The sequence below is a fragment of the Panicum virgatum genome, chromosome 9N (genome assembly GCF_016808335.1).
Source record: "Panicum virgatum strain AP13 chromosome 9N, P.virgatum_v5, whole genome shotgun sequence".
Lineage (NCBI taxonomy): Eukaryota > Viridiplantae > Streptophyta > Magnoliopsida > Poales > Poaceae > Panicum > Panicum virgatum.
In genome coordinates, this window is record NC_053153.1 from 32,084,524 (window position 1) to 32,227,967 (window position 143,444).

Consider the following 143,444-nt stretch of genomic DNA (forward strand, 5'->3'; position numbering starts at 1 on the left):
TCAGTCATCTGACCACCATTGAGTATTAGCTAGGTGACCCTTTTATAATAATATGATAGCACGATCCGCGACGCGTTGTGTTAGTCGAGTCGTGTGTTAAACTCGGCTAAGTCGTGAAATTGTCTGCTTGTTATTATGCTGCATGCTTGATTTGGATTTTTGAATGATTGTATAGCTTAGTAGTTTAAATTTGTTTAAAGAAAATCACTCTTATGTTAAGTTAACTCATTGATAAAATAAGTTAGATCGTTGGGGGTAAAACCGTCCACTCTATCCTCTCTACCTTATCATGCATTGGGTTCTTCTGTCTTGCTTGAAGAAAAATAGTGCTAAGAAGATGTGATATCCAGGGATTCACCGACAAGGACGTCACCGACGAGGACGTCGGTCTCTGTAAGGGGGTAGGGATGTGACACCTACTGGAGAATTTGAGAATCTCTCAGATAAGGCAGAAGAGTTATTCTATAGTTCTCTTTTGCGGGTTTATGTGACATCTATCTAGAGTTAGCAGCAGTGATGCCTGCGCAATGTTGTCCAAATGAGATAGAACCTTAAATAGTGGAGTTTTTCTCTCTTCCTTGACCTTACCAATCTGTGTTTCCTCTTTACCCAGCTCAGATGTCGGCAGAACAAAAAGACCTTGGAGATAGTGCAATGGGTGATGGTGAGAAAACTTGCCAGTGTTGCCAATTCTATGGTGTTCCTTGTCGTCAAGTTCGTGCAACTGAAGATGAAGCCACAACTAGGAGGAACCAGAGGTTGTTCTCCAGTACAAAGAGAAAGAGGTCTCGTCAAGAGCAGCTAGCAGAGGATTCCCTTTTCCTTGATGGCCCATCGGTCGACGAGCTACAGACCATCCAGAAGAGAAAGGACCCTGAGTACTCTACAGATACACAGGTCAAGAACCAAGCGCTCTATGATTATGTTGATGGGTTGAGTATCACTATGAATGTGATTCAGCCACACGGTCACAAGGAGTCCAAAGAGCAAGCAGCAGAAATAATGCGAGATGTGATGATAAGTTCACAAGGAGGACAACCAAGTAGCCCCATTCACCATCACCGCATGTGCTACAAATGCGGGCAAAAAGGTCATTATGCCAAAGGTTGTCCAGCACCTCAGGCCCCACGGCAGGCAGGACAGCAGGGGCGCCCAGCCCAACCCAGGGCGCCACGACAGGGGAAGGTGAACCACGTGACGGCCGAATCAGCGGCCGAGGCTCCTAACGTGGTTATTGGTACGTTCATGGTCAACTCTCATCCAGCTACAGTGCTTTTCGATACCGGTGCTACTCATTCTCTCATCTCCAAGTCATTTGCCGAGAAACATGGTATACCAGTTTCTTGTATGAGGACAGCTATGGTAGTTACCTCACCTGGGGGCCAGATACACACATGCTCTATATGCTCCAGAGTTAGTATTGTCATAAGGGGGGCAGAATTCCGCACTGGTTTGGTTGTCATCGATTCCTCGAGGATAGATGTGATTTTGAGCATGGAGACCCTTACCAGATGGGGAGTCCGTATTGATTGTGCTCAGTGGACAGTTCACTTGTCAGTATCTGATGGCCAAGAGGTGTCAGTCAGTGCTACAGAGCCTTCTGGTTTTCTTCATCAGATAGAGGCTAGACCCAGTAATGGTATTCGCGTGGTGTCTGAATTCTCGGATGTCTTTCCGGAGGACTTGCCAGAAGAAGGAAGAGGAGTTGATGAAGACATATCCGGACCTCTTTGCTAGCCAGCCCAGAATCTCGGGACGAGATTCCTGTAAGGGGGTAGGATTTGTAACACCCTAAGTTAAATTTCAATACTTAATAATAAAATTAATTGGCTTTATTTAATTTTCTAGGATTTAATTTGCTTAGTCTTGCATTTAATCCAATTTTGTTGCATAAGTAATTAAAAATTATTTTAGGGTCCACATGTTTGTGCATCATGCTGGAGCATTGTTTTAATTGTTTGAGTGCTAGAGTGAATTCAAATTTATTTGAATTCTTTTGGCTTGAGTTGAGTTAGAAATAGAATAGAAGAAGTATGAAAAGAAACCCAGCACCCAAACCATCCCAAACCCAAACCCAGTTGGCTCACCAACTCCCCCCTAGAACCCAGCCCAAACCCACCAGGCAGCCCAGCAACCCAACCCGCCGGCCCACTCCTTTTTTCTCCCGCGCTCAGCCCGTGAAGCGCGAGGTCCAGCTCCCTTCTTTCCTCTCCCGCGCGCAGCCCGTTTTCCTCCTCCCAGGCCTGCTCCAGCGCCGCGGACCAAACTTCCCGCGAGGCCTAGCGCGCCCCAATCCCAACCGGGCCCAGCGAGCCGCTCTCCCCGCTGCTTCAGCCCGCGAGAGCGTCGCCCGCGCTCGCTGACCGCCTGGTCCTGCACTCGCCCGCGTCCCCGCCGCTGCTTCCGCTAACCAGCCGGGCCCACTCGCCAGTTTCTTCTCCCCCGCAGAGCAACCACCGCGCCCGTCAAGCCGAGATTCCCGGCGGGCCTTCCATCCGGGGCACGCCTCCCCAGGATCGCCTGAGCCGCCCTATATAGCACCCCACGCCTCTGGGACCCCAACCCCCACCTCGCAACGCCGCCCCAAACCCTAGCCCGAGTTCCGCCTAGCTCCGCCGTGCCGAGCTCTTTGCGTCGCCGCGTTCCCAGCACTCCAGGGCACCCCGACCACCGCGAGCTGCAGGAGGAGCTCCGCCCGGAGGCCACGAGTTTTGCTGAGCCCTTACTCTCCGACCTAGGCCCCGCTGCGCACGGGATTTCCCGTGGAGGAGCTCCGTCGAGCCGCGCCCGCGCCGCCGGAATTCTGCCGCTGTGCCGCACCACGGTCTACCCCGAGCCCCTGGTGAGCTTCGCCATGTTCCCCTCTGTCTTTTGCGCTAGAGCCCGAGCCCCAGAACCGCCAGACGCCCGCGCCGGCGAATGCGCCGCCGCGCCGTCCACCCCTCGCCATGGCAAGCCCTGTCCAAGCTTGGGAGCCCTGTTCTAGGTGCACAGGTGGATTACGCGTGGTGCGTAGATCCTCCCTAGCCAAGATCCACTCGTTTTCGAGCCCGAGAACGCCAGTTAGGCGAGCTCCGGTGAGCTCCCAGCCGCGCGCCGCGCGGAGAGCTCTGTCTCCGGCGTCAGCGCCGCCACCCGCGCGCATCGTCCATCCTGGGCCGCCCGATCTTGTTTCAACGCGCTAGATTAGATTAACTTACCCCTTAGATCTAAACCGTTAGATCCAGATCCAGCAGCCCACGTGCGTGGATACCGGTTCGGCCGGTATGTTTTGCATAAGAGCCCCTCCGTTTCTTTGAATTCAACCCGCCATCCTAGCCAGTGTAAAAGTAATTACGTTAAGGTCCGGTTTTTAGCACTTAAGCCCCTGAGCTTTCCCAAATTAGTACCCGCCATCCAGCGCTTGTTCTTTTACGAGTTAGACCCTAAAGTTAACGGTTAATTACATTTAGGCCCTCGGTTTTTGCAGAAAACCCCCTGGAACCTTAGTTTTCTTACAGTTTGGTCCCTGAACCTTGTTTTTAGCCTAGAATATGCGTTTTAGCTCCGTTTTAGGTGTTCTTTATATCCACGCGATTGTTGTACCGCGTAGAATAGGTTTAGACTAGTTTAGTGCACTGTTTTCATGTATTGATGTACTGTTTATTAGTTTTTGTTAGTGTTTGCTTGTATACTTATTATTGTGCGTTGTTTTGGCCATGTGTTCGTGAGTAGACGTTGATCCATCTAAGGAGCCCCAGTACCAGTACCCGGAGCAGCATTCACTTTTAGATCAGTTTGAGCAGTAGCAGGAACAGTTTGAGGAAGGCAAGTATAACATGAACACCATCTATCACTTTAAATACAATTTCATACTGCATTTAACATTGTATGCCTATAAGGACTGTCCTAGCCACTTTATATCCTTTATATATACCTTTGGGTTGCATTATGGTTAGTTGTGCTAGGTGCCGCACTATAACACACTCTGGTCCTTTTTAATTAATTTGATTAATGGTTTACTTGAACTTAATTCTGAGAGTGGCCCTTTGTGTGGATGAGTGGCTCACGTCTCGTTAAAATATGGTTTTTGTAGAAACATGGTTTAGGGGGCCAGCACGGTGCTTAGTGCTTGGTTGGCCACTCTCCATAAGGACCGGTTCATAGAGCGACAACCTGGGACAAGAACGCTACCACAATGCTAGAATGGGATAGACTTGGCTTACTAATTAGGTCTTTTTGGTTTGGAGTAACTTACCTGCGGGGCAAGAGTAGTAAGCTTCAATGGTCCCTGCTCCTCCGGCTTGGTCTGTGCTTGGTTTGCGCACCTGTGCTTGTACCCCTGGAGGTGGGCCCCATCGTCGCTGATCTAACTCTTCGCGGTTACGCCTTACCAACGAGATTCTTTGTAACGGCCTCGTAGTGAGTCGCTAGTCATCTCACCTAAGGAAGTGTGATGAACCTCTAGCGTAGTTGACGACTTGTGGGTAAAGATGTGCAACCTCTGCAGAGTGTAAAACTGGTATACTAGCCGTGCTCACGGTTATGAGCGGCCCAGATCCTCCTTTTGATTAGTGGGGTTAGCTCCTTCCGACGAGGGAGTGCCTCTCGGGGTTTTGGTATGGTTGTGGTTTGGTTCTCAGTAGTAACATGATTAATTCTGATTAAATACTATGTAACTGGTTTAATGTAATTCATCAACTCGTAGTAAATAGCTTTAATAAAATTTTGCCAACACTTAAAAGCTAAGGCAGTCAGTCAGCCAACCTTAGAGCCTCATAGTTTGTGTTATACTTGTTGAGTACAAGTTGTGTACTCACCCTTGCCTCTTCTCTACTTTTTCCTCTTGGATACGCTACTGCTGCTCAGTTCCTGCCGACGCGAGGGAGTTCGCTCAGCGCTACCAGGACTACGAGGACTTCTAGGCGTTCGTCTCCCAGTCGACGTCCCTGTGGCGCCCTGCTCAGCTTCTGAGAGTTTTTACCGTATTTGTACTTCGCTTCCGCTGTATCAGACATTTTTGTCATTTATGTAATAAATAACATTCGTATTCGTTTTGTTATATCTTTTTACGTGATATGTGCTATGATATACTGTTCATTCTGTTGTATATACGTGTGACTTGATCCTGGCACATATATGATTGCTCGGTTTATGTTCTTTTATAAACCGGGTGCTACACCGCCCAGCTGGCACGCTAGGCGGTAGTCGTTGAGCCAGACTGCAGGATCGGTTTCGCCCGAGTACTTGACGAGGGTGGTGGGCTGTCGAAAGTGCGGGGGAAAAGAAGCAGTTCGAATCTCCCGGCTGAACACCGGGGTGCCCGGAGGCTCCGGTGACTCACCCCGGTCGTGCTCGGGGTCGAAGCGTCCACCCCGTCGAGGGGTGTACTTCCTGCCATTGATGATGTAGCGGGCGTCGCCGTCGCCGGCGTGCCCGCGCGTGTCGTGGAGTCACTCCCTTGCGGGAGCCTTTCCGATGAAGTCGTGCACCGAGGGTGTCTTCGCGTCATGTGCTACGGCTGCCTTTCCTTTCCCTCCTAGCGGAGTGTGCACCGAAGCCTCGTGGTCCTGTCGTGCAGTACCACCGGGCTGCTTCGGGGCTATCGAGCGCATGCGAGATGCAGAGCCCTCGGCCTGCTGCACAGCAGCTTGCTCGATGAGCGCCTGTACCTCGCGGCGCAGGTTGCGACCCAAAGTAGTCGATGGCTCGGGCATCGCTTGGAGTAGGTAGGCCGCAGCGACGAGTTTTTCGCCGGCTGTTTTCAATTCCGGAGGTTTGTCGATGTTGTCATCTGCAAGGATCCGCTCCCGGGCAACACGTGCCACCGCCTAGGCGTGCGCACCACGCGCGGTGCGCTGTTGCTCGAGTGCAGTGCGCAGCTCCTGAGTTTACCAATGCTGCTCGTCGAGCTTGGCTTGAAGCTCCTTGAGCTGCGCCAGCTGTGCCTACCGCACCGCCGAGCTTGACGAAGAAGAGGGAGCCGCAGGCGGCACCACCAGTTGGTTCGCCTGCGCGTCTGCCCCGCCGTTCCCGTCATCACCCGGAGCGTTGTCCTCTTGCCCATCCGCGAGCTGGACTATGAAGCACTCCCGGGCGGGATCGTAATCCCCCTCACTGGAGTCCTCGGAGCAGGTGAGGCAGTAAGCCGTCGCCAGCTGGAACGAGCAGAAAGCGCCGGGGTCGCGAACCCTGGAGTAGTCCTCGGCCTCCTCGGCCGTGAAGTTGTCCATGAAGAAGTTGACGTCATCGGCGATCGAGCTCGCTGTCTCGGGGTAGGAGTCGTTAGGAGATGATGCGATGAGGCTGCGGATCGACAGGAGGTGATGACTCGGCAGATCCTCGTACTCGGCAAAGTTGGTGCAGGATGAAGAAGCGTAGGACGCAGCGTTGCGCATCCCGATGGGGAAGGGCGACGCCGCAGTCGCCCCCCTGGGAGGCACTAGGGCTGCAATCGATGATGGTGCTGGCGCTGCCGACGCCGAAGCACGTGATGACGAAGCGGTGGCCCCATCGGCCGCGATGTTGAGCCGTGACATCGCAGCCTCAACCCATGTGGGGGAGCTGAGGCGTGCCGCCCGGCGCCGCTCTGCGCGCGCTTGTCGCGAATGCTGGCCCGGGAGCCTGTTGCACCAGGCTGGTGAAGTCGGAGAGTCCGGGTTGCGTCTGGGCGAGAGGAGCTCCATGAGGTAACCATTGCCGGTTGCTCAGAACTCGAGACTCCCGAACCAGATCATGTATCCTCCTGGGAGCGGATTCGAGACGCCCATGGGGAATGGGTTGGATCTGCTCGCCATCCCTGTAGATCAAATGGGAACAAAAGAGAAAATGTCACGCAGCGAGCCCCTTCCTGGCGCGCCAACTGTCGGTGTCCTGACCCGGCGGTCCGGATCCCAACTAATAATGTTGTGTGTTTCCACGTCCCAGATGTTGATGCAAGAGGCAACACAGTAACGCACGGCTTTATCCTGGTTCCGGCCGCGGGGCCGTACGTCCGGCAAGGGGGTGTGCGAGGGCACTGTATTATCTTGCACCAAAGGTGCCTGTAGTAGGGGGTTTTTGTAGAAACATGGTTTAGGGGGCCAGCACGGTGCTTATTGCTGGGTTGGCCACTCTCCATAAGGACCGGTTCATAGAGCGACAACCTGGGACAACAGCGCTACCACAAGACTGGAATGGGACGGTCTTGGCTTACTAATTAGGCCATTTTGGTTCGGGAGTAACTTACCTGCGGGGCAAGAGGGGAGTCGAGCTTCAATGGTCCCTACGCTACGAGGCTGGTCTGTGTTGTCTTGTACCCCCTCGAGGTGGGCCCCATCGTTGCATTGACTGAATCCTTAGCGGTTACACCTTACCAACGTGTCCTTTGTAACGGCCTCGTAGTGAGTTTGCTAGTCATCTCACCTAAGGAAGTGTGATGAACAACTGGCGTAGCTCACGACTTGTGGGTAAAGATGTGCAACCTCTGCAGAGTGTAAAACTGGTATACTAGCCGTGCTCACGGTCATGAGCGGCCCAGATCCTCCTTTTGATTAGTGGGGTTATCTTCCTTTGGCGAGGCAGATTTCCCCGGGTGGCTTGGTTTGGTTTCGGTTTGGTTCTCAGTAGTATCATGATTAAATTTGACTAATTACTTTGTAACTGGGTTAATGGTAATACATCAACTCGTAGTAAATAGCTTTAATAAAATTTTGCCAAGACTTAAAAGCTAATGCAGTTGAGTCAGCCAACCTTAGAGCCTCATAGTTTGTGTTATACTTGTTGAGTACAAGTTGTGTACTCACTCTTGCCCCTTCTCTACTTTTTCCTCTTGGATACGCTACTGCTGCTCAGTTCCTGCCGACACGAGGGAGTTCGCTCAGCGCTACCAGGACTACGAGGACTTCTAGGCATTCGTCTCCCAGTCGACGTCCCTGTGGCGCCCTGCTCAACTTCGGAGAGTTCTTTTATCGTACTTGTACTTCGCTTCTGCTGTATCAGACATTTATGTCATTAATGTAATAAATAACATTCGTATTCGCTTTATTATGTCTTTTTACGTGATATGTGCTATGATATACTATTCATTCTGTTGTATATACGTGTGACTTGATCCTGGCACGTATATGATCGCTCGGTTTATGTTCTTTTATAAACCGGGTGTTATAGAGTGGTATCAGAGCCGTATCGACTGTAGGACGAAGCCTAGATAGAACTGGTCGAATTGTAGGACTTCTTCTCTCCAATCCTTGTCTGCTGAAACTATTTTACTATTATACCCCTTGAATTCTTTGCAATTTACCCGTCTTGCCTTGATTTCTCTCTCTAAAGAATAGTTTTCGTAGACTTGGCCTGAATCAGTCATCTGACCACCACGAGTATAGTTAGGTGACCCTTTTATAATAATACGATAGCACGTTCTGCGACGCGTTCTGTTAGTCGAGTCGTATGTTAAACTCGGCTAAATCGTGAAATTGTCTGCTTGTTATTATGCTTCATGTTTGATTTGGATTTTTGAATGATTGCATAGCTTAGCAGTTTAAATTTGTTTAAAGAAAAGAAAATCACTCTTATGTTAAGTTAACTAATTAATAAAATGGATTAGATCGTTGGGGGTAAAACAGTCCACTCTATCCTGTCTACTTTATCATGGCTGAGTCTTTTTCCGCAAAGAGTTATCATATCCATCTGAATTTATTCCTGCAATATCCTTATTCGTGAAATCTTTTGTCCAAAATCAGATGGTGAACACCAGGCGTGGTTCTGACCAGCAGGGGCAGAACAACCAGGGTCAGAACACCCAGGGGACCGGGATCCCGATGCCTCCACCTCTGACTCTGGAGCAGTACTTCCAGCTCCAGATGCAGATGATGGCTACCCTGAACAACACTGTTCAGGCTCTTCAGCAGGCTCACACTCAGCCTCCGCCTCCTCCACCGCTGCAGCCTCGCGACAGGCGTGCTGAGTTCCTGAGGGGTCACCCGCCGACGTTTTCTCACACGTCCGACCCTCTTCAGGCTGACGACTGGCTCCGTGCAGTTGAGCGCCAGCTGGACATCGCCCAGTGCGATGATCGTGAGCGCGTCTTGTACGCAGCAGGACAGCTGCGAGGGGCAGCTTTGGACTGGTGGGAGTCCCACCCAGTTCAGGACCGCGAGGCTCTCACTTGGCTCCAGTTCCGGGAGCGGTTCCGCAGCCACAACGTCCCCGCGGGCGTTATGAAGATGAAGCAGAAGGAGTTCCTTGCACTGAAGCAGGTAATCTTAAATATAATCATTCAGCGGTTTCTTTTGAGCCAATGCCCCTTGTTCTATCCTTATGAATCTGGAGTTAATCTTTCGATATCTATCTGTCTTTGTCAATTCAGGGGACTATGTCGGTCACGGAGTATCGTGATCGCTTTCTGCAGCTTGCTCGCTACGCCCCTGCCGATGTTGCGGATGACCGCAAGAAGCAGGAGCACTTCATGGATGGCCTTGAGGACTACCTCCAGTACGCGCTGCTCAACCTCCGCTTTGACGACTTCAACCATCTGGTTGACAGCGCGCTCAACACGGAGCGCAAGTACCTGGAGATGGAGGACAAGAAGAGGAAGATTGTCCCTGTTGCTTCCGGCAGCAACACTCGTCCTCGCCTCCAGCCGCCCCAGCAGTACCAGCAGCAGCAGTACTGGCCTCCCCAGCAGCACCAGCAGAGGCCGCAGCAGTGCCCGCCTCGACAGCAGCAGGCAAGTCAGGGCCCGAGGTTACCGGCACCTCCGGCTCGTACTGCTCTACCAGCTCCGCCAGCACCTCAGGCTCCACGGCAGGCAGCTCCCCCTGCCGGACAGCAGGCTCCGGCACCTCCTCGTGTGTGCTATCACTGCGGCAAGCCGGGGCACTACGCCAACACTTGCCCCCGGAAGGCGCAGGCGGGACAGCAGGGGCGCCCAGCTCAGCCCAGGGCGCCAGCACAGGGCAGAGTGAACCACGTGACGGCCGAGTCAGCGGCCGAGGCTCCTAACGTGGTTATTGGTACGTTCATGTTCAACTCCCATCCAGCTACAGTGCTTTTCGATACTGGTGCTACTCATTCTTTCATCACCAAGTCATATGTTGAGGATCATAGTTTCTTTACCACTGCATTAAGGAAGTGTCTGCTAGTCTCTTCACCGGGAGGGGAGTTGAGATCCCATACTGTTTGCCCCCGAGTCAGTGTAGCCATAAGGGGGGCAACATTCAGTGCTGATCTGAGGGTGCTAGACACCAAGGGTATCGATGTGATTCTAGGAATGGATACTCTTGCCAAGTGGGGAGTCAGAATTGATTGTGCTCATCGGGCAGTTCACTTGACAGCATCTGATGGCCAAGAAGTGACAGTCAGTGCTTCAGAGCCTTCTGGATTTCTTCATCAGATGGAGGCTAGACCCACGGATGGTATCCGCGTGGTGTCTGAATTCCCGGATGTCTTTCCGAATGATCCGCCAGGTATGCCGTCTGAACGCGCCATTGAGTTTTGTATTGATCTCTTGCCTGGCACAGCTCCGATTGCAAAGCGGCCCTACCCTATGGCACCTATAGAGCATGAAGAAGTCAAGAAAACTATTGATGAGTTGCTAGCCAAGGGCTATATCCGTCGCAGCTTCTCTCCTTGGGCTTTTCCATTATTGCTGGTAGATAAGAAGGATGGCTCGAAGAGGATGTGTGTGGATTATCGGGAGCTGAATGAAGTCACTATCAAGAACAAGCATCCACTGCCCCGTATTGAGGATCTCTTCGATCTGCTTCGAGGTGCTCGTATATTCTCGAAGATTGATCTTCGTTCGGGTTATTTTCAGCTAAGGATCCATCCTGGGGATATTCCGAAGACGGCATTCACCTGCAAGTACGGGCTATATGAGTATACAGTCATGTCCTTCGGCTTGACTAATGCCCCGGCTTTCTTCATGCATCTGATGAGCATGGTCTTCATGGATTATCTGGATGTCTTTGTGGTGATTTTCATTGATGATATTCTGATCTTCTCCAAGACAGAAGAAGAGCATGAGGAGCATCTGAGACTCGTATTGCAGAGATTGAGAGAGCATCATCTGTATGCCAAGTTCAGCAAGTGCGAGTTCTGGATTGACGAGGTCCCATTCCTCGGTCATGTTATCTCTCAGGGAGGCATTGCTGTTGATCCGAGCAAGGTGAAGGATGCCCTAGAGTGGGAGACACCGCAGACAGTAAAGGAAGTCAGGTCATTCTTGGGCTTAGCTGGATATTATCGGAGGTTCATTGAGAATTTCTCCAAGATTGCGAAGCCTTTGACTTCTTTGCTGGAGAAAAATGTGGCTTTCGTGTGGACTGATGAGCGTCAGAGGGCCTTTGATGAGCTGAAGAAAAGGTTGACTACGGCGCCAGTCCTGACTCTGCCAGACGAGACGAAGAGGTTCACGGTGTATTGTGATGCTTCGAAGGATGGTCTTGGGTGTGTTCTGATGCAGGAAGGCAGAGTGATAGCTTATGCTTCACGGCAGCTACGCCGGCATGAGCTGAACTATCCTACTCATGATCTTGAGTTAGCCGCAGTCGTGCATGCTCTGAAGATTTGGAGGCATTACTTGTATGGACAGCGGTGTGATATCTACACTGATCACAAGAGCCTCAAGTACATTTTCACGCAGAATGAGCTGAACATGCGGCAGAGAAGATGGCTTGAGTTAGTCAAGGACTATGACCTGGAGATTCACTATCATCCGGGCAAGGCCAATGTTGTAGCAGATGCTCTGAGCAGAAGAAGTTATGTCAACATGGCCATAGCTTTCCAGATGCCTCCAGAGTTATGTGAGGAGTTCGAGCAGTTGAGTCTGGGCTTCTTGCATCATACCTCCAGTGCAGCATTTGAGGCAGTACCGACTCTAGAGTCAGAGATCAGGCAGCATCAGAAAGATGATGAGAAGCTGCAGGAGATCCGTGAGTTGCTCAAGAAGGGCAAGGCTCCTCATTTCAGAGAGGAAGATCAGGGTACTTTGTGGTACAAGAACCGGATCTGCGTGCCAGATGTGAAGGATCTCCGGAAGTTGATTCTTAGTGAGGCCCATGATACAGCTTATTCTATACATCCGGGCAGCACGAAGATGTATTATGACCTGAAGGAACGTTTCTAGTGGTATGGGATGAAGCGTTCAGTGGCAGAGTACGTGGCCATCTGTGACACCTGTCAGCGTGTCAAGGCTGAGCATCAGAGGCCAGCAGGTCTGTTACAGCCTTTGAAGATTCCAGAGTGGAAATGGGAGGAGATCACCATGGACTTCATTGTTGGGTTGCCTCGTACTCAGAAAGGGTACAACTCTATATGGGTAGTAGTGGATCGATTGACGAAGGTTGCTCACTTCATTCCAGTGAACACTACTTACTCTGGAGCTAGACTGGCAGAGTTGTACATCTCTCGGATAGTCTGCTTGCATGGTGTGCCCAAGAAAATCATATCTGACAGAGGGTCTCAGTTTAATTCTTGGTTCTGGGAGCAGCTTCATGATTCGCTGGATACGAAGCTGCGTTTCAGTACGGCTTATCACCCTCAGATAGATGGGCAGACAGAGAGAACCAACCAAGTGTTGGAGGATATGCTGAGAGCTTGTGCCATTCAGTATGGTACTAGTTGGGATAAGTGCCTGTCTTATGTTGAGTTCTCATATAACAATAGCTATCAGGCCAGTCTGAAGAAGTCCCCCTTCGAGGCATTGTATGGCAGAAAGTGCAGGACTCCTCTCTATTGGGATCAGATTGGTGAGAAGCAGCTCTTTGGCCCTGAGATCATAGATGATGCAGAGCAGATGGTTCAGGCTGTGCGAGAAAATCTGAGGATTGCACAGAGTAGACAGAAGAGCTATGCTGATGGCAAACGGAGAGATCTTACTTTCAATGTCGGTGATTATGTGTATCTGAAGGTGTCTCCGATGAGAGGAATCCGCAGATTCAATGTCAAAGGGAAGTTAGCACCTCGGTATGTGGGGCCATTCAAGGTGCTAGAGCGGAAAGGCGAAGTTGCTTACCGCCTGGAGTTACCTCTCAGCCTCTCAGGAGTTCATGATGTCTTCCATATATCTCAGCTGAAGAGGTGTTTGCGAGTTGTAACACCCGGTTTATAAAAGAACATAAACCGAGCAATCATATACGTGCCAGGATCAAGTCACACGTATATACAACAGAATGAACAGTATATCACAGCACATATCACGAATAAGACATAATAAAACGAAATACGAATGGTATTTATTACATTAATGACAAAATGTCTGATACAGCGAAAGCGAAGTACATATATGGTAAAAACTCTCCAAAGCTGAGCAGGGCGCCACAGGCACGTCGACTGGGAGACGAACGCCTAGAAGTCCTCGTAGTCCTGGTAGCGCTGAGCGAACTCCCTCGTGTCGGCAGGAACTGAGCAGCAGTAGCGTAGCCAAGAGGAAAAAAGTAGAGAAGAGGCAAGAGTGAGTACACAACTTGTACTCAACAAGTATAACACAAACTATGAGGCTCTAAGGTTGGCTGACTCAACTGCATTAGCTTTTAATCTTGGCAAAATTTTATTAAAACTATTTACTACAAGTTGATGAATTACCATTAACCCGGTTACATAGTAATTAGTCAAATTTAATCATGATACTACTGAGAACCAAACCAAACCAAACCAAGGTAACCCCGAGAGGCACCTCCCTCGTCGGAAGGAGACAACCCCACTAATCAAAAGGAGGATCTGGGCCGCTCATAACCGTGAGCACGGCTAGTATACCAGTTTTACACTCTGCAGAGGTTGCACATCTTTACCCACAAGTCGTGAGCTACGCTAGAGGTTCATCACACTTCCTTAGGTGAGATGACTAGCGACTCACTACGAGGCCGTTACAAAGAATCTCGTTGGTAAGGCGTAACCGCGAGAGTTAGGTCAGCGACGATGGGGCCCACCTCCGGGGGTACAAGCACAGGAGCGCAATCCAAGCACAGACCAAGCCGGAGGAGCAGGGACCATTGAAGCTTACTACTCTTGCCCCGCAGGTAAGTTACTCCAAACCAAAAAGACCTAATTAGTAAGCCAAGTCTATCCCATTCTAGCCTTGTGGTAGCGCTGTTGTCCCAGGTTGTCGCTCTATGAACCGGTCCTTATGGAGAGTGGCCAACCAAGCACTAAGCACCGTGCTGGCCCCCTAAACCATGTTTCTACAAAAACCATATTTTAACGAGACGTGAGCCACCCAAGCACGAAGCACAGAGGGCCACTCTCAGAATTAAATTCAAGTAAACCATTAATCAATTTAATTAAAAAGGACCAGAGTGTGTTATAGCGCGGCACCTAGCACAGCTAACCAAAATGCAACCCAAAGGATATATGTAAAGGATATAAAGTGGCTAGGAAAGTCCTTATAGGCGTACAGTATTAAAATGTAGTATGAAATTGTAATTAAAAGTGATAGGTTATTCATGTTATACATGCCTTCCTCGTACTGCTCCTGCTGCTGCTCAAAGTACTCGGAAGACGGCTGCTCCGGGTACTGGTACTGGGGCTCCTCAGATGGATCAACGTCTACTCACGAACACATGGCCAAAACAATGCACGATAATAAGCATACAAGCAAATACTAACAAAAACTAAGAAACAGTACATCAATACATAAAAACAGCAAGAAAAACTAAGCTAAAACTATTCTACGCGTTACAACGATCGCGTGGACATAAAGAACGCTTAAATCGGAGCTAAAACGCGTATTCTAGGCTAAAAACAAGATTCAGGGGCTTATTTGTAATAAAAACAGGGTTCCAGGGACTTTTCTGCTAAAACCGAGGGCCTAAACGCAATTAAACGTTAACTCCAGGGTCTAACTCGCAAAAACGCAGGGTCTGGACTGCGGGTTCGAAATCTAAAAAGATCAGGGGTCTAAGTGCTAAAAACTGGGCTTGGTTGGGATTATTTTTAAACAGGCTAGGACGGCAGGTTTATTTCAAGGAAGTTGGGGGACTCTTTAGCAAAAGAGTCGGGCTGAAGCGGTATCTTCAGATAAGGGCCATTGGATCACGATCTGATGGATCAGATTGGATCGGGCCACGATCTAATCGTGACCGATGGAATCGGATCGAAGGGCCCTGGGAGTTTGGGCGCGTGGGGCGGCGGCGGGACTCACCGGAGTCCATCTCCCGCGGCGGAGGATCGCCGGGGTTGGCCAATCCATCGCCCCAGGGGTCAATTCGACCCGGATTTGGGTCTGGGGCGGACTTCGCAATATGCGTAATCCACCCAGGGCTTCTGCTAGGCTCGGGATGGCCGGTGCAGCGTGCACAGCGAAGGGGGCGGGTCAGCGCGGCGGCGCCCGCCGGCGTGCGAGAGTTCCGGCCACTAGAACTGCCTAAGTGACCAGATTCTAGCGCAAAACGTAAAGGGAAACCGGGGTTGTGCTCACCTAGCACCGAATCGGGCAGGCGGGTGGCGTAGAAGGGTTGACGGCGTCGGTCCGGCGGCGGCGCACGGGTGAAGCTCGGTGACGAGGTCGGCGCAGGGCTCCTCCTGGCCTTCTGATCCGTCGAGGTGATGCGGACTCGAGCTGCGAGCGAGAACCGCGGATCAGCGGGGCACAAGGATCAAAAGAAGCGAGCGAATGCTCGGAATTGGTCTCACCGGCGGCGGCGACGTCGTACGCGATTGCGGTGCTGGCAAGGGTCCTGGGTCGGGCAGCAAGCTTGGAGAGCCTCCTGGACTAGGGGCGAAGCTTTTGCGCGGGTTGAGGTCGTCCGGGAAGCGGCGGGGCGACGTGGCCGGGGCGGCGCAGATCCTCTGCGCGGCGGAGCTATGCGGGCGAGCGGCTAGGGTTTGGAGACGGCGGCTGCGGGGTGGAGATGGGTCTTCCCGTGGTTTAAAGAAGGCGCCGGTGATCTTGGGGGGGCGCGCCCGTCTTGATCCCGGCGGAAATTGCGGCCGCGAATCTCGGGGAGATAAGCGCTGGCTGTTGCCCGGCGCGGGTGCGGGGGAGAAGACGGGGCCGACAAGCGGGCCCCGCTGGTGAGCGGCGAAGCGCGCGGCTCGGGCTGAGCAGGGAGAGCGCACGGGGCTGAGGGACTGGCTTGCGGGCCCGGCAGGCAGGCAGACGGGGCGGGCGAGCTGGGCTCGAGCGCGGGGCGAGCGTGTCGCGCGGAGGAGTGGGCTGAAGCGTGAGCTGGGCCGGGCGCAACGCGGGGGCGCACGCTGGGCCGCTGCGCGCTGGGCTGGAGCAGGCCCAGAGGAGAGGGAAAAAAAGTGGGCCGTAAGAGAGAGGGAGCGGGCTGGGCTGTGAAGTTAGGTTTGGGCTGGGTTTGCTTTCTCTCTTTTTTTCTTGCTAGATTCTAATCACTCTCAACACAAAACTATTTGAATTCAAATTCGAATTTCGAATTCAAAACCCTAGCACACAACCAAATAAAGAAGTGCACCAGCATGAATGCAACAACACAGTTAAACCTAAGAAAATTTTAATTACTTGTGAAACAAAAACTAGATTAAATGCAAGACTAACACAATAAACCTTAGAAATTTAAATAAAGCCATTTAAATTTATTAATAAATGCTGAAATTTAAATTAGGGTGTTACAGACCCTACCCCCTTAAAGAAATCTCGTCCCCGAGATTTAGCTGGGCTGGCTAGCAAAGAGATATGGATATGTCTTCTTCAGCTCATCTTCTCGCTCCCAAGTAGCCTCAGCTTCACTGTGGTGACTCCACTGAACTCTGCACATCTTGATGCGCTTGTTCCGAGTAACCCTCTCTGATGTCTCCAGAATCTTCACCGGATGCTCAGTATAAGTCAAATCTTCCTGTACATCTACTCCATCCAGTGGTGCCTGCTCCTCGGGTACTCGCAAACACCTCTTCAGCTGAGATATATGGAAGACATCATGAACTCCCGAGAGGCTGAGAGGTAACTCCAGGCGATAAGCAACTTCGCCTTTCCGCTCTAGCACCTTGAATGGCCCCACATACCGAGGTGCTAACTTCCCTTTGACATTGAATCTGCGGATTCCTCTCATCGGAGACACCTTCAGGTACACATAGTCACCAACACTGAAGGTCAGATCTCTCCGTTTGCCATCTGCATAGCTCTTCTGTCTGCTTTGTGCAATCCTCAGATTTTCTCGCACAGCCTAAACCATCTGCTCTGCATCATCTATGATCTCAGGGCCAAAGAGCTGCTTCTCACCAATCTGATCCCAATAGAGAGGAGTCCTGCACTTTCTGCCATACAATGCCTCGAAGGAAGACTTCTTCAGACTAGCCTGATAGCTGTTGTTATATGAGAACTCAGCATAAGACAGGCACTTATCCCAACTGGTACCGTACTGAATGGCACAAGCTCTCAGCATATCCTCCAACACTTGGTTGGTTCTCTCTGTCTGCCCATCTGTCTGAGGGTGATAAGCCGTACTGAAGCGCAGCTTCGTATCCAGCGAATCATGGAGTCGCTCCCAGAATCGAGAAGTGAACTGAGACCCTCTGTCAGATATGATCTTCTTGGGCACACCATGCAAGCAGACAATCCGAGAGATGTACAACTCTGCCAGTCTAGCTCCGGAGTAAGTAGTGTTCACTGGAATGAAGTGAGCAACCTTCGTCAGACGATCCACTACTACCCATATGGAGTTGTACCCTTTCTGAGTACGAGGCAACCCAACAATGAAGTCCATAGTGATTTCCTCCCATTTCCACTCTGGAATCTTCAGAGGCTGTAACAGACCTGCTGGCCTCTGATGCTCAGCCTTGACACGCTGACAGGTGTCACAAATAGCCACGTACTCTGCCACTGAACGCTTCATCCCATACCACCAGAAATGTTCCTTCAGATCATAGTACATCTTCGTGCTGCCCGGATGAATAGAGTAAGCTGTATCATGGGCCTCACTCAGAATCAACTTCCGGAGATCATGCACATCAGGCACGCAAATCCAGTTCTTGTACCACAAGGTACCCTGATCATCCTCTCTGAAATGAGGAGCCTTGCCCTTCTTGAGCAACTCACGAATCTCCTGCAGCTTCTCATCATCTTTCTGATGCTGCCTGATCTCTGCCTCTAGAGTCGGTACTGCCTCAAATGCTGCACTGGAAGTATGATGCAAGAAGCCCAGACTCAACTGCTCGAACTCCTCACATAACTCTGTAGGCATCTGGAAAGCCACGGCCATGTTGACATAGCTTCTTCTGCTCAGAGCATCTGCTACAACATTGGCCTTGCCCGGATGATAGTGAATCTCCAGGTCATAATCCTTGACCAACTCTAGCCATCTCCTCTGCCGCATGTTCAGCTCATTCTGCGTGAAAATATACTTGAGGCTCTTGTGATCAGTGTAGATATCACACCGCTGCCCATACAAGTAATGCCTCCATATCTTCAGAGCATGCACAACTGTGGCTAACTCAAGATCATGAGTGGGATAATTCAGCTCATGCCGGCGTAGCTGCCGTGAAGCATAAGCAATCACTCTGCCCTCCTGCATCAGAACACACCCAAGACCATCCTTCGAAGCATCACAATATACCGTGAACCTCTTCGTCTGGTCTGGCAGAGTCAGGACTGGCGCCGTAGTCAACCTTTTCTTCAGCTCATCAAAGGCCATCTGACGCTCTTCAGTCCACACGAAAGCCACATTTTTCTCCAGCAAAGAAGTCAAAGGCTTCGCGATCTTGGAGAAATTCTCAATGAACCTCCGATAATATCCAGCTAAGCCCAAGAAAGACCTGACTTCCTTTACTGTCTGCGGTGTCTCCCACTCTAGCACATCCTTCACCTTGCTCGGATCAACAGCAATGCCTCCCTGAGAGATAACATGACCGAGGAATGGAACCTCGTCAATCCAGAACTCGCACTTGCTGAACTTAGCATACAGCTGATGCTCTCTCAATCTCTGCAATACGAGTCTCAGATGCTCCTCATGCTCTTCTTCTATCTTGGAGAAGATCAGAATATCATCAATGAAGTCACCACAAAGACATCCAGATAATCCATAAAGACCATGTTCATCAGATGCATGAAGAAAGCCGGGGCATTAGTCAAGCCGAAGGACATGACTGTATACTCATATAGCCCGTACTTGCAGGTGAATGCCGTCTTCGGAATATCCCCAGGACGAATTCTCAGCTGGAAATAACCCGAACGAAGATCAATCTTCGAGAATATACGAGCACCTCGAAGTAGATCGAAGAGATCCTCAATACGGGGCAGTGGATGCTTGTTCTTGATAGTGACTGCATTCAGCTCCCGATAATCAACACACATTCTCTTCGAGCCATCCTTCTTATCTACCAGCAATAATGGAAAAGCCCAAGGAGAGAAGCTGCGACGGATATAGCCCTTGGCTAGCAACTCATCAATAGTCTTCTTAACTTCTTCATGCTCTATAGGTGCCATACGGTAGGGCCGCTTTGCAATAGGAGCTGTGCCAGGCAAGAGATCAATACAAAACTCAATGGCGCGTTCAGGCGGCATACCTGGCAGATCATCCGAAAAGACATCCGGGAATTCAGACACCACGCGAATACCGTCCGTGGGTCTAGCCTCCATCTGATGAAGAAATCCAGAAGGCTCTACTGCACTGATAACAACCTCTTGGCCACTGGAAGCTGATAGCAAGACTGTCCTCTGAGCACAATCTATCCGGACTCCCCATTTGGCCAGAGTCTCCATTCCCAGAATGACATCAATGCCCTTGGTGTCTAGCACCATCAGATCCATACAGAATTCTACTCCCCTCAAAGAAACACTAACTCTCGGGCAGTAAGTGTGAGACCTCAACTGTCCTCCCGGTGAAGATACTAACAGGCACCTCTTTAATGTGCTAGTATGAATACCATGATGCTCGACAAAAGACTGAGTAATGAAGGAATGCGTAGCACCAGTATCGAAAAGCACTGTAGCTGGATATGAATTAACGATGAACGTACCAATAACCACGTTGGGAGCCTCGGCCGCTGACTCGGCCGTCACGTGGTTCACTCTGCCTTGAAGTGGCGCCCTGGGCTGAGCTGGGCGCCCCTGCTGTCCCGCCTGCGCCTTCCGGGGGCAAGCGTTGGCGTAGTGCCCCGGCTGGCCGCAGTGAAAGCAGGTGCGAGGGGGTCCCTGAGCCTGCTGTCCGGTAGGAGCTGCCGGACGTGGAGCCTGCTGTCCGGTAGGAGCTGCCGGACGTGCGAGAAGAAGCGGAGCACCAAGAAGAAGGCCACGGAGGGCTTCACTGGCCTTTGCCTCCATGCTGGGAAGGCGGCCGGTTTATGCACCATGGCCATCGACTCTGACGCCGACGGGACTCCTTCCACCACGGCAGAGTCCGTACTTCAGCCAGAGCCAAGCTCTGAGGTACGTCCTGAGCACCCCACTCCTGAGGAGTTGTAGGATCTTTACACTGCTCTAGATAATCAGGACTTGATCATTAAGGATGCTAAGAGGCAGTTTAGATCTTTGAGACAGGAGTTGAAGGAAGTTAAGCTAGCTCTAGAGATTGCTCAGTCTGCTCCTATCGTGGAGGATTGTGAGGAGGAAGATGAGTGCAGTTAGTGCATCGGTTTGATGTCTGACCTTTCCGAGCTCAGAAGCAAGTATGATGAGAACTTGCTCAAGCTCGAGGAGGGCAAGAAGGCCTTGGATGAGCTCAAGTCCCGGCCTACCCTCTTGGGTGCTTGTAAGGAGTGCCCAGTGCTTAGAGAAGAGCTTAAGGAGAAGAATGCTGCTTTGAGGAAGTTGGAGAAATCCGCAGTCGCTAGCTCTTGTTCTGCTGATTGTACTGTGTGCCCAAGCCTGATCTCTAACTTGAGGAGGCACGGAAGGACAAGACCCGGATGGAGGAGGAGAACTCCCACCTTTGGGAGATTCTTAGTTGGGTGTCCGCCCGCGAGCCTCAGTTGGGCATGATGGTTCAGCAGTTTAAGCGTCCTGACGGTGTTGGGGTTGGTTTTGCTTTCACTCCTGCTGACTTTGTCCAACTCTATGGCAAGATTGGTGAGATGCTTGAGCCGAGTGTGAGTGCACCTTCTTCTTCCACAGCTCCACCAGTTCCTAAGTCAGCACCAGTTAAGGATAGAATTCTCTCTGAGCCACCCAGAGCTCCACCTAAGAATCCAGTGTGGGTTCCCAAGCCTAACCACCTCAAGAACCGACTGGATACACTCCCTCCTAGTGGTAAGCCTATTCCTAAGCCCAAGGTGAGGACTCAGCCCCCCAAAGTGCCTCAGAGAGCCCCAGCTCCTACACCACAGCCTACACACAAGAGAGAGCCTTACCAGTGTGAGTGGTGTGGAAGGGATGGTCACTTAGCAGAGTTCTGCATTCGGAGGTTGAGGTTTGAGTGCAGGCAGCCTGAGAGGCGCGCTTCGGAGGTGTTCCACCAGCCTACAGGAGGACACGCTTCAGCTCGACGTGGGCAGAGGCGGGATGCCAGGCCACGTCGCGTAGATGGAGGAGGCGGAGGCGGTGGTAGATACCGTGCTCCTGGTGGTGGTTTCACTGGCCCCATTCCACACCGTGTTTTCGGTGGTGGTCAGTGTGGCCGAGGCTTTGGTGGCAGAGGCGCACCACGTTTTCCTCAGCGTGGTGGTCGCCAGCCACAGTTTTCGTTTGAGGAGACATACCCTGCCTTCGAGCAGATGGCACGACACTGGTTTGCTTCCTTCTGTGCTAACCCCAGTGTCGGGCCATTTGCCCGTTCTTTTTCCTCTTACTGAGCAGGACACTCGAGGCCTGGAGAACATATGGCTCATGGACTCCGGTTGTTCACGCCACATGACCGGGAGTCACAGATGGTTCTCCAGCCTCACCCCGGAGAAGGACAAGGAGTACATCGTCTTCGGGGATAACAGCAGAGGAAAGGTACGTGGAGTTGGCGCTATTCGGATTTCTGACGACTTTACCCTGAGAGAGGTTGCTCTTGTTGATAAACTTGGTTTTAATTTACTTTCTGTTTCGCAACTACTTGATGATGGGTATGAAGTGAGTTTCAAGAGAGGTTGCTCACGTGTTCTTGATTCCAGAGGGGATTTTGTTTGCAGCATTGTTCCTCTTGGTCGTGTGTTTCGCATTGACTTCTCTGGATCTTCTTCTAGCACTTCTCACTGTCTCGTCACTGGTCAGTCCTCTGAGCTCTGGAAGTGGCATAGGAGACTTGGTCACTTGAGCTTTGATCTACTAGTTAGGCTCAGCTCACTTGATCTGATCCGAGGATTGCCCAAGCTCAAGTTGGAAAAGGACCTTGTCTGTCACCCATGTCGTCACGGGAAGATGGTTTCCCTTCCGCACCCACCTGTGAATCAGGTGATGACATCGCACCCAGGCGAGCTTCTTCATATGGACACCATCGGTCCTGCTCGTGTGCGCTCTGTTGGTAGGAAGTGGTACATTCTTGTGATCGTGGATGACTTATCTCGATACTCTTGGGTTTTCTTCTTGGAGACTAAGGATGAGACTTTTCAGTACTTTCGAGACCTTGCCTTGAGGTTACAGAACGAGCTTCCACATGCCATGAGGGCTATTCGCAGTGACAATGGCTCTGAATTTAAGAATGCTCGTTTTGATGACTTTTGTCGTGGCCTCGGTCTTGATCACCAGTACTCCTCTCCTTATGTTCCTCCACAGAATGGCGTGGTTGAACGCAAAAATCGGAACCTAGTGGAGATGGCCAGGACAATGCTCGATGAGCATAGGACTCCTAGGCGTTTTTGGGCCGAGGCAATCAACACCGCATGCTATGTTGCCAACTGCATCTTCCTTCGCTCTTTCATGAAAAAGACTTCGTATGAGTTGAGGTTTGGTCGACAGCCCAGAGTGTCCCACCTGCGTGCTTTTGGTTGCAGATGCTTTGTTCTGAAGGAGGGAAATCTTGATAAGTTCGAGTCTAGGAGCTCTGATGGCATTCTTCTTGGCTATGCTCTTCAATCTAGAGGCTATCATGTTCTTATTCTTGAGACTAACCGGATCGTCGAAACTTGTAATGTAACCTTCGACGAGTCCACTCCTTCCTTGTCTGCTTCTGTGGAGTGTGCAGGTGACGATGAGTTTGGCCAGGACATCTTCGAGGATGAGGATGAGCCTGAAGCCTTTGAGGGTGATGGTGGTGTCCCTGCACCGGCTGCAGGCCCACTTCCTGGGAATTCGAGTTCTGACGACGATGGCGGCCCGCTCCCCACAGCTTCGACTACGGCCGATCCACATCCAGCTCAAGGTTCTTCCTCCAGGACCCATGCTGAGGGTGGTGGCGAGGTGACTTCACCTCAGCGAGTACACCACCGAGCCCTACGGGATCATCCTCCAGAGAGGATACTTGGGGACCTTCACAGAGGAGTTCAGACGCGGTCGAAGGTTACCTCTATCGCTTTCTGTGCTCACTCTGCATTCGTAGCCACCTTTGAGCCCAAAGATGTTGGACACGCTTTATCTGATTCTAACTGGGTCAATGCCATGCATGAGGAGCTAGAAAACTTTGAGCGAAACCAAGTCTGGGTCCTTGAAGAGCCTCCACCAGATTGCCACCCTATAGGTACCAAATGGGTTTTCAAGAACAAACAGGGTGAGGATGGGATGGTTGTGAGGAACAAGGCTAGGTTAGTAGCTCAGGGTTACAGCCAGCAGGAGGGGATAGATTACGAGGAGACCTTTGCACCTGTATCTCGTTTAGAGGCCATCCGGATCTTTTTAGCCTTTGCAGCTTCGAAGGGGCTCAAGCTGTATCAGATGGATGTGAAGAGTGCCTTCTTGAACGGGTTCATAGAGGAGGAGGTCTATGTGAAGCAACCTCCTGGCTTTGAGAATCCCAAATTTCCAGACCGAGTCTTTAAGCTTTAAAAGGCTTTGTATGGTCTGAAACAAGCCCCTAGAGCCTGGTATGCGAGGTTGAGAGCCTTTTTGCTTAAGCAAGGGTTTGTCATGGGTTCGGTAGATAAGACTTTGTTTCTCCTCAGGCGTGGCGCTGATTTTCTGTTGGTTCAGATTTACGTGGATGATATTATCTTTGGTGGCTCCTCTCACTCTCTTGTTTCTAGTTTTTCTGATGACATGAGCAGGTAGTTTGAGATGTCGATGATGGGTGGGCTTCAGTTTTTCCTCGGGTTGCACATCAAGCAAACCCGGGATGGCACCTTCGTCCACCAGGCCAAGTACACCAAGGACATGCTCAAGAAGTTCGACTTTGGGGACCTCAGTCCCATGCTGACTCCTATGGGCACTTCTACGGCGCTAGATGAGGACACTAAAGGTTTTGCTGTGGACCAGAAGGAGTACAGGAGCATGATCGGCTCGCTCCTGTACTTGACGGCCACCAGACCCGACATCCAGTTCGCGGTCTGTCTCTGTGCGAGGTTCCAGGCTTCTCCGCGCACTTCTCACAGGAATGCTGTGAAGAGGATTTTCAGGTACCTCCGCTACACTCCTGAGTTTGGCCTTTGGTACTCTTCTTCCTCTTCTCTTGCATTGGTTGGCTTTTCTGATGCTGATCATGGTGGGTGTCGGATTGATCGCAAGTCGACTTCAGGCACCTGTCAGTTTCTTGGAACTTCTCTTGTGTCTTGGTCTGCCCGCAAGCAAACTAGTGTAGCTCTTTCCACCACAGAAGCCGAATACATTGTTGCTGCTAGTTGCTGCTCCCAGATCCTTTGGATGAGACACACTCTCAGTGATTATGGCATAACCTATGGCAGAGTTCCTATTTTCATTGACAGCACCTCAGCCATAAGCTTAGCCAAGAATCCCGTCCTACACTCTTGCTCCAAGCATATAGACGTGAGGTTCCATTTTCTGAGAGATCACCATGAGAAGGGCAATGTCGAGCTGACCCATGTATCCACTGATAATCAAGTAGCCGACATCCTGACCAAGCCCCTAGAACAAGCCACCTATGCTCGCTTGCGGGGAGAGCTTGGCGTGTGCTACCCATTTTGAGTTGGGTAGTTGTTTCTGTAGTTTAGGATTGGTTTTCCTTTCTTTGTGCTTTTTCTTGCATGTTTGTGTACATACCATTTTGCATAGCATTTGCTCATATGCATTACACTTGCACTAAGCTTCTCATGTATGATATCTGCATTTGCTTGTGCCTTGTGCTATGCTATGAGTTGTATATATGCTTTGACCATGTGTAGCTAGCTCCTTTGAATATGTTGTATATTGGCTCTGAGCTTAGCTATTTTACTCTTTGAAAATCATAAAACATGGTCACCTTCAGGATCTGCTACTAGCATGTGTAGGCTTGTATGCTTATGCTATCTTTTTTCATGCTTAGTGGCTAGGTCCTTTGCTATCATATGCAACAAGATGCCCTCTTTTGCATCATGATTGTTTTGCAAACTAAAACAGTTGGTGTGTTATAATTGGTATTCAATTTCAAAAATCCAACATTTGGTATATCATGCTTTGCTCTGAGTGAAAAGATCCAGGTGGGATTGCTTGCACCACTGATCTTGTACCGAGACTGCTCCTCTGGAGAACTTGGACAAGGCCGTGAATGACTGAGAGTGTTGTCTTAAGCTTCTGATGGTCCTTGACCTAGGCTTGGCACATTCGCTAAGTTAAGCACTTGCAAGTTTTCAACACCTGGCACCACTTCTTCTTGTTGAGAAATTAAAACTTTTCAGTTGGTTGAGTGGCGGTTGCTGTGATATGCTTTGGATAGCTCACCTGTATGTTCTTGCTAGCACTAGCATGCTTGTTTACCTTCTAGTATGCTAGGTCCCTTCTGGTGATGCTTTTTCCTTTACAAATGACAAATGCTTGCTCATGATCTGAATAGATATATTCTTATGAGCTTCTCCATGCATTGTCTTTGTATATACACCCTCATATGCTGTGCTGTTCCGACCCTTGCAAATGCTCTTGTTCTGTACCTGGAAGCTTTTTAGGCACGCATGCATTGCACTTCATGGCATATTTCCAGGGGGAGCATCTAGACAGGGGGAGGTACCTTGGTTTGTGCCTTGTCAACAAGGGGGAGAGATTGGTGTTTGGTCTAAGGGGGAGAGTTTGGTGTCTCTGATACCTTAGGCGGAGAGATTGTGGAGAGTTCCAGTCTTTGAGTGTGCACACATTGGGGGAGAGTTGCATAGTGAGGGGGAGCTGCATTTCATGGGGAGTTTTTGAGCCTTTTTCATGCTCTTTGCTGATTGTGTTGAGCCTTGCCTCTTTCTGGAGGGACCAGCTTTGCACATGCTTGGATGTGTTGAGCCTTGCTTCTTTCTTGAGGGGTCAAGCATGTTTTGGAGTCAGTGCGTCGAGCCGTTGCCCTTGTCTTGGGGGCTGACTCTTTTGGCTTTGCTATCTTCAAGTGATCCTTTCTGGCTTTCATTCGCTTTTGATCACTTGAGTTAGCTCTCTTTGTTTTCTATTTCTTTTTCGGTTATCTTTTTCTTTCACCAGTGCCCCGTGTGGGGTGTGGTGTTGACAATGCACTCATCAAGGGGGAGATTGAGAGGCAGTGGAGGCCTGCTCCTTGGTGTGATGAGTGATTGCCAACACGTGGAGTGGACTAACTGTGTGTAGTCGCGACTCTGTGGAGATTGCGCCGGTTCTTGGTCTGTGGTGTGCAGGTACACGGATGCGCGCGGTGGCAGCGAGATGGTTTGGACAAGAGCGAGGCACGTGCCGAGGCACCATGCGGCGGCGTTGCGGTGGCAGGGAGCTCGACGACCATGCGGAGGCGGGAGACCTTGCGGTGGTGTTGGAGGCCCGACCGGACGACCGTGCAGTGGAGAAGGGCGGCCCATATGCTTGGACCATTGCTGGGCCGCGTTGTGATCCACTCCTGGCGCCAAGGCGGGTCGGCGTGGAGTTTGTTGGTAGCTCGGGAAAAACCAACGGCTGGGATGCGTCGATGTCGGCCAAGTCGGAGGGAGATGGCGATGGTGTCTGAATGACGAAGGCGCTAGGGTTCCGGCGGGAGGTCGGACATGTGGCGACATCGGGCTTGGCGGGTGTGCCGGAAACATCGCGCGGGAAGGTTTGGCGGTTCCTCCAAAACCGCCCCCGAACTCAGTTTCGGCAGTTTTCCCAAAACTGCCCTCGTGAAGATTCCAGAAGGGCGCGTGGCTACATCGGGGTGATTGCGTCGGGTCAAAGCAAACTTCTCCAAGTCGTCGCAGCCGTCGGATGGTCTTCAATGTATCTTTTCCGGTTTTGCCCCTAAGGGCCTTCTAGTTTAATTTCAGCACTTAGGGATATTTTAGTCTTTAAGTGGGAGGCTTGGAGGATAAGTAAGGATGGGAGGCCAGCAGAGAGAGGTGCTGCTTGCCCAGGGAACAGACGTGCGCGCCCTCTCCCTGCCTCAATATTTAATACAGATCGTGCCAAAGCAAGGCCCCTCTTCCGCTGCAACCCGGGCCATGCTCAGCCGGGCCACCTTCACGTTCGCTGCGTCCGTGCTGCGGCGCCTGAAGCAGCGGATCGCCGCCGACATGGGCGCCGGAACGGTGCCGTCCACCATGGCCGCGCTGGCCGCGCACGGGTGGGTCGCCATCGCGCGCGCCAGCTGCTTCACGGACGGAGCCCCAGTGCACACTGCCTTCCTGGCCGACTACCGCGCGCACGTCGCCGCCGGTGCCGGCCGCCTACGCCGGCAACTGCGTCGTCCCGTGCATCGTCACGCTGAGCGGAGCGGAGCTCGCCGGGCCGGACGGGCACGCTCGGGCGCTCTTGGCCATCAGGGAGGCCGTCAAGGAGGTGAAGCGGGACCCGCTCGCCGGCCGCAGCCGGTGGAGCAAGCTCAAGGACATTCCGCCCGGCCGCGCGATTATCCTGGCAGGGTCGCCGTTGTTCACGGCATATGCGGTTGACTTCGGCTTCGGGAGGCCCGCGTGGTCGGAGGCGGCGTCCATGAACCACGACGGCGAGATGTTCCTCATCGCTGGGAGGGAGGCCGGCTCCGTTCAGGCATCGGTGGCCGTCGCCGCAGGCAAGATGAAAGCATTCCGCGAGATATTCGTGCTTGACTCGAGCCACAAGAGTGGCGCCGGCCATAGCCATCTATGAATGGAATTAGCTGAAAAATGTTGAAAAGCGTTCAGACAAAATAAAAGTTCAATGCTTTTTTTGGAGGTTTGGTAAACATTCTGAGCTAGTTAATCTTCTGCTGACTAGAAAATGTAAATAAAGAAAATAAACGAAAGGGGAGGCGTCGAAGGATGGTGTCATTTTGATGTCTGAAAAGGAGTTCCCAAAACCAACTCATACGTTGCCTTTGCACTTTGCACTCAGATAATGTGTACTCTCGACTATAGAGGGCCAAACGAGCTTGTGGAAGCTGGTTATGCAGTATGGCTTCAAAAGCCCATTAAGCTCAAATTAAAGATCAAAATTCAACATTTCAAAAGAAATGATTCAACGTTTTCAAAAAAATAGATCAATGTTTGAAAATAGCATATTCAACATTTTTTAGAATACAAATCAAGCATTTTGAAACGAATATTACCATCAACATTTTTTCAACCTATTTCAACATTTTCAAAAATAAGTTCAACATTTTTCAAAGTCTAGATCAACATTTCTCGAAATCTAGTTCAACAATTTCCTTGTGTGATTTTTGCTCTGGATGGGGTGGATTGTGCATCTTTTGTTTGAATTACAAGGCGTGAATCGATGTGTTTGTGTAGATTTTGATTGGTAAATTTGGCAAAGGTACATCTGCTATTTTCGCTGAGATGCAGTGGATCTCGCCCGCATGCATCCCAGCAGGTCGGGTTGGAAAAGGATATTTCTCTGTGTTGAGTGCTTTTGTTTTCTGAGTGATAGTTGATATATATCTTTGTTTTCATTCACTTTTTTCTGATGCACGTATTTTTCTTCTTCCGGGTGAAAATAATTGCCGTGTCACTCACTTTTTCCTTTCATTTTCAGTGCTGACGTGTCAAATTGCTATTGGTTCAAAAAGTGATTGATTTCACCAAAGAAATCACCCGAAAGATGGTTAGAGCAACTCCAACAGATTGATCTTCTCTTTTCCCCTTTCCATTTTTTCTCAATATAGGGGATTGATGTTGAAAAACCTATTCCAACAGATTGATTTTTCATCTTCTTTTCCCATTTATTTTTTCTCAATCCCCAATAATTTCTCTCCAATCCCCAATAGAAAGGGAAGACATCACATCTCCCTTTCCATATAGAAAGGGGGAAAAATCAATCTGCTGGAGCACTTCTTCCATATATATTGAAATTGAGAAAGAGAATTTCTCTATATGGTGAGAAAGAGGAAATGGAAAGATCAATCTGTGGGAGTTAGTCTTAGACATATACTTTTCGACTTTATTAATTACTAGATTACTAGATGCGAGGGCTACTGGGCCGTTTCCTTGCGCTTGTCTCGTGGGCCCCCTGCCAAGCAAGTGATGTTGGGGCGAGGCCAACTGCGCGCGCTTTTCTCCCGCAATCCCGCGCCGTTCCTTCCTTTCGCGCGCTCGACGGCGGCGGCGGCGCAATTCACTGGTACGGTTTGGCTGGCTTCTCCCTCCCCGCACTCCGACAACCCCAAAGGTGCTGCGCCGCCCTAGTCCCCGTCGAATCGAAACAGCGATCTGCTCCGTTCGCAAGGTTTGCGCACCAGCCATGGCCGCGCCCCCCGGCGACGCTCCCCTCACCGCCGCCAACAATATCCAGGTCCGCTGTTTATTCCCGGCTCGCCTTCTTCCCGCCCCCTCCGTTCACGGATCCTAAACTGAGCCGATTCTTCCCCTTTCTTTCTTCTTGCAGCCGTTCTTCACCCTCCACAAGGCATCCGCAGCCGCCGCTTCGTCGGCGCCGTCCTCCCGGGCTCGGCGGCGGATTGATGCCTCACTCCCATCTTCCCCCAACCCCAAATCGGCGATGAGGATCCGTGATGTTGATGCGCAGGATGAGGAAGACTCGGAGCTGTACGAGCAGCTCCGCCTGGAGGCCTTCCACCGAATCTGGTCCAGGATCCAGTCCACCATCGATGTATGCCCCTCTCGCATCTCTTTAATTCCATTCCGCGTCTCGATTTTTACGAGCTCTTATGAGTACGGTACGGTTTCTCATCCTGTGGAATTGGCTTTCTTTGGGTCCTTGTCGATTGCCACCAGGAGGTCCTCAGGGGCATCAACCTCAAGCTGTTCGACCAGGTGCTGCAGTGGGCGCAGGAATCATTCTCTGCGATCCGCGCCGTTGCAAAACCTTGCCATGCTGAAGTCCAGCAGCCGTATCCTCTCCTAACCAATGTGATCTGCAGAAGAATCCCGACTGCATTTGTTCTCACCAGTGAGTGCCCCTTGTCAAATATCCAATGTGTCTGATACTCTGATTGTCCCCATTGTGGAAGAATTGCATTGTCGATGGGTTCCGACTGTGCTCTTTTGCAGAGAATGCGGAGTTTGTTGATGACATCACAACGTTTCGGGATCTCGCGGGACATCTCCAGTCCAGTGGATGTCACCTGGCCAAGCTTTCAGCAGCTGAATTGTCAGTGAAACATGGAGTTGGTGGTTGCTTTAGGAGCCTGTTGAGGCAGCTACTATCAGATGTTCCAGATGTGAGTGACATCTTAAATCTTTGAAGGTGTACTATTATTAGTACTACTAATCAGAGTGTTCTCATGTGTCCTGTTGCTGCAATTCTTACTACAAAAGGTCGCTGATGTATTTGCACTGGCGTCTTGGTACTGTGAAGCTGAGAACTACAATCAGCCAATCATTGTCATACTTGATGATTTGGAGCAATGTTCCAGTGATGTGCTCGGAGAGCTTGTGATGATGCTGAGGTATTATTCCAGTACTTCGGTGTATGCTCTTCCTTGCTGATCCAAACATAAATAAGTACTAACTTTGAAAAGAAAAAGGGGCAATGTTTACATCAAACAAGGATCTTGCTTTAACTCACCAACCTATCCCATTATGATAACTTTAGGTTCCACACTCAATTTTGTCTGGGAAAGCATGGAGGCATATTGCCTTACCTCTCTTTAAATGTGTTTTTGCTCCATGGAACTCACATTACCATATCTACATCTTTGTGATAAGGTTATGTCAATTATAAACATAATATGTAGCTCAACTAAAAGCTCAAAGTTATAACTTTGGATGGATAGACTTGATTTGAGTACTTACATAGTATATATGCAGCTTAATGCATGGTCTCTTTGTTGCAGTGAATGGGTAATTAAAATTCCAATCTTCTTCGTAATGGGGATAGCAACAACCCTTGATGCACCTAAGAAACTGCTCTCATCAGAGGCTCTTCAACGATTAGAACCCTGCAAACTTACCTTGGGGTCTCCCTCAGATAGAATGAATGCACTTGTTGAGGCTATCCTTGTTAAACCATGTGCTGGATTCTGCATCAGTCATGAAGTTGTGATGTTCCTCAGAAATTACTTCTTTAGGCATGATGGAACAATAACTTCTTTTATTAGTGCTCTCAAGGTTGGTGCTTAATAGTTAATATTACATTATTTTTCCCTGATGTTACCAGTTATGTTGCTTCTCTTTCCTCCATATGCTATGGGCAACTAGGACTAAATTAAAACATCAGCTTGCATGCAGTAAGCACTTCTCCATGGAACCTCTGAGCTTTTTGTGCATGGGAGTACTTCAGGAAGATTGTGAGGTTGCTGTTATCACTCCTATTCTGAAGATCATACAATATTAACTGTTTATAATTTTATATATTACTACTAGTAAGTATAACATTTAGTTTTTCCTATACTTATTGTCTAACTACTAATTGACGTTATCTATTTTCTGGCTTCATCATCCAAATCTAACTTATGGTTGATTTACTACCACTTAGGAATTTTGGCATGATAAATTTGAAGCGCTACCTCAAGTGATACATAAATATGCTTTTGGTCTTCCCTCATGTACAAGGTATAAGACTTAGCAACACAGTCTTCGATAAGTATTGTACTGGAACAATTTATTATAAAAATTGTATTGCAGTGCAACGAACTTGAGCAATTCTAGCAATGCCATGGTAAATGGATTGTCTAAGCTACTGGAATCGCAAAAGGATTGGGGTTCTGTTCTCTTGGTAAGTTTTGAATTTCATCCGTGAATTGTTGTTTTTTATATCAAAGTTTTCATTGTTGCAAGTCGTTACAGTGAAATCTGATCTAATGTGCCATAATAATAATAATAATGTGTCTCATATACACAGTGCCTGTATGAAGCTGGAAGACATGACAAACTGCAGCTTTTAGATATTTTCTGTGAGGCGGTCAACCCAGATCTGCAAGCTCAAAATGCATCAAATGCTGAGCTGCCTGTCTCTAAAGTGAACATTGAAAAATTATCAGGAATGAAATCAGGATCTGGTAAAGTGTATATGGCCCAAGTAATGAATGCCATAAGGTATGATTTTAAAAGTTGGTTTCAAGATTTGAATGCACAAATCTTCTTTATTACCATTATTAGAACTGGATTGCTTGAGGATGTGTTCTTGGTGCAAACGATCAAGGGCTGAGGCTACATGCTTGGCAACCTGGTCTCATTACCTTTGAATTACTAGGATAGGAAGTCTTTCCCTGAACAGAAAAAGAAATGGAGAAAACGACAGCTTAACTTGGGTGAGAGGAAAAAAGTAGGTCTAAAGTGATGCTATTGTTAGATCTTAGATGTCTAGATTACCTAACAGAGTCGGAGTGCTGCTGATCCAATGAAGCAGTATTGAGTCACCGACACTAGTAATTTTTGTATGAGTCACTCTGTAGAACTGACTGATTTTGTCATTTTTTTCCAATTGCAATTATGTTCTTCTGGAGCTTAAGAGTGACTGAAGTGTGTTCTTCTCAGGTACCTGCCAATGGAAAATTTATTACGTGTACTAGAAGTTTGGAGCATCCATTTAAGTGGAATTAGTGAGGTGAGCTCACTTCTGCTTTATTTCTTCTTAAAAACTGTTGGGCGTGCATATTAAACTGATCTATCAGCTAGTGGTGCTTCAATTCTTTGTAAATGTCTCTTTCATATCGCATACTTTTTATTAAAAATACATATGCCAGTACCTTAATGTATCAGATATTTTTTGTCATTTTGTTTCTTTATGGTAAACAACAAGAATTGACTTTCTATATTTTTCTCTCCGAGTTGATGTTGGTAGGTGTTCGTGCTTACTATGATGGCTTTTGCTAATCCTTGTTGTTTGTTTGTATTTCTTCTGAAAAAGAAAGCTATAAGTTTTGTTCTTTGATGTTCAAATGGTGAATTTATTTTTCTGCTTTTTTTCTGTTCGACTGCCTTCGGAACATTTTCCTCAGATAAACTTTCTCTGCACAATGGATACATTAGCACTTAGTTTAACTGAAGTACCCAAATGTGAATTTATCGCGGAAGTCAAACATAATACTTTCAAATTTCAATATACAGTTGCGCTAGTTCTCAAAGTGCTTATTCCCTTTCTAGATCAATGACAAAGTGAAAGAGCTTCAGTCAACCACAATTGATGCAGATAGTGTGAGAGCCACAAAGGAAAAGTGGACTAGGTGAGTCCCTTCCCATGTAAAATTTGTCTGAAGAGGAAGAATAAACAAGAATATTTGTACTGAATATAATTAGTGTACTAGAATCATTGAACATCTTGGTAATCAGTCTGGCTAGTTTATCATTCCTTAAGGTACAATATTGCACTAGTAATGTAAGGTTGAGTATTGTTTTTTCTCGAACACGCAGGAGAACTGCGTATCAATATATTAAGAAGGGGGTGAGAACACCCAGAGCACACAGGTTTTGTTTGTTTTTCAGGGGAAACAAAACCTGTAGAAATAACACCCCCACCCCCCCCCCCCCCCCCCCCCACACACACACCAAACTATCACTCTATTACCCTTAAAAACTTTTTGGCTAGACCCAAGACCAGGACAAACTATCCTAAGCAGGTAACTGGGTAAGGTTGAGTATATTAGGTAGTCGAATCTCCAATATGCTATTACCTCAAATTATCTCACTATCATCTTTTGTGCTGCATCAGAAGATCAACTGGCAGTGCTGGAAATGGGACAGTTCCATTGAATGAGAAAATTGCTGTGCTATTACAGGACATTACTAGGTAAAAGATATAGTAACAGCACCTTTTAGATAAGAAATTTCATACATTGTGTTGACATCATAATCAACCCTTTAGTTATGTTTTGTGCACTAAGAAAACACTTTTATCACTTTATTTTGGAAGATTCTTTAATTTTTTCATTTAATTCAGTTTTTCCCCTCTAAGCATCTGAATTCTGTATACTCAAATAGGAAATATTTGGTGCCTGTTGAGTGTTTACCTTTTCATGAAATCATCTGCTTCAAGAATGTTGGTGTTCTCCAATCTGTAAGTGTGGTTCTTACTTACTAATGGTGTTAAATTATCTAGTCTTGTTGGTGTTAAATTATCCAGTCCTATTCTAAGAACAAAACTGTTGGTGTATATGTGAGCCCATGTATAGAGGCCCATGTATAGGATCTATATATCTCATTCTTCTAGGGTTTGGAGGAATAGAAGCCATTATTCTCTCTTACATGGTATCAGACTAGATTCCCCTCTCCTCTCACCCCCAGCCGCCGCCGCCGCCGCCTCCATGGCTGGCCGGCCGCCGGCCCCCTCCTTCCCTCCCCTCTCCTTCTCCTCTGCCTCTGGATCGGGCGCGCAGACCGCTGGCGCGGCGGGCGCGCCCCTGCCGTGGGGGTCGCGGGCCCTGCCGCCGCGCGGGATCCCCTACTGCTGCGCGCCGCCGCCGCGCAGGACCGCCTGCCGCGCGCCCCGGCCGCCGCGGGGGTCGAGGGTCCAGCTGCCGCGCGGGATCCCCTGCTGCCGCGCGCCGCCGCCGCCGCGCAGGACCCTCCTCTGCCGTCACCTCCTCTGCCGCCGCGCGGGATCCCCGTCTGCTCTGGTCCGCCCGCGGGCCCTGCAGCTGCGGGCGCTGGCCCCACGGCGTGGTGCCCCCTGCTGCTGGCTCTGGCGAGGCCGCTGCTGCAGCCCTGCTGCCCCCTGTGCCGCCACCCGTGCAGCCTTCCTCTACTGCGGGCTGGCTGGCCCTGGGCGTCGCCTCCGCGGGCGCGTGGCTGCCCCACGACGCCGCCGCTGCCCCGGCGGCCTTCCCCGACACTCCTGGCACTACCGCGCCCACGCTCCTGCACGCACCCATGGCGCCCGTGCCCGTGTCTTCATTCGGTATGCCCCCTGCGGACGCGCCGTTTGCCGCCGCCGCCTCCGTGGGCAGCCGATCGCCGCCGGAGCTGCTACAGTGATGACGCTCTCGTCGTGGCCCTCCTCGCCGCCAAGTCCAAGGCTTCGGCGGCTCAGGAGCGGGCCCGCGCGGCTGCCCTCGCTTGGGAGCACGAGCGCTCCACGGCCAACGCTCTCACTCGTCGGGTCGCCACAGAGAAGCCCTACTTCCTTGTCCCGCCAGTCGTCTCCTTCACGGAGCACGGCGCTTCGTCCTCCCACCAGGCTCCGCCCTTTGGATCTGGACCCCAGATCGACCCGCCCGACCCCTTCCTTGGTGCTCCTCTCACCGGCCAGATCGGGAGTGGGGGAGGCCGAGGGCGTCGTCGGCGGAGGGGACGTGGTGGTGGTGCTCGGGGCACTCCGGACTCGACTCCGGCTCCCACTCCTGCTCCTGGCCCTGGAGGTACGCTCTACCCATCCTTCAGTACCCCATGGCCAGGGCGCATCCCGATGTGGCCGTTTCAGGGTTAAGGGGGGCCCTCATCCTCAGCCCCAGCCGGCGGCCATTCTCGCCGCTGCTGCTCCCCTGTTCGCGCCGTTCTGGACCCCGCCCGCTCCACCCAGCCAGCAGCCGACCTGGCCTGGGGGTTGGGACCAGGCCGCACTGGCACAGTCCTTCAGCGTCATAGGGCGGACACCGCCGGTCAGCACCTAGTGGATCGCCGACTCGGGTGCCTCCTTCCACACCACCCCAGATGCCGGTATCCTCTCTTCTGTTCGACCCCCACACCCGTTTTGTCCTTCTTCCATCATAGTTGTGGACGGGTTTGTCTTCCTATCACTGCCGTGGGTTCTGCTCCTGGCTCCTTTCGTCTTCCCAATGTTCTTGTTGCTACTCAGATGGTTCATAACCTTCTTTCCATTCGTTAGTTTACAGCTGACAATTCTTGTTCCATCGAGTTTGATTCTTCTAGCCTCACTGTAAAGGATTCGGCCTCCCGGCGTCCGCTACTCCGGTGTGACAGCACGGGGCCCCTTTACACCCTTCGTCTTCCTTCTTCCGCTGCACCACTCTCGCCTTCTTCTTCGCCCTGGCCGTCCTGATCTGCCGCTTTTGCCGCGAAGCCGTCTTCCACCACCTGGCACCGCCGTCTTGGCCACCCTGGCCGCGACGTTCTGGCTCAGCTCAGTCGTAGTGCCGATGTTCCTGGCACTAGGGCTCCTGCTGAGCCCCTCAGCCATGCGTGCCAGTTCGGTCGTCATGTTCGGCTCCCTTTTTCTTCTTCTTCGCATGCGACGCATGCATTTGATCTCGTTCACTGTGACCTGTGGACCTCTCCTGTACTTACCCTTTTTGGTTATAAGTACTATCTGGTGGTGGTCGATGACTTCTCGCACTACTCTTGGACGTTTCCTTTGCGTGCCAATCTGAGACCTTCCCCACCCTCCACTTCTTTGTCTGGGTGTCCACTCAGTTCGGCCTCACCGTTAAGGCCGTCCAGTGTGACAATGGGCGGGAGTTCGACAACTCCACCTCCTGTTCTTTCTTTCTTTCTCGGGGTGTTCAGCTGCGTATGTCTTGTCCGTATACCTCTCCTCAGAACGGCAAGACTGAGCGGATGATACGCACGACGAACGACGTCGTGCGCACCCTTCTGATCCAGGCCAATCTGCCCCCGCGCTTCTGGGCTGAGAGCCTCCACACCGCCACCTACTTGCTCAACCGTCTTCCGTCCACTGCTTCTTCTGCTCCCACTCCACACCACGCTCTTTTCGGTACCCCTCCTCGCTACGACCACTGTTGGCGCTCATTAAGTACCCCTTTTATCCCTTATTTATCCTTGATAATGGCATGAATTTAATATCAAAATCACTAACCGTCCTAACCCTAGCCTAATTATTGGTCATTTTCACACTTGCACAAATATTTTGGAGGAACTTCGTTTTTGCAGGTTTTTGGCCTATTTTGGAGCATGAAATGACGAGGCCTGTGATCGAGCGATAACACAGAGAAAGACGAAGGCCAAAGCCCAAAGGAAGGACCAAAGCCCATGTTGATTCGAAGTCCATACATGCACATCCATCCTCCAAGAGAGCCCAAAGGACCAAACCCACAAAGATGAGATCAAAATACTTCGGGATTAAGCAAAGCAAATGAAGATTTAAGAAAGGATTCTCTATCCTATCCTTTCCTTGAAGATATCTCCAAGATAACGACGTCCAAAGGGGTGCAATCATGAAGGACATAAACTCTAAAAGATGCGAGGAGTCTACACGCGAAAGATGAGACCGAGGCGGGCCCGAAAGAGGGTAGGCCGGCCGGCCTAGGCCCATGAGCCGGCCGGCCTAGCCCGTTTCCAAGGCGGTTCGGCCTCCCCTTCGACCGGTGGCTTCCTCGGCTTATAAATAGCTCGCACCTTATTCAACTCGCGGCATCCATCCACCCAGAACTCGACGAAAACCTAGGGCCAAGACCGGAGGGAGACGACGGCCGCCGCAAGTCTTCGAAGTTGTCTAGGAGATGGCTTAGGCCGCCCCTAGCCGCCATGGCCTCCCTGCGTGGTGGTGCCATGGTGGAGTTCATGAGCTAGTTGGAGTCGTCAATGGTATGTACTCGGTGGTGACGATCCAAACGAATCTATTATGTGAGTAATGATAATCATGTCTTCTGAATCTTTTAGCGACCATGTTCTCTTTCGATTTCGTTATTTTCTTTGGGTTTGCTTCATCCTAGATCTATTATCGAGATAGATCGCTTAACATGATCTTGTAGTCATGGTGGCTAGAGGTTCATGGCGGAACTACCAAAGGGGGTTCGACTTGCTTCAGGGTGCTTTCGTCCAAAGGGGGGCGTCGTGACAGGGCGTTGCCTAAGTAGATGGGGTATCGAAGGATCGGATTGGAGATTTTGGGTTTAAAGATGCCATTGATTGAGATGCATGATTTATTTGCTCGTTAGCTTGAACTACAACTAGATGACGATAGCCCTAGTCATGTCTTTAGTTTTGCTATGGTTATGCCTATGTTCATGGATGAGATCAACCTTTACACAACACTCATATCTATTAAAGGTTTACTCTATATGTGCAATTCATGCTTCATGTTAGGATAGATCCGTTAGATTAGATGGAAAACCTTAGGTAGTTCTTTGTCGACCACGGATTGATAAACCTTGGGGGAATACTCTAAGGGAAAAGCTACCACGATCCGTGCGCTTGCGGTACATAAATTGGGGCGCTAAGGAGCGTCAACAACCACCTTCGGGTCTTCGGGTGTGCGTGTTACCCTAACACCACCGCCACTGCTCCTCCCAAGCTGGCACCCCGCTCGACTCGTTGTGTGTTCCTTGGTTACTCCCCTGACCACAAGGGGTACCGATGTTTTGACCTTACCTCTCGCCGCGTCCTGATCTCCCGACACGTCGTCTTTGACGAGTCGGATTTTCCCTACTCCACCTCTTCCACACCATCTCCTGACCCCGAGCTGGAGTCCCTATTTCCAACTGACCCGGTGGTTCAGCCACCTTTACCTGTCTTTCCTTTCCCTGCAGGTTTTCCCGGCACACCGGCACCGCTGCCGGTGATCCCTACTGCGCCGCGCGCGGCCCCGGGGCCTGCGGTCGCGCCACACACGTCCCCCGGACCTCCGGTCGTGCCGCGCGCGGACCCGGTGTCTCCTGCTGCACCACGCGCGGACCCCGTGCCTCCCGCAGCACCTGTGCGGTACGCTCAGCCGGTGCAGGTGTACCAGCATCGTCCGGCGCCGACTCCGGCGCCGCCGCGGTATGCTCAGCCGGTACAGGTGTACCGGCGTCGTTCGGCGCCGGTACTGGCGCCGACTCTGGCTCCGGAGGCTCCTCCGACGCCTACACCGGAGTCGTCGCCGCCGCCTACACCGGAGTCGTTGCCGCCGCCATCTACACCGGAGCTGCCGCCGCCTCCGCCTCCGCCGACTCGCTCTCGAGTCGAGCCGGAGGTGTACCACCCGCCCGTCGTCCATCGGGATCCTCGTCATATCCATCACATGGTGACTCGGCGGATGGCGTCTCAGGCCGCGGCTCTCTCCGCCACCGAGGGCGAGCAGCGGGTCTCTCCGGTACCCTCCTCTGTCCGCGACGCCCTGGCAGATCCTCACTGGCGTCGCGCGGTGGAAGAGGAGTATGCGGCTCTCCTTGCTAACCAGACGTGGGACCTCGTGCCGCGTCCGTCTGGTGGCAATGTGATCACTGGCAAGTGGATCTGGACCCACAAGCGTCGGGCTGATGGCACACTGGAGCGCTACAAGGCTCGCTGGGTTCTCTGGGGTTTCATCCAGCGGCCTGGTGTGGACTATGATGAGATCTTCAGTCCAGTGGTGAAGCCCGCTACGGTGCGCACGGTTCTCTCGCTTGTGCTCTCTCGCTCCTGGCCTGTGCAACAGCTAGATGTGAAGAATGCGTTTCTTCATGGCACTCTGTCAGAGACAGTCTACTGCAGTCAGCCAGCGGGATTTGTGTACTCGAGTCGTCTGGATATGGTCTGCCGGCTCAACAAGTCCCTTTATGGTCTGAAGCAGTCTCCTTGAGCTTGGTACTCTCGGTTCGCCACGTTCTTGCTGACTTTGGGGTTCCCCGAGGCCAAGGCTGACACTTCTCTGTTCATCTACCGTCGTGGGGATGAGACTGCCTACCTGCTGCTCTATGTTGATGATATTGTGCTCACCGCCTCCAGTCAGCAGTTGCTTGAGCGTGTCATCTACTCTCTACAGCAGGAGTTTGCTATGAAGGATCTGGGTCAGTTCCACCACTTCTTGGGCGTCACTGTTGAGCCTCGCCCGTCTGGTCTTCTCCTTCACCAGCGGCAGTACGCACTCGATATTCTGGAGTGGGCAGGGATGACTGATTGCATGCCCTGCTCCACTCCTGTCGACACTCAGGCGAAGCCAACTGCTGATCTGGGTGATCCGGTGGCTGATCCTACTGCCTACCGGAGTCTGGCTGGTGCTTTACAGTACCTCACCTTCACCAGGCCGGGCCTCACCTACGCTGTTCAGCAGGTCTGTCTCCATATGCATGATCCCCGGGAGTCACACCTTGTTGCGCTGAAGCGTCTCCTCCGCTACGTCCATGGCACTGTGCACCTCGGCCTGGTGCTTCACCGCTCGTCCTCTGCTGAGCTGGTGGTCTACACCGACGGTGACTAGGCTGGCTGTCCGGACACTCGTCGCTCTACTTCCGGCTACGCCGTCTTCCTGGGCGGCAACCTGGTCTCCTGGTCGTCCAAGCGGCAGCCGGTTGTCTCCCGCTCCAGTGCTGAGGTGGAGTACCGGGCTGTCGTTAACGGCGTGGTGGAGGCGTCCTGGCTACGACAGCTCTTGGCGGAGCTTCACAGCCCGCTCGCCAAGAGCACGCTCGTCTACTGCGACAACGTCAGCGCCATGTATCTCTCCACCAATCCCGTCCAGCATCAGCGGACGAAGCATGTGGAGATCGACCTACACTTCGTGCGCGACAGAGTCGCTATCGGTGATGTTCAGGTACTGCATGTCCCGACTACCTCCTAGTTTGCTGACATCTTCACCAAGGGATTGCCCTCCTCGACCTTCTCGGAGTTTCACTCCAGCCTCAACGTAGCCGGTGGTTAGTTGTGGTTGCGGGGGTATTTGCCCTTTGTACTCTATTTGTACTCTCTTCTTGTCCAGTCTTGAACACCGCTGCGCCGGTAGTTCAGACTGCGCGGGGGGGGGTGTTGGTGTATATGTGAGCCCATGTATAGAGGCCCATCTAGAGGCCCATGTATAGAATCTATATATCCCACCCTTCTAGGGTTTGGAGGAATAGAAGCCATTATTCTCTCTTACAAAAACTGATGCTATCTCAATAACTATGTTTGCTATTATTATATAACCAGATGTAAAAGAACATTATCCTGATTTCTAACATTGCTTCTCAATCCAGGCACTGATTGGAAATCCAAGAAGAATGGTTCAACTTGATCTACTGAAGTCACAGAGCCACCTAAAATGCTCTTGTTGCAGTAGGACTGGAACTGCTTTGTCAGGAACCTTGCATGACACATCAATTATGTAAGTCCATATATTCATTAAATAACATTTGACTGGTATCTGGAAATTTGTGATTCATGGAATACTGATGCTACTGCCTCATGATTAAGGAAAAACAATGACATGGTTTGATAGGAATTGGATCCCTACCAAGGCGTGGGCGCAGGTTGTAGGCGTGGGAAGGAGGAGGACGGAGGATGATGGGCGCCCGACGGCTTCTGGGCGCCATGGTCGCGCAAGGGGGAGGAGGCAGGTGGCGGCTAGGGTTTGGGGGTCTCTCGGCTCCCTGAGGGAAGCCGAGCGATATGATTGCTCTTGCTTAATCCAAACAAAGTACGTTACAGTGTTTATAAAGAAACGAGGTAAATAACTAGGCCAAGCCCATCTAATCTCCTGCGCCTAGCCACTAATGGGCCTCCTCCTGGTGTACTGGACGCCGGTCATAACATCTCTCCCCGCCTGCGCAAACAGCTCGTCCTCGAGCTGGAAGTCCGGAAAATGGCCCTGAAACTCATCAAGTGGCTCCCACGTCGCATCTTCATCAGGTAGGCCGCGCCACTTGATCAACACCCGCCAGACGCCGCAACGAAGTTGCGCCCGAAGAGCACTCTCCGGCGCCGGAAGGATGCGCCCATCAAGGACCGGTGGCATGGTGGCCGGCGCGGTAGGCGGGTCGCCGCGGTGGGGCTTCAGCAACCCCACATGGAAGACGTCGTGGACGCGGGCGTCCTGCGGAAGCTGTAGGCGATAGGCGACGCTGCCGATGCGCTCCAACACCTGGAACGGCCCGGCATAACGGGGTCCCAGCTTGCGCCGGGCGCTGGGGTCCAGGGACTGAGCTGTTCTGTGTAACAGCCGCAGCCAGACCCAATCTCCGACGGCAAACTCCAGGTCCCGATGATTGGCGTCGTATTTTCGCTTGGACAACTGTTGCGCCTGAAGGAGACGCTGGCGCACCTCAGCGAGTATGTCATCCCTGCTGCGGAGGAGGGCGTCCGCAGCCTCGGTCTTGGCCGTCCCCGGCGTGTACGGCAGGATGGGCGGCGGGGGGCGGCCATAGACCACCTCGAACGGGGTGGCTCGGAGGGCGGTGTGGATGGATGTGTTGTAGCAGTACTCCGCCCAGGCGAGCCAGTCCACCCAAGCTCGCGGTCGATCACCTGTAACACAGCGCAAGTACATGGCGATCACCTTATTGACCACCTCGGACTGGCCGTCAGTCTGAGGATGGAAGGCCGTGCTCATGCGCAGCTTGACGCCGGCCATCTTGAAGAGGTCACGCCAGACGTGGCCAGTGAACACCGGGTCTCTGTCGCTGACGATGGATGACGGGAAGCCGTGTAGACGTACAATGCCGTCGAAGAAGGCGCGTGCGACAGAGGAGGCGGTGTAGGGATGGCCGAGCGCGATGAAGTGCGCGTACTTGGAGAAACGGTCGACCACCGTGAGTATGACCGACTTGCACCCGACCTTGGGAAGGCCCTCGATGAAGTCCATGGAGATGTCCGCCCACACCTGGGACGGCACCTCCAGCGGCTGCAGCAGCCCCGCCGGCTGCAGAGTCTCCGTCTTGTTGCGCTGACAAGTACTGCAGGACCGCACCCAGTCCTGGACCAGGGCACGATCGCCAGGAATGTAGAAGTCGGAGCGGAGCTGATGTAGTGTCTTCTGCACGGCCTCATGGCCGGCAGAGTGCGCGAGCATAAGCGCCTGGTGGCGCAAGTCGGCGTGGTCGGGGACGCAGAGACGGCGCCCGTGCAGGAGAAGGCCGTCGTCAACGCGCCACGGCGCCGACAACTCACCGGCCTCTAGTCGCCGGCGTAGCAGCTGGGCGTCCTCCGCGATCGCCATAGCACGGCGGATGTCGTCGATCAACGCGAAGGAGGGCCCGGAGAGGACGCACGCCGCCCCCGGGCTGCTGTCCAGCTTGACCGCATCCTCGGCGTCGCGGCGGGACAAGGCGTCCGTCACGGTGTTGAGGCGCCCCGGCCGGTACTCGACGGCGAAGTCGAAGCCGAACAGCTTGCTGATCCACTGGTGTTGCGGCATAGTCGACAAGCGCTGGTCTAACAGAAACTTCAAGCTGTAATGGTCAGTGCGAATGAGAAAGTGGCGCCCCCAGAGATATGGGCGCCAATGTCGAACGGCCTGCACCAGACCGATGAGCTCTCGCTCGTAGGCCGCCAGTTTGAGGTGGCGCGCAGCGAACGGCCGGCTGAAGAAGGCGATGGGGCCGGCCTCTTGATGAAGGACAGCGCCAAACCCCACGCCGGAGGCGTCGCAGTCCACCATGAACAGCTCGTCGAAGTTCGGCATCTGGAGGACAGGCCCGGTGGTGAGCGCGCCCTTTAGCGCCTGGAAGGCCGCCTCGGCCTCTTCATCCCAGGAGAACGCGTCGCGGCACAGAAGACGCGTCAGGGGCGCCGCGATGACGCCGAAGCCCTGGATGAACTTCCGGTAGTAGCCTGCCAAGCCCAGGAAGCCTCAGAGGCCCCGGGCGGAGCGCGGCTGCGGCCACGCAGCAACCGCCGCGACCTTGTCGGCGCCCATGGCGACGCCGTCCTTGGAGATGACGTGGCCCAGATAGGCCACGGATGTCGCCCCGAACGTGCACTTCGAGCGCTTAAGGTGGAAACGATGCGCCCGAAGCTCGTTGAGGACGATGGCGACGTGCTGAAGGTGCTCCGCCCACGACGAGCTGTAGATGAGTATGTCGTCGAAAAAGACCAGCACAAACCTCCGTAGGTAGGGGTGCAGGACGTCATTCATCAGCGCCTCAAAGGTCGCCGGGGCGTTGCAGAGACCGAACGGCATGACCAGGAACTCGTAATGGCCATGGTGCGTCCGGAACGCCGTTTTGGCGATGTCGTCGGGGTGCATCCGCACCTGGTGGTAGCCCGAACGCAGATTGAGCTTGGTGAAGAAGCGAGCCCCAAAGAGCTCGTCCAGGAGCTCGAATACCACCGGGATGGGGAACTTGTCCTTGGACGTCTTGGCGTTGAGGGCGCGGTAGTCGATGCAGAAACGCCAAGTGTTGTCCGGCTTCCGGACAAGGAGCACAGGCGCAGAGAACGGCGAGGTACTAGGTCGGATGATGCCCTGGGCAAGCATGGCCGTGACCTGCCGCTCCAGCTCGTCCTTCTGCAGCTGCGGGTAGCGGTACGGCCTCACAACAACGGGAGCGGTACCCGGCAGGAGGTGGATGCGGTGGACGTACGACCGCTCCGGAGAGAGTCCCTGCGGTTCCTCGAAGATGGCGCCGTGCTACTGCAGGAGGCGGTCCAACATGGGCTGCTGGGCGTTCGCGATGGCCGCCAACGCGCGCTGCTGAGGTGCGACCGGGGCGTCCGTCGCGCTAGAAGGCCATCGTCATGGCCTCGAAGTCCCAGAGGATGGCGCCCAAGGTGCGGAGGTAGTCGATGCCGAGGATGCAGTCGAAGCAGCCCAAGTTGAGGCCGACGCACGTGATGGAGAACGCCTCGCCTTCGATGCTGATGGGAACGTCGCGGGCGACGCCCGCGCACGGTAGGCGATCGCCGTTGGCGACGGTGACGCGGAGGTGCTCCCCGCCCGCTGGCTAAAGCCCCAGGCGGCGCATAATGTCACCCTGGAGGAAGTTGTGGGTGGAGCTGATGTCAAGTAGCGCCAGAAGACGTTCTCCCTGGATCACCACCGGGAGGAGCATGGTGTTATCCGTACGGATTTCTGCCAGTGCATGGAGGGAGACAACAAATGCATTAGCTGGTTCCGTCTCCTGCGCGGCCTCCTCCTCCGGAGCCGCGGCCGCGGCCGCCACGTCGGCCGCCGGTTCGTCCTCCACGATGTAGTCCCCGGACTCCAAGTAGAAGAGCCTCTGGCACACGTGCCCGGGAACATAGGGCTCGTCGCAGTTAAAGCATAGTCCCTGGCGACGACGTTCCAGCTGCTCGGCTGGCGTGAGGCGGCCGGAGCACCACCCGGCGGGCGCGCCGGTAGTGGCGCTGGACGCTGCGGCGGACGAGCAGCCCGGAGCGGTAATGTCATCTACATGGCGGTCGCTCGGCGCTCGAACGCCCGAGCGTAGTACATGGCCGTCTGAAGATCCTGGGGGTCGCGCAACTCCACGTCCACCCGAATGTGATCCAGGAGGCCGCTGACGAAGAGCTCGGCGCGCTGGCGCGAAGACAGGTTCTGTGCGTGGCATGCCACCGCCTGGAACCGGTCAGCGAAGTCCTGGACCGTCGAGGTGAATGGGAGCTCAACTCGGCCAGTCGGCTGCCGCGGATCGGGGGCCCGAAGCATAGACGGCAGAGGTCCTTGAAGCGTTCCCACGACGGCATGCCCTCGTCCTGCTCGAGGGCATAGTACCACGTCTGGGCTGCTCCCGAAGATGGTAGGAAGCGAGCCAGGTGCGGTCGGAGGCGAGCGTGCGCTGACCTCGGAAGAACTGTTCACACTGATTCAACCAGTTCAGGGGATCAGCCGTGCCGTCGTACGTGGTGAACTCCAGCTTGTAGAACCGAGGGGCCGGCGGCTCCTGGGACGGTAAGGAGAAGGCCGCGCCCTCCTCGTCCGGTGGCGACGTCGTGGCGGGGAACGGCGGAAACAGGCTGGAGCCCGGAATGAGTGTGCCGTCCACCCCGCCGTAGAGGATGCCCGAGGCCGGAATGCCGCCGTGCGCCATGGGCGCCCCAGTGGTCGGGGGCAGCTGCAGGTACGGCTGCGGGCTAGGCGCCGTGTAGATGGGCGCCGTCGTCCCGGTAATCCAAGCCGGCAGCGGCGAAGGCGACGGCGGGAAACGGATCTGCTGGATGGGAACGCCCTGGAACGGCGGCGATGCGGTGAGCGTGGGGTGCGGCACCGTCCCGTCAAAGGGCATCCCGTACTGGTACGTCGTCGTGGCGGCGGGCGATGGTAGAGGCGGTGGAGGCGGCACCGGCGGCAGCTGCGGCTGCGGCGCATATGATCCGGCGAGGAAGGACCGGATGCCCGCCACCACCTGCCCTAGGTCCATGATCGCCGCGGTCATCTGCTCTGGAGTGAAGACGATCGGGGCGGTCGCCGATGGGGCGGTCAGCACCCTCGAGGTCGCGTGCGCACCTGGCAGCGGTGCGCCCGTCGAGGGAGGTGGTGGGGCGCCGGTCGTCTGGGGAAGCGTCATGGCCGGCGATGGTGGCGGCGGTTGAGAGGCGGGCGGAGAAGAAGACATGATCGAACCAGAGATCCCTGATACCAGATTGATAGGAATTGGATCCCTACCAAGGCGTGGGCGCAGGTTGTAGGCGTGGGAAGGAGGAGGACGGAGGATGATGCGCGCTCGACGGCTTCTGGGCGCCGTGGTCGCGCAAGGGGGAGGAGGCAGGTGGTGGCTAGGGTTTGGGGGTCTCCCGGCTCCCTAAGGGAAGCCGAGCGATATGATTGCTCCTGCTTAATCCAAACAAAGTACGTTACAGTGTTTATAAAGAAACGAGGTAAATAACTGGGCCAAGCCCATCTAATCTCCTGTGCCTAGCCACTAATGGGCCTCCTCCTGGTGTACTGGACACCGGTCATAACATGGTTACTTACAAAAAAATATACTAAAGAACTTTGTGGACCTGACTGCCCCTGTGACACAATTTCAATAGGATATATATGCTTTCAGTTTTGTCCCCAAAAAAACTGTGGACCTGACTGCCTGGAAGGAGATATGTATTTTTATTGAATATTTTTCATGTCTCTGGATGAACTGCTCATTTAGCGGGGGACTGTGGAAACTAACTAGATGGTACAGGAAATGATTGTGTGGTAGTTATCCTTTTTGAAACCTTAATCAAAATACTCTTACTACACCCAAGTACCCCAGCTACAACCCTTTGAACAGTGCAGTGCTTCCAGTTGGGCTTTGCATCCTAAGAAAGGTCCACGACCTATTATTTAAGCTTGAAGTTTGGAGTACGTGCAACTTTAGTAGAATAGGGATCCAATTGAAGTTTTTTAAATGAATGCTGGAGACTAATTTAAATTACTCTTGGTGAGATTAACTGTATCCTTTTGCATTGCAGGTGCAATCTAGCCCAAGAATATGGTGATGTAATTAACCTTCATGATTGGTACATATCCTTTGAGGGAATTATCAACAGCAGAAATTCAAAAGTCAAACGGAAATCATACAGTTCTCCCTCAAAAAAGAAGTCAAAATCTACACCTGCAGAGAGTGAAGCTATGATCCAGTATCCTTCAACTATAAACTGTCCGTAAATATATTTCTGTAGTGTTTCTTTGCACTCCAGAAAATTGGAAAATCAGAAATTTGAGGGCATGATAAGAACCTAATTTGGACAACAGACTATTCATCTACTCGCTACTACTTTTGGATCCATGCAATTAGTTTAGGGGAGCATGGTACCACTAATATTTTCCTGAAAAGTATTGATTATTTGTATTCTACATATGATTTTAAGTCAACAGATTATTCCTTGACACGTGTCTTCCAGAGCAAGATTCTGCAGAGCTGTTACTGAGATGCAAATCACTGGCCTCCTTAGGATGCCAAGCAAGAGAAGGCCTGATCTTGTGCAGAGAATCGCCTTTGGTCCTTGATGATTTTTGTGTTGGCATGCTGCACAGAGGTGATGAATTCGCTACACATGGGGAACGGAATGTTCCAAGCTGAGCAAGATAGATTACCTAGTAACAAATGGTGCTTTTCTAGCTCTAGGATAGCTTTATTGCTCGAGTCAGTAAGCTCACGATAGTATCTTGTAAATTAAACCTTTGTGGAAAGTTCAACTTGTATGGGTACATGTAAAGGATGAAGTGGCTCAGGAACCTTAGAATGTAAGCAACGAAATGAAGCGGCGTCCACTTGGGATTCACAATTGCTGACAATTGTGATGTCCGTTTTTCCTCTAGGGCAGCAATTAACATGTACCCTTAAGTTACTGGTTTTTCTTGTCTCTATAGCTGACTTAGAGCATCTCCAGCAGACTACTAATAACACATCTCCAAAACATTCATATATTGTGATCTCCTATTATAGGTATTGGTATTTTTGCTTATCTCCTTCAGCACACATATTTTGTAATTGGATCACACCACCTCCAAAGCAGCCCATATGCAGCCCGTTTCTTTATTTTCTCTCTTGCTTCCCTTGCTGAGCCCATATGCAATTCCAGTCTGCTCTTTTTTTTTCTTCCTCACGAGCACAGTCCATCTATATCAACAAAAACATATCATAGATAGGTATATATTATATATAGGTATACGAAACAAAAGTAGCATGCATTGTAGTATGTTTATCCGAGGTACATGAATACTCAAATCTCACAACGACAGTGTTGTCAAGAATGGAAGATAATCACTATCACATATAACTTGAGCTTAACAAAAGTTACTCTATAAGATATAGTTATAGTTTACCAGCAATAAATATATTCATATCTGAATTATATGCCTCTCCCTCTCTCAATCTCTCTCTCACTCAGACCAGAGAACTGCTACTACTAGCACGTAGCAGAGACTAGGGAGCTGCTACTACTTTTACTAGTAAATTAGTTCATGTCTTAAGTTAGCAGTTGCCATGGCCTTCTTGTAGGGTTCAGATGGTGGACTAGAGGGGGTGAATAATTATTTTTAAAACTTAAAACGATACCGGCTAACCGAGACAAAAAGCAGAAATAAACTAATCGGTCTTGCTAAGACTACACAACTCTATCTATTACTTGCACCTTACAAAAAGATCCTAATTGAGCAACTAAAGTGCCAGCTTAGTTAAAGCTCACCTACACAATTCTAGTTTGCAAGGTCACACAAGTCTATGCAACTAGTACTCAAATAAAAGGGAGCTCCTACACATACTAGTATGCAAAATACACAAAATCTAAGCACAACTAGTAGATCTCAAGAGCAAGGTTACACAAGCCAAATTTGAGAGCTCAAGTTACTTAGCTACACAAGCTAACCAAAGTGACTAACAAAGTTACTCAAGGAAATTAGTCACGCAAAGCGAGCTACTTCTATGCTACACAAGCAAACTGATTATAAGAGCAACTACACAAACACAATATATGAGTAAGTAAATACAAGCCTGTGTAGGGAATTGCAAACCAACGGAAAGAACAAGTTGACATGGTGAATTTTATCCCGAGGTTCACTTGGTTACCACCAAGCTAGTCCCTATTGTGACAAGCTTCAAGGTTGCCGCCGGTCCTCTTGCTGGTGGGACTCTCAAGTCACACTCTCTCACATGGAGTGCTCACACGAGCTCTTCGTGTCTCGCTCAACTAGAGTTTCTATTCATGACTCCCGCGGGGTGAGCACGATACCCCCTCACAATAACATTTCCTGAGCACCGCACAATCATCTTGCGGGCTTCACGACAGAGACACATGACCAAGCCATCTAGGAGGTGGCAACCTCCATAAGTAAAAAGCATCGCGATCTTGCAACTCCATCACCTAGTGCCAATCTCTTGCAAACTCTCAATGCAACACACTAGAATCGCTCTCTTACTTAGCATATATGATTTGCTCTAATCACAAGTGAGTTGGAGGGCTCCCAAGCACTCTCACACAAGGATACCAAGTCCCCAAGGTGCTCAACCTCTCAAATGGCTGGCCACCACCTCTATTTATAGAGGGAAGCCTCAAACTAGCTGTTACTCTCAAATCCCGTGAAAACGGAGTTATCACGGACTGTCTGCCTCACAGAGATCGGATCATCTGTCATTTCAAACCCAACAGTTAGAACTGCAAAGATTGTATGTCAGAGTCGACCGTTAGAGCCCGGGCGGACTATCCGCTCCCCAGGGGCGGACCGTCCGTGGTTCAAAATGTGAGCACATACAGAAACTACACCATTCCTGTCCAAAAATCGAAGTTAGGAGGCGGACTGTCCGCCTTCCATAGTCAGACAGTCCGCAATTCATTTTGGAACCCCATCTAGAGCCAAGAACGATTCTGTTCGAACTCAAACACGAAATTGGCGGACTGTTCGCACCCAATAGCGGACGGTCCGTTGGTCCATTTCCAGCAAACCGATCCTCGGTAAAACGCTTATAACTTTTAACTCCATCAACCAAATTAGGTGATCTTGGACTCTATGGAAAGCTTATTCAGAGGACTACACAACCCAACTGAATAAAGGATCCAAGACAAAATGAATCAACTAAGAAATCCATTTCAAGATCCAACCCATAATTAGGAGCACAACAAAATCCTTTTTTCAAAGGCATGACAACTCCAAATGATCTCCTACGGGATGATCAACACCTTTAAGCCTTAGTTAACATCTTCATATCATTTTTGTAAAACTTTCAATGCCGCTCGATTCTAGTAATGTATGCAAAGTTAGCTCGCTCAAGTGGCACTAGATGACCGATATGCAAACAAGTTTGCCCCTCTTGATAGTACGGCCATCTATCTTAAATTCGGTCATACACTTCTCTACACAATCTTTGACCAGTGAAATGAAATGTCCTACAAGTCATATCTTTGCTTTGTGCATTCCATTTCATCTTCTCAAATGTTGATGCCACACAAGCACCAACCTTCATCAAGCTTTTTTATTATAATCATGAGTCAACATTTGGCTTGATCTTTCTTGAAAGATATGATCTACTTCATATCATCATGTGACCTTATTGGTTCATCAATCTCAACTGAGCTTGCTCTTCACCGTTACCTTGGTCCATTGGCGCCAAGTTTTTGCTCAAGCTTCCCCGCCACATGCGGTTTATCGCTTCAAAGCCTCCAACTTGCCCCTCACACTTGCAACCGGTCCATCGACGCAAAATCTTGTCTAGATCTTCATCATCTAGCCACACGACTCCATGTCATTTCTCATATACAATGAGTTTCTTCATCACAATATATGAGCATAGCATCAACCCTTAGCTATTTCTCCTCCATGGCACATATTGCTCATACTAGTGTCTTTATGTGAACTAATCATATGTGTATCTCAACATGAACACTTATTAGTCCACCTAAGTTGTCATTCAACTACCAAAACCAAACAAAAGCCTTTCACTCTTGTCCCAACAAGGAAACAATGATGCTTTCAGATTTGACAATAGAAATGACAGCAAAGAAGTCACGAACACACCTTGGACGAATTTTGTCGAGCAAGTGGTGGGTGTCATCCATGTCAATATCACCCGTTGCAGTTGGGGCACTAGCTAGTACATTCTCCGGCATGGGAACTAGCACAGCGGTGGGAAGGAACTATGCCGCGTCGGTACCACTCGCCTTCTTGCTCGAGTAAGCCCTGCGCAACCTTGATGTGGACCCCGAGACCCCTCTATGGATGGCAGAACAAGGTTTCGGGATGGCTGCTCCATTGCGTGCAGGCGGAGCTATGTCACCTCCATGAGCTGCAAGACGAGGAACTCGAAGAGCGCATGGTCCCGGAGGAGCATCGGCTCCCACGGGCGATGGGCTATCGTCCTTGGCAGCATCCTGGAGGAGCCAAAGAAGAAGGGTTGGGCAGGAGCGGGCGGAGGCAAGGTGGGTCCTGCAGCTTCATGGTGCGGCGGAGGAGCGAACAGAGCAAGGCTAGGCAACGACGTCGAGGTGGAGGGATGCGGGGCGGCAGCGCAGGGCAGAACGAGGCGCGAGATGTGGAAAGCTTTGCGCCAAAAATAATGGTGGATAAGGGAGAGATTGTATCCCTACATGTAGGGGAGAGGATGTAAGTTTTTAGGGATTGCCAAAAAAATTAGGTATTGGAGATAAGATTGACAGTCTGCTGGAGCAACTAAATCCCTTAAAAAAATTTGGTATTAGAGATGAGATAGGTAGTCTGCTGGAGATGTTCTTAGACTGAATGCAGCTATGGTCAACAGTGCTTGTAATGTATTTACTATGTATCTTTGTGTCACTAACTGTATGGATTCATAGATCTTGAACAATCTCAAGAACAGAACTACTAACATGGTGAATTCCTCAAGTTACGGTATGATAAATCTCGATGCTTCAATTTTTGTCAGTAAATAGTTTTGAGGATCTGAAGATGTCTCGAGGGGGTGAATAGGTTAAAACTGCAATTAAAAACACTTGAAAACAGATTAGTAATAGTTGACCCGGACTATTCGGGTTTGGGTCCAGATACTCGGATATTCCAGACTATCCGGGTGAAACCCCGGACTATCCGGGTCAGGTGCAACGTGCACAAAAACTTGATAAATGTGAACGATAATCAGATCGAGTAATTTTGGGGTTACCAAGAAGTGCTTTTAAGACGATTCAACCAGATAAACTAGACAGGATCCTTGTATTCAAGTAGATCGACCTCAAACCCTAACAAAGTTGACTTGCAAACAAATATCAAGTAAAGCAACACCAAATGACACAAGATTTGTTTCCCGAAGTTCACACCCGAAGGTGCTATGTCTCCGTTGAGGAAGAGTTCAAGAGACGATGCTCAAGAACCCCTATGCTCCTCACCCAAGGGCGAGACCAACGCTCAAGCCCGATGTCACTTACTATGGATTCCTTGGAGTGGAATGAAGCTTACAAACTTCCCGTGGAGCTCACAATGCAGCTTGAGCACTCACGAGCACGCCTAGCCGTCTAGGAGCTCAAAGCTCCAAGAGTAATAGACTTGAATCCGCGGGCTTGACGAAGAACTAGTGCTCAAGCGTTGGAATGGATGCTCACTAGCTCAAATCTCTTCTCTTGCAAGTCTCTCACTTGAATCCCTCAAGAAATCTCTCAAGAATCAAAGGGGAGGGAGTGAGAGAGCTTGTTCTAGGGTTTGGAATGGGTCGGGTTCGAAAATAAGCAAGAGAGAGAGAGTGACTGAAGGGGTAAGAGGGGTATTTATACTCCTCACACTGGAAAGTAGCCATTGGGCAAAGGTTACCCGGATACTCTGGGAAATAGCCCGGATACTCCGGACCCCCGGACATTCCGGGCTGAAGTCCGGACTATCCGGACTCAGCTCACATTCTCACTCACGGCTGCTTCTTTGTGGATTTTGTGTGACACAGATCTCTCATTGGTTTTGTTTGTGATCCTTGAGCACTAGATCCATGTCACAACCTTTAGATCGAAGTCCCCCTTGATAGTACGGTGTTTCTAAAATCAATTCATAAATCGAAAATCTAATTCATGAATTTAAATCCAACACCGTTTTTTCATTTCCTTTTTGAGGGGCGTACTTCATCATTCTTGATCGCTTATCCAACCGTAGCTCCTGCACACATGCTTAGATAACACATTAAATGTACACGGTTGTCGTCAAACACCAAAACCCACTTAGGGGCCTAGATTCCTTTCAATAGTGTTAATTTTAAATGTTGAAATTAAGATCCAACTTTGTGCAATCAAGATATTACCATACTAGATAGGCACAGCAACAACAGCAGGAGGAGGTTGCTTGGACAAAATAACGAAGCATTTTATGAAAGGAATAAAGTTCAACGTTAATTATTACCAGATGGACAAAAATTTGATGCTTCCCATCCACATATCTCGAGATATACTATTGATTAACTTCATTTTTTAAAGTGTTAGTAGTTATATTAGTCAGACCAAATGGAAAGTTGTCTTTCAGCCAACCCACACATCTCAAGGACCAACAACGAAGCAAAAAATAGTACAGCACTCAAGTAGCCAGCTGGTAATCACCACCATTAGCATATTCGTCTAGTAAATGGTTGCCTCCATCACAAAATTTACAAAATCGAGGGGCATATGCATAAAGACAGGCCTAAATCGAGGGGCATATGCATAAAGACATGCCTAAAAACTACACATGAGAACTTCCTTTAATGCTGCAGAATCACCGTAACCATAGTTCAGAAGATGCCACCCTCCTGCTTGGTGATGGTCAGAACAAGACCAAAGTGGTCGCTAGGGAAGACAGGCAGTTCAATCTTTCGACAATCTTTCCGAACCTTCTTCTCCTTGAAGTACGAGATGCCCGGTATCGCCTCCTTCCCGATCATCTCAATGTTATCGATCTTGAAGTCTTCCAGCTTGCACAGAAACCGGTCCATTCGTTTCTGCAGCTTGCGGTTGCCTGACAGCATGGTGTTGGCCTTCGTGTCATAGGTCCAGCCATCCTCTCCGGGCTTCAGCTCAACCCAAGCATCAATCCACCCATCCTGCAGAGGAAAGGGGCCGTCTCGTTTATCATCCCAGTTCATGTCCCCACAGAGTATTGCATTACGGCAGTGTCCCAGAATTTCCAGGGATTTGTTCGCCTGAACTACACGTTCTTTGCTATACATCTGGTCCCACTTAGGAGGTGCAGGGCATGGGCTCTCTAGGTGGGTTGTGGCTAACATCAACTTCGTCATCTCTCCTGTGCTAATACTTGCGATGCAAAGCTCCCTTCCCATTATTGAGTTAGGAAATGGGATACATTCAGATGGCTCAACTGGCACTTTGCTCAACTGCAATTGTTGAGGTTGAAACAAATCAGTAAAAACAAATGAATTACGGAATAAAGGGAACATAGCAGTAAACTATGAAAAGAACTAATTTGAATAATCTAAACTAAGCAGAAATTGTGAGAGGGATTCATAACACCTGAATGACAGCTTGTGAGCATGTTAATGTCTGGAATGTGTTATTGTGTATTTGTGTGTATGAGTTGGCAGTAGTGAACTGCGTAGTGACACCAGGTCAATGACAGTTCCAGTTTTCTAGCGAATGGTGATTTAACTCCATATTATTGAAGCCCCCTGAAGTTCAACTTAAGGTGAGTACGTCCAGTAACAATGATACCACATGAAACCCAACACAACATACTTTTTGAATAAGTAGTTATGAAACATAGTCAAACTATTTTAACTTGACAAAAATATGAGTGTCTGGATTGACCATATGAATATCACAATATGCCTCTTTAGGCTCCTCTATATTTTGCAGGCCTTATACATAAACTACAAATATGTCTTCGAGGACACAAAAAGGAAAGCATTCAGTATTTTCTTTTTGAGTTTAGGCACAGTTCGAAATAGTTTTTTCTATGTGATGTTGCAACTACCTGCATGCAGTAATATGGCTTCAGAATAGACATCTCCTGTGACAGCAAGCATTTGTACCGTTGCCACCATTCAGATTTTTGCATAAGCAGATATATGTATGGTGTAATCTCCTGCAGTTCCGCATATCAGATAATCAGATAACACTTAAAAGAGGAAAACAAAATAACGCAGAGCCCAAAATGGGGACCTGGAAGCATATAAAGTCCGGGCAGTGGTGCTTAATAAGATCTCCAAGAGCATCCATCCTTCTGCTCAGTTCCATATCCTCCCGGAACCAGACATTGTATGTCATGATTTTGAAGGTCTTCTTATCCAAATGAATCCCAAGACTTGCTGTGGAAGAACATTTTGAGTTTTCTTGTTACCATACCAAACCAAAATGACCAACAAACAGCTTGAAACAAAAACAAAATGCACAAGTAAAGCTTGAAACAAAATGATGCCAGAAAACATAGCAGGTAACAAAGTCTACACAAGTCATGCATCCATTCTGCTTAGGAGGAATAGCCATTTTATCGGCTGAGGTTCAATTTTGTCCCTGAAGTGTTAAAGTGACCGTTTCAGTCCAACTTTTTTTTGGGCTCAATCTCATCCCTCCTACATGGCATGCTACGCTATCATGCCACATCAGCTCCAGCACTCCACGTTGTTTGACTTTGGGCAAATTAGAACATTACTATTTCTGAAATAGCAGGAATGTCTAGGAGAATAGTCTTAAAATCTTTAACGCTTGAGTGTCCAAAAGCATCTTGGAAGGAAAACAGATTTGTTTAATTTGTAATGCTATTTCTTGGTGCTCACATGCTAATAAATGAAATTTTGAAGTACCAACCCTAAAACTCCAACCAAAATCCACCTAAATTTTTCAGTCCAGCGCGGTGTGCTGTAGCTGATGTGGCACGGCTGCATGGCGTGCCACGTTGGATGAGGGATGAGATTGAGCCCAAAAAATAAGTTAAAACGGCAATTTCAATAGATCAGGGATGAAAGCTAGTCTCGACTCTTAGTTGAGGGGCCAAAATGGCTATTTTGCCTTCTGCTTAGAGCAAGACATTGCCGGCGTCTCGAGCTCCAGCTCAGCCGAGCTGGTGGGTGACGGCCCCTTGATCCTTTAATGCACTGCACTGTTCAGCTGGGATGTGGAATGATAGGAGTGGGCATGTGGAGGAGCCCTTCTAAAAAAGAGCATTTCGCCCGCTATCAGTTGGCGTCTCGCAGCTCGCCCGCTTGCTTCTCTCTCCTACTTCCTCTCTCTCCCACGTCGGATTCAGCCAGTTCCCCGCCACTTATAATACTTGCTCCTAGCGGTATATGGTGACATGGGCAATTGGGCATACAACCTCAATAATGACTACCAATTGCCAGCTGACATAGCACTATAACTCGTAATGGGCCTCTCTAAAACTGACTTTACTGCAATGCCTCATCTGTGGCAATACATCATGTCCCGTTTAACACATCTTGAGGGGAATCGGAAGTACTGGATACTTGTATATTTTCAACACAAGCCGCCTGGACCATTGGAACAACAAAATCTTTCTCTTTTATCAGAAGATGTTACAGGGGCGAAGCGATCCCGTTCACCAGCGCAAGCAGAAACATCCCAATCTATCGAACCCGCAATACAGTACAGAGGGCCGCGAGAGTACCTTTCTTGGCGGCGGGCGCCTTGCCCTTCCCATTCTCGCCGCCACCCCCGGCTCGACCCGCGCTATCGCAGAGCTCGACGATATCCGGTGACGCAGCGCGTTCCCTCTTCCTCCCGCAACGCCGAGGGGGCGAGGCGGAGGAGTCGACCACGACGGTGGGGCTGGCGGATTCGACCTCCACAACCGCCGGAGCACGATCCCCCTTCCTCCGCAACCTCCGGAGCGGTGTCGACGGGGGGGCGGCCACCACGCGGACGGCGTTGTCGGCGTCGAGCTCCAAGGGGCGCGAGGCCGCGCATACCTCGCATTTGTCGGAGCAGATGGGATTGTTCAACGTGCACCGGCCGCAGGGCCACTCCCTCGCGCCCGGAGACGGCGGTGGGGACCGGGAGGGCATGGCCGGGGGCTCGGAAGGATGAGGGGCCGGCTCTCGGGCGGCGGCGGCGGGGTGGGGGGCGGGGGGGTGATAAAAGGGAGAGTGGCGGCCTTTCGAATTGAAGTTTGAATGGGAACGCGGCCGCTTTCAAACGCAAGAGAGCGCGGTCACGGCTGATCTGTGATCTGGACCGTCGACCCGATCGGACGGGTCCTGTTTGACAATTCGTTGAGTTTCCTTGTTCTTGGAATTTTTAGGTCGTCTATACTCTATTCTTGGAACAAAATGGCGCTGACCGCTGAGGATCTCCTATGTACTATGATTTTCGTGATTGGTTACCTTGCTTGTAACCGCTAAGATCTACTCCCTCTGTCCCTTTTTTAAGTGTCGCCGTCTGTGTGCGTGCCACAAATTTGACTTGATTTGTAGAAAATCGTGTAATATTTGTATCTCCAAATAAATTTGTTAAAAAACTAGATTAAAAGATCTATCTAATGATATTAATTATGTCTCATAAATATTAATTTTTTATATAAAATTAATCAAAGTACTTTACACCCAAAACTTTATACAGTTTTTAGGGACGGAGGGAGTACATCTAGCCCTTGTTTAGTTGCATTCAAAATTCCAAAACTTTACAAGATTCCCCGTCACATCGAATCTTTGAACACATACATGAAATTAAATGTAGCTAAATAAAATAACTAATTATACAGTTTTTCTGTAATTTGCGAGACGAATCTTTTGAGCCTAATTAATCCATGATCGGATGATAATTACCAAATACAAACGAAAGTGCTACAGTACTTTACACCCAAAACTTTATGCATCTAAACAAGGGCCTAGTATCTTTCTTGTATTTAATAGTAGAGGAATATGTTGGTCCCTTAAATTTTTCCTTCAAAATCCAAAAGGCATATGCTACCAACTAATGGCAATATCTAAAATAATCTCTACATACCTAAAAAATACGTAGGGTTCTCATTCTGCCACCTAATAACCCGTGTTATTGTCCGTAAGCAAAGTTGTAAATCGCAGGATATAAAATTTAGCGATTGCTCCCAGAAAAGCTATAGTGTTCCTATAGCAGCAACTATGTCCTTTAGCAGTATGCAAAAAATCAACAAAATTTAGACTCAGATGTCACTATTATCATAAATTTTAGCATATATTTCATAAGTACATGTGCAGCTATGAGTGCATATACAACCAAACATAAAAATAAGTAATAACTCATGAGATAAGGTCTAACTTACAATTTGTAATTCATAAATCACATGTGTATATATGATTTATAATCTATTATTAAATTTAACGGTGCTATTTCAAGCTATAGCGGAGTTAGGGGCTTTAGCGGTAATATTTGCAATGCCGTTGTGGCGCTCATCTCTAGAAACTATAGGCTATTTGCAACATTGTCGGTAAGCAACCAAGATTTTGGTGAGTTGCATAGTTTTATGTGAATGTTACAATGCTCTATGTGTTTAGGTGTGAAAAGCCCTTGTTTGGTTTTGATAATTGAGTGACAACTTAGATGGATTAATAAGAGTTCTTGTTGAGATACACAGGTGATTAGTCCACACAAAGACACTAGTATGAGCAACATGTGCCACGAAGGAGAAATGACTAAGTGTTGATACTATGCTCATATAGGGTGATGAAGGAATGCATTGCATATGAAACATGACAAAGAGTCGTGTAGTTAGATGGAGAAAATCAAAACAAGGCTTTGCGACGATGGACCGGTTGCAAGTGTGAAGGGCAAGTTGGAGGCTTTGAAACGACAAATCGCATGTGGCGGGTAAGCTTGAGCAAAGACTTGGTGCCGATGGACCAAGGCAACGGCGAAGAGCAAGTTCAGTTGAGATTGATGAACCAATAAGATCACATGATGATATAAAATGGATCATATCATTCAAGGAAGATCAAGACAAGTGTTGACTCATGATGATGATCAAAAGGCTTGATGAAGATTGGTGCTTGTGTGGCATCAATATTTGAGAAGATGAAATGGAATGCGTAAGGCAAAGATATGACTTGTAGGGCATTTCATTTCACCGGTCAAAGATTGTGTAGATAAGTCCATGGCTGGATTTAGGATAGATGGCCGTACTATCAAGAGGAGCAAACTTGTTTGCATATCGGTCACCTAGTGCCACTTGAGCGAGCTAACTTTGCATATGTTGTGAGGATCGAGCGGCGTTGAAAGTTTTACAAAAATGATTTAAAAATGCTAACTAAGGCTTAAAGATGTTGATCATCCTGTGGGAGATTATTTGGAGTTGGCATGCTTTGAAAAAACAGTTTTCTGTTGTGCTCCTAACTAAGGGTTGGATCTTGGAATGGAATTCTGGATTTATCCATTGTGTTTTGGATATTTCACTCAGTTGGGTCATATAGTCCTCTGAATAAGCTTTCCATAGAGTCCAAGATCACCTAATTTGAACATTGGAGCTAAGAGTTATGAGCGTTTCATCAAAGTACATTTTTGCTGAAAATAGACCTGCGGACGGTCCGCCGTTGTCTTGTTTGAGCTCGGACAGAACCGTTCTTGGCTCTGGCTGGCGCCCCTGTTGAAAATTCTGGAACAGAAACTCTGCGGTTTCTATGTGTGCTCACATTTTGAACGGCGGACGGTCCACCGGTCAATTCCAGATTTAATCAGAGACGTTTGCAAATTGGTGTGTTCAGAGTTTTTAACCGCGGATGGTCCGCCCCTGGGGTGCGGACAGTTCGCCCGGGACTCTAACGGTCGACTCTGACACGCAATCATTGCAGTTCTAGCCGTTGGGTTTGAATGGCGGACGGTCCGGTCTCTGTGAGGCGAACAGTCCGCGAAAGCTCTGTTTTCACGGGATTTGAGTGTAACAGCTAGTTTGAGGCTTTTCGCTATAAATAAATGTGGTGGCTGGCCATTTGAGAAGTTGAGCACCTTGGGAACTTGGTGTCCTTGTGTGAGAGTGTTTGAGAGCCCTCAAACTCACTTGTGTTTAGAGCAAATCATATCCGCTAATTGAGAGAGCAATTCTAGTGCGTTGTATTGAGAGATTGTAAGGAATTGGTACTAGGTGATCGATTTGCAAGCCGGTGGTGCTTGTTACTCTTGGAGGTTGCCACCTCCTAGACGGCTTGGTGGTGTGTCTCCGTTGTGAAGCCCGCAAGAAGATTGTGCGGGTGCTCCGAAGAAGTGGTTGTGAGGGATATTGTGCTCACCCCGCGGGAGCCACGAAGATCAACTCTAGTTGAGCGAGACGTGAAGAGCAACAAGTGTTCCGGCCAGGTCAAGTGCTAGAGCTCGTGTGAACACTACACGTGGGAGAGTGTGACTTGAGAGTCACCACTAGCAAGAGGATCGGCGGCAACCTTGGAGCTTGTCTCAACGGGGACTAGTTTGGTGGCAACCAAGTGAACCTCGAGATAAAAGTCACCGTGTCAACTTGTTCCCCCCATTGGTTTGCAATCCCCTTCACTAGCTTGTATTTACTTGCTCATATACTTGCGCTAGGTTGTTGTAGTTGATCTTGTGTAACTAGTGTGCTTGTGTAGTTAACTAGTTTTTCTCTCTTGTGCTAGTTTGCTTGTGTAGCATAGAAATAGCTCCCTTGCGTGGCTAATTGGCTTGAGTAGCCTTGTTAGTCATTTCGGTAGCTAAGTGATTCAAGCTCTCTAGTTTGGCTTGTGTAGCTTTGCTCTTGAGAACTACTGGTTGTGCTTAGGCTTTGTGCGCTTTACATTCTAGTATGAGTAAGAGCTCCCTCTTTGCTTGAGTACTAGTGCATAGGTTTGTGTGACTTTACAAACTAGAATTGTGTAGATGAGCTCTACCGAGCTCGATACTTTAGTTGCTCAATTAGGATCCTTTTTATAAGGTGCAAATTATAGATAGAGGGGTGTAGTCTTGGTTAGATCGATTGGTTTAATTCCGCACTTGTTTCGGTTAGTCGGCAACGTTTTAAGTTTTAGAAAGGACTATTCACCCCCTAGTCCGCCATCTCGACCCTATAAGATGGCATGTCTATTGTTTTTTCTGAAGAAGTTTGCTTCCCATTTGTAAATTATATAAAAAAAGCCACAATCAATCATAGGCAAATTACATCATTTATGCATAGTTAGCCATTTAGGTTATGACAACTTGGCAGTTATAGATAGAGATCCAACAATTTATTAATTGCTCAATTTGATACCACATCTTGCCAAATTAGTGAATCAACAATCTAAATGTAGCCAGCGTGGCAAAATACGTGAGGGATGGTGAACTGTCAAAAGAAAGCTGCAAATTGATATGGAACCATAAAAAGGGTGCACGGAAACAAACTCAAATGATGACATTGCATAAAATGCTTTGTGCCCTGTGTCCTTGCAATGCCCCCATCATCGCTGATCCCTCTCTCCAAAATAAATCAGAATTCAAAAGTCCTCCTACAAATTAAATAAAAGTGTGCAATAAGATGGGATATGATAATAGGACCGTTAGGTCTACCTAAAATGTGATATTGCAATCTCTTTTCTATCTCTACTATCCTACAAAAAAGAGGCTAAGGAAGACCTTTTTTTTGTTCATCGCCCGTTCGTTCTGTTTCGTCCGTGGGGATCCCTTTTTCTCTAGCAATCCTCCCTCTCCGGTCTCTTGGCGACTGCAGTTGATCAATTTGCAAAAGCGAATTTGTGAAGCAATAGAAATAGTTTTTTTGTTAAATAACTAGAAATTTGAAATTTATGATGGATAATAATTTTATAAATTACTCCATAATGGAATAGGAATATCAGGGATTTTTACGTAATTTTGGAAGTATTTTTGTGCCCTAAAAATTCATATAATCTTTGAAAGTAGCCTAATTTGCTCAATATCTGTTTTTATACAAAATAGGTTCATTTCCATCTCTTGTCAGTGATTTGTATGTTGTTTTGGTTAAGAAAAGACACTAGAAGTATCCATGGGTTACTATTCATATAATTTAATTGATGGAACGAACGGCGGTGTCAATAAAAAATGAAAGTTTAACTCAGTATTAACTGGAAAAAGAATTTAAGAGCCAAATAAGAAACCACTCATTATATGAGTCTGAAATAGAAAATTTGCTCTCAATATATTTTCTGGTCTGTGAACACCAACAGGAACGAGTGCGACGCCACCTACGAAAAAAGTGCTGCGACTCCCACTGATAGCTTGACACGTCGCACTGACCCCGCTGCCAGATGTCCATGTATAACTCAAGCGGCGGCGCTCGGGTCCCCTCCCTCCCGTCTGCGTGTGATATCCCGATCGCGAGCTCAAGATGATCACGATACAAGATAGAGATCCAGGGTAGAAGAGAGAGAGTTTTGGGAAGAAAAGTAGAGCACGGAAGGGGAGAGAAGCAGAGCACGGAAGAGGGGAGAGATAGCTCACGAGGAAGTTAATTCATTTCATCGATTCCCAAAACACGCCGGTCACACGGGTTCATATATGCGGTCGCAGCCGCAACATCTCACACACTCCCCAGGCCCATGGCCATTACAACTCACACAACCCATGGCCCAAATACGAAGACAGTCCAATACACAGGTATACATGACATCACCCCGCCCTCAAGAACCAGTCGGACCCCAGACTGGTGCCGCAGGAAAGCGAGCCTTCAACACATAATAATCCTCCCAGGTAGACATGTCTGAAGGAAGTCCACACCACTTGATCAGAACTTGAGTAACAGCCGAGTCCCCTTTCTTCACCAAGCGACGATCAATAATAGCTTCAGGAACCACTTCCACTGTATCCAACCGAGGCAAGGCTGATATATCAGAGAACACAGGAGTGAAATCAGGAACAAACGACTTCAGCTGTGAAATGTGGAAGACAGGGTGAATCAGAGCAGTGTCAGGCAGTTCCAACTTGTAAGCCGCGCTGCCTATGCGCTCCAGTATCTTGTATGGGCCAAAAAATTTGAATGCCAGCTTGGGAAAAGGTCAATTGGCGATAGAAGTCTGAGCATAAGGTTGCAGCTTGAGATATACCATGTCCCCAACCTGATACTGCTCGGGGAGTCCTATTCTTGTCAGCATATGACTTCATCTTGTTCTGGGCATTATGGAGATTTTGTTTCAGAGTAGCCAAGATGAGTTGACGGTCTTGCAGAAAGTCGGTGGCCTCAGAAGCACCATCTGCATTGAGGACTGGAACAACTCCATGGTTGGCCTCAACACCATACAGTGCCTTGAAGGGGGTGCATTTCAGAGCTGTGTGGTAACTAGTATTGTACCACAGTTTAGCTGAACCAAGCCATTTGTGCCACTGCTTAGGAGAGTCATGAACAGTACACCTCAAAAACATCTCGAGACACTAATTAACTCTTTCAGTCTGGCCATCAGTCTGAGGGTGATATGCAGAACTCATTTGCAGCTTGGTTCCTAGCAAGGCAAATAACTCCTTCCAGAATGTTGTAGTGAATACTTTGTCTCTGTCAGATACAATAGTTTTGGGTACCCCATGTAGTTTCACAACATTGTCAAAGAACACTTGAGCCACTGTCTTTGCAGTGAATGGGTGTTTAAGGGGGTAGAAATGAGCAAACTTAGTAAATCTGTCCACAATAACCATGATCACAGAGAAAGAGTCTGACTTGGGCAGACCCTCCACAAAATCCATTGACAAATCTTGCCAAGAATTTTCAGGAATTGGAAGTGGTTGCAATAGCCCTGGGTATTTGCAGTGTTCATGCTTGGATTGCTGGCATACAGAGCACTGCTTGACAAATGAATCAACCTCTTGTTTCAGCCAAGCCAAAAGAACAGTTTCTTCACTCGTTGATATGATGCCTAAACACCAGAGTGACCCCCCACAGCTGTAGAGTGAAATGCAGCTATAATTTTAGTTCTCAAGGCAGTGTTGTTGCCCACCCACAACGTAGTGCCTTTATAGATAAGACCATGCTGCAGTGAAAACCCTGCAGCATTTGGACTAACAACAGCCAATTCAGTAAGTAGTTGCTGGGCTGCCACATCAGTAGTATAGGAGTTAAGCACCTCCTGCAGCCAGATGGGAGTAGCACCAGAAATTGCAGAACACTCCATAGCATGTCCGACTCTGGAAAGTGCATCAGCTACCTTGTTCTCAGAGCCTTTCTTGTACTGAAGCTTGAACTGTAGGCCAGCTAGCTTTGTCATTGCTTTCTTCTGCCAATCAGTAGACAGTGTTTGGTCCTGTAAGTGACACAAGCTCTTGTGATCAGTTTTGATGACAAACTGACCTCGCTGCAAATAACATCTCCACTTATCCACAGCCATCAAAATAGCAATAAACTCTTTCTCATAGATTGATAACTTCTAGTTGTTGACCCCCAAGGCTTTACTGTAAAAGGCCACAGGATGACCGTTTTGAGACAACACTGCACCAACACCAGAGTCACAGGCATCTGTTTCAATTTCAAAGGGCTCCGCAAAATTTGGAAGTGCCAGCACAGGAGTAGACACCATAGCCTCCTTGAACCGGTCAAAGGATCGTTGTGCCTCAAGAGACCAGGCAAATTGTTTCAGTTTCAACAACTGAGTTAACGGCTTGGCAATCAGCCCATAATTCTTCACAAATTTTCTGTAGTAACCTGTGAGGCCCAAGAAGCCTCTTAGTTCAGTGACATTAGAAGGAACGGGCCACTGCATCATTGCTTGAGTCTTGGCTGGATCTGTAGAAACTCCCTAACCAGATATGATGTAACCCAAGTATTCCAACTTTGTTTGGGCAAAAGTACACTTCCTGAACTTAGCCACTAGCTTGTGTTCCTTGAGGACTTCAAACACGAGTTTCAGATGTTCCAGGTGTGCCTCAAGAGTGGGACTATAGAACAGGATGTCATCCATGAAAATGAGCACGAACTTCCTCAAGTACTTAGCAAAAATACCATTCATCAAACATTGGAATGTGGCTGGAGCATTGGTGAGGCCAAATGGCATCACTTTAAACTGGAAGTGGCCATGATGTGTTTTAAAAGCAGTCTTGTGCTCATCTGAAGGAAGAACTCTAATATGATGGAATCCTGACTTCATGTCTAACTTAGCAAAGTAGCATGAACCAGCCAACTCATCTAACAACTCATCAATGATAGGCATGGGAAATTTGTTTTTGACAGTAATGTCATTAAGCTTCCGGTAGTCGACACAGAAGCGCCAGGAACGATCTTTCTTCTTAACCAAGAGAACCAGGGATGCAAAGGGACTCATACTTGGTGTGATTAAACCAGCAGACAACATCTCATTGACCTGCCTCTCTATTTCATCCTTCTGTAGTGGTGAATATCTATATGGCCTGGAATTTACTGGAGCAGCATTGGGAAGTAGTGAAATAGCATGGTCATACATTCTTTGTGGAGGCAGTGAGTTAGAATCCTTGAACACCTCATCATACTGGCTGATCAGCATTTTAATGGCAGCAGGAATAGGGGGTATAGTGTCAGAAAATTGCTGAAGGGCAGGTTGCAAAACCGCCATAGCCCATATGTCATTGCCTTTGGCAGCTTTGACCACTTGCTCAGCAGAAATACTGGAAATAGTAGGGTCAGACTGAGGCACGACACCTTGCAACTTAATCAGCTTGCCCTGTAAGTGGAACTGCACCCATCTCTCCTGCCAGTCATAGGTCATTGGCCTAAATTTCTCTAGCCAGTCCATACCGAGTACCATATCGTAAGCACCAAGAGGAAGTACCAAAGCATCAGCAGTAAAAGTAGTGCCCTGAATCCACCAGCTAAAGTTCTGCACCACTTGAGAGCAGAGAATTGTCTGGCCATTCGCAACTCTGACCTCAATGGGAGGAATATCCACCAGGGTACAAGGAACTTTATCAAGCATTCTAGCACTAATAAAAGTGTGAGAACTACCAGTGTCTAGTAACTGCAGCACCACTTGGTTAGAAGCGAGGGCTCTGAACTTAATCAGTTTGCTCTTCTCAGCACCTGTTATGGCATTCAGAGAAACCAACACATCCTCAGGTGAAAAAATATTCTGCGGAGACTCCAGCACATCCAATAGGTCATCAAACAATATGACACCGCCATCACCCCCATCTTCCACAGCGATGAAATTTAACTCTGGATTAGCTGGCTGTTTGCATTTGTGGCCTGACACAAACTTTTCACCACATTTGTAACACAAGCCATTTTGTTTCCTGAACTCCCTCAGTTGTCTAGCCTTCCAAAGTTCACCAGCAGAAAACTGAGAGGTTGTATCAAGCTTTGCAGGAGGAGAAACTGCCTTGGAGGAGGGAGACTTAGTGAAACTCTTTCTATTCCTGCGCAACAGAGATTCTTGGACAGCAGCCAGAGTAGCAGCCTTAGTCATTGTGTCAGGTAACTGCATCTCCACTGCAGGGCGCAATTCACCCTTAAGTCCCAATACAAACTGTGACACTAGAAGGGTTTCACTGACGGTTTTATCAAACAACTTTATGTGATACACCAACTGCTCAAACTGCTGTTTATAATCAGCAACAGAGTCGACCTGTTTCAGAGTCAACAATTCCATCATCTTATCCCTGTGAGTGTTCACCTCAAATTTAGAGAGTACAGACTGTTCAAACTGTTCCCATGACTGAACTCCGTAAGTATCCTTGTGAGCCTGGTACCAGTGAGATGCACGACCAGACAAATTCATAGTAGCAGCAGTAATTCTAAATGCATCAGGGATTTGGAACAGGGAAAAGTAGGCTTTACACTTATCCAGCCAAATTCGGACATCAGACCCTTCAAATACTGGAAAATCCATCTTAGGAAGCCAAACACGTTTGGGCACTGAATCCTCGACCCCAACATCATGAATACGATGAGTACCCAAAGGAACCAAAGAACCTTCCCCTGGAAGAGCACTCGGATCCGAACTAGAGACATGTGGATCAGTAGCAGCGGGGGAAGGGGGAAACACCACCTGAGAAGGAAGGTACTGTGGAGCCGGTGGTGGTGGGTACATGGGATGCGCTCCCATCAGCCCAGCGCCGTCGCGTCCTGGGATTTGAAACTTCGGTGGTGCAGCAGTCTTTAGAGCACGAGCGACCTGCAGCTGCTCCTGCTGCAAGTTCGCAACCGACGTCATCGTCAGGTCGACCTTGGCTTGTACCTGCTCGATGCACCCGGCCTGATCGGTGAGCTTGGCGTCCAACTCTGAGATCTGTGTCTTCACGGTGGCCACCGCCTCAAGCTGATCGAAGAGGGACTTGAACTTTTCGTCGAACAACTTGGCGAGGCGATCTTCCATCTCCATCATGGCGTCACACACTTGGCGGGTGTACGCAGCTTGTCGATTAGGAGCCGTGGTGAACTCGTTCGCCCTGCCGCGCGAAGAACAGGTAAATCCCCAAACTAAAATCCTAAGCGGCGCAAGGGAACGTGATGGTCGACGGCGCCGGAGCGGCTAACCAGCGATTTGCGTGGCCGCCGCCGACTGGGAGTCGGTGGGTGGGGCGTGGATGCCGGAATCGGAAGGATTCGCGGCGGAGCGGATCTAGTCGCCGGGGAGGCGGACCAGACTGGGGATGAGGCGGCGAGGGCGAAACTGGACAGAGGCGCGCCAAGGATAGACTGAATCTGATACCAATTGTGATATCCCGATCGCGAGCTCGAGATGATCACGATACAAGAGAGAGATCTAGGGTAGAAGAGAGAGAGTTTTGGGAAGAAAAGTAGAGCACGGAAGGGGAGAGAAGCAGAGCACGGAAGAGGGGAGAGATAGCTCACGAGGAAGTTAATTCATTTCATCGATGCCCAAAACACGCCGGTCACACGGGTTCATATATGCGGTCGCAGCCGCAACATCTCACACACTCCCCAGGCCCATGGCCATTACAACTCACATAACTCATGGCCCAAATACGAAGACAGTCCAATACACAGATATACATGACACTGCGCTCATGTGGCCGGCTTATCCAAAACCCGGCCGGCTCCGTCGAGCAGGTCAGCATCAGTCGCCAGTGTATAAATAGAGGGCGGCCACCGCCAGCTCGATCGCGACTCACCGGAGCCTTAAAGAGTCACAGCAGAGAAAAAGACGAGGAGGAAGGTCGCTGTACGTGTGCGTGTGGGCGAGCTTGCAGGGCTGCAATGGCGGACATAGCGCTGCTGGTGGTTGAGGAGTTCGAGCGGGGGACCAAGAGGGCAGCACTGATGATGAGGCGGGGGAGCCAAGAGCCGCCCGCCGGCGACGGCGACGGCTGCGATCGCCCCGCTTCCGCCTCCGGTAGGAGGAGCAAGCAGAGCGCTTGGGCACCGGCAGCGGCGGCCGGGGCCGTCGTAGCGCGCGCGGATACCGGGGGCGCGCTGGGGATGGCCGCCGCTGACGGCTTCTCCGCTTAGCCTGCTCTCGCGGTCTCGCCTCTCCTCTGAACTCTGTACATAACCTGTACGGTACGAGAGGCTTTGTTTTTTTTTTTGACTCCTCGTCGCCGTGTGCTGTGCTGTGCTGTGTATACGTGGCATTGTGCAAACCTGGAAAGTCGATTCTAGAGTGCGACTCTCGACCACTTTGTTTCTGCAGCTTGCATTGTCCGCTTCCAAGTACCAAATACCACCTTGCTTAGACAGGATGTTATGCAGAGTTTTTTACTAGTATCGCTTGCTGATAATGCTTCTGGAAGCTACCACAAACATGCCCAGAGTTTTCTAGCCTTCGCTGTCCATGATATGCCATAGACCAGGCAAATGTGAACAGCCAAGATATACCATCTCATTCTGGGCGAGCAGTAAAAAGATTCGACTTTGTAGGTCGTCGCATCACAAATGTAACAACCACAACGATCTACAAAGATGGCTAGGTGATACACCGGATTATGCAAAATTAATCATTTAGCAACATTTTCAATCAATCTATCTATTTATTTATTTCTACAAGAGCTGCTAAAAATATCACCCGAGAGAACGTCATATCTCCCCAGCAATGTTAACTATTCTATAGAACGTGCTAAAGTAATTTAGGCGAAGATTTTACAAACACAGCCGCTCAAACCATTTCGGACAGAATGTGCCGGTATCTGCCAAAGTCCGACGTAGTCTTGAAACTCGGCGTGAACTCACAGAAGAAGCTCAGCACCGCGGCCAGGTTCTGGGCGCTGTTGCTCGCCACGGCTTTCTCCAGAAACAGAGCGGGCTGCACGGTAATAACCTGGGCCAGTCCTCGCGTCAGTAGTAATCGAGGCGACAAAAAAGTTACGTTTAAGGAAGCAAATGCAAGGTTAATCGCTGGCGAGCAGGCGAGAGACAAAAAGAACAAATAGGGGCGTCGTCACTCGTCACTCAAGTACCTACCTTGTATTTTCTGGCGTAGCGTAGGGCCTCCAGATAGTACCCGTCTTGCAGAAGTGCAGCGACGTAGTCGTGGTGCAGGCTCCGTTCCCTTAGCATGTCCAGGCCCAGCTTCCTTGTTGGAGGGTGCTGCTGACCCAGTTCCATGAGCTGCATTGCCAGTTCCTTGGACGGCTCTAGGATCTGCAGGGATGAATCGATAACCAAAATGAGACAACATATTTTCCCTAAAAGTGAATTAAAACTTGAATGTTAACCACCATCTTTCAGGGAATTGCTAAAGGTAGAAAAAGCTTTTATGAAATCAGCCCAGCATTTTACAGAAATAGCCTAGCAATTCATGTTCGCAAAATCTGGTGGTCATAATGAATCCCATCTGTCGAAAGGTTGAATGGACTCAGGGTCTCAATAAGCAAGAGATCTGGTTACACAGAATTCAGGTAAATATATACTTGTTATTAGATGAAATTCCAAATGTGTACTACATTGAACAAAAGTTAATACCATAGGGAACCAACAAGTGAAAGTTTCCTGCTCCAAATGAAATTGCAAAATTAATTATTTTTCCACCATACTTTTGATGTGGACTGCCTATACTTGTTTCCAGTTTTGCAGTTATAACATTCAAGGGGAAAATTAGCTCATTAGCATCATAAACAAAAATAATTGCTAAATAAAACCAAAACCATCCTGGACTGCTTTTTTACATTCCAAAAACACTATATTTGGCCGAATGCGTCATATTTTCCACTAAAGTAACAAAGCATTGCATAGTAGGCAAGCAAAATATATGATAATGCCCAATTGATCATCATTAGACAGTCCAAATGGTTTAGAAGACAAGATGACACTTTCATGCAGGTTTGTGATTTATGCCGACACAACCTAATCTACATGAATACTCATAATAATTGAAATATTAAGCGCACTACAAGACAAAAAGTATGTGTTATGTTAGCACTCAAGCCATTAGCCAAATCACAATGCACAACCTAAGGGCTACATCATTAATTAATCACAAACACCCCAGCCATGCTAGTGGACTTATTAGCCACCTATACTCCAAAAAGGTCACCATACCAGTGTCTGCTACGCCCTACACAGGTATTGGCAATACCAGGAAGATATGATATTAAAAATAACCCATTTAGTTCCCAATATGCTTTCAATACTGCCTGATACTTCCATCCCGAGAAATTGGACTAATAATATCTCATTTCAAAGCCCAACTTGGGCCCAACAACTTTAGCCCATCCAAAAAACACACTGGCGCAACAGCAGTCAGACTCATATTGTTCTCTTCTCTCCTTGTCTCTTGGTTCCAGCACTAGCGCCTGGAGCCCTGGATCCGTAGTGCCAGTGTAAGCCAAGGGCCACCCTCTGCATTTTGTCTCCCCACTGCATCATGAAGCCATCAGGACTCCCGATCTTGTGCCGTTGTGGGGAATGTCTAGCCATCAAGGTACCGAAGCACATTGATGGAGAGAATAATGGATGTATTCCTCCAACCCCAGAAGGGTGGGTATATATAATTCCTATACATAGGAATCTAGATGGGCCTCTATACACATGGGCTCAATATACACCAACACCCCCCGCAGTCTGAACTACCGGCACAACGGTGTTCAAGACTGGACAACAAGAAAACAAACACCCCCCGCAGTCCTTCACCAGCGTCAGTACGCACTGGACAAGAAGAGAGTACAAATAGAGAGTACAAAAGGGTAATACCCCCCACAGCCATAACTAGCCACCGGCTACGTTGAGGCAAGAGCGAAACTCCGAGAAGGTCGAGGAGGGCAGCCCCTTGGTGAAGATGTCAGCAAATTGGGAGGTAGTCGGGACATGGAGTACCCGAACATCGCCGATGGCGACTCTGTCGCGCACGAAGTGCAGGTCAATCTCCACATGCTTCGTCCGCTGATGCTGGATGGGGTTGGTGGAGAGATACACGGCGCTGACGTTGTCGCAGTAGAAGAGCGTGCTCTTGGCGAGCGGGCTGTGGAGCTCCGCCAGGAGCTGTCGTAGCCAGGACGCCTCCACCACGCCATTAGCGACAGCCCGGTACTCCGTCCCAGCACTGGAGCGGGAGACAACCAGCTGCCGCTTGGACGACCAGGAGACCAGGTTGCCGCCTAGGAAGACGGCGTAGCCGGAAGTGGAGCAAAAGGTGTCCGGGCAGCCAGCCCAATCAGCGTCGGTGTAGACCACCAGCTCAGCAGAGGACGAGCGATGAACCACCAGGCCGAGGTCCACTATGCCATGAACGTAGCGGAGGAGACGCTTCAGCGCAGCAAGGTGTGACTCCCGGAGATCATGCATATGGAGACAGACTTGCTGGACAGCGTAGGTGAGGTCCAGCCTGGTGAAGGTAAAGTACTGCAAAGCGCCGGCCAGACTCCGGTAGGCAGTAGGATCAGCCACCGGATCACCCAGATCAGCAGACAGTTTTGCCTGAGTGTCGACAGGAGTGGAGCAGGGCTTGCAATCAGTCATCCCAGCCCGCTCTAGGATATCAAGTGCGTACTGCCGCTGGTGAAGGAGAAGACCAGACGGGCGAGGCTCAACAGTGACGCCCAAGAAGTGGTTGAGCTGATCAAGATCCTTCATAGCGAACTCCTGCTGCAGAGAGGAGATGACAGTCTGAAGCAACTGCTGACTGGAGGCAGTGAACACAATGTCATCGACATAGAACAGCAGATATGCAGCCTCATCCCCACGGCGGTAGACGAAGAGAGACGTGTCAGACTTGGCCTCGGTGAACCCCAATGTCAGCAAGAACGTGACGAACCGAGAGTACCAAGCCCGAGGAGCCTGCTTCAGACCATAGAGACTTGTTGAGCCGGCAGACCATACCGGACGACTCGAGTCCACAAATCCCGCTAGCTGAGAGCAGTAGACAGTCTCTGACAGAGTGCCGTGAAGAAACACATTCTTCACGTCCAGCTGGTGCACAGGCCAAGAGCGAGAGAGCGCAAGCAAGAGGACCGTGCGCACCGTAGCGGCCTTCACCACTAGACTGAAGGTCTCATCATAGTCCACACCAGGCCGTTGGGTGAACCCCCGGAGAACCCAGCGAGCCTTGTAGCGCTCCAGTGTGCCGACAGCCCGACGCTTATGCGTCCAAATCCACTTGCCAGTCACCACATTATAACCAGACGGACGCGGCACGAGGTCCCACGTCTGGTTGGCGAGGAGAGCCGCGTACTCCTCTTCCATCGCGCGATGACAGTGAGGATCCGCCAAGGCATCGCGGACAGAGGAGGGTACCGGAGAGACCCGCGGCTCTCCCTCGGTGGCGGTGAGAGTCACGTCCTGAGACGCCATCCGCCGAGTCACCATGTGATGAATATGCCGAGGATCCCGATGGATGACTGGCGGGTAGTACACCTCCGGCTCGGCTCGAGAGGGAGCCGGAGGAGGCGGCGGCAGCGACGGCTCCGGTGTAGGCGTCGCAGGAGCCTCCGGAGCAGGAGGCGGCGCCGGTGTCGACGCCGGTATACCTGCACCGGCTGAGCGTACCGCTGCGGAGCCAGAGTCGGCGCCGAGCGACGCCGGTACACCTGCACCGGCTGAGCGTACCGCTGCGGAGCCAGAGTCGGCGCCGAGAGACGCCGGTACACCTGCACCGGCTGAGCGTACCGCGCAGGTGCAGGGGAAGGCACCGGAGCCGCGCGTGGCGCAGCGGGAGACACCGGGTCCGCGCGCGGCACGACCGGAGGTCCGAGGGCCGCACGTGGCGCGACCGCGGGCACCGGGGCCGCACTCGGTGCAGCAGGGATCACCGAAAGCGGTGCCGGGAAAACCTGCAGGAAAAGGACAGACAGGTAACGGTGGCTGAACCACCGGGTCAGTCGGAAACAGATACTCCAGGTCGGGGTCAGGAGAAGGTGTGGAGGAGGCGGAGTAGGGGAAATCCGACTCGTCAAAGACGACGTGTCGGGAGATCAGAACGCAGCGAGAGGTGAGGTCAAAACATCGGTAACCTTTGTGGTCAGGGGAGTACCCGAGGAACACACAACGAGTCGAGTGGGGTGCCAGCTTGTGAGAAGCGGTGGCGGAGGTGTTAGGATAACACGCACACCCGAAGACCCGAAGGTGGTCGTAGCGAGGAGGGGTACCGAAGAGAGCGTGATGTGGAGTGGGAGCAGGAGAAGCAGTGGACGGAAGGCGGTTGAGCAGGTAGGTGGCGGTATGGAGGCTCTCAGCCCAGAAGCGCGGGGGCAGAGAGGCCTGGATCAGAAGCGTGCGCACGACGTTGTTCGTCGTGCGAATCAACCGCTCAGCCTTGCCGTTCTGAGGAGAGGTATACGGACAAGACATACGCAGCTGAACACCCCGAGAGAGGAAGAAAGAGCGGGAGGTGGAGTTGTCGAACTCGCGCCCGTTGTCGCACTGGACGGTCTTAATGGTGAGGCCGAACTGAGTGGGCACCCAAGCAAAGAAGTGGAGGAGGGTGGGGAAGGTTTCAGACTTGGCGCGCAAAGGAAAAGTACAAGAGTAATGAGAAAAATCAACCACCACCACCAGATAATATTTATAACTAGACATGCTGAGTACAGGAGATGTCCACAGGTCACAGTGAACAAGATCGAAGCCATGCGCAGCATGCGAAGAAGAAGAAAAAGTCTGACATGACGACCTAACTGGCACGCATGACAGAGGTGCTCAGCAGGGGCCCTAGTACATGGAACATCGGTACTACGACGGAGCTGAGCCAAAACGTCGCGGCCGGGGTGTCCAAGCCGCCGGTGCCAAGTGGTGGAAGGCGGTGCCAAGCAATAGACGAAGAAGAAGCCAAAGGCGAGGCAGCGGAAGCCAAAGGCGAGGCAGCGGAAGCCAAAAGCCGAAGAGTGTAAAGGGGCCCCGGGCTGTCACATCGGAGGAGCGGACGCCGAGAAGCCGAATCCTTTACAGTAAGACCAGAAGAGTCAAATTCGATAGAACATGAGTTGTCAGCAATAAATTGGCGAATGGAAAGAAGATTGTGAACCATTTGAGGAGCAACAAGAACATTAGGAAGACAAGGAGCAGAACCCATGGCGGTGACAGGAAGGCAAGACCCATCACCAACCATGATAGAAGTACAAGAGGGGTGTGGGGGTCGGACGGAAGAGAGGATACCAGCATCAGGAGTAGTGTGGAACGAGGCACCCGAGTCGGCGATCCACTCGGTGCTGACCAGCGGCGTCAGTCCCATGGTGCTAAAGGACTGCGCCAGAGCGGCCTGGTCCCACCCCCCATGCCGAGTCGTCTGCTGGCTGGGCTTAGCGGGCGGGGTCCAGGACGGCGCGAAGAGTGGAGCAGCGCCAGTGAACATGGCCGCCGGCTGGGGCTGAGGACGAGGCCCCCCTCCAGGACCCTGGAACGGCCACATCGAGATGCGCCCTGACCTTGGGTTGCTGAAGGATGTCCAGGGCGTACTTCCAGGGGCAGGGGCAGGAGCCGGAGCCGGCGCACCCCGACGGCCGCCACCGGTACCTGTACCCCCAGAAGTAGGGCCACCAGTGCCACCACCACCACTACGTCCCCCCCCTCCCCCCCCCCCCACCGGCGACGTGCACGGCCACCCCCACCTCCGGTCTGCCCGGCGGGAGCAGCACCAAGGAGGGAGGTGGCAGGAGCAACGGAGGAGGCCGGTGGAGCAGCAACGAGGGCGGCAGGGGAGGGCGAGGACGATCCGGGCATGAGACCCCTGGTGATCTCCTCGAGGGCGAGGTCGTCCCGGACCTGCAGGAAGGTGGGGAAGGGCCTCTGGCGGGCGATCCAGCTCTTGAGGTGGTCGTAGGTGCTGCTCAGGCCCCGTAGGACATTGAGCACCAAGACCCGATCGGACACCGGATCCCTGAGGTCGTGAAGAGCATCGGCCATGCCCTTCATCCGCCGGCAGTACTCACTGACGGAGAGGTCCCCCTGCACGAAGGTGCGGATGGTGGCGTCGAGCTGGAGGGCGCGGTACTCGGCGTTGCCGAGGAACTGCCCCTCGAGCGCCACCCAGGCCTGCCGCGCGGTGCCGCCGTGGGTCCTGACGAGGTCCTGAAGATCTAGGGAGATGGTCCCGAAGATCCAGGACATGGTGACGCTGTCGAGGCGCAGCCACGCCACATCCTGCGCCTCGATCGGCGTGTCGAGGAGGACGTGGTTGTCAAGGGCATAGCGGCGGAGGGCGAGCAGGACCTGGTCCCGCCAGCGTCCGTAGGAGGACGTCGGGTCGAGGAGGACGGTGACCAGGGCCCTGATGTTCTGGACGCCGGTGACCTGGAGGTGGAGCTGGGCGACATGAGGTCAGTCGGGTCGTACCGGGCTCCAGATCCAGCGGGCGGGGCCTGGCGGGAGGAAGAGGTGCCGGGCTCGGGGTCGACGGGCCGGCCGGAGGAGACGCTAAGTAAGTGCTCCGCCTCGGCGACCCGGAGAGCGGAGGCGTCGGCCGCGGCGCGCTCACGCTCCCAGGCGAGGGCAGCCGCGCAGACCCGCTCCTGGGCCGCCGAAGCCTCCGGCTTGGCGGCGAGGAGGGCCGCGGCGCGAGCGGCGTCGGCCTGTTGCCCACGGTGGGCAGCGGCGGCGAGTGGCGCATCCTCGGGCGCCATCCCGAGGCCAGACCATGCGGCACCGGGCGTGGCATCGACGACGGGCTGCTTGCCCGCAGCGACAGCGGCGGCGGCTGGATCGGCGCCCGCGGCCTACAGCAGCTGCGCTGCGGCCTGCCGGGCGGCCGGATCGACGGCGGTGCGATGTTGGGGCCCGCAGCGCCGGCGCCGGCGCCAGCAGCTGCGGCGGCGTCGGGCTGCAGGGGACCTAGGGCGGTAGGTGGCTGCAGCCGCAGCCCCTGCGGCGCTTGGAGCAGAGGAACCCCCCCCCCCCCCCCCCGCGGCGCCCGGAGTAGTGGCGCCCGCGGCACCCGCGGCGGCGTCCACGACCGGCACGCCCTCGAGGACCATCGCGGCGGCCGGGGAGGCCCAGGGTCGAGCGGCGGCAGCGGGAAAGCCGGGCGGCGGGGGCCTGGCGCCGGCGGCCCAGGCGCCCAAATCTACGCGAGCGGGAGCAGAGGAGGGAGAGGAAGAGGAGAGGGGAGGGAAGGAGGAGAGGGGCAGCGGCAGCGCCGGTGGCCGGCCGGCCATGGCGCCGCCGCCGCCGGCTGGTGGTGCTGGTTGCTAGAGGTGGGAGGGGAGAAAGGAACCCTAACCCTAGGCTAATGATACCATGATGGAGAGAATAATGGATGTATTCCTCCAACCCTAGAAGGGTGGGTATATATAATTCCTATACATGGGGCTCTAGATGGGCCTCTATACACATGGGCTCAATATACACCAACACACATGATCCATGAACACTTGCTTTCTCATCCCTCTAGATCCTCTCTTTCATGCATATCCCGTTTGTTGAAATTAATACATTCACAATTTTAGGATGTTCGAGTGGGAGGGGATAATGACACTCGTCGATTATGGAATCATGTGACTGTTCTGTGGAGAACTAGTGCTGGGATGGTTCAATTCAAATGCAAGTACTGTGTAATGGAGGCTATAGGGTTAAAACACATTTGATTCAAATATCGAAGTATGGGATCAGTGCATGCTCAAAGATTACAACAGATTGAAAATGAATTTGCATAGGTTGATGAAGATTTGGAGTCCACATTACTTCTTTATATATGTATATGTTGTTGCTTCGAGCCCCAGCTCTGCGCATTTGTGCCGAAAAGGCTTGGTGCTTAAAACAACCCTTCCCCAGACCCCGCACCGTGCGGGAAGCCCACAACACTAATATGTATATGTTGCTTGTTTCATCTATTTGAAAACATGCCAATGCAATTAAAATATATATTCGCATGTACTCGCCGTAATGGCATAGGCATATCCTTGTTTTGGGGCAAATGACGTATTGCCGTATCACCTGTATGGGTGAAACATAGCTCGATAGTGAACAATATAATCATCATCGAAAACAGAGAACAGTAAACTGACCTTGTTTGATACAAACAATGCTATTTCAGCATAACGGTTGCTACGAGCTAGCAACGTTGCCATCATCAAATAAAGGTTGGGAGGGGCCTTGAGCCCAGCCTTCGAGGCACTGCAAAAAGACAACAAAGTACTTGTTCTTATTTTGTGTTTCCTACTCTCCTTTAGATAAGATGGATAGCATGCACTACAAAAAAACCGATGCATGCACTATAACTGATGGAGTCAACTCAAAAAAAAATGAAACATGAAAACGGATGATGTTAGTTATTTCTTAGAAAAGATCATCAGCATCACATTGGCTTGATAAAATGGAGTGAATGGTTACATGGTCATATTGCATGAAACACCATGCTAATCATGCGGCATTATATTGCAGATTTATTGTTCTCCTATATTATGAACAAGAATACTGAGATTCCTCAACAATTTATCAATACAAAATCAACGAAAGAAATACCTCCGCAGAAACTCCATGATGACAGCACTAAGATATGCAGGGTCACCCACCATTTCATCTTCCACAATTGCAAATACAGACTGGAACATCTCAATTGGAGAAATTGCTACACTTCCAGCATGTTGTCCATGCTGCATCGAAGTGCCTGAAGACAACGGTCTGCTATCTTCACCGACAACTTGCTGTCTTTTGGTGATAGCCTCAGATGTCTGGTAACCAGATGTTCCCTGACTTGTCACTCCTGATAAATTCGTAATCTCATCAGAATCCGAAGATGTATTTAAAGTTGTCCTCTCTATTCCAAGATCAACTCCTGAATTTTCCTGTGCAGACCTATTTGCAACCCCACCTGCTTGGTCTGGGTTCACAGAATGACTAACTGTAGGTCCAGGACTAGTTCCCTGAGAAATTACATGGGAGCCTTCAACAGGCTGACCACCCAACCGCTGGCTTTGCTCATGTATCTGCCTAACTCCAGGAAGACCGCCTCCCATTTTCATCAAGTGGGAGTAGGAATCAAGAACAACATCCATTGCCTTAGCAACTGTGATTACCGGCCTCCTCTCCAGGATGATCGTACGAACTATAGCAAGGCATATCGCCTTAATCTGAATCATAATATCAACATAAATTAGTAAAGTGGTGGTGATAGTAGTACAAAATTGAACAACCAGATATCCTTATCAGCAAAGTAAGAAAATAGCATTACCGTGCTTGGGTCGGACTTCCGTCTCTGAAGGAATTCCAAAATTGAAGGAGCATCAGAACTACTAGCAGCAATAGCCTGTAATAGCTATGCATGTTAGAGAAAAAATATTTACAATGAAAATGCCGTAATACAAAAAATAGATTATTACCAATTTCTTACCTCAAGGTCTAAATGGAGTCTCCATAAGAGCCCATTCTCAGCATCACAGATCAGGTCAGGAATGAGAAAGTTCCAACCATCTCCATAAATAGTTCCACCATATGCACTAGATTGACTATCTGCAGTTTGAGAAGCTTGCCTATTATTGCTGGGCAGCCCTCTCACTAGCAGTGGAAGTGGTGCAGAAACTGGAGCGTAAGAATCCAAGGACACATCATAAAGTATGACTACTTTTGCATCTATTTGATGAACCATAATTATGTTGTCAACCGCACTAACTGCAATTCTGCTTGAGTAAGTAGGCAGAGTACACTGAAATTAAAAATTGTGAGTTAGGGAGCAGACATTCCTTGTAAAGAAAGAAAACAGAGAAAATTAGTTCAGACCTGCTGTACAACAGCATCACGGTAAAAACGATATAAATTCAATGAAGTACTAACTCGGTCAAGCTGCAAGCAGTAAATCCTACCATAGCTGCCAAAGTTGAGAATAAGTTAGAGGAAGTGTTTTGCCACAAGAAAGACAGCATAAACTGTGATGGCTAAAGTTTTGCCAAATTTGAAAGCATACACTGTTACAATGTGAACATCATCTGCAGCTAGAACAGGCTTGTTGTTTGCTTCAGTTTTAGACATCATCATCTCAAACTTCGGTATTTTGACAATCCCACCAGCAGAAAACTGACAGAAAGGAGGGTTAAGAAACTTAGCACGCAGCTAACATCAAAAGAAACCTTGGATGTTAGATAAATAAATAAAGGCTAACTCGAGAAATAATCACGCTGAAGCAATGTATTCAATCTGAATAAATATCAGCACTCAAACGATGTTTTATTATCTATAGGATGTTGTATACTCTAGAAATAATAAAATTTAAATTTACTCACAAGAAAATACTTCCACAAAGAACTTAAAATATTCTCAAATAGGGAGCTACATTATAGGACAGCCACATCATCAGCCAGCATACGACTCTGGCATGTCTCAGCACAGTAAAATGCAAAAGTATCCCAGTCAAAGGCGTACTAAAAGAATCCTTCACTTGGAGTTTGGAGGATGTTGTCTCAAAATGGGTGCGATTACCTGATAACCAGTAAACATCGTGCATTGCATTCCAGAAGCAAGAAGAATCAGCCTACTTTCATGTGTGTAAAGATACCAGCTCACATTGAATTTCTTTGATTCTACCAAGCGAAAAGCATGGGACTGAGGCTCGTAGGAAAGCAGATCTAGGCCACTGCAACAGAAATTTATTGCATAAATAACTTAAGAATATGTTTGTCTCCTCTTAACATAGAACTAAAATACGAAAGAACTTGACATTACTTCTCTGAAGTTGACAAAAAATTAGAACTCAAATAATGATAAAACTTATTGGCCAAACTAATAAACAGCTAAGAGTTGCATGCTTCTATAAAGGAGACTCATTGTATACTATCTATTCCTGAAGTTGTAGCTATTAACACATTTCACGTACCTTGTTTTAACAAGTATGACATCACATGTGGGGCAATCTGTCCAGAAAAAGCCAAGAATAGTTTCGGAATCAGCTCTGCACTTTTTGCTACAGGTCACCCCTGTTTCTCTACTTCTAAACTCAATTTCATGTCTGGAACGTTGAATTCCGATGACTTTGTGATCCAGGGAATATCTAACTGACAAGACAGGTCCTTCATTAATTGGATCGGAATTTGGAGGTCCAGATGGAATAAATGGAGCTATTTTCCAGTACAGAATCTGCAGTATGGACAGTTTAACTTTAGTGATAACCAGATTTCTTGCCCAAAAAAAGAAAATCAGCTGATTAAATGTTCATATATACCCTATCAGCTGTTGGAGCTATAAGGAACTTATTCGCATCATCATAGAACAGACCCCGGATGTCTGGTATATCACATCGCAGTGGAGGATGTTGGACATAAGCATGAGACAGCGCCCCAGGAGTGCCCAAACCACCTTGCATCTGATTGCCTAGCATTCTTTGTCTCCTCAAGTGACTGTGATAGACTGCTTGTTCAACCAAGCAAATGAGTTTCCACTTTTCAAGATGACTGAAACTAGAAAGGGATTCTCCATCAACATGGTATAGTTTTTCTTGCTACATGATAAGTTGATAACAAAGTATCATGATAATATTTTCCTTTGTTCCAAAATTAAGGGCCAGATTCTCACCTGAAATCCACAGTAATCACACCAAAAGAGATTTGTTCTTAACCTCAAGCTTTGTTCTTAACCTTTCAGAACAGAAGAGAGCATAGTTACATTTGATGACTTATACACAGGAAAATAACTCATGTTTCAGACATTAGGACATCATACAGATTACAAAGACTAACATAAAATAGATGTTTGATTTGAACAAGGACTCAACCAATGAACCACGACACTGAAGGCAACAGATATCAATAATCCTACATGACATTGATATCAGGAGATGCAGTCAGCACAAAGAACATTTGACCTTGACATATAAATTGTATGCTTCTAACATTAAATTTAATTGGACACACTTACTAATGAAGCCGTAACTCCAAGCTAAGCCTCTTACAGTTGGACTGAACCTCAACAATGTGTGCTCATGTCTAGACCTTTGTTTCTCGAGGACCTAGAAAACATGTGGCTAACTTATTTAGGATAAAATGACCCCTTGCATATAAATTGGGCACTTAAGTAGTTAAGTACTGTTGGAGGAAATGATGGCTTGTCTTTCTCCAACCCTAGAAGGGTGGGTATATATAGATCCTATACATGGGCCTCTAGATGAGCCTCTATACACATGGGCTCAATATACTCCAACACTCCCACCCGCAGTCTGAACTACCGGCGCAGCGGTGTTCAAGACTGGACAACAAGAAAGCTAACACCCCCCGCAGTCTGAACAACCGACGCAGCGGTGTTCAAGACTGGACAAGAAAAGAGTACAAGAAGAGTACAAAGGGCTAATACCCCCCGCAGCCACAACTAGCCATCGGCTACGTTGAGGCTGGATCGAAACTCCGAGAAGGTCGACGAGGGCAGCCCCTTGGTGAAGATGTCAGCAAACTGGGAGGTAGTCGGAACATGGAGTACCCGAACATCGCCGATTGCGACTCTGTCGCGCACGAAGTGTAGGTCGATCTCCACGTGCTTCGTCCGCTGATGCTGGACGGGGTTGGTGGAGAGATACACGGCGCTGACGTTGTCGCAGTAGACGAGCGTGCTCTTGGCGAGCGGGCTGTGGAGCTCCGCCAAGAGCTGTCGTAGCCAGGACGCCTCCGCCACGCCGTTAGCGACAGCACGGTACTCCGCCTCGGCACTAGAGCGGGAGACAACCGGCTGCCGCTTGGACGACCAGGAGACCAGGTTGCCGCCCAGGAAGACGGCGTAGCCGGAAGTGGAGCGACGAGTGTCCGGGCAGCCAGCCCAGTCTGCGTCGGTGTAGACCACCAGCTCAGCAGAGGAGGAGCGGTGAAGTAACAGGCCGAGGTCCACAGTGCCACGGACGTACCGGAGGAGACGCTTCAGCGCAGCAAGGTGTGACTCCCGGGGATCATGCATATGGAGACAGACCTGCTGAACAGCGTAGGTGAGATCCGGCTTGGTGAAGGTGAGGTACTGTAAAGCGCCGGCCAGACTCCGGTAGGCAGTAGGATCATCCACCGGAGCACCCAGATCAGCAGACAGCTTCGCCGGAGTGTCGACTGGAGTGGAGCAGGGCTTGCAATCAGTCATCCCAACCCGCTCCAGAATATCGAGGGCGTACTGCCGCTGGTGAAGGAGAAGACCAGACGGGCGAGGCTCAACAGTGACGCCCAAGAAGTGGTGGAGCTGACCAAGATCCTTCATAGCGAACTCCCGCTGCAGAGAGGAGATGACACTCTGAAGCAACTGCTGACTGGAAGCTGTGAGCACAATGTCGTCGACATATAGCAGCAGATAGGCAGTCTCATCCCCACGGCGGTAGATGAAGAGAGACGTGTCAGACTTGGCCTCGGTGAATCCCAGTGTCACCAAGAACGTGACGAACCGAGAGTACCAAGCCCGAGGTGCCTGCTTCAGTCCATAGAGAGACTTGTTGAGCCGGCAGACCATATCCGGACGACTCGAGTCCACAAATCCCGCTGGCTGAGAGCAGTAGACAGTCTTTGACAAGGTGCCGTGAAGAAACGCATTCTTCACATCCAGCTGGTGCACAGGCCAAGTGCGCGAAAGCGCAAGCGAGAGGACCGTGCGCACCGTAGCGGGCTTCACGACCGGGCTGAAGGTCTCATCATAGTCCACACCAGGCCGCTGAGTGAACCCCCGGAGAACCCAGCGAGCCTTGTAGCGCTCCAGTGTGCCGTCAGCCCGACGCTTGTGCGTCCAGATCCACTTGCCAGTCACCACATTGCAACCAGACGGACGCGGCACGAGGTCCCACGTCTGGTCGGCAAGAAGAGCCGCGTACTCCTCTTCCATCGCGCGACGCCAGTGAGGATCCGCCAATGCGTCGCGGACAGAGGAGGGTACCGGAGAGAGTCGCAGCCTGGGACGCCATCCGCCGAGTCACCATGGGATGGATATGCCGAGGATCCCGATGGATGACCGGCGGGTGGTACACCTCCGGCTCGGCTCGAGAGGGAGCCGGAGGTGGCGGCGGCGGTGACGGCTACGGTGTCGGCGTCGCAGGAGCCTCCGGAGCAGGAGACGGCGCCGGTGTCGACGCCGAACGACGCCGGTACACCTGCGCCGGCTCAGCGTACCGCTGCGGTGTCGGGGTAGGCGTCGAGCGGCGCCGGTACACCTGCACTGGCTGAGCGTACCGCGCAGGTGCAGGGGAAGGCTCCAAGGCCGCGCGTGGCGCAGCGGGTGACACCGGGTCCGCGCGCGGCACGACCGAAGGTCCGGGGACCGCGCGTGGTGCAACCGCGGGCACCGGGGCCGCGTTTGGCGCAGCAAGGATCACTGGAAACGTTGCCGGCGTGCCGGGAAAACCTGCAGGAAAAGGACAGACAGGTAACAGTGGCTGAACCACCGGATCAGTCGGAAACAGAGACTCCAGCTCGGGGTCAGAAGAAGGTGTAGAGGAGGTGGAGTAGGGGAAATCCGACTCGTCGAAGACGACGTGTCGGGAGATCAGGACGCGGCGAGTGGTGAGGTCAAAGCATCGGTACCCCTTGTGGTCAGGGGAGTAACCGAGGAACACACAACGAGTCGAGCGGGGCGCCAGCTTGTGAGGAGCGGTGGCGGAGGTGTTAGGGTAACACGCACACCCGAAGACCCGAAGGTGGTCGTAGCGAGGAGGGGTACCGAAAAGAGCGTGGTGTGGAGTGGGAGCAGAAGAAGCAGTGGACGGAAGACGGTTGAGCAAGTAGGTGGCGGTGTGGAGGCTCTCAGCCCAGAAGCGCGGGAGGAGAGAAGCCTGGATCAGAAGGGTGCGCACGACGTCGTTCGTCGTGCGAATCATCCGCTCAGCCTTGCCGTTCTGAGGAGAGGTATACGAACAAGACATACGCAGCTGAACACCTCGAGACAGGAAGAAAGACCGAGAGGTGGAGTTATCGAACTCCCGCCCATTGTCGCACTGGACGGCCTTAACGGTGAGGCCGAATTGAGTGGACACCCAGGCAAAGAAGTGGAGGAGGGTGGGGAAGGGCTCAGATTTGGCACGCAAAGGAAACGTCCAAGAGTAGTGCGAGAAGTCATCCCAGCCCGCTCCAGGGGATCTGCGCCCTAGATGCGCAGCAGAGGAGAGGTAGGGGAGGTAGGAGAAGGAGAGGGGGCCCACAACAGCAGCAAAGGCCGGCGGCGCGGGCTGCACTGGCTGCCGGCCAGCCAGGGAGTTGGCGGCGGCAGGGGGAGCGGCTGCTGCTGCTGTGGCGGCGCGGGTGAGGGGAGGAGGGGAAGGTGGCGGCGCAGTGGAGCTGCCCGTGGCAGAGGCGGCGGCGCCCACGAACGGCCAACTCACGGCGGCCGCGGGCGGCCAGCTCGCGGCGGCGGTCGCAGCGGCGCCTGGAGCAGGGGCCGCAGCCATGGAGGGGGCGGCGCTAGCAGGGGAGGGGAGGGGAGGAAAGGAAGAGGAGGATAGGGGCGGCGGCGGCGGGCCGACCATGGCGCGCGCGCAATGGAGCTGCGGCTGCGCCTGGGAGGATGGCGGCGGCGGCGCCTGTGCACAGGAGCTAGGCTCTGATTGCCATGTTGGAGGAAATGATGGCTTGTCTTTCTCCAACCCTAGAAGGGTGGGTATATATAGATCCTATACATGGGCCTCTAGATGGGCCTCTATACACATGGGCTCAATATACTCCAACAAGTACAATCCTGTAACTTTACGGATCAATAGGACCATATATATCTGTTGGCAGAGAAAATTACCACGTTCTTCATGCATGCTCTGAGCGCTAGAAACTCCTTAGAACACATATTATGTTCAATCTCAGGGACCTTTGCAGCTATGCATCTCCCATAATCTTTTGCCTACATTTATGTAGCCAAAACAAGAACATCCAAAACATAAGTATCGCAAAGACATGGTTTCAAAATTCAGATTTACACCTCGTCATTCTTCATTAAGTATATAACCAAGGCATTTGGAAATGTGCAAGATGCAACTAACTAACTAAGACAGAGAAGTGTAGCATGCTTCAATAAACTTCAAAGCCTGCAAATAATTGCCATTTGTCTAGCAGGATGTTTTCCTATTTAGGCACATACTTCAAAGCCTGTAACTAAGACAGGGAGGTGCAACATGCTTTAATACTTGAAAGGCTTTAGATTGAACTGATTCACATGTAAACACTGCACATATCTATAGCAAGTGAGGCTGTATTTTCCTAAATAGGATACTTGGCCATTGGTCGCAGCAGTACTAAATTGCTGCAGGATGATTTGGGCTAAACAAACTCTCAAACAGTGCTAGGATCGACTGGATTCTAGTATCAGAACTGAAGTGCAATCAGATGCTCAGATGGCACAGGATAGGAATCACAAGGAAACTACTATTATGGCCAAGAGCAACTAGCAAACATCCACAAGCACTCTAAACAGCAAATCAGCAATCTATAATGGTATTCGCAGTAAGACCAAATAAACTCCCTAAAGCCGTGCAACTCCATGGAATCTGCCACCACCAGAGTAAACGGACCATATGAGCATTGAACTGCTAGCCACAATTCCCCAGAAGGTCAACCCCCATGACTGTACCGGCTACTCAGCGACCCTTAAAAGCGGAAATGGATTGGTCGTGCTAGAATTTGACGCGGCAGCCGAGTCGAGCACCGAGCAGATCGAATCATGAGTCAAGAGTCACCACATAAGCATACACAGAAGGGAGGCTAGCGTGCGGGCGCGGGAGCTAGCTGCACCTGGGACACGCAGGATGCGAGGATCCGGGCGAGAGCGGGGGAGGATGCCGCCGGCTTCCGCTCCTTCATCCGAGCCCTAGCTGGGTACTCAGGCCACCATGCCCAACACAGACCTCACCGCAGAAGAGCCTCCCGAGAAGAGCAGCGAAAGTCAAGGGTCTTTCGGCGCCGGAGTTCGTGCTGAGCAGTGGCCGAAGGGTTGGATGCGATCGAGGGTTCGGTGGTGGTGGGGCGAGAGCCCGTGCCGGTCCGGCGTTCGCCGCTTTTACCTTGCCGTCCTGCCCGGTCTCCGGGGAGGGGATGGGCGAAGAAGCTTGCGCTAGGCTGGGCTGTTTCCCGTTTGGGTGTGCGGTGGGCTTGGTTTGTAGTCGACGGATGCCGTTCAGGGTTACGGGCTCAGGGCCCAACCAGGGAGAAATGAAAACGGGGGCCACGGAAATGAAAGTATTTTCTCTACGAAGGTCTTAGTTACTTCCTGTGAAATTTTAAAAGAGACTTTTCACATTTGAAGTATTAAATATAAATTAATTACAAAACTAATTACAGAATTCATCTGCAAACTACGAGACAAATTTATTAAAACTAATTAATCTAGCATTAGAACACTCCTTTACTGTAGCTTTACTGTAGCAATTTAGTGCCTAATCATGGCCTAATTAGACTCATTAGATTCAACTCGTAATTTACAAGCAAAGTATGAAATTAATTTTTTATTTCATCTAGATTTAATACTCGTAATTTTTTATATTAGGCATGCATAATATATATTTATAGTATATAATTTTGATGACACTCCAATTTAATTTGTTTCGTAATCAATCATTGATTAATTCAATTTATTATTATTACTTTCAATGTTTATTTAAAAATGGTTTATGTTGACACTCGTTTGATGTTAATAAATGAAATGTGAATCCAGATGAGTCGGCAATGGATGTACATGATGGACCGGCGTTCAAAGGAGTTCATCGATGGCGTGCCTGAATTCATAAAAATTACTAAGAACCACAAGTACGGTGGTTTCGTTCGCTGTCCATGCAAAAAATGTAAGAATGAGAAGGATTACTTATCATCAAGAACCATCCACGGTCACTTGTTCAGTAGTGGTTTCATGCCGAACTATTATGTTTGGACCAAGTATGGAGAAAGAGGAATAATACTGGATAATAATGAAGAAGAAGATGACAGGATTCCTGACTTTGCAGGCAATTACGGTGCCCTTTTTGATGACACTGCAATGGGTGAGCCTGAAGAAGATGCTGAAGGACACGATGTAGAAGATGATCTCGGTCAGATGCTGCGCGAAGCTGAGGAAGTTTGCGAAACAGAAAAGGAATCGAGAAATCTGAAGCGTATGTTGGAGGACTACAGAACATTGTTGTACCCAGATAGCAAAAAAGCCCAAAAGAAGTTGGGTACCACATTGGAATTATTGCAATAGAAGGCATCAAATGGTTTGTCTGACAAGGGATTCGAGGAGTTGCCGAAACTTATAAAAAACTTACTCCCTGAGGGTAACACCTTGTCGGAGACAATATACGAGGCAAAAAAGGTTGTTTGTCCTTTAGGATTAGAGGCACAGAAGATACATGCTTGTCCTAATGACTGCATCCTATATCGAGGTGAGTATGAAAATTTGGATTCATGCCTTGTACGCAACGCATGCCGGTATAAGATCCCTCGAGATGATCCAGGCGACGTTGAGGGGCTGCGTGTCAAGAAGAGGGTGCCTGCCAAGGTGATGTGGTATTTCCCTCTAATACCATGTCTAAAATGTTTGTTCATGAACAAAACGAATGCTAAATTGATGCGATAACACAAAGAAGAACGTAAGCAAGACAATATGTTGACACACCCCGCTGATGGGTCGCAGTGGAGAAAGGTGGGGAAAAAAACATTCCCAACATTTGCAAATAATGCGAGGAATATAAAGTTCGGCTTAAGTACGGATGGCATGAATCCTTTCGGAGAGCAGAGCAGTGGCCATAGTACCTGGCATGTGACACTCTATATATACAACCTTCCTCCTTGGTTGTGTATGAAGCGAAAATTGATTATGATGCCGGTGCTTATCCCCGGCCTGAAGCAACCTGGCAACGATATAGATGTGTATTTGAAACCAGTATTTTAACCTTCGTGCATTGCTTTTCGTAACCACCAACGATTGGCCAGCACTAAGCAACCTCTCCGGACATTCCAATAAGGGTTATAGGGCATTCACCCATTGTTTAGAAGAAACCGACAGCACGTACCTCAAGCACTATAGGAAGATCGTGTATATGGGTCATCGTCAATTGCTTCCGATCAAGCACCCATTAAGGAGGCATGCTCACTACGGTGGGAAGGCAGATCATCGTACCAAGCCTAGGCACCGTTGTGGTAAAATGGTGTTTGAAATGGTAAAAGATATAAAAGTAGTATTCGGAAAAGGACCCAGCAGTAGATCAGTGCAGAGTGATGACAGATGTGCACATATGTGGAAGAAAAAGAGTATTTTTTGGGAGTTACCTTATTGGGAAGTCTTATAGGTCCGCCACGCCATTGATCTGATGTACCTAACAAAAAATCTTTGTGTGAACCTTCTAGGCTTCCTTGGTGTCTACGGTAAGCCAAAGGATATATTGGAAGCGCGGCAAGATCTTCAACGTATGAATCAACAGGCCGCCCTACATCCAGAAAAAGGATAAAGGACGTCATTACCTAGGTCCTGCGTGCTACACTCTTAGTAAGGAAGAGAAGCAAAGTATGTTCGACTGTTTGAACAGTATCAAGGTCCCATCAGGGTACTCTTCGAATATCAAGAGGTTACTGAACTTGAAAGAGAAGAAATTCACACACGTAAAGTCCCATGACCGTCACGTGTTGATGACGCAATTGATTCCAATTGCACTTAGAGGTATTCTACTAGCTAATGTTCGAGCAACAATCATAAAGCTATGCGCCTTTCTCAACACAATTTCTCAGAAGGCAATCGATCCATCGAGTTTAAGTAGGCTACAAGAGGATGTTGTCCAAAGTTTAGTCAGTCTTGAGATGATATTTCCTCCATCATTCTTCAATATTATGACGCATCTTCTAGTTCACCTGGTCAAAGAGATTGGTATTCTCGGTCCTATTTTCCTTCATAATATGTTCCATTTTGAATGATACTTTGCAGTCCTAAAGAAATATGTTCGTAATCGGGCTCGTCCAGAAGGAAGCATTGCGAAGGGTTACATCACAGAGGATGTCATTGAGTTTTGTGTTGACTATGTGAAAGAACTCTGCCCAATTGAGATTCCAGTATCACGTCATGAGGGGTGGCTGATTGGAAAGGTCACACTTAGGAAGAAAATCAGTAAATGCCACAGATCATGCCACGTTGAGCAAAGCACATCTCACAGTTCTGCAATAATCAGCCTTGGTGGCTCCATACATGGAGGAGCACATGCAAATTGTGCGAAGCATGTACCCTTTGAAGTTTGAGACATGGATTACAAAACATCATAATGATACATTCGCCACCTGGTTGCAGAAGGAAGTCATGGCCAACGATGAAATTCATGAGCAGCTAGCTTGGCTGGCCAGGGGTCCGGCAAATTCAATCCTGATGTACTAAGGATATGAAATTAATGGTTACACATTTTATACAAGAGCCCAAGATAATAAGAGCACCAATCAAAATAGTGGTGTCCGTATAGATGCCACTGACTCTAGTGACCAAACGAACTCATATTTTGGTTACATTGAAGAGATCTGGGAACTCGACTATGGGCCGTTGAAGATCCCTCTATTTCGTTGCCAATGAGTTAAACACACAGGAAAAGGTGTTGATATCGACGAGTACGGAATGACAACGGTAGACCTCAAAGAGCTTGGCTATCGAGACGAACCATTCGTCCTAGCTGAAGATGTCACTCATGTTTTATATATGCAGGATATGTCTGGAAAACTAGAAAGGACAAGTCCAGAAATAAATCAAGTTTTGTAGGTGCAGGTGCCGGAGATGAGCCAAAGTGCCATATTGTTCTAGCAGGCAAAAGGAAAATTGTGGGAGTCGACGATGTCACAGATGAAGAGGAATACAACAAAGTTAAAGATATGACTCCATTCGCAGTGGAGGTTGACACATGTATTCTTTTAGCCGAAGAGGAGGCTCCCTACGCATGCCATGATCACAATGAAGGGACGATTGTAAAGCGAACCATCATTAATATTCCATTAGTTGAATGATTATGTCTTGTAATATTTTCCGTGAACATGCTATTAATGATTACCTATGATTGTTATGACAATTATCAGATTTATTAAGCAATTATCCGATTTATTGTGCATTTAAATGATTTATTATGCAATTATCAGATTTATTATGCATTTAAATGATTTATTATGCAATTAGTAGAATTATTGTGCATTTAAATGATTTATTATGCAATTATTAGATTTATTATGCATTTAAATGATTTATTATGTAATTAGTAGAATTATTGTGTATTTAAATGATTTATTATGCAATTATCTAATTTATTATGCATTTAAATATTTTATTATGCAATTAGTAAATTATTGTGCATTTAAATAATTTATTATGAAATTATTAGATTTATTATGCATTTAAATGATTTATTATACAATTAATAAAATTATTGTGCATTTAAATAATTTATTATGCAATTATCAGATTTATTATGCATTTAAATGATTTATTATGTAAATAATAGAATTATTGTGCATTTAAATAATTTATTATGCAATTATCAGATTTATTATGCATTTAAATAATTTATTATGCAATTAATAAAATTATTATACATTTAAATGATTTATTATGCAATAATCGGATTTATTATGCATTTAAATGATTTATTATGTAATTAATAGAATTATTGTGCATTTAAATGATTTATTATGCAGTTATCAGATTGATTATGCATTTAAATAATTTATTATGCAATTAAAATGATGTATTATGCAATTTTCAATAAAAACCTATTGGTACCGGTTGATATTTTCAAATGGTACCAATGTCTTTGCCAAAAAAAAGATGGGTGACCTGGAGTGGAACCCGGGCCGCGGTGCATAGATATCTTTGGCTTTCCATTGAGCTATGTTGTGATTTCAACTTTGTAGGCGGCAAAATATTTACTGTACGTTACTCAGAAGAGCCCCGGTGCCTTAGGCCCTTTTCATTTCCCGCCCGTTGAGGCCTTTGGCACCGGGTGAGGTCTCCACATGGTGCCTATGGGTTTTCTTTGGTACCAGGTTGACTCACAACTGGTGCCTTAGGCTCTCTTAGGCACCGGGTGGAGTTTTCACCCGGTACCAAAGGCTTCTGGGGTATAAAATGTACTGCCCTGTTTACTCTTCTTCTTCACTTCTTCGCCACTGAGTTTTCACCCCCGATCGTCCGCCGACCCTCCTCGATCGTCCGCCGACCCTCCTCGACGCCCCCTCCGCCGACGATCGTCCTCCGCCGCCCCCTCCGACGCCGCCGCCCGGTCGTCCGCCGCCGCGCCTCCTCCATTGCCTCCCCGTTCGCCTCCGAAGCACCCGCGCCTCCCCAAAGCCCGAGCTCCGCTGCCGTTCGCCGCTCCGGCCAAACCACGCCGCCCCGCCGCAACCGAGCCTCCGCCGCCCGTCGACCTCCCCCTTCCGGCCTTCCTTCGCCCGATTGAACCCCGCGGTGAGCTTCGCCGCGATCCCTTCCCGCTCCCCGACCCCTTTCCCCTCCCTTTCTCGCGCCGCCGCCGGCAAAATGCTGCCGCGGCCACCATGGCCTCCACTGTGCCGCCGCGGGCCACCCCCGCGCGGGCCCTTGCCGCGCCGCCGGCCGGCCACCGCCGGCAGGGAACGCGCCGCCGCGGCCAGGGCGGGCTGCCGCGCTGGCCGTGGCTGGCCTAGGCCTCCCGCTGACGAGTGGGGCCCAGCCGTCAGCCACGTTTAGGGTTTAGGGTTTTCTTGATTTTATTGTTTAAATGGCTGAAATATATGAAAATATGTAGAAAATTATAGAAAAATGCTAAAAACATAAAATAAATTTTGTTAGTTTACTTAAATCAAGATCTTCAGAGGAAAAATATTAGTTCATGTTAAATGTTAGTTTTGCTTGTACTATAATTTGTTTTTTCCTCAAGCTTAATTATAGAGATATTCTTAGAATTTAATTATGGATAAAATGTTTCCTGTATTATATATTAAGTGTTTCCTTTAATTACTTTTTCTTTATATATTAAGTGTAGAATTTAGTTGTAGAATTTAGTTATTAGAGAGAATTTCTATTATTATGTCTTATGTAGTGTATAATTGTGTCATTCAGAGACTTTATTTAATCATGTATTTAAATAGAGAGTGAATAGTGTTTGTATTTATGTATTTATCATGTATTTTTGTAACTCATGTATTTATCATGTAGCTCGTGTATTTCTGTAACTCATGTATTTATGTATTATAAATTCTTCATTCTTAATTATGAAATCAAACACGACGCTCTCTCCTTCGTAACAGCGATCGGTCTCTCGCCAACTCTCGCTGTCTCCTTCTCACCGATGCTCGGTCTCTCGCTAACTCTCGTTGTCTCCTTCTCACCAACGCTCAGTCTCTCGCTCGCTCAGTCTCTCTCTCTCACACACACACATTCGTTCAACGCTCTCTCGCTGTCTCCTCACCGACGCTCGGTCTCTCGCTCACACACACACACACTCACACACTCACTCTCTCTCTCTCTCTCACACACACACACACACTCACACTCTCACACACACACACACTCTCTCTCACACACACATTGCCGTGCTTTAGTTAAGGATATGGTCACCGACTCTTACACATTTATACGGTTTCAGTTAAGGATGGACCCCTTCGGTGATGACGAGGCCGCCAGGCAATACATGTTGGACGCAATAAACGAAGATACGAGGGCCAACACCACCCAGCCAATCGGTGAAGAAGAGGCTAGGACAGCTGATTCCTTCCTGAATATGTCTGGAGATGCCGAAGAAGAAGATGATGACTTTGCGCCGCCGCCCAACCATCAGCAGCACGTTCCAGTATGTATCTTAATTATATATGCATGGTGACTTTGGTAGATTAGTTTTGCAATTAACGTATCTTTTCTGTAATTTAGTCGACCTCCGCATCGACTTCGTTGAGCCAATCAAAAGGGAGACGCCGACCAACCAAGAAAATGGAGGGAAGACAGGTCGTCACAGAAGTGGATGCCGAGGGCTGTCCAAGTGCTCCAGAGGCTACTAGCACGAAATTTGTCAACCAATGTGGGGTTATTGTTCGGACAAGAATTCCGATCACCACAAGACTATGGAAATCGAGCAAACCAGAAGAACAGCAACATGCCATACCTACACATCAGAAGGAAATGTTATGGACAGAACTCAAGGATATGTTCACTCTTCCTGAAGGAGTTGACCAAGAACTTGTGAAGAAATGTGCCTTGAAAAAGATGGCCCTTGCCTTTGCCAGTTTCAAGAAGAAGTTGTACAACAATTACATCAAGAAGGATAAGGAGCCGAACTTGGACGATCTTCCTCAAGTTAAAGCATACTGGGAGGAGTTCAAACAATACAAACTTTTAGAGGAAGCCCAAGAAAAATCCCAATAGGCCAAGGCGAATGCAGCAAATAAGAAGTACAGCCACCACCTTGCGGCTGGAGGGTACAAGAAGGCAATTAAAATATGGCAGAAGATGGAGCAGGACTTTATGAACAGAGGCATCAGACCGACGACTTGAGATTGGCCGGATAGATCCAAGTGGTAGTTATTTGCTAACGGCGTGACACTAAACCAGTTGGATGGAACTTTGGTCGTGCCAGAGCATATGCAAAAAGTGTCCCACGATCTAGTCACAGCAATAGATGAGGCACAACAAGGAACATTTCAGCATCAAAGGGAGAATGATGAGCTGACCAGGGCATTAAAGAATCCGAAACACCCTGGACGAGCCCGCTGCATCGGCGTGGTCCCATGAAAAGTTGCTTGAGCCGGAGATTCCTCTTACAAGACTCACCGAAAGAGCAAAGCCGAACAAGAAAAGAAACTTCGTGCCGTACAAGAAGAGATGAACATGAAGGTTGCATCCTTGGAATCTCAGATGGACGCCAGGGTCAATGAGGCAGTGCAGCTAGCTCTGAGCCAAAGGGGCACTGCTGGGTCGCACCAGGATGTTGTGATAAGCCCGGCCTCTTAGCGACGCAGCAGCTGTGCATCCACGGCGGTGCCCGACGTACAAGCTGAACAGCAACCCCAGATTGAGCCAACGGCCGTAGATGACCAGAGGTATCCAGTGGATGATGTCACCATGCCGACACCGTGCGAGCTTCATGTGCGAGCAAAGAAAATATCCATTCATGTCGCATACGGGTCAGCCCTGCCCCTGAATCCTTGTACTACAATTCATGGAAGGCCGATACCCCCTGGCTACACCGTCGTCACAGTCGAGCAGATAGTTGGAAACAATGAGGATCTTGAGCTCGACTTCGTTGGAGGGGATGGAGAGAAGACATTGGGAGACGCACTGCACGGAGTCATTCTATGGCGCAAGGCCAACATCAAACTTTCTGCAAGCACAACGGCGCCCGTGCAGACCGATCGCCCGTCTCCGCGGCTTCCCTCACCGCCGTCCCCACAACCACCTCCCTCACCACCATCTCCGCCGGCACAAAGGGCCACGAGTACTCCAACTCCTCCTGCACCAGAAAAAGGAAAGAATAAGACAGCATCCCTCCCAGCGGCTGGACCCTCAAAGAAGAAGCAGAAAACGGTCAAAAGAAAATTGACCTACGAGAAGACCGCTGATGAGTTGGAAGAGGACACTGCTCGATATATAAAAGAACAGTTGAAGCCTAAAGTCCCCCCCCCCCCCCCCCCCGCCGAGGGAAAAGGTACCTCTAGAATTAGGGAAAAAGCTTCTCGCGAACCTAGACAACCCACCAAAACCGAAAAGCTTATCCTCGGACTATGATCGTACTCTGACAAAGGCACACAAGGTGAGAAATATGAAGAAAAAATGTGACAAGACCATTCCTCAGTTTGGCACACAACAAAAAGAACTCGAGCTCCTTCGGGTGCCAGGGTTGCCACTCCTACACCCGACGGACGTACAACTCCAGGCAATGGGGTAAGTGGAGGCGGAAATCCCTGTTGCTCCCGTTCTTACTCCATTCGAGCATGGAAAATCTTTTGTCACTGAGGAAGAGGAGAAAAGTCTAGGCACGCAGATGTTCAATTTGTATAGATGGTACCTGCGAATGTCAAATGACGAATGGAAAATGTTTGGAGTCAAGTATCGTGACTTCTGGGTGTACTTCGAAGATTTATATCATATTTACCATCGAAAAGCCCTCGACACCTCTATCATCACCATTTGGGTTCTGTAAGTATCACTTACCTCTACATTAATACTTTTTGTTAACAAGAACATAATTATCTGTGTGCATTATATAATTTCTATTGTATCGTTTAGACAGGAGACTCAAAGAAGCCGAAAACATGGATGGCACCATCAGATCGGCTTCATGTCTCCTTTGCTAGTCAACCAGAAAATGCTCAACGAAAATTACACAGAAACGTGCCAAAACATGTACAATTTGTTGACTAGGCAAAATTACAAATCCTATATATACATACCATACAACTTTGGGTAAGTTTTGATCGACTCAATTCTCTGTTATATTACTAAATAAATACTAAGTCGTCTAATGCATATATGTATATATCCTATCTATATCTGCAGTTATCATTGGATTTTACTCATACTTTCCGTAGAGACCGGCAATCTTGTAGTCTTTGAATCAATGAGAAATCCAATGTCCGCAATCTAACATATCATAGACCCCTTGAACAGGTAAGTTCAGTTTGCACAATCAAATCCTTTTTCTATTAATAACAATTCCTGAATATCAAACTTAACTTTGAGCGCAGGGTTTGGAAAAAATTTGTGAAAATGAACAAAGGACGTGGTCAATGGAGGCCTGAACTGAACGTTAAAATGGATTATCCGGTGTGTTGATTCACAAAGATTTGTCTAGTTAAGTAATCCCAAATTATTTTAAATTGAGTAATTTATTTGTTTCTCCTTAAGTGTGCGAGACAACATCAAGGAACTGATTGGTGCGGGTACTACGTATGCGACTACTTGCACATCATGACTCCATACGGGAAGCCTACTATGAAGGACTTAAGAGTACTACAAATCATTCACTAGTATATTTTTTATAATTATACTAACGCACATGATGTTAATCTTTTTTTTCCTAAATGATAGATGTCTCAAATGGGGGATGAATGTTACTCTACTGATCGGATCAACGCCGTGTGCGAGCAGCTCGCCGGATTCATTTTGAACGAGATCCTGGATCCTAGAGGCGAGTTCTACCAGGACGGTCACATCCATAAAGGACTTCCATCGAGCTCCTGAGGGGCCCAGTAGTTGGACTACAAACATGACTTGTACATTTGTAAATATTTCTAAACGTGATGCCTTGATGTTTGTATATTTGTAAATATATTAGTTTATCTCATTAGCTTAATTATATGCTGGCATTTGACTTTTAGTTAGTTTCAAATATTCTGTGAAATCGAACACAAACCACCAATGAACGTATAGTACTGTAGAGCTCGAGTGCGATTAGCAATTATAAAAAAATAAACAGTAATAAATATAACAAACAAAACTAGATTTGGGAAAATAAAGGAAAATGTCATTGGTACCGGTTGGAAAGACCAACCGGTACCAAAGGGGCTGCCACCTTGCGTCAGCGTGGCATCCTCATTAGTATCGGTTGGTGTCTAAGGCACCGGGTTAAATACCCGTGGTCTTAGGGTGACGCCATTTGTCTCGGTTTGGGGTACCGGTTGGAAAACCGGTGCCTAAGCACCTCTTCAACCGATTCTGAAGGCTCGTTTTTCTAGTAGTGATATGCCCTCGTTCTTGTGCATACCCTGAGCCCACCAAATAATACATTCCTACAATATACAGACCACATGCACATGTTACTCAATTACATTCGTACGATGACAAGTGTGTACTGCATCTAAGGTAAGGCAACTAACCTGGTGGTGGGTGAGGGAAAGTTGGTGCCGTCCACCCCTCCCTTAGCACAGCCATGTCATGAACCGCATGTCAAAGTCAGCAATAGCTAATACATTTTGGCTTGGCCAACCTTTTCTGTTGGTGTAATCATCATGTGATCTCCGAGAGACACACACAGGAACGTGTGTTCCATCTATGACGCCTATGCAGCCTTCGAACAAGGGTGAGTACGGCCAAAAGCTAGGATGCACGGTGCTATACGTTGGATCATGTGGCCTAATAACTGTATCTGCAAATGACACTACTGCTCGTTGCACATCTCCAAACTTCTGGTGTGTTGCATTGACTTACATGTTCGACTCTCAGTTTATATATACTTATGCAAGGACTCTCAGCTTATATATACTTACATGTGGTTGCATTAACTTCATTGTATGCAAACCATAAAATAAGCACCATATTTATTTAACCGTAAGAATATGTATAACTGTGCATAAATTAGTTAGTATTATTACCTGCGAGCTGAGCTCTAAGAGTGGGGCCACAGATGATGATCCAACAGGATGTGCTTTCTTAGAGCATCTCCAACCGCTCTTGTATACTTAATGAGTTATCTAAAAGCAGATTTTTTTTGTCAAAATATAGATCCAACGGCTCTTGTATTTTGCTTAGCTAGCTATCTTGTTTTCTATTTCCTCCCCATTGCTGGGCAAAAAAAGACAACAGCTCCCGCTCGCCATCTCCCGTGGCCCGCTCCCTCGCGCACTTCCCGCGGTCTGCTCCTGCTGCATGTCCTGCGCCGCCCCCGGCGTTGAGCGCTGCCCCCGCAATCCCGGGCCGCCGGCGAGCACCATCCCTGCCGTCGAGCGCCGCCCCCGCCGTCCTGGGCCATCGTCGAGTGCCGCCCCTACCCAGTTGTCGCTGGCCGCCGCTGAGCACCGCCCCCACCGTCCCAGGCCGTTGTCGAGCGCCGCCCCCACCCCAGCAGTCCCGGGCCGCCGCCGAGCGACGCCCCCGCCGTCCCGGGCGGGTTGGAGCAGCTCGATTCGATCCGTCATCGACATGCGCGTTTGGCGCGGTGTCCCTGCGCTCCCGGCACCGGGCGAGCTCCCGGTCATGGCTTGCAGCACGGGCGGGTGAGCACAGCGGCCAGAGTAGGTCCGGCCGGCAACGGGCCGCGCGACACTGCACGCATGCGTCCGGCTCCCTTCTCAGCAACGGCAGCAGCATCAGGTCGTCGTAGTCCTCCCCCACTACTGGATCACCTAGCATGCGGTTGGACGATGAGGTCACGGCCACAAATGCGAGAGGCCTGGGAGCAGGCGAGGAGAAAGTGGAGGGGTAGCAAGAGGCAACGCACGGCCTTGGCGCCCTGGCCGCGCCGGCCGTGGCGTTGGCGAGGTGGAGGGCGGCGGTGCGGCGGCTCACCAATCGAGCGCCAGAGGAGAGGTGGAGAAGAAGATGAGGATGACACGTGGGTTCCACAGTTACAGTAACATATAGAAAGTACAGTTTTAAAGAATATGTTGGTTTACCCACGCTATAAGAAGTCTTCTATCTTTTTACAAAGCTTGTAAAACTTTAAATTTAACTAATATTATACGAGAGCTCTTGGAGATGCTCTTATACCTCTTAATTGTAGCCTTCACACTGCAACCCCCTATCAGCAGAACCAATCTAAAGGAATGGAGATGCAGTCAGTACTAAAGTGACAGCCTCGGTGTCGTTCTTGCACTGGTAAATAACAAGGTGTATAATATTCACAAACCAGAAAATGCGAAAGCCATTAATTTCGAAGTAATTTATATGTGTGCGTGTGTGTGTATATATGAAGCATGCATGCGAAACCGTGTTCAGGTTACTTTAGTGCAAATCTATAATACCTATAAAGTTAGTCCACACTAAAAGTCATTAATTCTATTTCTCTCAACATGTAAGCTATCCACGTCATCATCCATTAGGACCTTGAGTCATTAATTATATTTCTATCAACATGCAACCTATCCACGTCATCATCACTAGGACCTTCTATTTATGCCTCCTCCCGATTTTCTGTGCACAACCGAAAGTCACTATTGTAAGCCGTCAATTCTAGCGCAAATAATTCCTCCACCACAACAACCACACCTGAAAAGAGCTGAAGAAAACCAAAGGCCGTCACTGCAATATGAAGAAACCCAAATATCGTCCCTGCAATCGAGTTTAAATAACTCGACTCCACCTCCGACATGCCCTGCCCTACGCGGCACGACTGTAGCTAAGGGCACCGTCGACTTCATCTTCGGTAACGCCGCAACCGTGCTGCAGGGCTGCAACCTCCATGTCCGCTGTCCGCTCCCCAACCAAAGCAGCATCTAGGAAAAAGAGATGAAAGGTCTTTGGTGCCGTTTACGCTCATCTTCAAGGTGTTTGGTTTTCAATCTCCTTTTTTATGGTTTTCTAATGGGAGGAAAAGAGGTGGGCAAAGAATAGTATATAATAAGAATACAAAGATAAGGATTAAAGGGAGAAAAAGAAGAAGAAAAGAAAGGAGAAAAGGAAAAGGCAGAGAAAATAAATAGAAAAAAATAAAATGAGAGAGAAAAAGAAAAAAGTATAAAGAAATAAAAAGAAAAAATTGTCTCATAATTTACGAGTGTTATTTTGTCATTAATCTTTTATTTAGCTAAAACAATCTTCCTTTCTATATTTCAAGTCCCGCAGCAATGCGCGGGGAATCACCTAGTAAAACAGAGAGGATAATACTAGAGATTGCATTTACTGCAGCATGAGAAATGCAGATGCTAAGTAATCCAATATTTGTTAATTAATTAGGCAGTAGGTGTCCAGTGAGAGAGACACAGGAAGCAAAGTGAAGATATAGGCTTACAATTTGTACTTTCTACTCTGAGTGTTGATAATGCACAGATTGACTTGGAGCATTCTACACAATTCAACATTTATTGCCATTTCTGTCATGATATATAGCTAATAAACCAGAAATAACGATGGCACTGACACTTTATAGTACAATGCAAATAACAGGCTTGTACAGCAAGCACTCTTTACAGCAAAGCATGCATATTCACCCATCGAGCAAAATGGCATGTCATCTGCGGCACAATTATCTAGTACTTAAAACTAATAGCAAGAGAGGGGGTTTTCATACAGCTGCAACAGGGCAGTCAGGCGCAAACCAAGGCAGGAGACGTCAGGGCAAGTTCAGGGGCGACGGCGCGGTGCCGGAGGCAGGCAGTGGCAGCGTGAGGGCAGGAAATCGCGGATCCAGAGCTAGGGACATCAGGGGAGGTAAGGCTGCCGTAGATCCGGAGGCTGGCGGGGGAGGGCAGCGGGAAGGGGCGTCAGCGGGAGAGCTCAGGTGCAGTGCCGGCTTCAGCGGGAGGGGGCCCAACGGTGCCTCAGCACCGGCTGCGGCGGACCTCCTACACACCCTCTTCCTGCACGGCCCCCTCTTCCCCCGCTGTTGTAGGTGATGCGGCGCCGGCGGCGACAGAGGCGGAGCTACCCATCATGCAGGGTGGGGCAGCTGCCCCAGCTACCGGCGGAGCCGCGCAGCAGAACCCTCCCTCCCTTCGGCCCCTGCCAAGTGCCATGGCGATGGCATTCCAGGCGGCGGCGACGCCGATTTGTCTATCTGCTAGATGAGGAAGAAGACATGTTTTTGGGCTGATGGCTAGTCAAGACGGGCAGGTGGCCCATTTGGTTTTTGGCCCACTGACCGCAGTCAAGTTCCCCGCAGCGGCCCGATGCCTCCTCCGCTGCATCGCTCTTCTGTCTGCTCCGCCCCGATACCCAATGGCCGGCCAGGAGCCGGCGGAGGAACCCTAGCCGATGGCGACCAGCTCCTCTCGCCCCCTCCCCTGCATCCCCTCCCTCCATCTGTGGCAGCGGCAGTGCCAGGAGGGGTCGATCTTGTCGCCGTGGAGGAGCCGCTTCTTCCTCTTCCTGGGACCAGAGGCGCGCTGGCGCGGCGGGGGCGGTGCAGCAGCAGCAGCTGGGGCCCTCCGGGGGCTCCGGGAGTGCAGAAGCGCGGGCCGCGCGCCGGCGTCGCTGCGGCTGCGCCTCGGCAGGGCCGGGCGCCGGGAGGAGTTCGGCACGCCGGCACCCTCGTGGAAGATGGACGACAAGGGATCTCGGGAGGATGCGGCACATGTGGGCACTGCATTGGCGGCGGCGAGGAGTCTGGCGTCGGCCTCGGCGCGGCAGCTGGGCGCTAGGCTCTGGGAGATTCACAAAATCGCGCGGGAGGACCGCCGGCACAGGCCGCGATGCGGGAGGGCGTCGCCGCCGTTCGGGAGCACGACAGCGGTGGGGAATTCGACCAGGTGAGGGTCTCTCGTCCGTTCTTCCTTCATTCACCCGCGTGGCATGGCAAGCAATCGAAGTGGGATGGAATTGCTGCCGATTCTGTGGCTTACTCCTTTTCTGCTCTTGCGGCGAACATGCTCTGCCCCAGCTAAAATTCTGGGCTAGCTCCGCCACTGGGCGGCAAGGAGACCAAGTGCGGGTGCAGGAGAGGAGGAGGATGATGGGGGAGCCGACGACCGGGTAGAGCGAGATACTGCACCGGCGGAGGGCGCGAATCGGCCTGTGGCAACTCGAATCGGGGCGGTCGGTCGTGCTGCGGGGTTGCAGAAGTTTGAACCCTAGGCACTGGGCGAGAGAGGGGAGAGGTGGTGGAGGTGAAGACTTGGGGGGCAGCGGCCGACAATGAGCCGTTGGGGCGGCTGCTGTATACCCTCTAGCTGAACAGCTACACCGGGCCTTCCGAACGGCTTGATTGCATAGCCGGAGCCCAGCAGCTGGATTCAGCCCACGGCAGCCAATGGCCTAGCTGAACATGGTGATTAGCAATAATACTATGTGCTGACGTTAATTTTTTAATTTTTTGGTTCGGTACAAAATGGTAGAAAATTGTATAAAATGATAAAAATTGTAGATAATGGTAGAAAATCATAAAAAATGGTAGAAAAATGTGAAACATTGTAGAAAACTGTAGGAAATTTCCATATCACATTGTACAAACATTTTTTTGAAAGATATTTGGAAATTATTCAGCTGGGACAATGGAATTTATTAGCTAACAGAATGATAACCAACCTCTACATTATTATTTCATAATACTAGATATTAATCACATTGATGACACGTAGAAGCTTATGCAACTTAGATACTCCACGACACTCTTCAGCAATAAACAAAAAAAGGGGTATACATCCATGAAGTGACAACGAATGAACACATACACCGCATGCTTGCTTGAAAAGGGTAATTAGTTACTACTCGCGACTTATTATACTACTAGCTGCCATATAGATATAGCACGTAGTAGCGTTGATGAACAAGGTAGACGCATATCTGTTTCGTCCCTCGTTCATCTCTCTGCTCTGCGGGAGATAGACCAAACAGCGCGAGCATGAATGGTCGTGGTCTCCCTGACCCCAATCATGAGCTGGTCATCACGCTCCGGCGACCGGCTCGAAGTACTTGAGCTTCCAGTCCTGCGACCCCCCCCCCCCCCCCCCAGCACGCCCCACACGAGCGCCTGGCAGGTGCCGAGCGGCGGGGCCACGCGCAGCACGAGCAGGTAGTCCACCCCGCCGCCCTCCGCCGGCCGCGTCGACGCCGATACGACGCGTTCCAGCCTCGGCACCGGCTTGATCCCTTGCCACATGCTGTGCACCATCACCGCGAACCTGCCCACCTTCCAGTAGAACGCGCCGCCCTCCGGCACGGGAGCGCCGCCGTGGTGCTGCTCCCGCCGCTCCTCGACCGCAACCGCGGCGGCATCGCCCCGCAGGGAGGGCGGCGCGCCGCCGGAGGTGCGCGCGGCGAGGAGGAGCGGGACGACGAGGAAGACGAAGAGCAGCGACCACGACCTCATCATCGCGCCTCTCTCTCGATCGATAGCTAGGCACTAGAGATCGAGCAGCACACGATGAGTTGAGGCAAGTGCATGCGGGAGGCCTAGTATTTATAGCGTGGCGAGCCATGGACACGGGTTGCATAGATGGCCGTCCGAGCATGGTTTACGGCGCGTGCCTCCGACGTCGACCTCGTGGCGAAACGACAAGCAGTGGGCGCTGAGTCTTCGGAGGCGTCGCGAATCCCGAGGCGGGAGAGGACACGGCGGGAAAGGGGGTACGGTCTTCGGCTTGCGATGCAAGCGACGTCAGCGGCTTCTCTCTATTGGCCATGATCTTGACCGAGGGTGCCATTAGGCGACCCTACTCTCTCCAGCAAGTGTTAACGATCGAGCTAGACTTTGCATGCAATGAAATAGAGGGGTTTTTGTATGTTCATCGTCTCGCGAGCAATTCCTGGGGGTCAAATAAGACACTTGCGTCGCCTAGTACCAGGGATACTACTGTGGCGTCGACGATCATGGGCAGCTAGGGATTAGGGTAGGGGTAGATCAAGGCCCCGTTTGGGAGGGCTTCAACAGCGGCTTCACGAGCGGCTCCAGGTAAAACCCTCCCAAACGTTTGTTTTGTAACCGGCTTCACGTGTGAAGCCGGTCCTGAAGACATCGGCGGCTTACACAGGCAAGGTGAAGCTATGAAATCGTGGCTTCACGCGGCTTACACATCAATCTAACAAGTGAAGCTGTTTTGCCAAACATTTTCTAAAACGGCTCTAACTCCACCAGAGAAGCCGCTCCATCTGAGGAGCCAGAGCCGGAGCTGTTTTTGGAAAAACCGGAGCCCTGCCAAACAGGCCCCAAATCAAAGAGTAGTCTCTATATATATCTGCTACAGAAGCTTTATTGTGCCTACGATCCTGTTTCCATGCTGGCTATAGTGGCGATTGATTTTTTAGATTAAGAAAAAGTTCCGGCCTCAAGCATTCATTATTTTTGCAACCAGCTCTAGCCACATCCTCAACTTATCTCCCACTTGAGCTCGCCTGAAAGAAATATTCAGTGGCCTAGTGTTTAGCACATTAGCTACTGTTTTGTTCTTTTTTCTAGCAATATTGTACAAGGACGGGTATTGAAGCATCAATGGTTCGTTTCCCAACCCAAAGGTCTTCCCAAAACCTGTACCGGCTTCCATTCCGTACAATAAATCTCCCACATGGTAAGAAGAAATTTTTAATGTCAGTAATCCTTTCCATAATTGAGAATATCCTGGCTTCTTGACCACTTGGGATAATACCTTATTATCTATGTATTTTCTCTTGAGCATGTTTTGCCACATTCCTTCATCATTGAGGAGTTTGAAAAGCCACTTGCTTAGCAAACAGATATTTTGAAATTCAAGGTTTGTGATACCCAAACCCCTTGCACACTTGGGTGTATAGAGAATGCTCCATTTTGAAAGTCTATATTTCTTTTGATGGTCATCACACCGCCAGAAAAAATCTAGACCTGTAATAATCTATGAAAGGACCGTGACATCCTAAGAGCAGGGTGAATTAGGTGTTCTAAAATTAAGACTCTAAGCACATATAAAAACCTATTACAATCTTTTTCTAGATGTGCACTATATTTTTCTATGTGTTGCTATCTCTACGACAAAAGACTTTTGCACCCTAGATTCCAATCCTATAAACTACACAAGCTAATCTAGGAAGGGTAAAAAGCAAATGTAGGTGCAAAGTAAATGCGGTTGAGAATGCAAACTCCCGGCGTGGTAACATGGCTATTATTACTGAGATATCGGAAAGCAACACTTTCCACTAGTCCTCGTTGTTGGAGCCCCACTCAAGGGAATGCCCGTGCAAGGTCATAAACTCCCCGGTACAGTAACTCCATGGATAGCTGACGGGCCTTTTCCACGCGTAAGTGGGTCTCCGCCTTGCCTCTCCCGGTTGCTCCCCACTGTCTTCACTAGGTAGAGATTTGGCAAATTGCTGAGGGCCTCTCCTCCCTCTGACAAGTACTGGCGGCCTCTCCACAAACTCGGTTGAGGGTCTCGCAAGACTTACAAGACCCAGATTTACAACACTTGGTGTGCGCAAGCACCGATAGAAAAGAGGTGTGCAAACCTCTCCTAACTCTAGGCTAATCCCAAAAGCAATACGCTAATAGGCCTAAACTAGCACTAATAAAGACCTAAGCCTTATGCTAATTGACTAAATCTTCTCTTGATTACTTTGGTGACTAGAGCACTTGTGTGAGTGTGGAAACCAAGCCTTCAGCTTCTCTGAGCTCTAACACCCTTGAAATGGCCGGGCAATGGCGTATAAATAGCCCCAACCAAAGAAACTAGCTGTTGACCAACAGGTAGAGAATCTGCCTTGACCGACTGATTTGGTTGCCTCATTATGCACAAACCGAATGAATCGGCCCCACTGTGCAGAGTAGGTATTGGGTGGCTGAGTTCCAGGCCCCATGAGCCTGACTGATTGATTCGGTCCTGCTCTAGTGGACATGACCGAATGAATCGGTCATTCCAAAGTCGTTCTTCTTCCTCGTAGCATTGCCGATTGATTCAGTCTTCTTCTTATGGCCATGAGTGAATGGATCGGTCAATCCGGAACCATCTATTACTGCTGCCCTTGCTCACCAATTGATTCGGTTCTTCTGTACCCTAATTGATTGAATTGGTCAATTATGTTGGTCAGTATTCTGCAATTGTTTTGCTTTGTTTCTTCGTGAGTCTTTCATACTTGATCATTTGAATGGCTTCCATTACATCCCTGGAACCAAGTAAACATGTTCATAGGTATATCTTGACAAAGTATTTGTCCTAATGGTTATGTTGTTGTTCAATCACCAAAATCACAAACAATGGCTTAGTGGACATTTTCCTTACAATCTCCCTCTTTTTGGTGATTGATGACAACACAACCAAAGTAAGAGATGATAATACAAAATTAAAACAACTACTTGCTTAGATGCAATGCAAGAGCAAGAACATATGCTAATTGAAATATTCATAGACAGTAATTGAAAAGATGAAGATGACCATACCTTGCTTTTACCCTATGAAATACGTATGGACATGAGACTCCCCCTCATTGTAATGTCACTTTTCACCCTTTCTTGTACCAAATTCTTGCAGTCTCCCTCAACATAGTGATATGAACTTACAACCAGCACTTGAGGTTCTTGTTTTCTTGCATGCTCCCCCTTAAGAGCAGCTCCCCTTAAGGTATACTTGCTTTGGTCGCTAAAATTCTCCCTTTTTGGAATCAAACACCGAAAAGGAAGGCATCAAAAGCACAATGGAGAGTTTCATAGGTCATCATTTTTTGGATGTGGAAGGCAAACAAGATCAGGAACATGAAACTCACATAACATAGACTAAGCTCCCCCTAAGTGTGTGCATTTATTATGGTGGAAGGCAAAGTATATGCAAAATGAGTCAATTAAGAAAAGATGAGGAGATTAATCTATATTATGCATGGAGATAGCTTAAAATGAATTAAAAGATATGGAATCAATGAAAACAAAGATACCAACATAAGTTGAAACCAATTGAAGAGAGAATTCTGCATATCTCCAGGGATTCTTCTTCTTCAGACTACACACATGGTAAGCTTGTAAATAGGGTTAAACTCAAAATAATAAACCATAAGATAGCTCCCCCTAAAAGTATGCATACAAGAATTTTGAATTACTTGTGAGAGACATGCACTAGTAACATTGGGAATTTATCCTGTGACTTAGTTTTGGCACATAAGATCCATTTTCCTTCAACTAATAAACCATGTAGGTTGCTCACGGGTTAGAGAGAAACACAAGCAACCTATCATATGAAATATTACTCTAGGCAATACAAAGGAATTTAAATATGCTGATGCAATCCTTGACAGGTATAGGGACTAGATGCTAATTGAAATTTCAAGGAAGTACATCTAATTACCTAAGATACCTATGAAGGATTTGGGTATTGGATAGATGAATAGTTTCCTATTTGCTCCAACTTTTGGTGTACTTGGCTTTTGCTCGAATTGCTCATATTGTGTAACCAAGTCTCCAAATCCTCCTGAGTCCCTTGGACTCTAAGTCGCCTTTGGAACCCAAACCTTCTTGGATCCCTTCATGGTAGTTATGATTTCCTTGGCACCCAAATAGGTTGGTTCCACCCCTTGCCTTGCTTATGGATTAAGCGAGCCACCATGCACCTTGGCATCGTTCTTCTTGAGGAGATAGGGTGTGCTCTTCTTCTTGTCAACTTTCAAGTATGGTTTGGTGTTGGAGTTGACTTTCTTCTTATTTTATTCCTTTTTTTATTCTTGCACTCATAGGACTTGTGGCCTTCTTGATGGCATAAGTAACAATGTTATCTTGAGAAGGTTTTTTCTTGCACTCATGACAAATTTTCTCAACTTTGTCAAGTCTTTAGAGAGCTTTTCCACTCCTTGCTTGAGCTCTTCATTTTCATGTGCAATAAGATCATCACAAGTTTCTACGACAACACCCTCAATGCAAATCTCATTGCAAAAGGGCGAGCTTGATTCATCAATTAAATCAATACAAGAAGTGGAGGCATCCTTTTTAGATTCATTGATTTTGATGCTTTTTTTAGAGGTAGCTTTAGTTTGTTCAAGAATCTCAATTTTCTTGGTAAGCTCATCATTTTGATGAATGATCATATCAATATTTTTGGCCAATTCTTTATAATTGGATGATGAGCTAGCCAATTTTTCTTTGTGGTCTTGTTTTCAGAAAGTAACTTTGTTATAGCTCCCTCTCGAGTGCGAACAAGATCAACAAGTTCATGAAGAGAAGGGCAAGAGTCATGATCACTTATATTGCTATCACTCATACCTTGGGTACAGTGGGTGTGTAAAAGTTCTCCCGTTTGGTAGAGAAGAATGGCCTTGTATGCAAGCAAATTGTGAACTTTTACAATTTCATACACTCATATATCTTTCGTACTCATATAGTCATATTGTGGGGCTTGCAAGCAAATGTGAACTTTTACCGTACTCATATATCTCCCGTTTGGTACCGTGGGTGTGTAAAAGTTGTAACGACTCTCTGCTGATAACACGAAGAACTGAAAGCTGCACGACAACCAAAGTTAAAAAGAAGCTAGTGAGTAACTAAAATATAAATATGGTTAGAAATGAATTTAGTACCTCCGGACTCAGGGGTGCAGATTAGTACTGTAGACACGTGAGAGAAAATATAAATATACGAGGCATCAACAAGTACGTCAAGAATATACTAATATGTGTGTATAACGGAGTTTTGCTTTCATATGACATGACATGGCTCTCGATGTAATATAAGTAAACAACCCAATATAGAAACATCACTAATAATTTATTTCTCTTGCCCGGAAATCAATACTGATGTATACATACAGTATTTTATTTTCTCAGGAAAATAATGTTCACTGGTTTAATTATTTACCGGACCTCAAGTTGGCGTTGCATCAATCTCCAGAATGAATATTAGTTTTATAATTAATCTACATTTACCAACCTAAATGGTAAGATTCTCTTTGCAAAAAAATTTCGGCACAATTTTCACCAACTAAACACCCCCATAGAGAAGAAATACAGGAAGGGGAGAACCTAGGGAGGAAGAGGGACAAGAAAGGTGGATTTGGTGTCTGTAGTTTTATTGGATAGCCATGGGTTTATACAGGTGCACATCCCCTGCACATCCATAAATATTTTTTGTTGTACCACGTACAGTCCCATGTCATGGAGCAATGGATGGGATCCCTACTACCTCCCATCTTCGACACATGCATGTATAACTATGCTCAAGGCTTTCTCTCTTCTTACTAGTAGCTTCAAAGTTAAAGGGTGGATCAAAATCGCCCTTGCGAATAACATCATCTCCACTTCATGTAGCATGCATTCCGTGCATGGTTAGAATGCACCTATATCTATTACTAAAGCGAATAAAATTTCTACCTAAATTTTTTAGTTTGGTCCGTCTTGTGTCATTGATGTGGGTCGTCCATCCCATATTCGAGTCGGACAAGCCATCTGTCCACGACTCGAACATGTAGATCCCTATATATCAATGTATACGTATTCGATATTTATACCAACTTTGTCTGTTGCTCCATGCACAAACGTATTGGTCAATCTTGACCTATTTCTAAAGCACATAAGGTCTCCACCTGAATTTTTTTATTTGGTCCGTCTCAAATCAATTACATATGGGCCTATGTAGATTTGGTATGATTTTTGGCCCTGGCGATTTCTAGATAGGAGTCGGGTCCTGAGTGCGCCGTACCCGTTGAGGCGTTGAGTAGTAAAAAAACTTCGACTCCAAGTTCTGGTCCAAGAACCCGGACATAACATGAACAATCGATCAATATGTAGGAAGGCAATAAAAACAGGCCCGCAGGGGATAAAAAAAATTGACACCAAATTATCACATAAATCTAAGAGGTTGTCGTAGAGAGAGATATCGGGCAGGTTGGCGTGAGTCGCTGCAGGGCCGCTCGCTGCGCTGGAATTTTATGGAGAAGGAAAAATGTCGTTGCTTTTCGGTGATCATGAAGGCACTAGACACCACTGCAGCCGGCCATGCACAAAAAGGCAATGGGCACCGGTTTGAAAGAGTCTTAGGTACCGGATTTCGAACCGGCACCCGAAACTGAGACCAAAGTTGTCGATCTAGGATACCGGGTTTTTCAACCGGTGCCTAAGGTCTTCTTCAGTACCGGTTGAAAATAGCAACCGGTACCAAAAGCCATCACGCGCGTTCCGCATCCACCCCCATTCGCTCGCATCCTCTCCCGTTCCCCTCGCAGCCCCCACCATCATTCGAAGAATCAACCATAAAATATAGATACAATCCATAGATTTCACAAATCATTCAAAGAATCGATCATCTTACAATCTATACAATTCCATATGCATCGCTATTTCAGAAAAATAAGAAAAAAAAAGAGAAAAAAATCACCCACGGCGGCGGCTTCTCCGAGCTCCTGCTGCCGGCGCTCGGGCGGCCGGCTCGGTTCCTAAGAGCAGGATCACACAAATCATCCACGAGAACAGATTTCCTTCCCAAAGAAACTTGCAGGCAGACCCATGGCCGGAATTGCGGCCCCTCCGCGGCGGCGCTCCCGTCCTCGGCCTCGCCGTGCACGTGCGACCGCAACAACTCTTGGTGGCTGGCCGCGGCAGCCTGCTGCTGCTCTCCCACTCTGGTTTTCCAATAGAAGAGAGATCAAGAACCGAATAGAAGTCGCGCCGACTAAAAAACTAAGAAGCACCGGCCGGGAAGCAAGAAGAGGAAGGAGGCGGTCTCACCTGGTCACGGAGGACGTGGTGGGCCGTCCTTCCGCTCCACATCCACCTCCCCTGTCCTGCTGCTGCTCTGGCCGCGGATCCGCCTCCGCGTCCATCCTCTTCTCCATCCGGCCAGTTTCTTGGCGAAGCAGGTGGTGGTTTCTTGGCGAAGGAGGTGATTCTTGGCGAGGTGGCGCGGGTGCTCGTCGGTGAGGGAGGAGGGGAGGGGCAGAGCAGGGAGGGGCCTCGCCGGCCGGGAGTTGCTCGCCCGCCACAAAGCTCCTCGCCGCTGCGGAGACCCTCGCGCCGAGGATAAAGGTAGAGAGAGATGATGAGAGGTAGAGAAATGAGGGGCAGAGAGATGAGAGGTCAGTGCCGACGCTCAGGGACTTAATAATATCGCGAGTTAGTCAATTTTTTGGGTGCCGGGTGGTTGTTTGAACCGGTACCTAAGGCTTGTCACCTTTATTGGCCCCAGATTGTGGTATGACCCGGTGCCGATGTCTGCTCCAAATTCATCGGGTTGTGCCATTACCCGGTGCCATTAATGCATGGGCCAATTGGAACCAGCTCATGGTTTTAACTGATGTCTTTGATATTCAATTGGTACCGGTTTTTTACGCGGCGCAAATTTTCGGCGCTTGGCGCAGGCCAAGAGTACCGGCTGTTGTTGCAACCGGTACTAATGCCTAGTATTAGTACCGGTTACAATATGAGCTGGTACTTTTGCCCTGGACCTTTGGCTCGTTTTCCAATAGTGATGGCAGTATGGCACGTTGGCGGGCACAGGAGGTGACTGCGGACCCTACGTCGGGCATCACCGGCTATGTTATACATTGGTCCCTAGCTTGCTTCCTGCTGCCGGACGAGGTCGCGCACCTAACCTCCTATGTATAATGTTTCAGTTATGTAATCTGTTTTACTCGTGTTTTCCTCAAGATCCGTAATAGAATCAATGATTCCACGGTCCGTCAATCGGAATCTGAACAAATCAATCCAAATCTCAATGGGAACCCAGACAACAAATACTTCGCGCGGTCGAACGAAACATGGCTTGTACACGAAATGAAAGGGTATATATTACCCGTACTAACGCATGGACACGATGCTAGTATACATGAAAGACCAGAGCATGCAGAAGCCATCGCCAATTTATTAGATGATATACTAATAACTTATTATTTCATAATAGAACAGATACAACCCGGGGACATCAATTTTGATGCTAAAATAATTGGAATCCACTCTCTGTAATCAACACCACAAAACTGAAACGAGCATCATCATCATCACGACACGACGAACTGAGCCAGCTATACATACTAGCTGATCACCAGTCCGGCACACGCGCGACAATGCAAAGTATGCAAGAGAGATGATATACTACTACTAGTATATAGCTATCTAGCAGCAGGCTATAGCGGATTGCATGCGGCATGATGTTATGAAGAAGCTGCTAGCAGCCAGCAAGCTAGCTGATGACCATCTCGATCATCAGTTGGTGGTGCAGTTGAAGCTGAGGAGCTTCCACGTCTTGGACTCGGAGCCGGGGATGCCCCACACGGTGGAGACGTACTGGCCGGCGGCGCCGGTGCCGTTGGTCGCCGTGAGCACCATCCAGTAGTAGTTTGCCCCGCCCCCCGCCGGCGCGGACCAGCACCGCGACGTGCTCACGTAGCTCATCGGGATCATGTACGCGATCTTGTACACGTTCACCGCGAACTTGCCCACCTGCTTGATGAAGTAGCTGCTCGTGTCCTCCTGGGTCGTGTACCCCGGCGGCGGCTGCGGGGCGGCCACCACGGCCACCGTGGCCGCGCCCGCCAGCAGAGCTACTACTAGCACGGCAGCGACGACGACGACCGCCGATTGCTTCATAGTGGCTGATCGGTCGATCGATCGACGGCTTGCTGTTTGTGCTAGCGACCTAGGAGGAGAGCTCTGGGGAGCGAGCTGTGCTGTCGCTGGTGAACTCGGTGTGGTTTGGCAACGATGCCTCGGCGCGCTATATATAGCTAGCCGTGAAGGACGGCAGCCAGGTGGGGCTAGAGGAAAGGAAACTAGCTACCCGTCTAGGGTTGCCAAACCAGGAAACTGCTTCTTCCATTGCATTGTCGTACGTCAGAGCAGTAACACAATAATTAAGCTCGAGTGTACAGAGATAGCAGCAGTGAAAAGTGTACATGTATCCGTTCTACGAGGTGCCAGCTGGAGGTGTTCTTCACCAGTGCCGATCGACGACGCACGCAAGCACACTTCGATAGATGCTTGCGCGCGTGCATGGGTGCTTGTGATCGAGGACCTGGAGATGGGCGCGGCGAGCAAGTTTAGTCTCCAGGTTTACGCGGTTCGCTGGTTTTGCTGCGCGGGCAGGTGCCGCGCGGAATAACGAAGCCCCCGGCGGTCGATCAATTAACCGCTCTACTGGACGGCGCATCGGCCGCGACGCCGCGCGCCGGTGGAGGAGCGGCGATCGATGCGAGCGGCGCCGCGCGGCGGAGAGGAGCTAGCTAGCTGGCCAAGTCGGCGAGGCCCATCCATCGAGCATCACGCCGACTAGCTGGTTCAGGTGTGGAAGTGTGAATTTTGTGACGGCCGGTCACGGAGTGAACTTGGCACGTGCTTCACATACATCATACATGGGGAGGGTCGAGATTAGTGTAGTTGCCTTAGACCGGCCCAAAAGTCAAACTTGCACACGTACTCGGCCTTGGACGATGTAAAAATCGGCACGAATTGACCTGCTAGATCAGGACGATGGACGATCTATTGCGGGTTTACTGCTTGGCAGTCAAATTGGGGGTTGTTAGAGCATCTCTAAAAGTTCATTAAATACAGTCCAAAAATTCTCATTCACTGCTAGAAAAATCTTCATTTGTACCAAGGAACCCCCGGTTTGTACCGGGCGCCCGCCCGGTACCGTCTGGCCGGTACTAAGTGGGCCGTCACTTAGTACCGGTCAGGCGGCCCGGTACTAAAGGTGCACTTTAGTACCGGTCGGTAACATCGACCGGTACTAAAGTGCCTGCCATGCAGGCGCCACAGGTGGAGCACTTGTTACCGACCGGTACTAAATGTTTTTTTCTTTTCTATTTTTTTGTTTGGGTTTCAACTAATTCACATTCGTATACGTTTGCGTATTCGTATTTGTGTACATCTGCATATTCATATTCTTGTATGTCTGCGTATTCGTATACGTCTGTCACGAGCGCTGCGGCTGCTGCGATCACGGCGTACGACGGTGTGGCCTAACTCTGCCGGATCTCGCCGGCGATCAACCACGGGGCCCGACGCTAGCACGGCAACTGACGCGACCACGGCGGCACTCGACCACGGGGATCTACGACTTCAACGGCGTCCAAGGTGCCGAACGCGACCACGGCGAACAGGCTGGTTACACTACTAGAAAACGGGCCATGGAAACCGGTTGGAAATGGCCTTAGGCACCGGTTTTCCAACCGGTTTCCGACAACCGAGTCCAATGGCCTCACCTTAGGACACCGGGTATTTAACCCGGTGCCTTAGGCACCCATTGGTACCGGTTGGAAAGTTCAACCGGTACCAAAGAGGCTGCCACACTGACGCAAGGTGGCAGCCCCTTTGGTACCGGTTGGTCTTTCCAACCGGTACCAATGATATTTTCTTTTTTTTCCCAAATCCAGTTTTCTTTGTTATATTTATTACTGTTTATTCTTTTATAATTGCTAAACGCACTCAAGCTCTACAGTACTATACGTTCATTGGTCGTTCGTGTTCATGTTCGTTTTCAGAGAATATTTGAAACTAACTAAAAGTGAAATGCGAACATATAATTAAACTAATTAGATGAACTAATATATTTACAAATTTACAAACATCAAAATATAATGTTTAAAAATATTTACAAATGTACAAGTCATGTTTGTAGTCCAACTACTGGTCCCCTCAGGAGGTAGATGGAAGTCCTCTATGGATGTGACCGTCGTGGTAGAACTCGCCTCTAGGATCCAAGATCTCGTTCAAAATGAATCTGGCGAGCTGCTCGCACACGGCGTTGATCCGATCAGTAGAGTAACATTCATCCCCCATTTGAGACATCTATCATTTAGAAAAAAAAGTATTAACATCATGTGCGTTAGTACAATTATGAAAATATACTAGTGAACGGTTTGGACGTACTCTCGTGTCTTCATCAGTAACTTTCCCGCATGGAGTCATGATGTGCAAGTAGTCGCATATGTAGTACCCGCACCAATCAGTTCCTTGTTGTTGTCTCACACACTTAAGGAGAAACAAATAAATTACTCAATTTAGAACAATTTGGGATTATATACTTAACTAGACAAATCTTTAAGAATCAACATACCGATAATCCATGTTAACGTTCAGTTCGGGCCTCTATTGACCACGTCCTTTGTTATTTCGCACAAATTTTTTCCAAACCCTGCGCTCAAAGTTAAGTTTGATATTCAGAAATTGTTATTAACAGAAAAAAGATTTGATTGTGCAAACTGAACTTACATATTCAAGGGGTCTATGATATGTTCGATTGCGGACTTTGGATTTCTCATTGAGTCAAAGACTATAAGATTGCCGGTCTCTACAGAAAGTATGAGTAAAATCCAATGATAACTGCGGATATAGATATGATATATACATACATGCATTAGACAACTTAGTATTTATTTAGTAATATGAGTCAACCAAGGCTTACCCAAAGTTGTATGGTATGAATATATATGATTTGTAATTTTGCCTAGTCAATGAATCGTACATGTTTTCGCACGTTTCCTTGTAATTTTCGTTGAGCACTTTCTGTTTGACTAGCAAAGGAGACATGAAGCCGATCTGATGATCCATGTTTTCGACTTCTTTGGGTCTCCTGTCTAAACGATACAATAGAAATTTTATAATGCACACATATAATTATGTTCTTGTTAACAAAAAGTATTAATGTAGAGGTAAGTGATACTTACAAAACCCAAATGGTGATGATAGCGGCGTCGAGGGCTTGTCAATGGTAAATGTGATATAAATTTTCGAAGTACACCCAGAAGTCCTCCTCCCCGCGGAAGAAATCATGGTCACGATACTTGACTCCAAATATTTTCCCATGGTCCTTCGACATTCGCAGGTACCATCTATGCAAATTAAACATCTGTGTGCCTAAACTTTTCTCCTCTTCCTCAGTAACAAAAGGTTTTCCATGCTGGAATGGAGTAAGAATGGGAGCGACAAGGATTTCCGCCTCCACTTGCCCCGTTGCCTCCTCTAGCATTAATCCAGTTTCAGAAAGAAATATCGCGGCCTGTAGGTCCGCCTGGAGTTGCACGTCTGTCGGGTGTAGGAGTGGCAACCCTAGCACCCGGAGGGGCTCGAGTCCTTTTTGTTGTGTGCCAAGCTGAGGAATGGTATTGCCACATTTTTTCTTCAGATTGCTCACCTTGTGTGCTTTTGTCAGAGTACGATCATAGTCCGAGGTTAAGCTTTTCGGTTTTGGTGGGTTGTCTAGGTTTGCGAGAAGCTTTTTCCCTAGTTCTAGAGGTACCTTTTCCCTCGGCGGGGGGACTTTAGGCTTCAATTGTTCTTTTATATATTAAGCAGTCTCCTCTTCCAACTCATCAGTAGTTTTCTAGTAGGTTAATTTTCTTTCAACCGTTTTCTGCTTCTTCTTTGAGGGTCCAGTTAATTTTCTTTCGACCGTTTTCTGCTTCTTCTTTGAGGGTCCATCCGCTGGGAGGCCGGATGCTGTCTTTTTCTTTCCTTTTTCTGGGTCAGGAGGAGTTGGAATACTCGTGGCCCTTTGCACCGGCGGAGACAGTGGTAAAGGAGGTGGTTGTGGGGACGGCGGTGAGGGAGACCGCGGAGACGGGCGATCGGTCTGCATGGAAGCCGTTGTGCTTACAGTAAGTTTGATGTCGGCCTTACGCCATAGAACGACCCCGTGCAGTGCGTCTCCCAATGTCTTCTCTCCATCCCCTCCAACGAAGTCGAGGTCAAGATCCTGATTGTTTCCAACTATCTGCTTGACTGTGACGGAGGTGTAGCTAGGGGTATCGGCCTTCCATGAATTATAGTAGAAGGATTCATGCCATCCGTACTTAAGCCGAATCTTATATCCGCACAAAGGGCTATCATATGCTTGAGCAACCTTGTGGTTTTCCACTCCAGCCACAGCATCTGCGGCGCACTGACCGTTGTGACTGCGGGAGGGATGTCAGTTTATCGACTTCTCTCCAGTCTCACCGTCTGAGACGCTCCCGCTGTGACTGCGGGGGATGTTAGAGTATATTAGGGATATCTCTATATTAGGTAGATTAGGATTGTATCTGTATCCTACCAGATCTGTAGGAGAGGCTTCTTGCCCTCCAAGTCATGTACCCCTATATATTCAGCCCCAAGGCTCAGGCTAATACAATCCATCCATTACACCAATTCTATTATCCTACAATCAGGACTGTAGATTTGATTCCTTTAGAATCCAACGTGAGAATATTTTTGGAAACTTTTGATCAGCAATCAAAAGTCACAATGTAAGTATCTGATTTCACCATAATTCACACATATTGAAGAAGTATCTGTTTTCACCATTCCTTAAAGAAAGAATAGACAATATGGGGAGTGGAGGAAGAGCTCACTACTTTGAGACCACCGGATTCTAAAATAATTTAGACAAACGTGCAACAGGTCAAGACCTGAAGAGCAAACATCTAGGGTATCTTCGAACAAGTAAATCTCTACTACGCAGACTACTCCAAAAGCTTTAGCTACTTCTTGAGACTGAAATGTGCAGAATAAGGAACAAAAGCTAAATACATCAGTCTAAAAGGAAGAACGCCAATGCTGATCAAACTGAGGATCTTCATTGGTATTATACTGATGATGCTTGAATTGAAGGCACAATCGAGACATACCTCATCATAAAGCAGGGGCGAAGCCAGCCGAGCTGACCGTCGGGGTCTTCTCCATTAGAAGATTGGGGTCGAAGCTGCTAGAAATAGGGATTTTATTGGATTTCCCAGATTTTATCGGGGTCGGCTGACATAAAGACATGTAGCTCCGCCACTGTCATAAAGATAAGGAAAAGTACATGTGAACAATTTGCTTCCTCGGCCATGTGTTCGATCTGGATCATCCTACATAATCAAGAAGTCAGTTTTTTGTTGAACCAGGAAAATTGGATGACTACATGAACACATGTCTTAATACAAGAGTGTCAGAACACAGAAGGTCTGAAGAGAAGAAATGAGATAACTTTCACATTGAATGGATATTTAAGTCAGCTCCAATTAAGAAAATGTCATGGCATGAAAATAAAATTCAAAAAGAAAACAATCAGAAGGGGACTCAACATAGTAATTGTTGTGGTTGTACTCCCTCTGTCACCAGTCTTGCAATCAGGCAAAAAAGATTAAACTAAACCTATTTGCAAAAACATCAGTATTCTTGGCATGCTACAGGAATAAGAATAAACCTATTCATAACTTAAATGATTAACACAATTGTTAATAAGAAAACTATCTGCCATTAGAATTTGAAGTGAGAAATGAAACTAAAGAGAAGCTAGAAAAATTCAGAAAACTTACCATGCATAGTTCAGAAAAAAACAGAGCTAAAATTTTTTCAGTAGCCATTTAAAAGATCACTGACATGTACTAAAATTAGTGACTGTCAGTGCCATTACCCAGCACACGTTTACATAGTTCAAGGATGTAGCATTCCAGTATGTAAAGAGATACGGCGGTGACATAGTATCAGCACAGTTCCTCAAATATTTCGAAAAGACACAAAAATAAAGTGCTAGGTTCAAGTAGGTACCTGCAATTTCCTTTCTTAACCCTTTTCGCACATTCCAGCAAAATGCAATGCAAACAACTCTGTCTTTTTGAAAAGATAAACTGAATAAGCATCCTCTGTTGGCCCTGTTTCAAGTATGGAATAGCATTTCGGTAAACAACTCAGAAGGATTTTTTCAAGGTCACAATGTAAGAAGAAATATGTTATATTCACCAGCCAGGAGGCCAACAATTGAATTGTTTGAATAAAAAAAGAATGGGAAGAGGGTGATCGAGGGAAAAAAACATCACCTTGAGTAAGCCGACGACTTTTTCGATTGAGCAATTTAATCTTTTACTTCCTTAAAACCTAGCATTCTATTGAATAAACTGAGAGCACATGTTGGCATTTACAGCATATATTATCTGCATCAAACATAGCAAGTGCTATTTAGCTTTAAGAGCTTACTGAAAGGACGGGACGCATGCAGATGCCCACTTCATCGGAAGAGGCCAGAGGCCAGCCAGTCCATGTTTTATTTTCCTCACATCATCAGTTAATGCGATCTTCGTTTTCCTTCCGTGGGTTAATGGGAACCATCAGTAGCAGCACAATACAAAAACACGAATACGCCTACAAATCGGTCTGGAGGGAGTAAGTCTGAAATTTGGATCTGTAACTAATCCACTACAACCTGTAAGTCATGCAAGGTTATTTTAGATCTAGTGAAATAACATTTGCTCCTCTCAAATTTTCTTTATGTGCATACTATTTCTAACCCTATTAAACTATTTTTAAAGCCAACAGATATCGTACGTAACCTATGTTAGTTGGCCAGAAAAAATTAGGTGGTAACAGAATATGGGTTAACAGACTCCTCATATCGTTTTATGAGCTGCTGTCAACATAATTTTGCAGCAGTCAAGACCTACAATTCTGTGCAAAGCTAGACTTGGTCGGATTAACCTGCAACATGGTTTCACAAACTTACTCTTATTTGTTTAAATCATGTTACTGTGCTGCCGTGCTCTAAGAAAGTACTGAGCAAGATTGCTGCTTATGTTGAAAGTTTGCAATCGCCGGAGCTCAGTACCGGTGCAGCACACTCGAAACAAAACTGGAAGTAGCAACAGCCACATAGCATAAATCTTGATCAGACCGGCTCATGTACTATCTTGTACAAAGTCCATTTTGATTAAATCTTTGCTAGAGTTCTTTTTTTTATTCTTTGGGATTAGGCAAACCGATTAATCTTCATTACTTTTTAACTTCAACTTTACCCTATTTTAATAGGGAAAATTGGTTGTGTAGCATTGAAAGATCACAACTTCCACAAAATACCATTAAAAGCGTTCGACCCCGTAAAATACCACTAAAAGATACAAACGCTACTGAAAGTACCCTTCCGTTAGATCTTGCTAGCAACTCTGTTATCTTGGACAAAAATACCCTCAAACAAGTAAAGAAACGCGCGTACAGAAACACGCTGCGTTCCAGTCCGCCGTCCGCCGTCCGCCGGCCCCCGATGCAGTCGCCTGGAGGTGCGCCGTGTGCAGGCTTGGGTGGCCAGCGCCCGCCGGTCCTGGCGAGGCCGCCGCCGGCGCCACGCTGCTTGGGGTGGCATGCATCCGCGGAGCGGCAGAGGCCACCACTACGGAGACGGCGAGCACGATGTCGGAGAAGATGGCGTAGTGGTAGAGCGACGGGTTGGCGAACTACAGCGGCGGGAGTGCAGGACGAAGGGTAGTCGGGTTGGTAGAGGCGTTTGCAAGGCGGGCCTCAAGGAGGCGCATGGTGAGGCAGTGGAGCGATTTGGGCATGGACCAGGCGGCGGGCGCGGAGGAACTGCTGCCCCCACCTTTGTCTTCGTCGTCGTTGCTCAGTTCAGCAAAGAAAAGCATCGGAGCTCCAGCACCTTTGAGGGTTGCTAAGAAATTGACATGAGAGCGATAGCATTTGTGGGGAGCAAATTTGGAGCCTCCAGCACCTGATCATTCACACCACATATGGAGCTCGTATATGGGCACGTGAGAGTTCAATGCGGCCATGACTTTCTTGCTACGCAGATACGCTTCAATCGGGAACGGGGGAAGCGGGAGCGCAGCTTGCTGGCCGGCAGCCGGGCGAGCTGATGCCATGCCCACAGCTGGTCTCTGCGGCGGGCGTCGGCCGGAGGTGGCATTGGTCCTTCGAGCAGCCTGGCGAGATGGTGGAGGCTGGAGGAAGGTGAGCGGCAGCGCGCACCTTGGCGACGAGCCGCACAACCTCGTCCAGGTGGCTGGAGACGGTGAGCTAGCCTGCCGCCGACAAGGCGGTCCGGGTCGGGGTGCAGGACGGCAAGCACGGCGCACCTGATGGCCATCCTGAGCGCCTCCCCGGTGGCACGCCTCCTCCGCTGGATGATGGCCAAGGCGCCAAGCACGAGGCTGGGGAGTCTGCGGCAGCGAAGCTCGTGGCTATGGCAGACAGGAGGAAAGAGACGAGACGGAGGCGATGATGAGCAATTGGAGTGGATATGGCCGGTAACACCTAGAGGGGATGGTGATTCATGATTTTGGGTAGAAAAGTCATTTCATCTCAATGATCTATGTTGAAAAGAGTCAAAGTAAATTTTTTAGTGAACAAATCTAACGGAATGGTACTTTCCGGTAACGTTTGCATCTTTCAGTTGTATTTTACGGGGGCGAGCATTTTTAGTGGTATTTTACGGAAGTCGCAATCTTTCGATGCTACACAACCAATTTTCCCATTTTAATATTGGAGAATTTTGATCTGAAGTTGTAGAGCTGTTCAGGCGTGTGGTTGTAAAAGTTTTCAAAATATTGCTATTTTTTGTATTTGATGCCCCTTGAATGCTCAAAATATTTTGTTGTTAATATATTTTCATTCTCTATGTATTGCGCTGGATATCTCTTGCTGCCCGTTGCAACGCACGGGCACGAACCTAGTATTAGGCAAAAAGATTGATAGGCATGATTGATTGACCGCTCATTTCTTTTCCTTACTTATTAGTATTGATTTCAAATGACATGGAAAATGGATAGTTGATTGAAAGGATTGATTGCCCAATCACCCTTTCCTAATTTGTGTTGATTCCAAATACTTTCCTAAGACGACTCCAAAGGAACAAGTGGGGGTACATTTCTATTTTCAAAATCAAAATATCGACAGTTCCAAAATTACAACAAATAAAATTAGGAATGTGCATCGGACAAATGGGAAGGATGAGGGTATATTAGGTAAAAAGATTGATTGGAAGGATTGATTGACCGCTCATTTCTTTTCCTTACTTATTCGTGTTGATTCCAAATGATATGGAAAATGGATAGTTGATTGACAGGATTGATTGACCAATCACATCCTTTTCTAATTCGTGTTGATTCCAAATACTTTCCTAACTTTACTAAATCGTGTGGTCAATCTACATCCTACATACGTGTAGGCGGCATGCATACACAATTTCTTGCGTGCAAATCAAGAGAAAGTATTCAACAAGCACCAAAATTAGAATTTAAGTTTTTTGTTGTTGATTTAAATGCTTTTATCTTTTTAAAAATTTAAAAATATTCAATCAGCACCAAAAGTTTAATCAATGAAATTCTTCCTCAAACGAACAAGCTACAGGCATTGGAAATTTATGCAAAAGACATCCAAATAAAAACCAATGGTGGTGTAAGAGCACATTAGGGGTCGGCCACTAAATAAAAAATTATTTAATAATAATAATAGGAATAGTAAAAAAAAATTGGCCTATGAGGGACGGAAGAGCACATTCTTGTGTGTCTTTGACAGGCTAAGCAGGTCAATCTTAAGCAATTCTATATATATAGAGTCAACTAAAAATTTGGCATATGAGGGTAAGCACCTGGTGTATGGAAGGCAATCACGAAATTGGAGATTCCCAGATTGGAGATGCTGTATGGAAGGCAATCACGAAATTGGAGATGATGTATGGAAGGCAATCACTACACGTGAGGATGACGGGCGACGTATGGAAGGCAAGCACAAAGGTGGGTAGAGAAACTCACGGTGATGAAAACTTTTTTTGACTCCGACGGAATCAACTGGCAGGAGGGGGGTTTTGGGTCTGCCAAGGTTCCTGTCAAGCACTTAGCCCTTACATGTGGGCTATTAAGAGGTGTTTTGTGAGAGGGTAGGTAGGTTAATTCTTGGTGAGAAACGGTTTCAAATGTTTCAACTTTTATAGTATAGTGGATGCCGCACGTGTTTGAAAAACGATGTTGTAAAAAATGACCACACTAAATTTAGTTCCAATAAGAATTTTTAAGAAACTATATATGGTGAAAACAAGCAACCAGGTCTCAGTTATGGTGAAAATGGAAAAAAAATTCAAAATATAAAAAATATAATTATAAAAAGGATGAATGGAATGAATAAGATAGTACGGAGCACACACGGATAATTAGACAAATAATTAGACATTATGATATAATGCTAACTGCCTTAGAGGTTCAAACACACTACAATAATATAAGTTAGCCTTAACGGCATGACAAAAGTTTATCTAGGCAGCACAGCTTAAGATTTTTACAAACTAACCATCAACTACCAACAAAATCAGACTCTTGATGATCAATATCTTGCAACATATGGTTCTAGTAAAACATGCATCACGAAGGATGTAGTGCACAAATGCTTGATACTTGCCACTGACTTCGATATTGTGCTTTACTGGTCGACCGTATGCATGTGCATGGCTCAACAAGGTCTTGATACTATAAAGGATGAAACTTTCTAATTCATTTTGCACCAAAATTAGCCCACCCATACTCCTCACAAAACATCTCTTAATGGCCCACGTGGAAGAGCTGGATGCTTGACCAAATGGGGGTGGACCGAAAAAACGTTGGTTTCCCGGATGATTCCGCTCCGATCCTTTTTATCGATAGTTCCAAAATATCGACAGTTTTAATATCGTTGGTTGCTTCCGCACAAAACCATTTGGTCAAAAGCACGTATGTAGGATGTAGATTGACCACACGATTTAGTAAAGTTAGAAAAGTATTTGGAATCAACACGAATTAGGAAAGGACGTGATCGGTCAATCAATCCTGTCAATCAACTATCCATTTTCCATATCATTTGGAATCAACACGAATAAGTAAGGAAAAGAAATGAGCGGTCAATCAATCCTACCAATCAATCTTTTTACCTAATATACCCTCAACCTTCCCATTTGTCCGATGCACATTCCTAATTTTATTTGTTGTAATTTTGGAACTGTCGATATTTGGTCAAGCAACCAACGTTTTGTGCGGAATCATCCGGGATTTCGACAAAAATCATGCTTCCCTCCATGACCGAGCTCCCTCCATGTCCAACCATGGTGCTTTTGAGTCAGGATGTTAGGTTGGGATGGGCTAATGATGATTCTCACGGGTGAGATGGTATTCACCAGGTTAGAACAGCAATTTATGTTTTATAAATAGTCCTCCCGTGAACCTCCAGTCTGATCGACAGTGTAGATTCATGACCAAGAACACCATTGACCTGCTTGAAATGCCCTTTTCCTGCAAGAAATTTTTTTTTGCTCCGGTATTGGATTTGCCCTTTTCCTGCAAGATAATTTTTTGCTCAGGTATTGGATTGTTCACTAATTTAATATATCCTTTTGATATTCCATCATGGTATGCTTTAGGGTGTACTGTTTCAATTTTTTGGGCCTTTACAATGAACAATCCCTAGAAGAATCCGGTGCAAGACCAAGCAATTTAGGCTCTTATGCTAAACCTGTACAAGTGCATTAGGCACTCAGCAAGAAATCTGAGGGACCGAAACTGGCGACCAGAGGGGGGTGAATGGGAGCCGATCAAAATTTCTCTCGAAATCGATCCGTCGGCCTACATCCCAAAATCACCGGAACCCCTCGCACCTAAGAAAAGAGAAAATAGCTATGGACTAGCTATCTCCAAGCGAAAAGCCCTAGGAAGCGAAGCGGAAGCTATACAAGAAAACTCCACAAACTGCAGCTTTGCAGAGTCAGACCGGTCTAACCGCTTGCTCAGACCGGTCAGACCGGTCTGGCTGGAATTCGAAAATTCAGACTGGTCAGACCGGTTTTAGAGACCGGTCAGACCGGTTGCGCCCAGACAGATTGCAAACAAAGCTTCAAATGACGAATCTTGAGCAAACGAAGTCCAAATCCAACGAAACTTGGAGGATAGCTTCGCATCTACGCCGTGAACATATCCCCAAAAGAACTTTCCCAAAAGATTAACAGATCGTGAGAAATCAAGGGAATATCAAAGAGGATTGGGGTTTTCTCAAGAACCCAAAAACTCCAATTCGTGAGAACTCTCGATTCCAGTAGATTTAGCACTAGGCTAGAAGGTTTAGAATCATCACAAAGAGTCCATCAAGCCACGAATTCAAAGGTTTGTCTCATCCGAACACAAAACACACCAAAAGAGGATAATTGAACCCAAAACGCAAGAGAGGAGGGAGAGGACGAGGAATCAGCACACAAAGGTGAATCTCAAACGAATTTCATTCCTTAATCTCAGAAGGAATTCACTTATACAAAGGCTAGAGCCATCCGCCCATCAACCACCCTCTAGATTTGAGTGATTAGCTATAACCTAACCCTCTTTTGCGTTGGAGACCTTGGCTCTGATCTAGAGCACGAGGAAGGAGAAGGAGTAAACAGAAAAGGACTCAAGAGACTCAACCCCCACAAACAGGTGAGGGGGACTTAAATACCCAGCTGCTGCGGCTAAACCGGTCAGACCGGACCAAGGGACTGGTCAGACCGGTCGGGTCTGCAGCAGCCCTGTATATGTCCTCAATCAACGGTGGAGTTTCTTTCTTCGACCCGAAGTCTTCCCTGCGATGCCTCCACATTGACGAAGATCCGGTCCGCGGTTTTGGAGGGTCCGCGAAACCCGGGTAGGTGGCCGGTTTTGAGAAAACCGCCAAAACACCTCGCGCGAAAAGATTCCCGCCTCCACGCCATGGGCCTAGACGCCGTTCCCGCCTCGGCCTTCTGACGGCCCTAGATGCCGCCCGTCACCTCCTTGCCCACAGCGAGGCCCTAGACGCCGTCGATGCCCGTCGCCTCCGTCAGTCCCGAGACCGACGCCCGTGCCTCCACGACTTGGCGTCTTCAACCGCCGTCCGCCTCCTTGGTTTCGTGGCGCAAACAAAGAAACCGCCTTCCGTCGCCGCTTGCGCCCTCGATCAGGAATGGACGCCACAGCTGCCACCCGGCCTGAGCTCCTCCACGGCAGCTCTCCGTTGACACTCGACGCCCGTGTACCTGCAATCCAAAGACCAAGCGCACGATCACACCGCACGGTTGACAATTCACTCATCACAGGCATGATAGAGTACTCTCGTTCCTCAATCTCCCCCTTGATGAGTGCATTGTCAACACACCACCAGAAACCAGAGAAGTGATAAAATAGAAACCAGAAAGTGAAGAACTCAAGCAAGTGACAAAAAGCTCAGAAAGTCAAGAATAGTCACTTACTCAAGCATAGATCGATTCCCTAAGACAAGGGCAACGGCTCGATGCAATCGATCAAAAGCCAAAACATGACTCCTCAAAGACAGAGGTAACGCTCGACGCAGTCATGCAAGAAGCAGAGGGAAAACGAGGAAACTAAGAGCCACAACCAAAGCAGAAACTCCCCCTGAAATGTATTTCCCCTCACACGTGCAATTCTCCCAAAATGATGCACTCTCAAAGCCAAAATCAAACAAGTCTCCCCCTTGTTGCCACATGCACACATCAAGCCTAAACAAATCTAAAGCTCCCCCTGAAGCTGAGACCCCCCCCTGAACAGATGCTATGCAATGAATGCAATGCAGGAGGTGTAAGTGAAAGCATTCAGGGATACAAGGATATGAGCAACATCTAGTCACAAGCATGTGTGCATCCATAAACAAGACCTGCATTTAGCTCAACAGGGTATATCAAATTAGTCTAGAACTGAATGTCCGGCCGGGTCGCCATCAGGCACAGGAGCGAGCCGATCATGCTCCTATACTCCTTCTGGTCCACCGCCTCGCCGTCCAAGTCCTCATCAAGCGCCGTCGAAGTGCTGATCGGAGTCGGCTGAGGAGACAAGTCGCTCATGTCGAACTTCCGCAGCAAGTCCCTGGTGTACTTGGCTTGATGAACGAACGTGCCTTGAGAAGTTTGCTTGATCTGCAGCCCGAGGAAGAACTGCAGCTCACCCATCATGCTCATTTCGAACTCCCTGGGCATCTGCTCAGAAAACTTGGAGACAAGAGCATGAGAAGAGCCACCAAAGATAATATCATCCACGTATATGTGAACTAATAGAAAATCAATGCCAGACCGCATGAGGAACAAAGTTTTATCCACACATCCCATTTTAAAGTCCTGAGCCAGCAAAAAAGTTTTCAGTCTATCATACCAAGCTCTAGGTGCCTGTTTCAAACCGTAAAGAGCTTTCTGAAGTTTATAAACACGATTTGGAAACTTGGGATTTTCGAAACTAGGGGGTTGCTTCACATAAACCTCTTCTTCGATAAAACCATTCAAGAAGGCAGATTTAACGTCCATTTGGAAAACTTTAAAACCCTTGGAAGCAGCAAATGCAAGAAAGATTCGAATAGCTTCCAAACAAGCAACAAGGGCAAAAGTCTCCTCAAAATCAATACCCTCTTTCTGGCAAAACCCCTGGGCGACAAGACGAGCCTTGTTTCGAACAACCAACCCATCATCACCCTACTTGTTTTTGAAAATCCACTTCGTTCCGATGGGATTACAAGCAGGTGGAGGCTCGACTAAAACCCAAACTTGGTTTCTCTCAAAATTTTCAAGTTCCTCATGCATGGCATTGACCCAATTAGAATCAGAAAGAGCGTGTCCAATATCTTTGGGCTCAAAAGAGGCAACAAACGCTGAATGAGCAAAGCCAACGATACTTGTTACCTTGGACCTGGTGACTCGCTCGTTGAGATCACCTAGCATCTGTTGAGGTGGATGACGACGCTGAATGTGTTGAGATGCTTCCCGCGTCGAAGTCGCCTCCTCCTCAACCAAGTCTGGTGTCTCCTCAGGTGCAGCTGGTGAAGCCTGAGTCACCTGCTCGATCGGCCCCCGTGAAGTAGAAGTAGTCAGATCGGGGCCATCATCATCATCCGAGCTCGTGTCGGAGGCAACTGGGTCCACAGCACGCGTGGTAGCCTCAGCCTCGCCTTCCGCTGCTTCTTCCTCCTCATCTTCAAAGATGGAGGTGCCGAGCTCATCATCTCCTGCAACTTCAAAGACAGAAGAATTGCACGGTGCAGTTGTAAGCATCTAGGCCCTCAAGGTATGTTTCGGTGATTAATGACAACCATTATTGTGACTAATGAGTTTGTGCAGCTTAATAGATCATTATCGCTCATTTGGTCATATGTCAAAAGAGGCCCCTCAATTTCGGTTATTCTAAAAGGCGATCTCGGTTTTCAACTTATATATGTCAAGGCTAAGGATCTTTCTAGTCCTAAGTGTCACAAGGTTGAGAAGGACACTTAGGTTAGTATAGGTTTTATAGTTTTGTAGTGATCGCACTATTAAGAGGGGTTAAGGCTTAGTAACTTGAGCATGGACATGGTCATTTGAAAATGGATGCACACTATGGTCACTCAGGTTTCTAGAAGTTCAAATAAGTGGTTCTCAAACTATATCTCAAGAATATTTGGATTTCATTCAAGACTCAAATCAGAAAAGACAAAATCAGAAAAAGTCTATACACCGGTTTAACCGACGCTCTCAATTTTCTATACGTCGGTTAAACGAAGTCAGCAGAGTCTGGACAAATTCAATACACCGGTTAAACCGACGTGTTTGAATTTAACGTCGGTGCATTAGTCCAGAGTTGGTTTTTCCAGGGCAATTCAAGTTCTATTCACCGGATTAACCGACGCTGTTTGAATCAAGACGTCGGTGCAATTGACCAGTGAGATGGTTTTTTCAGAGGAATTCAAAAGTTGTACTCACCGGTTAAACCGACGATAGGTTTGAGTTAACGTCGGTGCAGTTGTCCAGAGACTTGGTTTTTCAGTGGTTCAGTGGACAACTACACTCACCGGTTAAACCGATGCTACGTCGGTTAATCTGCCCCAGTTGTAACGGCTAGTTTTCAGAAGAGGCAGTTTACATTCACCGGTTAAACCGACGATGACAATGGGGGGTACGTCGGATTAACCGGCGCTACGCAGTTTTCTGGCAGCTTTTCTCCAACGGCTCTATTTGTGTGAGCTGCCTATATATACCCCTCCAATGGGTCATTTCGCCCACTCTTGACACCAGGCAACATCCAAACACTCATACCATAGTCAAGAGCCACCTTGAGCTTCATCATTCACATACTTGTGCATTCAATCAATCAAGAAGCAAGATTAAGGACTTGAGTAGAGAGAAGCTAGTGTGCATCCGTTCTTGGTGATCGGTTCTTGCTCAAGTGAAGGCCTTAGCTTGTTACTCTTGGTGATTGGCATCACCTAGGCGATCTTGGTGATCGAGGTGTTTCTCGCGGAGCTTGCCAAGGATTGTGGGAGCCCGGAGAAGAAGATTGTACGTGGCTTGATCTCCACCACGCCGGGATGGTGAACGGAGACTCTTAGTGAGCGCCCTCGTCTCGGTGACTTGGGAGGTGACAAGACTCTTTGAGAGTGTCACAACGTGGATTAGGGGTGTGTGCCAACACATCGATACCACGGGAAAAAATCCGGTTGTCTCTTGTCCATTCCTTTTATTCAAGCATTTTCCTTCATGCAATTTACTCATGTGCTTGACTTAGAGATCATAACTTAGCTCTACCTTGCTAGGCTTTACTTTGTTTTTATCTCTCTTAGCTTGTGTAGGTAGCTTAGTTATCCGGTTGGTGAATTGGTGCCCTACTAGTATTGCATAGGTTAAGGTTGCTTTACCTTGCTTTAGAATTTGAAAAAGGCCCAATTCACCCCCCCTCTTGGTCCATCGATCCTTACAATTGGTATCAGAGCCTCGTTGCTCATTTGGATCATTAGGCTTCACCGCCTAGAGCTATGGCCAAGATGGGTGGTTCGCCGCCTCACTTCGAGGGCAAGAACTTTGCCTATTGGAAAGTTCGCATGGCCGCATACCTTGATGCGATTGCCCCCGAAGTATGGTTGGCGACTAAGACCGGGTTCACCGGAACTCCCACCACCGAACAATTAAAATGGAATGCTAAGGCTAGAAATGCAATTTTCGAAGCCATTAGTGAGGAAGTCTTTGCTAGAGTTAATGGCATGGACTTAGCAAGTGATATATGGAAAGAACTAATTGAAATTCATGAAGGCTCCACAAAAGTCCGTGAACAAAAATATCACTTGTTTAGAGCTAAGTATGATTCTTTTAAAATGCTAGCTCATGAAAATTGCAATGATATGTACTCTCGCTTGAATGTCATTGTCAAGGACATTAATGCACTTGAAATATCCAAAATTGACAGTGCCTCCATCAATCGCATGATTCTCATGCTCCTCCCGAAGCCCAAGTATAACATCATCAATGCTATGCTTCAAAAGGAGAATCTTGACACAATGGAAGTAGGAGAACTTGTGGGCGAAATTCGCGCTCATGAGATGAGTATCCTTGGTATGTCCGAAGAGCCAACTTCAAGCAAATAAATTGCTCTAAAGACCAAGGCAAACAAAGCCCGCAAGCTCAAGATGATCAAGCAAGATTCTAGCTCAAGCAATGAAGAAGATGATCATCATGAAAGCTCATCCGATGTTGAAGATGATGGAGAGCTTGCTCTTATGATGAGAAAGTTCACCCGCTTGAATGACAAGATCAACAAGAAGGGGTTCAACTTTGACTCTAAGAAGGGAATGTTCCGGCCAATGGATGTCAAGAACAAAATTTGCTACAATTGTGGAGAAAAAGGTCACATCCGTCCAAATTGCCCCAAGCCGGACAAAAGAAACAAGGATCACAAGAGCAAGCATCGCCATGATTCAAGCGATGATGAAGAAGAAGAAAGAAAGAACAAAAACAAGAGACTTGGGAAGAAAAAGAGCCATGACAAGAAGACCAAGCTCTTCCCAAAGAAGAAAGGGCACACCAAGAGAAGCTTCTTGGTGGAAAAACAAGAGTGGGTGACCGATGTCTCATCAAGCGAAGATTCAAGTGATGAAGAAGACATAGTCACCATCGCCCTCACAAATGAAGAACCATCACTACCTCCACCTCCAATGTGCCTCATGGCCAAAGGTAACTCTAAGGTATGTGAGAGTGAAGATGATAGTGATGATGAGCTTGACCCTAATGAGTTTGCTAACCTCATTAATGAGTATACATCCGTCATCAAGAGGGAAAAGGGCAAAGTCAAGATTCTTGAGAGCACTCGTGCAAAGTTAGAGCTTGCCCACTCCGATTTGCTTGGCAAGTACAATGACTTGCTCAAAAAGCACAATGAGTCACTTGTACTTGCTAAGCAAGTTGAAGAGAGCCACAAAAAGCTTAAACAAGAGCATAGGGAGTTGGCTCACAAGTATCAAGAACTTGAATTTGCCTATGAAGCAATTGACCCAAGTCTTGAGAACTTTGCTCATGAAACTATTGAGAAGGTCAATGCTTCTACTTCATGTGATGATCTACTCATTAATGCAAATGCTACTAATGCTTTGTCCGAGCTTGCACCTTCTAGGGAAAAGGAATTGATGGATCAAGTTGCAAGCCTCAAGAGTAGTGTGGAGAAACTCTCAAGAGGAGAATACATCCACAAAGAGATTCTCTTCAACAATGCCCGTGACTATGGCAAGAGAGGTCTTGGTTCATTTCCGGAGCCAAACATAGCCACTACTCCTTCTCCGGAGATCAAGATTAGCTTCATCAAGGAAGTTGGATCATATTGCCAACATTGCCAAGTCACCGGGCACCACACTAGGGAGTGCACTTTACCATCACGTCCTCTTCCTAAATTACCCAAGAATTACTCTTCAATATTTCAAAATAACCATTTTCTCTTGAGTAAGGTGAAGGGTAAGGTGAAGGCCAAATTCATTGGCAAACTCACTAAGGAGTCAAAGAAGAAGCTCCCCAAGCAACTTTGGGTCCCAAAAGCTCTTGTCACACATGTGCAAGGCCCAAAGCTTGTTTGGGTTCCTAAAACTCAAAAGTGAATTCTCATGTGTGTAGGTGAACTACAAAGCCGGTGGAAAACATTGGGTACTTGATAGCGGTTGCTCTCAACATATGACCGGCAATGATAGCATGTTCACCTCCCTTGAAGACCCCGGCGATCATGAACATGTCACCTATGGTGATAACTCAAGGGGAAAAGTTTTAGGTTTGGGTAGAATAGCAATCTCTAAAGATTTATCTATTTCTAATGTTTTGTTTGTAGAAGCACTTAGTTTTAATCTTATTTCAATTGCTCAATTGTGTGATCTTGGACTAACGTGTGCCTTTGACAAGAATGGTGTTGTAGTAACTCATGAAAAAGACAAGTCATTGGTATTCACGGGGTTTAGGCATGGCAACATTTACTTGGTGGATTTCTCCTCAAAGCAAACAAGCACCATGACATGCCTCTTCACCAAGTCTTCTCTTGGGTGGCTTTGGCATAGAAGAATTGCTCATATTGGCATGAGCAACCTCAAGAAAGCCCACAAGAGAGGGATGATCACCGGCTTGAAGGACGTCACCTTTGACAAGAACAAGCTATGTAAAGCATGTCAAGCCGGGAAGCAAGTTGCAACACATCATCCCATCAAGACGATGTTGTCTACCTCCAAGCCGCTCGAGCTACTACACATGGACCTCTTTGGTCCAACTACATACAAGAGCATTGGTGGTAACCTCTATTGCCTAGTAATTGTTGATGATTTTTCACGTTACACTTGGGTTATGTTTCTAGGCGATAAGGGTGAAACTCCGGAACTCTTCAAGACATTTGCAAGAAGAGCTCAAAGGGAGTACAACTCCCCAATTGTGAAGATCCGGAGTGACAACGGCACCGAATTCAAGAACATGAAGATTGAAGAATGGTGCGATGAAGAGGGCATCAAGCATGAGTTTTCCGCCACCTACACGCCTCAACAAAATGGAGTGGTGGAAAGAAAGAACAAGACTCTCATCACCCTAGCTAGAGCAATGTTGGATGATTATGGCACGTCCGAGAAGTTTTGGGCGGAAGCAATCAACACGGCGTGTCATGCATCCAACCGAGTATATCCTCACCGACTCCTCAAGAAAACTCCATATGAGCTCATCACCGGGAAGAAACCAAATATATCATACTTTCGAGTCTTTGGTTGCAAATGCTTCATCTATAAGAAGAAAAGGCTCGGTAAGTTTGAAAGTAGATGTGATGAAGGTTTCTTTCTTGGTTATGCATCAAACTCTAAAGCATATAGAGTATTCAATCAAACCTCCGGGTTAGTTGAAGAAACATGTGATGTGGAGTTTGATGAATCTAATGGCTCCCAAGAGGAGGTTGTTGGCTATGAGAATGTAGGTGATGAGGAGATTGATGAAGCTTTGAAGAATATGTCCATTGGGGATATCAAGCCGGAAGAGGTGCATGAAGACAATGATCAAGGGGGAGGACCTTCCTCATCTACACCAAGCACCTCCACGGCGCCCCAAGTGGATGAAGATCAAGAAAAAGATGATACACAACCTCAAGAAGATGTGCCAACGCCAACACCCCAAGTTCAAGAACAAGAAGAGCAAAGTGTTCCACAACAAGTACAAGTCACACATGATCCACCCCAACAAGCATCCACGCAAGTACCGCTAGTGAAGCATGGTCGCATCTCCAAGGATCATCCAATTGGTCAAATCATTGGTAGTCCATCAAAGGGAGTAAGAACTCGCTCTAAGCATGCTTCATTTTGCGAACATCACTCGTTTGTTTCTTGTATTGAACCCACTAGCATAGAGGAAGCGCTTGAGGACTCGGATTGGGTGATGGCCATGCAAGATGAGTTGAACAACTTCACCCGCAATGAAGTTTGGGTCCTCGAAGCTCCTCCAAAAGACAAGAACATCATCGGCACCAAGTGGGTCTTTCGGAACAAGCAAGATGAACATGGGGTGGTGATACGCAACAAAGCAAGACTTGTGGCAAAAGGATTTTCTCAAGTCGAAGGTTTGGATTTTGGTGAAACCTTTGCTCCGGTCGCAAGACTTGAAGCTATCCGTATCCTTCTTGCTTACTCTTCACATCATAACATTAAGTTGTATCAAATGGATGTGAAAAGTGCATTCTTAAATGGCGTTATTAACGAACTTGTTTATGTTGAGCAACCTCCCGGGTTTGAAGATCCGAGGAATCCTAACCATGTTTATAGGTTGCACAAGGCACTCTATGGGCTAAAACAAGCTCCAAGGGCTTGGTATGAGAGGCTTCGTGACTTCCTAATCATGCAAGGCTTCAAGATCGGGAGGGTGGACACCACGTTGTTCACAAAAGACGTCAACGGGGATCTTTTCATTTGTCAAATTTATGTTGACGATATTATCTTTGGCTCAACTAATGATTTACTAAGCCATGAGTTTGCTACCATGATGTCTAGGGAATTCGAGATGTCCATGATTGGCGAATTGACCTTCTTCCTTGGTTTTCAAGTCAAACAAATGAAGGAAGGGACATTCATCCATCAAGAAAAATATACCAAAGATATCTTGAAGAAGTTCAAGATGGATGAGTGCAAGCCAATCAAGACACCCATGGCAACCAATGGGCATCTCGACTTGGATGTGGACGGTAAACCGATTGATCAATCCCTCTATCGTTCTATGATAGGGTCTTTGCTTTACCTTACCGCATCTAGGCCCGATATAATGTTTAGTGTGTGCTTGTGTGCCCGCTTTCAAGCTAACCCAAAGGAGTCACACCTTTCGGCTGTGAATAGGATCCTTCGGTATCTCAAGCACACTCCTAGCATAGGCTTGTGGTACCCCAAAGGCGCTAGTTTAGATCTCTTGGGATACTCGGATTCGGATTTTGCCGGAAGCCGTGTGGATCGCAAGAGTACCTCCGGGGGTTGCCACTTGCTTGGGCGTTCTCTAGTTTCTTGGTCGAGTAAGAAGCAAAATTCCGTGGCTTTGTCCACCGCGGAAGCGGAATATATAGCGGCCGGTGCATGTTGTGCCCAAATCCTATATATGAAGCAAACCCTTTTGGACTTTGGTGTGAAACTAGATAGGATCCCACTCCTTTGTGACAATGAAAGTGCCGTAAAAATTGCCAAGAATCCAGTTCAACACTCTCGCACAAAGCACATTGATATTCGCCATCACTTCTTGCGTGATCACGAAGCCAAGGGGGACATTTCCCTTCAAGGTGTGAGATCCGAGGAGCAATTGGCGGATATATTCACAAAACCTTTAGACGAGAGTACCTTTGTTAGGCTAAGGAATGAGCTTAATGTGTTAGATGCGGCAAACGTCATGTAAGTTGCCATGTCATATAGAAAAATGCATACATATAGGACACTTGTCTAACCATGGTAAGATAGTGATGAGCAAGGGTTTAGCTAGAGGTGGTGGTCCACTTGTTTTCCTCTAGGCTTGTAGAAAGGCTCATCATGAAGAAGCTTCCCGTGGGTTCAAACTTGACAAGTAGATCTTAATTTCTTGTTATGCATTTCTTGTCATATAGATGTGCACTTCATGTTTACTATACTTTCGCATGTGGTTATAGTTTGCATCATCATTGCATGCGTAAGGATCACAAAGGAGATCACTTGATGAAAATGAGACTTGTTTTTATATACAAGATCTTAATTCATGAAAAGTGAAAAGAGCAAAGTGTTAGGTGCGTTATTGCCTAGTGAGCAATGTCATGATGAGTTTGAAGCTTTCTATCTTCAATATTCCTATGACATGGCTCATACATTTTATTTGGCGTTTTGTCTCTCTTGCGGCTTTTCCTTGTGTTTAAAAAGAAATTTATTTAAGCAAGTGTGCTATCCTATTTATTTTGAGGGGTAAAGTCGCCTATGCAAGTCCATTAACTTGAGTTTATTTGAATTTTATAAGTTTATTGGACTTAGCATAGAAGAGTGAGCTGAGTGTGGGGTTTTTGGCTTCACCGGTTAAACCGACGTTCAATGGAGCATCATCATCGGTTTAACCGGCGTTACTAAGTTTTGTCTCAGCTCAGTCAAGTTTCAGGCGTTCAACCGGCGTATACAAAAGTCAGAGCATCGGATCAACCGGTGATAGTAAATGCAAATCAGACCTAGCAATCAACCGGTGTTTTGATCAATCAACCGACGAGTACACTTTTGGTATCATCGGTTCAACCGGCGTTCAGTTTCAGATCTGCAGAAGCCTCGGGTGAACTACACCGACGCAATCAACCGGTGATCAAAACCTAGGCGTCGGATCGACCGGCGTTAAGAAAAATCGTGGGCCCACTTGTCATATATCTCTTAACCCCGCGCCGCCGGCCTCTGTTTCGCTCGACTCCTTCACGCCGCCGCCGCCCGACTCGTTTCTCTCACGTCGCCGCCTTCCCTCCGCGCCGCGCGCCATCCGCGCCGCTGCTCGCCTGCAAGACCACCGCCGCCGCTCCGCCACAGCCCACGCGCCGCCGTGCGCCATCCGCGCCGCCACTCGCCTGCACGTCGAAGTCGCCGCCGCCGCGCCCTCGCGCTCGCCCAGCGCCGCCCGTGCGCGCCTGCGCCGCCGCCTGCGCGCGTAGCCACCGCCGCCGCCGCTCCACGCCGCCACTGCCGGGCGCCGCCGTGCTCCACGCCTCCACGCCGCAGCCGCAGCCACACCGCAGCAGCACCCAATCAGAAGCTCGCCAGGTGCTCGACGATTTGCCTGAGCTGCCTCTTTCGCGCCGCGTTCGTGTTTCGCACACCGTCAGTCGAGATGGGTCGCGAGAAGAGGAAAGGGAAGGAAGTTGTGGTCGAGAAGCCCGCTCGCAAGCGGACACGTGCAGAGAAGGAGGCCGAGAGGGCCGAGATGGTGGCCAAGGCCGCCGAGGAGCAGGCATCAGGCCGCGCTCGCCCGTTCCAGATCAGGGAGGACCCCAGAGGCAGAGGCAGAGGCAGGGGCATGGGCAGAGTGAGAGGTGCCAGGGCCACCAGAGCCGCGACAGCAGCAGCAGCAGAGTCAGATCAGTCAGATACAGCTGCAGATTCAGATTCAGAGGCAGAGCAGTCCGAGCAGTCTCAGGGGCAGAGCACACAGGAGTCACCGACTCTACGACGGTCTGGCCGCACTCGGCAGACATCCCCAGCAGCAGAGACTTCACCAGCGACCGAGCGTCGCACTGGACCGAGGACGCGAGGAGGTCACCAGCCACAGGAGCCTCGCAGGTCCACAGCTGCAGCAGCAGCAGCTCGTAGAGCCGAGGCCCTAGAGGCCGAGCGCGCAGTGTTCCGTATGGACACTGTTGTGCGTCTGGAGCCAGGTGTGCTGCTCCAGAACTTGACCCGAGCCAATGCGGCCAAGGTCAAGAGGCTCAGGTGGAGTGTTGACGAGGAGGTCTGGTTCCCGGTGACCCGAGACAGCAGAGTCGACAGGAGGTTCTGGACTTTGCTACAGGCCAGTTTCTACGAGACCTACCAGAGGCGGGGCCACCGGATCTTTCAGCACAGGGTTCTTGACTGGGTCTCACTGAGGACAGCCGCAGGGGGAGCAGATGTGAGAGCACACTTTGCTCACTTCAGAGGTCTGCCTAGACTGCTAGAGATGGAGCAGAACCGTTATATCGAGGACTGGGTCAGAGTGTTCTACGCCACAGCTTGGATAGCCCCCGAGCGCAGAGCCGTACACTTCATGTTTGGAGGGCAGGACTTTGGTTTGTCGAGGGCGACCATTGCTGGTATTCTTGGAGTTGACCTGGTCGACGTCTCGCTGCACGAGAGGGTTTACGGGGACTCAGATCCACCCCGCAGGGCGATGGTTGGCGGGATTGCTCCTTCTCACGAGGCGATCACTCAGTGCTTCCGCCAGCCGTTCCCAGCCTCTTACGCCAGAGTGCCAAGCTTGCTAACCCCAGAGGCTTACGCAGTACACATGGCCCTCCGGAGGACTCTGCTACCGAGGAGTGGCTACCCAGAGGGGTTTACGGGACTGCAGCAGCTCCTGCTTCTACACATCCTCACTCACGAGCCCTTTGACATAGTTGACTTTATTTTGGCTGAGATCGAGGATGTGATCACTGATGGGATGGGTGTGGTGCGACAGTTTCCCTATGCGCACTGGATCAGTTACATATGCTCTATGATAGTGCCAGCAGAGTCACCCATCAGTGCCCCTTACCGTCACGACGAGGCTCCCAGGTTCCCTGTCTACCGGCCCACAGCTCCACAGGACAGGAGGAGGGGTAGACACGCAGATAGAGCAGCGATGGCTCAACTGTCACCGGAGGTTCAGGCACGAGTGGCAGAGGAGGATGAGGCACTCCTAGCAGCAGAGGCACAGCTTCCCGGGGGAGATGATGAGATACACTGGTCTGAGCTTGAGTCAGACTCCTCCGAGGACGTAGAGTACTTCCCTGCAGCAGCCCCAGCTAGTCACGACCACGAGGCAGGGGGGTCTAGAGAGCCAGCTCCAGAGTCACCAGCAGCTGCTACAGTCTCTGAGTCTCAGGTGACTCAGCCGTCCGAGCTCACTTCACTACTACAGCAGCTCGTGACCCAGCAGAGAGAGGACAGGCTTGCTCAGGAGGAGGCCAGGAGAGCCCATGAGGCCCAGATTGCTGCTATACAGAGAGAGGCCGCCCGAGAGCGGGCAGCGACAGAGGAGCGTTTTGTCGGCCTCATTGACAGAGTTTCACAGAGGACAGACGCTCAGTTCCAGCAGATGCAGCAGGGCATGATGGCGATGTTCGGGATGATCTCACAGCTTTACTCTCACACCGGACTCGCCCCGCAGCAGCCAGGACAGTCAGGCCTTCAGGGTGTTGGAGCACCTCAGCTTGCCGTCACACCAGCTCCTCCTCCTCCAGCTCCTACTGCAGCTCCAGCTACCTCAGCGACACCGGAGACCACGTTCTCGATGTCAGCACTCTTTGGGTCTGCCGGTCGTCCGCTCTTTTCACCACTGCCGGCGACCACACTCTTTCAGGACTCACCGTCAGCGGTTCAGTCGGTCGCCCTCCCTTCCTCACTTCAGGCAGCACCTTCAGGGAGAGGAGCAGTAGAGGAGTCCCTGCTTCCACAGTCGACGCAGCCGGCAGCCTCAGCAGTCACCTCTTCAGATATTGATACTTCTTCTGCTGACCCGGTTACGACTTCTACGGATCCTCTACCAGGCAGTGCCAGCACGAGAGCCTCCACGACAGTTACTCCCCCAGTGAGCTCAGACCCAGACCAGCAGCTTCCGTCTGTCACCGAGGGTGAGAGTTCTCCGTCCGACGACGACGACCCGGACCGCTTCGTCGCCGTACCACGACAGCACGACCCGTAGCTCGCCTTTTGGTGCTTTGATGCCAAAGGGGGAGAGGTGTTAGGGGGAGCACCAGAGTTAGGGGGAGGGTAGAGCTAGAGAGAGCTCGTAGTTATCAGGACTTTGATTCTTTGTATCACATTTGGTGTTAATTCATGGATATGTACTTTTGTCGCTTGAGTATGCCGTTCTTTGAGACATATCTATGGATTTCGTTTGAGCCTTTGAGCTCTTTGGTCCTGCTTTCGAGTTTGCTTGTGTTTATCCTGTTTTATCTTTCTCGCTCTCTCGTTATTTATGTTTGTGTTGTCATCAATCACCAAAAAGGGGGAGATTGTAAGCATCTAGGCCCTCAAGGTATGTTTCGGTGATTAATGACAACCATTATTGTGACTAATGAGTTTGTGCAGCTTAATAGATCATTATCGCTCATTTGGTCATATGTCAAAAGAGGCCCCTCAATTTCGGTTATTCTAAAAGGCGATCTCGGTTTTCAACTTATATATGTCAAGGCTAAGGATCTTTCTAGTCCTAAGTGTCACAAGGTTGAGAAGGACACTTAGGTTAGTATAGGTTTTATAGTTTTGTAGTGATCGCACTATTAAGAGGGGTTAAGGCTTAGTAACTTGAGCATGGACATGGTCATTTGAAAATGGATGCACACTATGGTCACTCAGGTTTCTAGAAGTTCAAATAAGTGGTTCTCAAACTATATCTCAAGAATATTTGGATTTCATTCAAGACTCAAATCAGAAAAGACAAAATCAGAAAAAGTCTATACACCGGTTTAACCGACGCTCTCAATTTTCTATACGTCGGTTAAACGAAGTCAGCAGAGTCTGGACAAATTCAATACACCGGTTAAACCGACGTGTTTGAATTTAACGTCGGTGCATTAGTCCAGAGTTGGTTTTTCCAGGGCAATTCAAGTTCTATTCACCGGATTAACCGACGCTGTTTGAATCAAGACGTCGGTGCAATTGACCAGTGAGATGGTTTTTTCAGAGGAATTCAAAAGTTGTACTCACCGGTTAAACCGACGATAGGTTTGAGTTAACGTCGGTGCAGTTGTCCAGAGACTTGGTTTTTCAGTGGTTCAGTGGACAACTACACTCACCGGTTAAACCGATGCTACGTCGGTTAATCTGCCCCAGTTGTAACGGCTAGTTTTCAGAAGAGGCAGTTTACATTCACCGGTTAAACCGACGATGACAATGGGGGGTACGTCGGATTAACCGGCGCTACGCAGTTTTCTGGCAGCTTTTCTCCAACGGCTCTATTTGTGTGAGCTGCCTATATATACCCCTCCAATGGGTCATTTCGCCCACTCTTGACACCAGGCAACATCCAAACACTCATACCATAGTCAAGAGCCACCTTGAGCTTCATCATTCACATACTTGTGCATTCAATCAATCAAGAAGCAAGATTAAGGACTTGAGTAGAGAGAAGCTAGTGTGCATCCGTTCTTGGTGATCGGTTCTTGCTCAAGTGAAGGCCTTAGCTTGTTACTCTTGGTGATTGGCATCACCTAGGCGATCTTGGTGATCGAGGTGTTTCTCGCGGAGCTTGCCAAGGATTGTGGGAGCCCGGAGAAGAAGATTGTACGTGGCTTGATCTCCACCACGCCGGGATGGTGAACGGAGACTCTTAGTGAGCGCCCTCGTCTCGGTGACTTGGGAGGTGACAAGACTCTTTGAGAGTGTCACAACGTGGATTAGGGGTGTGTGCCAACACATCGATACCACGGGAAAAAATCCGGTTGTCTCTTGTCCATTCCTTTTATTCAAGCATTTTCCTTCATGCAATTTACTCATGTGCTTGACTTAGAGATCATAACTTAGCTCTACCTTGCTAGGCTTTACTTTGTTTTTATCTCTCTTAGCTTGTGTAGGTAGCTTAGTTATCCGGTTGGTGAATTGGTGCCCTACTAGTATTGCATAGGTTAAGGTTGCTTTACCTTGCTTTAGAATTTGAAAAAGGCCCAATTCACCCCCCCCTCTTGGTCCATCGATCCTTACAGCAGTCTCGTCGAAAGTGACTTCACAAGTCTCTCTAACGATGTTAGTATCAATAATCAGCACACGGTAAGCTCTGGAGTGAGAAGCATAACCGAGAAAAATGCTGTCAGACGAGCGAGACTCAAACTTATCAAGATTTCCATCTTTCAGCACAAGGCACTGGCACCCAAAAACTCTAAGATGGTCAACACGGGACTGGCGTCCAAATTGCAACTCATAAGAAGTCATGTGCATGAAAGCACGCAAGAAAATGCGGTTGGACACGTAACAAGCGGTGTTAACCGCCTCAGCCCAGTATTTGCGAGGAGTCCTATGCTCATCGAGCCTCGTCCTCGCCATCTCAACCAGCATCCGATTCTTCCGCTGTACAACTCCATTCTGTTGTGGAGTGTAGGGAGAAGAATACTGGTGTTCAAGCCCTTGATCACTGCAAAAAGCGTCAAAACGAGCATTTTTGAATTCTGTGCCATTATCACTGCGAATCGCTCGCATGGCCTAGGGTAGGTCATTTTTCAACCTCAAGATCAAGTCTCGAACAAACTCGAAAGCCTCATCCTTGGTTCTCATGAAAAAGACCCAAGAATAGCGAGAAAAATCGTCCACGATCACAAGAACGTACCACTTCCCACCAACAGACATCACCCTAGAAGGACCAACTGTGTCCATGTGTAGCAACTCTCCAGGGTGAGCGGTCATCACCTGATTAATAGGTGGATGTGAAGTAGTAATCATCTTCCCGTGGCGACACAGATGGCAAACAAGGTCCTTTTCAAACTTCAATTTGGGCAATCCTCGGATTAGGCCAAGTGAGCTAAGTCTCGACAACAAATCGAAGCTCAAATGTCCAAGTCTCCTATGCCAGTTCCACAAATCAGAAGAAGGACCAGCCAACAAGCAACGAGAAGGGCCAAGAGGAGTTCCAGAGAAGTCAACCAAGAAAACCCGATTGCGAGGTGTAATCCGGCAAACTAAATCTCCTCTGGAATCCAAAACACGCGAATAACCCTCCTTGAAGCGAACCTCAAACCCCTCATCAAGAAGTTGCGAAACAGAGAGCAAATTGAACCCAAGGTTCGAAACCAAAGCAACCTCTCTCAGGGTAAAGCGATCAGAAACTCGAACAGCACCAAGTCCACGTACCTTTCCTCTTCCATTATCCCCGAACACAATGTACTCCTTTGAGCGCATCGGGGTGAGGCTGGAGAACCATTTGTCATTTTCGGTCATGTGGCGCGAACAACCAGAGTCCATGATCCACCTGTTCTCCAAGCCTCCAACCTGCACATCAGTAGTGAGACAAAGGGTGAGCAAATGTCTCAATACTGGGGTTAGCAAAGTGAGAAGCAAACCAGTGTCGAGCCATTTGCTCTACAGAAGGGTTAGCAAAACCAGACAAAGCGTATCCCCCGTCCCGTCTACCACGTGACTGACGAACACCACCACGAGGAAAGCGTGGAGCATCGAAACCTCCTCCAAAGCCTCGGTCCCGTGGTCCATAGCCGTACTGAAAACGACCAGGAGCACGACCGGCAAAGCGACCACCCGCTGGAGCACGGTAAGCACCACCGTCTCCCAGTCCTCCACCTACACGGCGGCACGCCCTATCATCTTGCCTACCACCACGCCGAGGAGGACCATGCACTCGAGCAGAGTACATGTCCGCGTTCCGTCTCTCCTACTCACGCCTCACAGTCCGTTTCCTTCTGAAGCAAAACTCCTCCAGGTGACCTTCCCTGTCACAGTACTCGCAGTGGTACCTCACCTCACACTTGGGAGGAGGAGGCCTATCCTGCGGATGGGGAGGAGCAGCCCCTTCTTCTGGGCAACCTGGGCTGCGGCAGCAGGGAGCGTATCCAGGGGATTCTTCAGCTCATTGGGCTTTGGAACCCAAACCTGCTTCTGTGGAGGTGCTTTTTGTGGTTCTTTCAGCACACCATCCACGGGTCAACAAGCGAAGGCTGCGTGCTCGTGCTAGCAGTGTGTAGAGCACTCTGAACTCCAGCAGCCTTGCCGATCTTACCATACAACCCGTCAAAAGTCTGACTTCGTGTAGGTATAACCGACCCCAAAACCATCACCACGCTTGAACTGCTTAATCATCATACCCAACTGCGGCTCACTAGCAGAAACCCAACTAAGAATCGCCCTAAGATAGGTATTCTCGTTCTCCAAGTTGGCTTTCTCTACCACAAGATTATCCAAATCAGATATCAAACCAGGGCAAACAGAGCAGTCAATAGGTGGGCTAGACTCCACAACCTTAGTTTTCCCTAAAGACTTAACCAAGGCGTTCTTCTCATCTAGCTTCAACCTAAGAGTGGGACAAAGCTTGCAAGCACCAAGCAGAACTGGCCTAGACTTCATCTCCTCTAGCTCGCACACAATAGTAGCAAACTTGGACTGCAACGAAGCTAGATCGGACTTAAAGATAGGACACTCATCACATTCAAGCACATCGCTAACAATAGGAGCGTCCTTAACCAGTTCTAATTCATGCTTGGCCTTAGCGAGCTCATGAGACACGTCAGCAAGTGAAGTCTTAGCAACATCTAAGTTCACGACGTTCTCATCATGCTTGGCACGGAGAGCAACTCCTTGTCGAAGCATCCTCCTCGGTCACGACTGCGGTGCTTGTGGCGCCGACGCTCCTTGTTGGAGCCTCTCTCGTCGCGGTCGTGGTGGCGGTAGTAGTTGAAGTGGTTGTTCCTGCCACCGCCGGACTTCTTGGGGCAATCGGCGATGAAGTGGTTCAAATTGCCGCAGTTGTAGCACCCGGGGTTCTTCTTCCTCTGCCTGTTGTGGTAGACGCACCGGAACTTGCTGATGAGGAGGCACAAGTCATCGTCGCCCAGCGTCTCCGGCTGCTCATCTGTAACAGAAGGCAAAGAGGCAAGAGAAAAGCCAAGAGCAGAGTTAGCGTTAGAGCTCGATCCACTTGGGGCAGTCACAAGAGCGATGCTCTTGGAAGGAGGGGCACCATTGAGCTTGGCTAGTATCTGGTTATCCACCTCTGTGAACTTGAGCTTGCTGAAAAGCTCGTTCACGGTCAGAGTCTCATAGCCAGCAGACTCAATGATCGTGTTCATCTTGAGATCCCACACAGAGCGGTCAAGTGCGTAGAGCAACTTGAGGGCCTTCTCGTGCTCTGTGTACTCAAGGGCATCAGCAGATCTATTCGCATTGA

At 48.8% G+C, this 143,444-nt stretch overlaps 4 protein-coding genes and 1 pseudogene across 15 annotated transcripts; 2 read left to right on the plus strand and 3 right to left on the minus strand.

Annotated features, from left to right (window-relative positions):
* The first annotated feature begins 27,243 nt into the window (after positions 1–27,243).
* LOC120688072 lies at positions 27,244–28,074 on the plus strand (annotated as a pseudogene).
* Positions 28,075–29,289: 1,215 nt separating this feature from the next.
* On the plus strand, positions 29,290–48,008 carry LOC120691057 (origin of replication complex subunit 3-like). The gene is made up of 17 exons (XM_039974019.1): positions 29,290–29,545; positions 29,639–29,863; positions 29,989–30,163; positions 30,265–30,434; positions 30,532–30,662; positions 31,050–31,323; positions 31,433–31,507; positions 31,691–31,767; positions 31,840–31,930; positions 32,057–32,250; positions 32,692–32,761; positions 33,301–33,380; positions 33,866–33,943; positions 34,135–34,210; positions 40,983–41,110; positions 47,113–47,280; positions 47,545–48,008. The coding sequence occupies exons 1-17, from the start codon at positions 29,495–29,497 to the stop codon at positions 47,648–47,650; spliced, it is 2,169 nt and encodes a 722-aa protein (XP_039829953.1). The 5' UTR covers positions 29,290–29,494; the 3' UTR covers positions 47,651–48,008.
* Positions 48,009–53,628: 5,620 nt separating this feature from the next.
* Positions 53,629–57,142, minus strand: LOC120693071. Its single transcript, XM_039976471.1, has 4 exons — positions 56,696–57,142; positions 55,234–55,379; positions 55,046–55,156; positions 53,629–54,449 (listed from the first exon to the last, which is right to left on the minus strand). Exons 1-4 carry the CDS (start codon positions 57,090–57,092, stop codon positions 53,850–53,852), a joined length of 1,254 nt encoding a protein of 417 aa, XP_039832405.1. The 5' UTR covers positions 57,093–57,142; the 3' UTR covers positions 53,629–53,849.
* An 11,628-nt stretch (positions 57,143–68,770) lies between these two features.
* Positions 68,771–86,282, minus strand: LOC120688324 (regulator of MON1-CCZ1 complex-like). 12 transcript variants are annotated; one of them, XM_039970599.1, is made up of 14 exons: positions 85,942–86,282; positions 84,953–85,054; positions 80,792–80,853; positions 80,442–80,626; positions 80,097–80,356; positions 79,703–79,856; positions 79,191–79,300; positions 79,007–79,094; positions 78,621–78,932; positions 78,462–78,536; positions 77,753–78,360; positions 77,296–77,404; positions 69,332–69,511; positions 68,771–69,188 (listed from the first exon to the last, which is right to left on the minus strand). In XM_039970599.1, exons 4-14 carry the CDS (start codon positions 80,595–80,597, stop codon positions 69,027–69,029), a joined length of 2,214 nt encoding a protein of 737 aa, XP_039826533.1. In that variant the 5' UTR covers positions 80,598–80,626; positions 80,792–80,853; positions 84,953–85,054; positions 85,942–86,282; the 3' UTR covers positions 68,771–69,026. The 12 variants fall into 12 exon arrangements, with proteins under 12 accessions (XP_039826533.1, XP_039826527.1, XP_039826526.1 ...); XM_039970593.1 differs by having other exon boundaries at positions 80,442–80,670; XM_039970592.1 differs by having other exon boundaries at positions 80,442–80,676.
* Positions 86,283–109,661: 23,379 nt separating this feature from the next.
* On the minus strand, positions 109,662–110,476 carry LOC120691707. Its single transcript, XM_039974866.1, has 2 exons — positions 110,141–110,476; positions 109,662–110,034 (listed from the first exon to the last, which is right to left on the minus strand). The coding sequence occupies exons 1-2, from the start codon at positions 110,245–110,247 to the stop codon at positions 109,755–109,757; spliced, it is 387 nt and encodes a 128-aa protein (XP_039830800.1). The 5' UTR covers positions 110,248–110,476; the 3' UTR covers positions 109,662–109,754.
* Between the last annotated feature and the right edge of the window lie 32,968 nt (positions 110,477–143,444).

Excerpts from the sequence above, each read along its gene's own strand:
- LOC120691707 (XM_039974866.1), bottom strand. The coding sequence starts at position 110,247 with ATGGAGAAGAGGATGGACGCGGAGGCGGATCCGCGGCCAGAGCAGCAG. Across the intron at positions 110,035-110,140 it reads ACCACGTCCTCCGTGACCAG|AGTGGGAGAGCAGCAGCAGG; the intron begins GTGAGACCGCCT and ends TTGGAAAACCAG.
- LOC120693071 (XM_039976471.1), bottom strand. The coding sequence starts at position 57,092 with ATGCCCTCCCGGTCCCCACCGCCGTCTCCGGGCGCGAGGGAGTGGCCC. Across the intron at positions 55,157-55,233 it reads CGGACTTTATATGCTTCCAG|GAGATTACACCATACATATA; the intron begins GTCCCCATTTTG and ends GCGGAACTGCAG. Across the intron at positions 54,450-55,045 it reads AGCCATATTACTGCATGCAG|TTGAGCAAAGTGCCAGTTGA; the intron begins GTAGTTGCAACA and ends CAACAATTGCAG.
- LOC120688324 (XM_039970591.1), bottom strand. Across the intron at positions 78,537-78,620 it reads GACTCCATTTAGACCTTGAG|GCTATTGCTGCTAGTAGTTC; the intron begins GTAAGAAATTGG and ends TAGCTATTACAG. Across the intron at positions 77,405-77,752 it reads ATCATGGAGTTTCTGCGGAG|TGCCTCGAAGGCTGGGCTCA; the intron begins GTATTTCTTTCG and ends GTCTTTTTGCAG.
- LOC120691057 (XM_039974019.1), top strand. The coding sequence starts at position 29,495 with ATGGCCGCGCCCCCCGGCGACGCTCCCCTCACCGCCGCCAACAATATC. Across the intron at positions 29,546-29,638 it reads CCGCCGCCAACAATATCCAG|CCGTTCTTCACCCTCCACAA; the intron begins GTCCGCTGTTTA and ends TTCTTCTTGCAG. Across the intron at positions 31,931-32,056 it reads ATTGGGGTTCTGTTCTCTTG|TGCCTGTATGAAGCTGGAAG; the intron begins GTAAGTTTTGAA and ends TCATATACACAG.